Below are 104197 nucleotides of genomic sequence, written 5' to 3' on the forward strand. Positions count from 1 at the left end.
CCAACCATAGTTCTTCAGGCACTCTATCAGATCTAGTCCCTTAAATCTATTTTTCACTTCCACTGTATAATCATAAGGGATTTGATTTAGGTCATACCTGAATGGTCTAGTGGTTTTCCCTAGTTTCTTCAATTTAAGTCTGAATGTTCCCTTGGTATCTCTAATTTTCTTAAAGAGATCTCTACTCTTTCTCATTCTATTGTTTTCTTCTATTTCTTTGCATTGACCACTGAGGAAGGCTTTCTTATCTCTCCTTGCTGTTCTTTAGAACTCTTCATTAAAATGGGTATATCTTTTATTTTCTCCATTGCCTTTAGCTTCTCTTCCTTTCTGAACTATTTGTAAGAACTCCTCAGACCATTTTGCCTTTTTGCATTTCTTTTTCTTGGAAATAGTCTTGGTCAGTGCCTCCTGTACAATGTCACGAACTTCCATCCATAGTTCTTCAGGCACTCTAAGAAATCTAACCCCTTGAATCTGTTTGTCACTTCCACTGTATAATCGTAAGGGATTTGACTCAGGTCAAACCTGAATGATCTAGTGGTTTTCCCTACTTTCATTAAGTCTGAATTTTGCAATAAGGATTTCATGATCTGAGCCACATTCAGCTCCTGGTCTTGTTTTTCCTGACGGTATAGATCTTCTCCATCTTTGGCTGTAAATAATATAATCAATCTGATTTTGATATTGATCATCTTTTGATTTTGATGTGTAGAGTCTTGGCTTGTGTTGTTGGAAGAGAGTGTTTGCTATGACCAGTGTGTTCTCTTGGCAAAACTGTTAGCCTTTGCCCTGCTTCATTTTGTACTCCAAGGCCAAATTTGCTTGTCACTCCAGGTATCTCTTGACTTCCTACTTTTGTATTCCAGTCCCCTATAATGAAAAGGACATCTTTTTTAGGTGTTAGTTCTAGAAGGTCTTGTAGGTCTTCATAGAACTGTTCAACTTCAGCTTCTAATCATTGGTTATGCCAAGTATAGCTCACAATATTTATAAATAAATAAGATTCTAAAGGAAATGTAGTGAATTTATGTATTAATTATATTTAATATTATGTATTCCCATTTAGGAAAAAAAAATCTTTTTAATCATTCAGGGTTGCATTATGCCCTTAATTTAATAAGGGTTCGTATTTACACAGGGCCCATTCCTTTATTAAATTTATTCCAAGTGTTTTTATAAACTGTCATTATTGTAGGGAAATTATTTTATTTGGTGTATCAACAAGTTGGCTATTACCAACTTGAAGGAAAGCTTTTGATTTCTGTATTACAAATCATGTAAGCAGCCAAATATTAATTGTAAGATTTTTTAAGGAAGTTTTGGAATATACAGCCACATTATTAATAATTTGCCTATTCTTTTAATGTATAACATTACTTAATTTTTTGTCTTATTCAATTAGCTAAAGGCTTTAAAAACAGAGTAAATAGCTATGGTGATGGAGGGTGAATCCTTCTTTTCCAATTTAATGCAATTCTGTTCATATTGCATGTAACATGATTATTTGCCATCACTTGTTACCAAGTATTATGTTTAGGTGATGTCTATTAATTGAGGATTTTTTTCTCTTTAAAAAACTTTACTGTGAAATATGACTTTAATGTGAAATACAAATTTTAAATGAATATTATGGAAATAATACCCACGCATACACTATCCTGCATTGTCACCAATACCTTAGATTCTTCCTCTGTGCTCCTCTCCTGCCACATCTCTCACCCTAAGCAAACACTTTCAAGAGGTAACTGTTACCCATAATTTTGTGCTAGTTATGCCCAGTGCTTTTCCTTAAAATGTTACCAGATGCTGCTGCTAAGTCGCTCTAGTCATGTCTGACTCTGTGTGACCCCATAGATGGCAGCCCACCAGGCTCCATCCCTGGGATTCTCCAGGCAAGAACACTCGAGTGGGTTGCCATTTCCTTCTCCATCTACTTGTCCCTAAATAACTGTCCTTTTTGTTTTTAAACTTTATACAGATAGATTATTGCTGTATCTATTTTTTGGACTTGCTTTTTCACTGTTTCTGAAATTAATACTACTGGATGTAGATAAAACACATTCATTTTACCACTGTATGTCATAAAATTGTATGAAGTGAAGAGAAGTCGCTCAGTCATGTCCGACTCTTTGCGACCCTGTGGACTATAGACTACCAAGGTCCTCTGTCCATGGGATTCTCCAGGCAAGAGTACTGGAGCGGGTTGCCATTTCCTTCTCCAGAGGATCTTCCCGACCCAGGGATCGAACCCCGGTCTCCTGCGTGGCAGGCAGACGCTTTACCCTCTGAGTCACCAGGGAAGCCCCCCCAAAATTGTATGGATAGTCTATAATTACCCATTCTACTGCTGGTAAACATTTGGGTTGTTTCTAATTTGTGAATACTGTAAGCAATGCTGCTGTGGACATTCTTAAACCTGGACACCAACGGATACATGTGTGCAAGAGCTTCCCTAAGGAAGAATGAATATACTATCTGCTTTAGTCATGTACAACTTTACCACATGATGACAAACTGATTTCTGTGCAATACACCAATTCATCAGTACATCAATTTACCTATCTTTGCATCAAATATCATAGTTTATAAGTCCTGCTATCTTATAAATCAAATGCTATCACCTTGTCCCTCCTCACAAGTATCTTAACTTTATTAGCTTCTTGTTCTACCAAGTCTATTTTAGAATTAGCCAGTTTAATAAATTAAAAATTCTCATTGAGGATGGGCAATCAACTTAGGGAATTTATATCAAAGAATACACTCTGTATTGTTAAATTAATGACTTCCAATAAAGTTTCAATTTTCTCCATAAAAAACTTTTGCAAATCTTCTGTTGGAATGAATTCCATTTTATTTTTGTTGACACTGTAATTGTTATTTTTTAAAATTATAGCTTTTGATTTTTGTCTGTGTATAGAAATAAAATTGATTTTTATTTGTTTCCAGAACTTCATTACTCTTACTAACTCTAACAACGTATCTGCACGTTCTTTGTGGAGGAGGGGAGAGACGATAGGGCTATGCAGACAATAACACCCCTGTGAATAATTATTTTCCTCATGAATTTGTATACTTTCTTTTTTTATAAAATTGTCACTGCACTGGCTAGTACCTCCAATATAATGACTCCTTGTATTCTGATCTTGAAGGAAACGCTTTTAAAGTTTCATCATTAAGTAAGATATCTGCTGTTGTTTTTCTTGGTGAAAGTCCTTTATTACCTTAAGGAAATACTTTTTTATGCATTATTTTTCAAATGCATTTTATTTATTGGTTTTCCCGTTCATCTGTTGATGTGGTTATTTACACTGATTTTGTATTGTTAAAGCAACCCTGCATTCCAGAGATAAACTCAGTAATGATGCATAATCTTTTTTATTCAATGCTGAACTGACTTTGCTAACAGAATATTAGCAATTTAGAATTTTTCCATTGACAGTAATTCTTTTCTGTTTTGATATCAAGGTTATGCTAAACTCATTAAAAATGGAAAATATTCTCTCTTCATTCTGTTTCTCAAATTTGGGGTATACTTACCCTAAAACTATTGAGACCAAGTACTTTCTTTGTAAGAAAGAATTTTAACTTTGGAGTCTATTCTTTAATAACTAACAGAACCAACCAGATTTTTTTCCCCCTTATTCAGTCAGTTTTATTTGTATTTTCCTCAAAATTGATCAATTTCAACTGTTTTCAATTTGACTGGGAGAAAGTTGTTCATAATATCATATGCATGTGTCAATATATCACATTGAATGTTTTATATTTGCTCTTTCAACCTTGACAGATGTTTGTCAATGTCATTGGTCTCAAAAAACTAAATAAAGCAATAAGTTACTATGAAGTGAACAACCGTATAACATACAGGTTAAGAAATATCAAGAGAATGCTGCCAGCAGTACATATAAGGTCTCATGTGCCCCTTTCTCATTTTACCCCAGGGAGGTTAGACTATTTTGGCTTTTAGAGTAGTGATTTTCTTGCTTGCCTAAACTTTTATCAGATAACTCTGCAACCTTACACAATAAAGTAATATTTTGTCAATTTTTAAACTTTATATAAACAGAATAAAAAGTTATTTTTATATCTATTTTCTTTCACTTAATATTTTCAAACTTTATCCAGGCCATTTCATGTTCAGTTCATTCAATGCATGACTATAACACAGTATATTCATTCATTACAATACTGATAAAAATTTCTACCTTTTCATTTTCAACCTATTATGTATAATGCAGCTAAGAACATTCTTTTGTACATGGATTCTGGTATTTGTGTACCTATTTTTTTTTTTAATAAATATCTGGGATTGCAGTTGTTTGGTATCAAGGTATGCATATTTTAAACCTTATAGTTTAATGCCTAAGCATTTCGTAAAGTGATTATACAATTTACACTCCAAAGAGCAGTGAAGGGACTTCTCAGCTTCCTATTTGTGCTAAGCAAATATGCATGTACAATGGTGCCTCATTAGCATTTTCTGCATTATGGATGAGGAACATTTCTTAATAAGGTTATTGGCCATTTGGATTTCTTCACTTGTAAAATGCCATTTTTTTCTATAGAGATCTCTGATTTTTCAACTTTTAATTAAGTATATATTCTGGATATGAGTCATTTATCAGTTGTATAAATTGCAAACCTCTACTCCGTGAATTTCACTCTCTTAATGTCTTTTCATGACCAGAAGTTCTTAATTTTAATGTAGATTTATCAACCTCTCCCACTATAATTAGCTTAAACAAGGTAACATGTTTAAGCAATCTTTTCCAACCCTCAGATTAAAGATACTCTCCTATATTGTCTAATAAAATCTTTATAGTTTTACCTTTCATATTTAAGTCTATAATTCCCTTGAAATTCATTTTTGTATAGTATGTGAAGAAATTAATTTCCTTCTCTTCTGGTTGTAAAATAAAGATACCCATTTTTCTCTGCACTATTTATTGAACAGACTATCTTTTCTCCAAAGTTTTAAAGTGCCATTTTGTCTGTTTATAGATTTTCGATTACAATCCATTATTTTTATATGAATACACCAATACTTCCAACACCTCAATGTCCTGATGACTACAACTTTATAATAACCTTGTTTCTAATAAAGCCAGTCCTCTCACTTCCTCAACTGAGTGATTATTCATAACTCATGTATTTCCATATAAAATTGGAAAACAATCCATCATGGTACACACAATCAAACACATACTTTGTCCTTTGACTGGCTTTGTTTGAATCAATTCAATTTGAGGGAAACATTGTTCAAAAGCAAAGGAACTAATCCATGACTATGATATAATATCTCCATTAAGGTTTTTAATTAAAGTAAATACATTCCCATACCTGCCTCCTGACAAATCTGTACACAGGTCAAGAAGCAACAGTTAGAACTGGACATGGAACAACAGACTGGTTCCTAATAGAGAAAGGAGTATATCAAGGCTGTATATTGTCACCCTGCTTATTTAACTTATATGCAGAGGACATCATGAGAAATGCTGGGCTGGATGAAGCACAAGCTGGAATCAAGATTGCTGGGAGAAATATCAAAAACCTCAGATACGCAGATAACACCACCGTTATGACAGAAAGCAAAGAACTGAAGAGCCTCTTGATGAAAGTGAAAGAGCAGAGTGAAAATGTTGGTTTAAAACTCAACATTCAGAAAACTAAGATCATGGCATCTGGTCCCATCACTTCATGGCAAATAGATGGGGAAACAATGGAAACAGTGACAGACTTATTGATGCTTTTGAAGTGTGGTGTTAGAGAAGACTCTTGAGAGTCCCTTGGACTGCAAGGAGATCCAACCAATCAATTATAAAGGAAATCAGTCCTGAATGTTCATTGGAAGGACTGATGCTGAAGCTAAAACTCCAATACTCTGGCCACTTGATGTGAAAAACTGACTCATTTGAAAAGACCCTGATGCTGGGAAAGACTGCAGGCAGGAGGAGGAGACGACACAGGATGAGATGATGGCATCACCAACTCAATGGACAGAATTTGAGCAAGTTTGGGAGTTTGTGGACAGGGAAGCCTGGCGTGCTGCATGCAGTCCATGGGGTCACAAAGAGTCGGACATGGCTGAGCGACTGAACTGACTGAAGATCTTTTACATCTTTTATTAGATTTATAATTAAGTATTTCAGTAGGCACTCTTCTTTCTGATCACAAAGAAGATGTTGCCAAGGCTTCATCATTAAGTAGGACATTCATTATAGTATTTTAGTAGATAATCTTTATCAGTTTAAGGATGTTCCATTCTACTCCTAATCTGCAAGAAGTTTGATCACAGCAGACAAATTTATCAGATGTTTTTCTGCAACTACAGAGGTAATATAATTTTTCTCCCTTAGCCTGTTAGGAAAATATACTGATAAATTATCTAAAATTAAAATAACCTTGTGTGCCTTGCATAAACCCAACTTAGTTATATTATTCTTTTAATATATTACAATATCTCATTTGTTAAAATTTTGCAATATTACAAGTATTTTCACAAATAAGACTCTTTACCACTCCATGGACTGTAGCCACCAGGTTCCTCTATATATGGGATTTCCCAGGCAAGAATACTGGAGTCGGCTACCATTTCCTTCTCCTAGGGATCTTCCTGACCCAGGGATCAAACCTGGGTCTCCCGCATTGCAACCAGATTCTTCACTGTTTACAGATTTCTACCAGGAAAGCCCCAGATAAGATCAATGTTTCTTAAAATGTCCAAGGTTATCCAGAACTCATAAAATAAGTTGGGAAGTTTCCTTCCTCGATTCTCTTTAAGAATTGGTGATTGGTATTAGTTCTTCATTAAATATTAAATAGCATTATCCAGTTAAGCCATCTGGGCCTGGTGATTCCTTTCCAGGAATAATTTTAAACATGAATCCATTTCTTTAGTGTTTATAGGAACAATTATATGTGTTCTATTTCTTCCTATATCAGTATTAATAAGTTATATTTTTCTAGAAATATGTGTATGAGAATTATGGTATTCTGCTGTGGTAATGAGTTCCAGTTTGCTCACATCTCCCTGCATCCACACTCCTGGGTAATAGTACTTTTTCACACTGACTCTAAAGCTCCCTTTAAAGTTAAAACTAACTACCTGCTATATTTTGCCAATGAACATCCAACTTCATGCCTTATCTCACGCCATTTCCTCTCCCTGGAAAACCCACATATTTGGAGGTAATCAAGTTGTTGTTTAGTCACTAAGTTGTGTCCAACTCTATGTGACCCCATGGACTGTGGCCCGCCAGGCTCTTCTGTCCATGGAATTCTCCAGGCAAAAATACTGGAGTGGGTTGCCATTTCCTTCTCCAGGGGATCTTCCTGACCCAGGGACTGAACCCGTGTCTCCTGCATTGGCAGGCATATTCCTTACACTGAGTCACCCCAGGAAAGCCCAGAAAAAAATGCATAGATACTTATAAACACATTATTTTATATAAACTATCATAGCATTCACTACTTACATTCTGCAAAGTAGATTCCAGATTAAAGACACCTAAAACTTACATACTGCCCAATATTAATAGAGGGAGGAATAAGCAAATAAATATGGAAACAAATACACAACAGAGCAAAGGTTGATAAAAGCATTCATACTGGCCTATGAAAATTTGTATAAAAGAACTGTTTAAAATATGAAACATAAAATATACTTGAGTTTTAGACATTTATTTATGAAGTTCTTCCTAATACAACTGCTTTTAAAATATAGCAATAAAAGATCATTCACTATTTAAAAGTGGTACATATGTGGCATAGAAAAAAATCTATACAGTCAAAGTATTATAACAGATAATTGAAAATTGTTAAATGACAAACATTTGCAGTACTCCCTAAACAAGTAGGAAATAACAATGCATTTATTCAAAGGAACTTGATTATTTTGTACTATTAAAAAAACACCCTATTATGAAAGACAAAGTCAGAGTTTGAAAAATATTTTACAACAGCAAGTAAGTGTATTTCAATTTTACATTTAATTATGAGGCCACAATAAAAATTTAACCATACACATATCTATGCATTTTACAGCAGATTAGCCAACTTAGGAATTATTTCATAAAGAGTATAAACCACTTTACCACAATGTCCCCATGGTCTTATCTTTCCAAATAAAATTCCACACACTATCAAACTAAATCAAGTGAACTGTGGCTAAAATCACCATAAGTACACTGGCCCTTAAACAAGTATACATCAGTATCATGTTTGTGCAAAATATACATGATTTTTTAATCCTTTTGTCCTTATCTCAATTTGCAAGTATATTCTGAAACCACCTCCTTTAATTGTTATTCTTGTCAATAGTGGCAAATCTTTCAAAATCCACATGCGATATCTTTATTTATAAAATAAACTCCAAAAGGAGCAGTTAAATAACTAAACAAAGTATGTGAACCAAGAACCCACTATTCAGAGATCTAAGCACGTTTTCATTTGTGATATCACTTAATTTCTGAACAAATTAAGATACACATTTATTTCTAAAAATTCATTCATGGACACTATACAAAGAGATTTACAGCAGTATTTGGCATCAAACAATAAAATTTATTTACTGTACCATGTGGCAAAGTTATTAATATCATGAATAACTTCAATGACTGGTCTTCAACTGGTTCAACAAAGAGAAAAATTACACCAAAATCAATATAACTTTTTACATGAATTAACTCAAAAAATGTCAGAGGTTAACCTCACTCTTTAAAGAGAGAAATAAAATGGCATAGTTTAGTGTTATCTTCTTTCCAGCTTTCACTAAGTGCTAACAGTAAGTACCATTTAAGTCAGTTTCTTATTTGAGAATGAGGTGTTTATAACTTCATACAAATTAAGATTTTTTTTAAAGCTTCATATCAAATGAGTTGTAGATCTACTTAAAGTATGACTTCTCCTTTCAAAGAAGGCAGGAAGACTGACAAGGGATGGAGACGGGATGCCCTGTAAAGACAAATATTTTATACTTAAGTATTTTTTCTTTTAAGTAAGATATAGCTTAGTATCATACATACTACTTTTGCATTTTACAAATTATCATAACAAGTAAGACACCTGAAAATCTAAACTCTTAAAAGAAACAAAAACTTAAAATTAGGAGGGAAGGGTTGGGAGAACACATAGAACTATTTTAGCATTCTGAAAACAAGAAAAATGGATAGACTAGTTTACTACATATTAATTCAAATGAAAGAGATATATACTTACTGCTAGTAGTGGTACTTCTGTGAGATATACATGATTTAGTGTTTCAGGTGTCTTTAAAATTATAAATTAGAAGACAAATTTTCAAGGTTAAAAAGACAAACCACAGCGGTTTCCTCTTAATCATAAGCAGAATTAAGGAGAGTAAAATTACTTCATGCAAAATAATTTTCTAAATTAAAAGCCATATACTCTGAAAAAGTTTTTATATTATGTATTCAACCCATGTTTAATATGTGTGTATCTATGATTTTGCTTCAAATAAAACTAAGCAAAACAGCAGTGCTTCTGATAGTAGAGATTATAATAGAGAATATACTAACCTGTCTAAACTTTATTATTTCAGAGTGTCAAAGTTAAATATTATCAGAATTTTTAATAACAAAGAAACAATACCAAAAAGTTAAGAGGGGATATAAATCAAAACAAATTATGAAAAGTACTATTTTAACAGACACGCTGCTGCTGCTAAGTCGCTTTAGTCATGTCCAACTCTGCGACCCCATAGACGGCAGCCCACCAGGCTCCCCCGTCCCTGGGATTCTCCAGGCAAGAACACCGGAGTCGGTTGCCATTTCCTTCTCCAATGCATAAAAGTGAAAGTGAAGCCGTTCAGTCATGTCTGACTCTTAGCAACCCCATGGACTGCAGCCTACCAGGCTCCTCCGTCCATGGTATTTCCCAGGCAAGAGTACTGGAGTGGTGTGCCACTGCCTTCTCCATTAACAGACATGAATGGTTAACTATTCCTTGGAGAAGGGAATGGCAACCCACTCTAGTATTCTTGCCTGGAGAACTCCACGGACAGAGAGGAGTCTGGTCGGCTACAGTCCATGGCATCACAAAGAGCAGGACACGACTAAGCGACTAACACACACACACTTAGAGCCACAAGGCAGCTAGCGAGCTGTAAGTTCTCATCAACAAGGTGTGAAGTTGAAAGAGCTGAGTTAGTAAAGTATTAACATTCAAGTGACAGCAAAGCAATGATTTAAGTAGATTGTATAAAAGTTTACATTTTCCTCAGGTAAAACCTTTATCACTTGCCATATTAAAAGCACAAATTTTACACAAATGTCATAATTCTAAGATTAAGAATCATATTTGGAATATAAATCCTCTTCATAGGACAATTACTACTATTTTTAAGTAATTACTTCCATAAATAAGAAAATCTCTAATGGGACTGATTTTTTCAAGCTTTATGAGTAAATTATCTTGCAAAATAGTTTTATGTGCCAATAAACAAAGAAACTCCATTAAGCCTAAGTTGTTGTGATTTCAAAGCAGTTTTAAAGTTGTGAATTCAAAAGTCCTCACACCTAGTAAGTGATTCAGTGGAGAAAAATATTCTCTTTTTTTCATAATAAATACAAATTTCAAATAGCTAATAAGCTCACATTAGACTTCACAAGGCTTGTTTCCATTACTGGTTGACATATCTCCTAATTCTTCACAAATATCAAAGATTACTTGGATAGAACTTTTCTGAAATTTGAAAACTCAGCATTTCCTTCCAGCATCTCTGAAAAACTAGCTCATGAGGCAGAATGAAGTACATATCAAAACCAGGAGTTTCGACAGTGCCCACCAGTAGACTTTGAGAGCTGAACATAACCATGCTTAGTAAATCCAATTACATTGCTTGTGGAAACAGAATGGGTAATCTGTTAGAACAGAATAGGCAATTGAGAAGAGGACAGGAATGTCTTAAAGATACTTTAGGTACTTATTTATATTATTTACATAAAACTGGTAAGTTCAGTTCAGTTCAGTTGCTCAGTGGTGTCCAACTCTTTGCGACCCCATGAATCACAGCACGCCAGGCCTCCCTGTCCATCACCATCTCCCGGAGTTCACTCAGACTCACATCCATCGAGTCAGTGATGCCATCCAGACATCTCATCCTCTGTCGGCCCCTTCTCCTCCTGCCCCCAATACCTCCCAGCATCAGAGTCTTTTCCAATGAGTCAACTCTTCGCATGAGGTGGCCAAAGTACTGGAGTTTCAGCTTTAGCATCATTCCTTCCGAAGAAATCCCAGGGTTGATCTCCTTCAGAATAAACTGGTTGGATCTCCTTGCAGTCCAAGGGACTCTCAAGAGTCTTCTCCAACACCACACTTCAAAAGCATCAATTCTTCAGTGCTCTGCCTTCTTCACAGTCCAACTCTCACATCCATACATGACCACAGGAAAAACCATAGCCTGACCAGACAGACCTTAGTTGGCAAAGTAATGTCTCTGCTTTTGAATATGCTATCTAGGTTGCTCATAACTTTTCTTCCAAGGAGTAAGCATCTTTTAATTTCATGGCTACAGTCACTATCTGCAGTGACTTTGGAGCCCCCAAAAATAAAGTCTGACACTGTTTCCACTGTTTCCCCATCTATTTCCCATGAAGTGATGGGACCGGATGCCATGATCTTCATTTTCTGAATGTTGAGCTCTAAGCCAACTTTTTCACTCTCCACTTTCACTTTCATCAAGAGGCTTTTTAGTTCCTCTTCACTTTCTGCCATAAGGGTGGTGTCATCTGCGTATCTGAGGTTATTGATATTTCTCCCAGCAATCTTGATTCCAGCTTGTGTTTCTTCCAGTCCAGCCATAAGTAACATATCTTAATTTCCCAAAAATGTTCTATAAAATCCAATTATCTTCATTTGAAAAGCAGTAATATTTATAATAGCTACAACAGATGCAGGAAATAAAAAAGGGATAGTGCACTGGGCTTCAGAAAGCTTACAATATAATTTTAGTAAATGAATGCTTACTGTATTTTGTCAATTTCAATACTTTTTTTCATTAACTAACATCTTTGCAAAGAATTTATATTATCAACCAAGTATGATTTCTCTTCCATTGGAAGGTTAATCTTGATTACAAATCTATATAAACATACTCATAATAAGCTATAACCTTTGATGTATATTAACTAAAGACTTAACTAGCTTTATAACAAATAAGCTATTGAGCATTATATATCTTTTTTGTATACATTTTATATAATTAAAGTTAACCATTTATAAAACACCAAGGTGTTACCCTTGTGTACTTTCTGTATACTACCTTACTTAATCCTTACAACTACTACTTTATATTCATTTTATAAACAGTGAAATTGAAACAGAAAGATCTTTAATAAGTTGACAAAAGTCATACAGCTAGTGAACAGCAGAACTGGGATCTGAACTTAGGAGTTTCAGAGTTCCTGATCTTAACTACTACTCAAACTGCCTCTGAGAAAATAATCACATCATATATGTGAGATAGAGTCTGTGTAATTACCCTTTACAATAACAACACAGGGTAAGTACTCCTTTCTTTCATCTGCAAATTGGGGATAAGAGACAATAGGAAACTTGCTGAAGAACATATAGCTAAAAAATGACAGTCACTTGCGTTTTTTAACCATAGTAAGTTATATTAAAAATAATTTTTACAAAGGATAGATACATCACTATTTAGTAACAGTAATATATGTTAGAAATGCCCTTCAGTTCAGTTCAGTTGCTCAGTCGTGTCCGACTCTTCGAGACCCCATGAATTGCAGCACACCAGGCCTCCCTGTCCATCACCAACTCCCGGAGTTCACTCAGACTCAAATCCATCAAGTCAGTGATGCCATCCAGCCATCTCATCCTCTGTTGGCCCCTTCTCCTCCTGCCCCCAATCCCTCCCAGCATCAGAGTCTTTTCCAATGAGTCAACTCTTTGCATGAGGTGGCCAGAGTACTGGAGTTTCAGCTTTAGCATCATTCCTTCCAAGGAAATCCCAGGGCTGATCTCCTTCAGAATGAACTGGTTGGATCTCCTTGCAGTCCAAGGGACTCTCAAGAGTCTTTTCCAACACCACAGTTCAAAAGCATCAATTCTTTGGCACTCAGCCTTGTTCACAGTCCAACTCTCACATCCATACATGACTACTGGAAAAACCATAGCCTTGACTAGACGGACCTTAGTAGGCAAAGTAATGTCTCTGCTTTTGAATATACTATCGTTGGTCATAACTTTTCTTCCAAGGAGTAAGCGTCTTTTAATTTCATGGCTACAGTCACCATCTGCAGTGATTTTGGAGCCCCCCAAAATAAACTCTGATACTGTCTTCACTGTTTCCCCATCTATTTCCCATGAAGTGATGGGACCAGATGCCATGATCTTAGTTTTCTGAATGCTGAGTTTAAGCCAACTTTTTCACTCTCCTCTTTCACTTTCATCAAGGGGTTTGTTAGTTCCTCTTCACTTTCTGCCATAAGGGTGGTGTTATCTGCATTATCTGAGGTTATTGATATTTCTCCCGGCAATCTTGATTCCAGCTTGTGCTTCTTCCAGCCCAGCGTTTGTCATGATGTACTCTGCATAGAAGTTAAATAAGCAGGGTGACAATATACAGCCTTGACGTACTCCTTTTCCTATTTGGAACCAGTCTGTTGTTCCATGTCCAGTTCTAACTGTTGCTTCCTGACCTGCATACAGATTTCTCAAGAGGCAGGTCAGGCGGTCTGGTATTCCCATCTTTCAGAATTTTCCACAGTTTATTGTGATCCACACAGTCAAAGGCTGTGGCATAGTCAATAAAGCAGAAATAGATGTTTTTCTGGAACTCTCTTGCTTTTTCCATGATTCAGCGGTTGTTGGCAATTTGATCTCTGGTTCCTCTGCCTTTTCTAAAACCATCTTGAACATCAGGAAGTTCACGGTTCACGTATTGCTGAAGTCTGGCTTGGAGAATTTTGAGCATGACTTTACTAGCATGTGAGATGAGTGCAATAGTGCGGTAGTTTGAGCATTCTTTGGCATTGCCTTTCTTTGGAATTGGAATGAAAACTGACCTTTTCCAGAAATGCCCTTAATATTAATTAAATGTCTAATAATTCTGACACCATTGGGAATTTGGATTGTTCAGGAAGCATTTAAAAATAAACACATGAATTTAGAACCCATAACACCTTTTGATACTCACTTCAGTGATGATCTATTCACAGAAATAATAAAGGAAATAAAACTCAGTCTCTGCTATATTATTGGAGCCAATCTATAAATAGAACTATCATTCTGTACCTCAGTAAAGTGATAGGCTAGACTGAAACACGTTTCTTTCTCAGAGATTAACATCTCAATCCCAATAAAATTTCATATCAAATAAAGTACACTTTAAGTAAGTCTCTAATTCACTAAGTGAGGTTTTCTAAATTATCTTAACCCAACAATGAGGTTAGATATATCAAAAAAATTGATGGAAATTTAAGAATTCCACCTTTAAAAAGTCAACAAATTTTATACCAACTTGATAAATTTGAAGTTATTTAGCCTGTTAAATCAAAATCACTTACTGCTAATGATGATGTGCTAGCCAGACGACTCATTACATGCTTCTCATTGCTAGAAGGACTTCTTCTCTCTGCTGAACTTTGGGATGTCATAAGAGCCCTTCGGAGAGCTCTTTTTGGAGTTTTGGAGAAAGAGAATGCTCTTGTAACCTAGAATTAAAACAAGATACAATTAATTTAAAAACCTAGATAAATCTAATATATAATTGATTAGAACAATCATATGTAAAACAAAGCCAAATTCACATTAAAAGTTTTTCTATAAAAAATATGGAGGAATTCTGCCATATACTTTTTTCTATAAAAAGTATATGACAGAATGAGAATCTCTGGACAAAGCAGTGATAATGTAGTATATTGTGGATTATTCCATCTTGCATTCATAGAACACTAGTCCAGCAGGAGAAAGTAGGAGGGAAAATTTGGCATGAGAAGAAACCTTGGTATTGTCTAATTCTGCTATAATTCAGTTGTGAGATCGTTGATCCAAAGCCACTTAAACCTCAATTTAACTGAAAAAGGGTAGGACTTTATTTGAATCATCATTGTTAATGTTTATCTACTATATATCATTCATGTTAAATGCAGAGATACAATGATGATTAAAGTAGGCAAAGAAAACAACAATCAAAAACTTATAAACTGAACAATAGACTCTGGCTATTAATTTACCTATAAAATTAAAACTCTAATTCTACTTTTAAAAAACCTATTACCAACATTCTTGTATAGTCCTGAACAACCTCGATAAGGTAAGGTAAGGTAAGTAGGAAAGTTATCTTCATCATTAGAAGTCTGAAACTTACTATGGTAAGGAACAGGTCCCAGGTTTCCTGACTCTATGGTGTGCCCTTTGCAGAAAAATACCTAAGGCAATTTCTAACATGAATGCACATATACTTAAAACACCATCAGAAATATCACAGTTAACTAGAATGGGAAGGGTTACAAAAGCTGTTACAATTACTGTGCCAAGGAATTTGCTAAGTTTAACTATTATCTCTGCAGGCCATTTCCTAAAACCAAAAAACAACTTTGTTTTATGTATTACCTTCACACTGACATCTATGGCTATATTATTTTAATATACTCTGAAAAATACATTTTGGAGACACGGTGAATAATAATGTCACTGAGATTTACCTTTTTTGAAGTCTTTTTTATTGCTCTAGATGCTCTACTCAATGTACTGTCCATATCTTTTGTATTTACTTCAAAGGATTCTGGATCAGCAGTGTAAATAAGATTCTCCTGTTGAAAATTAATATTAATTTTTAAAATAATAAAATAAAAATACACAGCTGTTCCTAAAATCAAACCTGTAAGAACTTATATGCACACACAGGTGCTTATATAAATCAAACTACTCAAGATTTTTGCTGTTTTTTACAGTGCATATGTGAGTATACAAATATTTTCTCTTCAACACAGCAAAAGTTCTCAAAAGAAAAGACACCAAATCAGGGCATTTTAAAATATACTATTTGAAATGTAAGAGAGAGTTCAACTGAAGTCCCCGAATATCTGAATTTATAAACATTTTTTAGTAACAAAATTTTATAACTGGGAAGAATTTTGTGGCTTAAAATAGTATAAATTAGGATATAGGTTTAATGTTTGCTGCCACCTTGTGGTTAATCTTACTTTATGAAATACTTTCATTGATTGTTTATATTCCCATTCTAGAATTACTAGCCATCCTGTGGCTAGTAATTCAATAGATTTTATTTTCAGCATTTTTCCATTACTGTTTACACTTCAGAATCAGTTATAAATTTATAAAAGACTGCAAAAGCCATCTAGTTGGACATTGTGATAAATTTAGGAATAATCTCTATAGTAGGAAATCACTATACTGCAGAGATCCATTTTATATATGGCTACCTAGCACTATGAGAAAAAATTCTTCCCTATAATGAACAGTTTTTTGGCTTTACAAAAAGCTGTCTCCATTATTTTCCTAGCCAGCATTCTGTTGTATGCACTAGTACTGTATTTCTTTCAATGAACCTTCGTGTGGAGCAATCCTTTATTTATAACAATATATTGTTGGCCCACAGAAAAAAAAAAAAAAAATCAAGGACCAGAGCAAGATGGTGCAATAGAAAGACATGGAACTCACCTCCTTCCACAGACATATGTGCATGTAGAATAAAGCTCACAGAATACCTGCTAAATGTTGGCAGAAGAGCTCATAAAACCAAAATGCAAGAAAGATCACCAAACAACAGGGTAGGAGAAAAGAAAGAAAAGGGGAATTGGGATAGGATCTGTACCCCTGGGAGGGAGCTATGAAAGAGGAAATGTTCCTTGACACAGGAAAACGCTTCACCAGCAGGGTAGGTCAGTGTGGAGAGAAAGAGAGCTTCAGAGGCTTGAGAGAGAATACAGCGACTGGTCTGCGACAAGTAGAACAGAGGGAGACCTGCAAAGAAGGCCCAGGCCATCTCACTGCAATCCTCAGCCTGAGAGGTATGTCTGCTGGTGGACACAGGTGCTCAGCTGTGTCCAACTCTTCGCAACCCTTTGGACTATAGCTTGCCAGGCTCCTTTGTCCATGGGATTTTCCAGGCAAGAATACTGGAGTGGGTTGTCATTTCCTTCTTGAGCAGATTTTCCTGAACCAGGGATTTAACCCAGGTCTCTTGTGTCTCCTGCATTGTAGGTGGATCCTTTACCTTCTGAGCCATCTGAGAAGGTTGGCTGCTAAAATCTGGGCTTCAAAGGTCAGACCTGGGGTGAAGACTGGAGTTGCCTGCACGAAGACTGTCTGAAGGGGCTTGGAGTGTGATCCAAGCTACAATCTGGTGCATGTGCAAAAAGGAGACTGGATCCGCCACTGAACCCCCACTGTTAACTTGCAAGCTCAAAGAAAGGGTAGGGCACAGAATAGCAGCCTCATTCTCAGTGTGCTCACAACAGGCCCAGCTGCTCATTCACAGAGGCAAGGCTGCAATCCTAGCCAATTGCCAGTGGCCTTACAACTTAGAAAGCAGGGCTGAAACCTTAATGTTCCCATGGCTCATGAATTTATGTGCCTGAGATGGCTTGGTAAACTCAGTGCCTGTAGGACACTGGTGTAGATTACTGTGCTCCTGTGGCTGGAGCAGGTCTAGAGATAATAGCCTCTGCTAGCACTCACACAGAGAGGGTAGGCCGAGGGTCTGAGCTGACTCAGTAGCTCCTACAGCTATGGCGGGTCCAGGTGCTCAACCCAGCCATGTTGGTCCCAGTGCCTGACCTCAGTAGTTCTGTGTCAACAGATCTGTGCTATTAGCTTTGTGAGTAGAAGACCTGAGGGTTACCAGAGCTAACTATCTAAATCTCCACAGCTGAGGTGGGACCAAGGGGTGTGCTAAAGACTGTACTCTGTGAACCAGCACAATAGTGACAGGCAAAATCACAGAGTGCACTTTCCCATGGACAAGTCCTTCCCCAATATTCATTGGGTAGCATCTCTCCCAGTGGGAGCATTCCAGTCCTATTTACCTCACATTGGAGTTCAGAAACAGACCTGGGACATCTATCCAAAAGGTGGGCAGACCCTGCCCCAGACAGAGCTGTAACAACCACAGAGCAAAGAGGAGGCCACACTCAACATCCAGTGCAGGCTCTGGGCATCATGATAACAATCTAATGGGTAACACACAGAGAGGAAAACTATGGCAGGCACCCATACTAAAAACAGTCTTTGCTCAAAAATATTACACTCACAAAGGCTACACAGGGACACTCCCTCACAAAAACTGCCCTTCCAGACCACGGTAGATAACTGTTTCTCCTTAATTCAGAGTCAGAGAAATAAAAGTAAAATGAAGAAGACGAGGAACCACACAATTAAAAGACCAAGAGAATTCCCCTGAAAGAACAAACAATGAAACAGATATCTCCAGTCTACCACATCCTGAGTCCAAAAAGGAGATAATGAAAATACTGAAGGAGTTAAGAAATTATATGGATAGAAATAGAGATTACTATAAAATAAAAAAGAATATATATATATAAAGAGGAGTCAATCAAAAGTAGAAAACTCATTTGCTGAGACAAAAGCTGAACTAACGGCAATCAACAGCAAGCTGGACAATGAAGAACTAATAAGTGATCTGGAAGATAGAATAGTGGAAATTACCAGACTAGAAGAGCAGACAGAAATACAAAAAAAAAAAAAATATATATATATATATGACCTATGGAATAATATAAAGTATCCAGATCTGTGCATAATAGGAATCCCAGAAGGAAAACAAAAGAGAACAGGAATTTTAAAATATATTTGAAGAAATTATGGCTGAAAATGTCCCAAATTTAAGGAAGGAAACGGAAACCCATGTATAGGAAGGACAGAGGGTCCCAAACAAGATGAAGCCAAACAGACCTACACCAAGATATACTATAACTAAAACAATAAAATTTAAAGATATAAAGAGGATTCTAAAGGCAGAAGAGAAAAACAAAGAGTTAATTACAAAGGATACCTCCCTCCACAAGGCTGTCAACTGATATCTCTACCTACAGAAACTGAAGGCCAGAAGGGAGTGGCAGGATATATTTATTCAAAGTCTTACAAAGGAAAAGCCTGCAACCCAGGACACTCTATACAGCAAGATTATCACTTAGAATAGGGAGAGACAAAGAACTTCTCAGATAAGCAAATACTAAAAAAGAATACAGCAACATTAAACTTATCCTAAAAGAAATATTAAAAGGTTTCTCTAAGTAGAATAAAGGAAAAACATATCTGCATGAAAGAGAAAATCACAATTGAAAAGAAAATCAAGAGAAAAATCACAATTGGAAAGAAAATCACTTACATAAACTAGTACACCAATTTAAAAAATAAAATAATTTTTTCTGAAAGTAATGATAACTACCACTAACACCAAAACAGTAAATACAAAGATGTAAAAGAGGACATCAAAATCATAAAATGTGGGGAAAGAGAGTATAAAAATGTAGTTTTTTATTTTAAAGAATGTGTTTGAGCCTATATGACTATCAGTCTAGAGCAAGTCAATATAGTTGTGGGTTAACACACTTGACAGCCAGGGTAACCACAAATCAAAACCATGTAACAGGTTCACAAAAAGTAAAAGAAAAGAAAAAAGCATAATACAAAAGAAAACCATCAAACCAAAACAGGGAAAACAGAAAGGAACAAAGAAGAAGTATAAACTCAACTGGAAAATAAGGCTTAAAATGGAATAAATACATATCTATCAATAATTACCTTAAATGTCAATGGACTAAACACTCTAATAAAAAGACAATGGCAGACTGGATTAAAAAAAAAAAGAAAGAGCCTACAACCTGCTGCCTTTTTATAAGAAACACACCTTAGGGCCAATGACACACGGATTGAAAGTGATGAGACTGAAAAAGATATTTCATGCAAATGGAAATGACAACAAAGCAGATCTAGCAACCCTCATTCCAGACAAAACAGACTGTAAAACAAAAGTCATAAAGATAAAAAAGGACACTCTATAATGATACAAGGGTCAATACAAGACGAAGACATTACATGCATTTAATACTTGTTAACATATGCAATATCAGTTCAGTTCAGTCGCTCAGTCGTGTCCGACTCTTTGCGACCCCATGAATCGCAGCACACCAGGCCTCCCTGTCCATCACCATCTCCTAAATACAAAAAGCAAGTATCAACAGACATAAAGGAAGAAACTGACAGGAATACAACAGCAAAAGACTTTAACCTCTCATTCACATCAACAGATATATCTTCCAGACAAAATGAAAAAGGCAACAGAGATCTTAAATGATACAATAAAAAGGTAGGCTTAATTGATATTTTCAGGACATTACATCCGAAAAATCAGAATACATTCTTTGTAAGTGCACAGAGATCAATCTCTAGGATTGACCACATACTAGGACACAAAACAAGACTGAACAAATTTAAGAGGACAGAAATTATTTCAAGCGTCTTTTCTGAACATAATAGCATGAAACTAGAAGTCAACCTTAGAGAAGAAAAAAAAAAATTTATATGGAAACTAAAAAGCATGCTACTAAAAACATATATGTATATATATATATCAAAGAGTCAATGATGGAATCAAAGAGGAAATCAGAAGATACCTTGAAACTACTATATACTCTTGACAAAGGAGGCATGAGTACAGAATGGAGGGGGGAAAAAAAAAGGTCTCTTCAATGTGGTGTTGGAAAAGCTGGACAGATGCATATAAATCAAGGAAGTCAGAACAGTCTCTCACACCATACATAAACTCAATAAACACCATTCTCTTCTCCAGGAGATCATTCAGATCCAGCGATTGAACCTGGGTCTCCTGCACTGCAGACAGATTCTTTACCATCTGAACCACCAGGGAAGCCCCAAATATATGACATGACACAATGAAACTCCTAGAAGAGAACACAGGCAAAACATTCTCTGACATAAAAGTCCAATTGTTTTCTTAGATCAGTCTCCCAAGGCTACAGAGTAAAAACAAGCAATGGGACCTAATAAACTTAAAAGCTTTTCCACAGTAAAGGAAACCATAAAAAGAAAAGACAATCTACAGAATGGGAGAAACATTTGCAAACAATGTGCCCAACAAGGGATTAATTTCCAAAATATAGAAGCAGCTCATACAACTTAATAACAAGAGAATAACTCAATCAATAACTAGACAAAGACCTAAATAAACACTTCTCCAAAGACATACAGATGGACAGCAGAACATGAAAAATGTTCAACATCACTAATTATTAGAAAAATGAAAATCAAAACTACAAAAATGTACTGCCTCACACCAGAACGAAAGGCCATCATTAAAAAGTCTACAAATAACAAAGGCAGAGAGGGTAACAGTACTGAGGTTCCTTAAAACCCTGAAAATAAAAAAACAATAAAAACAAACAAAACCAAAAAAACCTTAAAATAGGGTTGCCATATGACCCAACAATCCCACTCCCAGGCATATATCCAAAGAAAACTATAATTCAAAAACATACAGGTACCCCAATGTTTATAGCAGCACAATTTACAAATTACAATAAATTTTACAGCAGCACAACTTACAATTTCCAAATCATGGAAGCAACATGATAGATGAATGGATAAACAAGATGTGGAATAGATACACAATGGAATACTACTCGGCCATAAAAAATAGTTTAAGAATGCCATGCAGTAACATGGATGGGACCTGAGATTATCGTGGGCTTCCTAGGTGGAACTAATGGTAAAGAATCCACCTACCAATGCCGGAGATGCAAGTTTGATCCCTGGGTTGGGAAGAGCCCCTGGGGTATGAAATGGCACCCCACTCCAGTATTCTGGCTTGGGAAACCCCCTGATGGGCTACAGTCCATGAGGCCACTAAGAGTTGGACATGACTGAGCACACACGTGCACACACACACAAAGATTATATCATTTTAAGTGAAGTAAATCACAAAGACAAATACTATATAATATCACTTATATGTGGAATCTAAAATATGACACAAATTAAATTATTTATAAAATAGAAACAGACTCAAAGATATAGAAAACATAAGAACTTATCATTACCGAAGCGGAAAAGGCGTGGGGGAGGAATACATTAGGATTAGCAGATACAAACTACTATATATAAAATGGATAAACAACAAGGTCCTACTGTACAGCACAGGGAACTATATTCAGTATCCTATAATAAACCATAATGGAAAAGAATATAAATATTTATGTATAACTGAATCACTTTGCTATATACCAGAAACTAACACAACAGTGTAAATAAACTAGACTTCAATTAAAAAAATTTTTTTTAAGTCTCTTAATTTTTCTAAACAGTTATATAACTATCCTTAATCAAGTATTTATAAATAATAATAATCATACTTCAATGTCTTTGAAGATCAGATTTAACTATAATAAACATTTTATTCCTACAGGAAATGTCCAAGGTAATCTACTATACTGAAAAGGGTCATCTATTTATACATTCTCCTCCACCTAATATATCATTTGTGCAAATATGAAGGGATCAATATCTATCACATATCTTTCCCATATATGATGAAGAAATCAAATTATCTTTTAATGGACCTAGACTTCATCCAAGATCTATCACAAGCTACCTGATTTTGATTTTTTCATATATCTTCACTTTAATCTGTACAGGATAAAAGGGATTATACATTTATAATGGCTTTTGATTTTAAGAGACTGCACTGATAAAACTGGATTGGCAACTTGCCTGACAGGAAAAGCAACTCACCATGTTGCTCTCAATAAGATAAAAGAACAACAGAACAAAATATTCTCCCACAAATAGTAAAGTCAAAGAGCATAAATGAAAATGCAAGTTCCAAAAGCTTCACTAAAGCAGAGCCACAGAAGTTCTAAGGCTATGAGGGCCTATCTGTAAGCTAGGGATTCAAAAAAACGTTGCATGTGTCTATACTTTTAAACATCTTTTCCAAAACAACTTTTTCCTCAATAAACACAAAACTAAAACTCTCCTGTATTCATAATTAACAAGTCATTAGAAACATACAGGTTTACATTACCATGGAGTTTTAACTTTCATTACAATTGTAGTTTAAGAACTTACAGCATCTGCTTTACAAATGGTGTTGGCTACATGTCGACATAGCATCTTTAGCCAGTTTTCTTTCGGAAGTTCCTCTGATGTCATCTGGAAACTGAGCAGCACATTTGCTTGCTCTGTTGGTGGCCTCACAAGCAATGCAAAAGCATTATGGCAATCTAGGGTTCCAGAATAATCACAAACACTACAAGTTACTCCTTGGAAAATGACAGATTTAACACAAGTTTAGTTCCCTCAGAGCCAGAAAACTCCACTGAACTCTCTCTTCTCTACCCAGTAAATTATCTCTATCTCTATCTTTCCTGTTCCCTTAGTTTTTAATTGGACAAAGAGCAGCATCATATTATGTTGAAACATTGGAAATAATAGGACATACCATGTGAGGAATCAACAATAATAACTTAATGTTGTTAGGTAAGCAGGACTTTCCATAACATTTAATATTTTCTTTAATGAAGCTTTAAAAAATTAGATCATGTCTTAGAATTCTAGAATTTATATTTTTAAAGTGACACTGTAAGAATAATTCAATAATTCAACCTACTTAAACTGAAAGAAATACTCAAATATTAAAACTGTTACAAAAGGTTTTATGATCAAGATGCTAAAACAGAACCTATTTTAAACAATGAAGTCTTCCAAAATTATAATCTAAAAAATATAGATGATTTAAGTAAATGCTCTATGTAGCCCTTAATAAATCCAGAATTTGACAACTGAGTAAAGAGAGCAATATAAGTTGCTATTCAAGTTTTCTTTGTTTCTCATAAATTGAAAGCTTTCCTTCATTAGAGGATAGGATCAGTGATAAAACCAGCTTACATGGTAAAAATATATGCCTAAACAAGCAAAATATTGCCAAGCATACATATCATTAGTTACTATTTTAAAAAATGATATTGCTTATGGTAGGTATAAACTTTTGCCAATTTCAAGCCTTCAAAGAACCCTTTCTTAACATTCCCAAAGTTTAGAGTAAAAGCTTTCCTTAATACACATATGAGCCCACGTTGAGTCTACCATAGTTACTCATGCATATCTATTTCTGGTAATATCCTAAATGTATCCCTCACAATGCAGGCTCTGGCAACAGGGAATGTTGTAAGATGTGGAAGCACAGGTAATAGACTACAACTGCTTTTGGATTCTGAAGGAATAAGTTTTGGTGTGGTAATGGGGAGGATGGGCACTATTTTAACCCATGTAACCATTTAAAAGCTCTTTGTATCTTAAGAGATGAAGATATTCTACAGAATGAAATAGTACTTTCATTTGAAAAAAATTAAAAATCAAATCAGTTCCTAGAAATGTAGTGGGATAAAAGTAAAGAACAACTCCTTTGCCAGAACTAATCAACAATATGGAAAAATAATTTACCAGTTTAAAAATATACATATAAGGGAATTAAACCTTCAATGAATATAAACTATTTTTATTTAGCCAACAGTTTATCCAATGACCATACCTTCTGTCTCTCGTATGTCTAGCACCTTCTTAATCTGAGAAAGAGGCATTAGATGAATATGCTTAAGAGAAGCTGGGGGTCGGGTATGGCCTGGAGGACTCCTAAAAGTACCAATAACCTTGTGTCGTTTTCTTGCTATCTGATTATTGGGGGGAAAAAAAAGGGTGATGTCAGTAACAAAAACAAAGACCAAATGCTTAAAAATAAAATGGCACTAGTCACATAAATCAATATGCAGCTCATTAAGTATCAGTCATTCCAAAATTATCTGTAAGTAGCATAGTTACTCAGAGAAGGCAATGGCACCCCACTCCAGTACTCTTGCCTGGAAAATCCCATGGACGGAGGAGCCTGGTGGGCTGCAGTCCATGGGGTTGCTAAGAGTTGGACACAACTGGGCGACTTCACTTTCACTTTTCACTTTCGTGCACTGGAGAAGGACATGGCAACCCACTCCAGTATTCTTAACTGGAGAATCCCAGGGACTGGGGAGCCTGGTGGGCTGCCATCTATGGGGTCGCACAGAGTTGAACAGGACTCAAGTGACTTAGGAGCAGCAGCAGCAGCATAGTTACTATGTGACAAATTCATACATGTAACTATGTAACAGAAATGTTCACATTAATATGAAAAGAGCTCAAAAGTAAGGAAAATAGGATCTATGGAAAAGATTCCAGAGGTGTGAAAGAACTTAGAAGAATCGTTGTGAGAAATACTGGGATCAAAGGATGAAGGAATCTTCAATAAATGGCCTTGAATTCGGAAAGGGGAATAGTTGCTCTGGGATCACTTCCTTGGGTTCAAAAAAATTACTGACTTCAGTTTAAAAACAGAATTCACAGTTATCTTAGATCCCATGCAAGGAACTGAGGATAAAGGAGCAAATAATATAGAAATGGTTCTGGGTCTTATGACACTTACATACTATTGAGAAATATGAAAATCAAAGTAACAGTACATTACAAATTGATGCAAAGTATAAAGTCAATGTGCTGATATAACTTTAATTAAACTGGGAACTCACCAAAAGGAGAGACAGATAAAGTATTGCTGGAGAAGACAGGAGCAAAATCAGAAAGGATCCTGTGACTCATGATGTATATAAATTCTGAGAATTTTATAAGGTCTTAAAATTTTTCATTTCTATGAAATCATAGTATATTATTTTGTCTTTTTAAAAGAACATCTCTTTCGGGCTTATGAAAGTGAAAGTCACTCAGTCATGTCTGACTCTGTGAACCCTTGGACTATAAAAAGTCCATGGAATTCTCCAGGCCAGAATACTGGAGTGGGTAGCCTTTCCCTTCTCCAGGGAATCTTCCCAACCCAGGGATCAAACCTAGGTCTCTTGCATTGCATGTGGATTCTTGACCATTTGAGCTTATTTACTAAAAGACACTAACACAAAATAATTTAGATTAAGTTGCTTAATGAATTGAGATTGATTGGTCATATTCATCATGATGAATATGACAAAGTAAGGCTGAAATCTGTGTTGGTTAATGAGAAAAGATCAAAAGGCAGTCAGTATCACATTCACATTGATGCAGAAATATGACACAGATCTATGATACATACCAAATATTAAAAACCCATTTATATTAATATGGTGAAAAAAAGTAATTCTTTAACTTCCACTGTAATATTTGAATGTACTTTTAATTTAGCTAAGTAAAATAAATAATTTTAAGGCTCATTTTTTAAAAGGAAAAACAATGACAAGTATTAATGCTGATGAAACAAATGCTAGTCCATCAAGGTAAGAACTCAAAATACAGATACATCACCTGTCATATCTAAGTGATGTCAGTTCAGATGTTATTCATTTTAAATGTTTCTAACATTTACCATTCTCTTCATTCCAAATTTGCTCTAAGTTTTGGTGTTAAAAAAAAAAAAAAAAAACAAGCTAAAGAATAAGAGCTTATAAATCTAAAGGTCCAAAATTTGGGCTCCAAATTGAATGTTAGAAATAGAACTGTTACAGTTAATGTGATTTTGACATGGAGACTAAGAGAGAGTAGAAAAAAAGTCAGTGAATTCAGGAAAGATGAAGGAAGTAAGAGGCCAAGCTATGAGCTAACAGACTTGGAGGCTACAAGGAATGACCAATGGCACGAATTAGAGTGCAAGGTAAGTCAATGAGCCAGTTGTAGAAGACATTACAAAAACTGAAGGGGAAGTAAAATAAAAAAATTTAAAGCAAGTCACAACTCTCCAAAGATTCAAGAGGATAAAGACCTGGGTTCGATCCCTGGGTTGGGAAGATTCCCTGGAGAACAGAATGGCTACCCACTCCAGTATTCTTGCCTGGAGAATTCTATAGACGGGGAGCCCGGTGGGCTATAGTTTCATCAGCAGGGGATTGTAATTCATTATATTAAATAATCAAGTTATGTCCATCTTCAACAAAATACAGATTTCTCTGCTGGGAAAATGTACTTAATTTTAAAAAGAAGTCATAATTATTTTGTAAATCTTGAAGGAATATACATACATATAAGAAGTTCCTAAAATTCTTGATCTAGGCATTTATTTGCATGGAAATAAACTAAATTTTCATTTTGACATGGATTTGAAGTTATGAAAAAGTATCATATTTCTTAATGTTAGGTCCTCTCCTAAAAGCATTCAATTAATAGCATTAAATCAACAATTGGTCTCATCAAAAAAGTGATTAAACTTTACTTTAAACTTCTTTAATCAATTAATTTAATTAAAACTTATTGTTTCAATCAAAGCTTAGTTTTAAAGATTCAATGAAGTCATACAAAACAGCAGTGTTATTACACTGTATTAAGGACAACTTTACCTCCAGGCAGTCATTGAAGAGGAAGAGAGTTACTTGTTCTCCTCTGTCACAGGGGAGCTCACCTAGAGAAATTGTTTCAACTCGCTGAACTAAGCTTCGGTGAGAAGATAAAAGATTAGCCTGAATAGATTGAAAATATTAATAGAAGAGATTACTTCATGGTAAATACTTTTTTAAAGTTATAATTAAAAAGAAAGTTGTGCCAAGATTCTGTTTATATTATAACTGGCAGAATCTAAATACAGCTGACCCTGAACAACACAGGTTTGAGCTGCACTAGTCTACTTACACAGGTTTTCTTTTTTAGTAAATAAGTACTACAGTATTACATGACCCATGATTGGTTGAATCCATGAATACACAAGCACAGAAACAGAGTGCCAACTATCAAGTTATATGCAGATTTTCTTTTACTCTGGGCAGGGGGTTGGTGCCCTTAACTCCCAGTAGTTCAAGGGTCAACTATAACAAAAACAAAAAGAATAAGTCGACAATCATCAAAAATGAATACTTACTGGACATCCATCTACCTCATAAACAACATCGAAAATTTGCTTTTGAGCTTCTGTTTTTCTCTTATCCTCATTAATATGGCTGAAAATTAATAAAGTTATTTTTAAAACAACAGACCATAAAAACTGTATATATACACATCTTGTGTCACACACACACACAAAAATCCCTCCATGTGAATATGTCTTAATTTTGATAACTGTATCAGTATTAATATATTAATATATTCCCAAAAGTATCCCACTACATTAAAAAATTCTTCATAGAATCCTTCAGAAAAGTAAGTTTTGCTTTATACTCCTTACTATATTCTCTCTCTCTCACTTTAAACTATATTCATCATACACTTCCTAAAATACATTACACTGGTATAAACTGCAAGTTCAGAAGTTTTAAGTTCAGGTAAGGTTTCATGCAAATCATTCCCAAATTATATGCTAATCATTTCACTGAAATAAAAATTAAGACTATTGCTTCCAGACAAGATGGAATAAGAGGAAAAATACATACTTTGCCTGAAATAACTAAAAAAAAACCCCAGCAAAGTATAAAGAAAGAGGTTTTTCAAGTCAATGTCTCAAACAATGCAAGCCTAATTATATCTCATCTACAAAAGATACATTTTACACCAAAGACATGAATAGTCTAAAAGTAAAATAATGAAAATATCCAGTAAGAGCACAATATATTCCTCTCAAGTGTACATGGTACCTTCACCAGGTTAAGCCATAAAATAAGCCTCAGGAAGTTTAAAAGGATTGAAATAATACAAAGCATATTTTCTATAAATGGTGAAGTAAAATTAGAAAATTAGTATCAAAAGGGAACTTCAAAAATTCACAAATATGTGGTAATTAAACAGCAAACTCCTGAACCAATACGTCAAGACATAATCACAAGGGAAATCAGAAAACAGTCTGCTAAAAACAAAAACCAAGAACATGACTAAAGCAGTGTTTAAAGGGAAATTTATAGCTAGTAAACAATTAAAAAAATAAGCTCAAATCAATATCCTAATCGTCTACTTTAAGACACATGGAGGGGGGAGGCAGGAAGAGCAAGCTAAATCTAAAGCATGCAGAAAAAAGGAAATCAAAAGATATGAGCTAGTGACTATAAAAATAATAGAAAAAAATCAACAAAATTAAAAGCGTCTTTTGTGAAAATATGTTAACACTGACTGCATAATTCACAGTTTGTAGAAAGGATCAAGGTAAAGAATGTGTATGTTAAACTACAAAGTATTGAAAAACACTACCATCCTGATCCCAAAATAACAAACCAAAAGCATGACAGTTGGCTGATCAACATATAAAATACAAGTATAAGCAAAAACCAAAATATGCATAATGCTTTCAGTAGCAACAGAAGCTCATATCCATTAATTTGAGCATTATTCTACTGCTAGATCCTTTCACTACAGCTGGTAGTTTCTATACAGGAGCTCCTTACAAGTATTTTAAGAAACTCTATTTCAGGACTTCCATGGAAGCAGTGGTTGAGGATCTGCCTGTCAATGCAGGGACCATAGGTTTGATCCCTGTTCTGGGAAGATTCCACATGCCGAGGAGCAACTAAGCCTGAGTGCCACAACTGTTGAGCCCACACACTGAAACTACTGAAGCCTGCATGCCTAAAGCCAACAAGAGAAGCCACCGCAATAAGGAGCCTGCACACTGCAACAAAGAGTAGCCCCTGCTCTCTGCAACTAGATACAGCTTGCATGCAGCAACTAAGACCTAGTGCAGCCAAATAAAGAATCCAGGTGCTAGGTTTTATAAGATTAAAAAAAAAAAAAAAGAAACTCTATATCATACAGAAGCACCTCATAGAATCTCAGAAGCTGTTTAATTAAATCAACTGAATATGCTTATATGTAAGTTCAAAAAGGTGCTATATCCTCATCCTTCAGGAAGCAAAACAATTAACAGCAATAGAGCTTTTAATTCTCATCATATTAGTAAAAAAAAAAAAAATACCACTTCTGATCAATGCTGTCTCCAAGTTAGCCCTGCAGTAAGCAGCTTAAGTTTAATAATCAATTCCCCTAGTAAATTTCACTGAGTTCGTACTTTAATACATCTCCAACAAACCCTATCAATTTAAGTCCACAGAATTCAAAGTAAGAAAAAAAAGTCAAAGCTAATGTGAAAAACATATTAACCTTTTCATTTCATCATGGTCAAATTCCCAAATTCCATTTGGGTAGTTAATAAGAATATGAAGACAAAAACAAGCTAAGACTGGAATATATGAAGAAAATGTCTATTGATGCATTTATAACATTTTCAAATTTCTAAACCACTGTTACCCTCTCTACATGCATACGTTCACAAGTATGTTTTTGATTAATCATATTTTAACAATATTTCTAACATTTTAATATGTGACTACACTACTAAAAATAATTTAGATACTATTTTACAGAATTTTGTTATTGATCTTTTTCTATTTACGATTCTAATTGTTCCACCAATTCCACTGTAAACCTAAGGAATAACAAAAAAATTGAAATAATGTACTTACGTCATTACTTCCTTTAGTGATCCAATAGCTTTTTCTAGAGTGCTTTTGTCAGGATTTTCTTCAGATGTGTGCTTCTTAAGATCTGTAATATTTTATCAAATATTTTTTCTATGATTAAAAGAAATTCAATGGTTTTCCCACTATGACTTAAAAATGCTGTCCACTGTGACAGACACAGGTTAATTTAAAAAAATAGTACCTAACTTTTCCTTTAAAAAAAAAGGTTTTATACAATGTTCCCTTAAGAACGAGTTTCCAAGGTGGTGCTAGTGGTAAACAACCCACTTGCCAATATAAGAGACATTAAGAGATATGGGTTCAACCCCTGGGTCGGGAAGATTCCCTGGAGGAGGAAATGGCACCCCACTCCAGTATTATTACTGGGAGAATCCCATGGACAAAGAAGCCTGGTGGGCTACAGGCCACAGGGCTGCAAAGAGTCAGACACGACCGAGTATCTGAGCACCCTTAAGAGCTCTCTTCTTTAAAGTATTAAACAAGTTTCCACATTTTTTCACTGAATAAATTTTCAGAATATGTACCAGATTTTCTTTCACTATTTCAATTCCCTTCTAGTAAAGTTTGATGACTCCTAAATTTTTCAAACTCTCTCTGAATTCATGATCTCAATTAACTAAGAAGTCATTATACATGCTATATTTCATAGTGGGCCCCATGGCTCCATCACAGAGAGCAGATGGTGTGAAGAGAAGATTTTGTTTAGTTTATAGTTTTAATGAGGTGCTTAGACTTTGACTCTTCTTACCCAAGTTGCTTATAATGTTCTACCCAATGGTTCCCTATATCTCCCCCCTCGACCTAATCTTTTAAGTGGAATAATAGAAGAAAGGCTTTAGATATCAAGTTCATTTTAGTCATGACAACATTTGATGGATTCCTATAAGTACTTAATAAAACAATAATGAAAATAAATAAGAAATAGCCTATTTTGTAAAGTTAAAAAGGTTGCATATTCATATATTTTCCTTATAATCTGTAAAATAGAATAGTTTTTAAAGACTGTGGAAATCATTTTATATGCTAATAACTCTAAACTATATTAGATAACCTAAAAGAGAATAAAAATTACCAATTTTTGTACTTACTACCACAATTCATAGTTTAACCAATATATTTCAAAGATAATAATAGATAAAAAGAGTCACAAACTTAGCCTCCTTAACTGCTACACACACTATTGTAGTTAAGGTCTGGAGGTCAAATTGCTTTGTTACACTTATTCCTGTTTTATGCAATTTAGTTCTCATACTTAAATTTAAAAGTATAAAATATAAATTTAAAAATATAAAAACTGACACTGTTCTAGACCTATTCACTACTTTAGTCAGGTAAATATAAAAGCATATAAATACACCTTTCTTTTCATGCAGGTATAATTTATTCACAAAAATCAACTCTGCTATAGATGTCCTTTTCATTGAAATCTATAATTTAAGTTTTAGAATATATGGATGGATGTCTCAAGAGTGTTCTGCAACTATAAGTAAAAAAACATTAAGATCAAGCATAAAGAATTTTACTAAGAGTCAGAAAAAGACTAAATAACTTCAGACATAGTAATCATCTCTCATCTTGTGATTTTGTGGGTAAATTTTACGTGGATGTAAACTGTTTGGGAATTAGTGACATATCATGAAATATAAGAAGACTTTTAGGAGAGAGGCAGAAAGTTCAATACTAGTCAGTAAAACTGATTTCACAACAAATAAAGCATTTCTAGGTCAGAGTGAATTTTTGTAGCACCAGTGATTATTCAGATTATCCATAAAGATATTTTTCTACATAAAAGAGACAAACTTTAAAACTGAAACCTAAAAGCACTTTGAAAATGAGAAATTTTGCCAATTTTTTAGAATAAAACAATTACATAAAAACATCCAAAATTGTCTGGAAAGATATCAGACAAGTACCATTTAAAAGTAATGCAACGCTGGGTAACCTCTGTACTGGTCGGATGAGAAGTTCAACAAGGCTTTGCCGTCCACATTCTGGCTTAGCTTGGTTTATCTGGAAAGAATTAATTTATTCAAAATTTATTTTGAATGTTTCCTGCAAAGATTATTATATATTACATTTATTAGATTACACCTTATCATTTGTGCCCTGATAAGAATGGGAGAAGTAGGGTGGTAGTTGTTCTCTGGCAGATTATTGTGGTTTAGCAACCCCCCAAGGCCTGAAATAGCCTCCTGGCAAGCCAAGGATTAACACCTTAAACAGAGAGTGAGTTCCTCTAAGCACTCTTACACATTTCATTTCAGTTTTTCTTAAATCTATATCATTAAAAAGGAAAAAAAAAATAAAAATATTAATTATGCTGCTACTATTTGGATAAACAAAGTAAGCCACCAATAAGAAAATCATTAAAAGCAAAGCAAAATCTCATTGGCAAATTTTTAGAAGTGTTTGAGAATATGCCTAACTTAAAAAACATATACACACAACATTCATATTCACTCAGCTGCCTCTTGGATCCTGCTTGTGGCATATCAAACCTTGTGATGCTAAACATCACTGCACTTTCAAGTAAAACTAAACACATAACATTAAGGTATTCTGACGTGGATGTATCTTTACTAAAACATGCATCTCTACTATTAAAATTTAATTTTAATAAATTCCTTCAGAAAATAATTCTATGATTTTTATTTGAAAGAAATATACATTACCTTCAGAAAAGCATGAAATCTTGGTTTCTGTTTTTCACATTTAATAATAGTTTCCTTGCTCATTTCAAAGAAGTTCACAAAGGGAGGATAGATTTTTACCAAATCTTTGGACTAGTTAACAAACAAACAAAAAAAGCCAAAACCCATTAATTCGTGATGGCTGTTACCCTTAGTCAATGAAACTTAAAGTTTAATAACCAGTAGTCAAAATCTGACATATCAGATGCAAAAGAAAAGTTCAAAATACATTTCTTCTCAAGGTAAATACAGGAAGTTTATTTCATAAACTTCGCACTAACTAGTGAGTTAATTGCTAAAGAAAATGCATCAATTGTTAAACAGAGCCTAAAACCTGAAAAGCAAATAAATACTCAGAAACAAACAAAAGTTGACATACTTTTAACTTCAATATAAGCTTATTATATTGATAAACATGACAAAGTTTTAAAACTTCTATTAATTTAGAATATAGTAGCAATTATAACTGATCTATGAAGAACCCAAGAACACGCTGTTATCTTTTGAAGGATCCAAACAACCATTAAAAGATCAACTGTACTGGGCAATTTTGAAGTACAAGGAAAATGTCTTGACAAATTGAGACCAACAGATACCAAAAAGATCTGGGACAATAATTTGCATATCTGAAAGTCTCAGTCAACCAGAAAGAACATCTAATGGCTATACAGTAAGGATTAAAGTTAGGAGGCCTTAGAAATCAAAACTAAATAAGAATCCAAGGGACTGAAACTTATCTGGTTGGAATGAATCATATCCAAAGAGACTGAAGGAAATTTATAAATTCTGTTTGTGGCACCTCATTCAAAATTAATATAGTTTATTTAATAAACTTAACCTATGTTTCTTAGAGAAGAAACAGTTCATTGGAAGGTTTTACGCAGACACAAAGACAGTACAAAGTGCTATCAACTAAAGAAAGAAAAAAATAAAACTCAACTGTAGAAAACTAAAAAATCATTAAACTATGGCTGTTTATGATAGGCAAATAACATGATATATGGTAAAATGACTGTAACACAACAGTTAATAATAAAGATGAGCTATCAGGAAAGTGTTGGATTGTCTATGGAAGGCATGTTTCAGAAGACAAGAACACTTTCAAAATATTTTACAAACACAACAATGCCTAAGTTTTTTAAAAAGTTCTCACATTTAAACAGGTAACTTTCATTCCCTGCCATTTCTTGATGAGATGATACTTTAATCTGAATACTTAAAAAAATAAATAAAACACTTACATATTTAAGAAAGATATCACCAATGCTTTTGCTCTCATCCCAATTAACAATAAGGTCTTCAAGATCATCCTGAAAAAACACAAAATGAGACAATAAGTGATTCTGGCAATCACTTTAGCATCTCTTAAAATCTGAATATTCATTTAAAAGACATAATTTACAGAGTACCTTAATTTGGCATATATAACAATAACATTCTTTCTCAATAGGAAATTAACTTTTTGACTACAAGAAAAATATCCTTTGAAAAATAATTAAGAAAACATAAAGAATGTCAAATCAGTAAGACTAAGTCTAATTTCCCAGTATGATGTGGAAGTATAATTAATTTAACTATACAGCTGATTGGTTCACTAAAGAATTAATTAATTATAGAAGAGCACCCTTGATCTTGGCTGCTGAAGCATCAGCCATTAGAAACTGTAATCTATAAAGAGGTCAGCAAACGTTACTTAAAGGGCCAAATGGTAAATATTTTAAGGCTTACAGGCCATATGGTTTCTGTCACAAGTCCTCAATTCTGTCTTTGTAGAATGGAACCATAAACAATATATAAATAATTGTGAGTGGCTGTGTACCAATAAAACTCTCTTTATGAAAGTAAGCAAAACTTTACCAAAATGCTAAACTGGCTGGATTTGGTCCATTGATCTTTCCTACGCAGTAAAATTTCTCAATCAGCATCCTAAAATATTACTTATTTGTAAAAATTTAGAAGATATTTAAAAGCTTTCTGAGATAATAAAACCAGATGATAAAATGAGATGGCAAGAAATGACTAACTGAAATTCTAAAAGTAACTTTAAAGTAGAAATTAATCAATAAACTTATACAAGAGATTCTCAAACTGTTACATGCAGACACTCTCCCAACAGATATTTTTAGTGGGATCCATAAGATTAAACTATTTTCATTACAATATCAAAGCAATATTTGACTCCTTGATTCTCTCATAAGGATACAACATGGAGGCGACATGATGTATGATACCGCAACAGAATGAATTAAGTAGACAGGAGAAACAAGTTTTCTATTAAGCCAGACAAAAAAAAAAGCAAAACAAATCAACATCACTCTTCACTGTTTCTGTTTTGGAAATTACTTATTTTCAAAAAGAAAAAGTTATTTATGCTACCACATAAGGAGTCATTATTATTAACATATATTTTTAAAATTGCATGAGTTCAGTTCAGTTCAGTTGAGTCGCTCAGTCATGTCCAACTCTTTGCAACCCCATGGACTGTAGCACATCAGGCCTCCCTGTCCACCACCAGTTCCTGGAGCTTGCTCAAACTCATGTCGATCGAGTTGGTGATGCCATCCAAATCATCTCATCCTCTGTCATCCCCTACCTCTCCCACCTTAATCTTTCCCAGCATCAGGGTCTTTTCAAATGAGTCCGTTCTTTACCTCAGGTGGCCAAAGTATTCGAGTTTCAGCTTCAGCATCAGTCCTTCCAATGAACACCCAGGACTGATCTCCTTTAGGATGGACTGGTTGGATCTCCTTGCAGTCCAAGGGACTCTCAAGAGTCTTCTCCAACACCATAGTTCAAAAGCATCAATTCTTTGGCACTCAGCTTTCTTTATATTCCAACTCTCAGATCCATACATGACTACTGGAAAAAACATAGCTTTGACTATATGTACCTTTGTTGGCTAACTAATGTCTCTGCTTTTTAACATGTTGTCTAGATTGGTCATAGCTTTTCTTCTAAAGAGCAACCATCTTTTAATTTCACGGCTGCAATCACCATCTGCAGTGATTTTGGAGCCCCCCAAAGTAAAGTCTGTCACTGCTTCCGTTGTTTCCCATCTAGTTGCCATAAGTGGTGGGACAGGATACCATGATTTTAGTTTTCTGAATGCTGAGTTTTAAGCCAGCTTTTTCATTCTCCTCTTTCACTTTCATCAAGAAGCTCTTTCATTCCTCTTCGCTTTCTGCCATTAGGATAGTGTCATCTGCATACCTAAGGTTATTGATATTTCTCTCCTGGCAATCTTGATTCCAGCTTGTGCTTCATCTAGCCCAGAATTTCTCATGATGTACTCTGCCTATAAGTTAAATAAGCAGGGTGACAATATAGCCTTGACATACTTCTTCCCAATTTGGAACCAGTCCACTGTTCCATGTCTGGTTCTAACTGTTGCTTCTTGACCTGTATACAGATATCTCCAGAGGCAGGTCAGGTGGTCTGGTATTCCCATCTCTTTCAGAATTTTCCACAGGTTATTGTGATCCTCATAGTCAAAGGCTTTAGTGTAGTCAATGAAGCAGAAGTAGATGTTTTTCTGGAACTCTCTTGCTTTTTTGATGATCCAGCGGATGTTGGCAATTTGGTCTCTGGTTCCTCTACCTTTTCTAAAACCATCTTGAACATCAGGAAGTTCACGGTTCACGTATTGCTGAAGCCTGGCTTGGAGAATTTTGAGCATTACTTTGCTAGCGTGTGAGATGAGTGCAGTTGTGTGTAGTTTCAATAGTCTTTGGCATTGCCTTTCTTTGGGATTGGAATGAAAACGGACCTTTTCCAGTCCTGTGGCCACTGCTGAGTTTTCCAAATTTGCTGGCATATTGAGTGCAGCACTTTCACAGCATCATCTTTCAGGATTTGAAACAGCTCTACTGGAATTCCATCACCTCCACTAGCTTTGTTCTTAGTGATGCTTCCTAAGGTCTACCTGACTTTGCATTCCAGGCTGTCTGGCTCTAGGTGAGTGATCACAGCATCATGGTCATCTGGGTCATGAAGATCTCTTTTGTATTCTTGCCACCTCTTCTCAATATTGTATATCTACATACAAAAAGATGATCTTTAAACCTTCACCTTAGCCAAAAATGAACTCAAGATAAGTAATAGATCTAACTGTAAGAGCTAAAACAATACAACTTCTAGAAGAAAACATAGGAGAAAATCTTCAAAATCTTGGGTTAGGCAAAAATTTCTTAGATATAACAGCAAAAGCACATTACATTTAAAAAAATGGATAAACAGGACTTCATCAAAATTAAAAATTTTGGTACTTCAAAAGACACCATTAAAAAAATGAAATATGCAACAATAGGCTGGGAGGAAGTATCTGCAAAACACATAGCTGATAAAGGACTTGTACCAAGAATTTACAGAGAACCTTTACAACTTGGTAAGCCAACACACAACCCAACCAAAAAATGGGCACCAGATCTAAGCACCCATTTCACAAGGATAATATACAAATGAAAAAGAAGCAGATGAAAGATGCTCAACATCATTAATCATTAGGGAAATGCAAATAAAATCATTTTATATCCTAGAATGGTTATAAAGGAAAACGTGTAAGAACCGGCAAGAATGGATAGAAATTTGAATGCTGATACATTACTATTAAGAATATAAAATGATGGAAAAACCTGATAGTTTCTCAAAATTTTTAAATGAAGACTGCCAATATAAGCCAGCAATTCTACTCGTAAGTATCTATGGAAGAGAATGAAAACACACCCAAACAAAGATCTGCAAACAATGTTCATATCAGCATGATTCATAACTGCCAAAAACTGGAAACAACGTAAGTTTCTATCAACTGGTGAATGGATAAAGAAATGCAGCATATCCTTATAATGGACTACTACCTGGCCACACAAAGGAACAAACTACTAACGTGCTAAATCACAGATGAAATTCAAAAATACACTAAGTTAAAGAAGCCAGACATAAGACACTATTTATTATATATTTATGTTTATATGGGATGTCTAGAAAAGGCAAATTTCTAAGACAGAAAGTAGATTAGTGGTTTCCTGGACCAGTGCTAGGAATGGGCATGAAGGATCTTAGTGGGTAAGATGAAGATGTCCTAATATGTACATGGTGACGGCTACATGATTTGGTGACTTTTTAAAATCACTGAATCATATATTTTTAAAAAGTATTTTTAAACTTTCTGTTTCAATTTCAAAAACAATTAATACGAAAAAATAAAACCCACACAACAGCAATCCACTCCAGTACTCTTGCCTTGAAAATCTCATGGATGCAGGAGCATAGGGTCGCAGGAGTCAGACACGACTGAGCGACTTCACTTTCACTTTTCACTTTCATGCGTTAGAGAAGGAAATGGCAACCCACTCCAGTGTTCTTGCCTTAAGAATCCCAGGGAAAGGGGAGCCTGGTGGGCTACCGTCTACGGGGTCGCACAGAGTCAGACACGACTGAAGCGACTTAGCAACAGCAGCAAATACAAGTTCCTCAATCATTTTTTAAGAATGAAAAGGGATCCTGAAACCAAATAATTTAAGAACCATTATCCTATACTCTGGGCTTCCCTTGTGGCTCAGCTGGTAAAGAATTCGCCTGCAGTGCGGGAAACCTGGGTTAGATACCTGGGTTGGGAAGATCCCCTGGAGAAGGGAAAGGCTACCCACTCCAGTATTCTGGCCTGGAGAATTCCATGGACTGTAGAGCCCATGGGGTCGCAAAGAGTCGGACACGACTGAGCAACTTTCACTTCACTTCACTTCACATCCTATACTCTGCAAATTCAGAAAAGTCAAAAGGGAAAAAATTTACTTTCAGTAGCATTAAGGTGAACTCAAGCAAAAATAATTAAACAGCCTACAGAGTCAAGAATTAAGATTTAACTATTTAAAATTGCACTTGAAAGAAACAAGAGAATAAAAGCATTATACATAAGAATAATCTTGGAACAATATAATGCAGTGAATTCTAGCACTGACTAGTCTGTTTTAAATACTGGCTCTAGAGCCTGTTAAGTGTTGTGCTCTTGGGCAAATTACTTAACCTATAAGTGCCTCAATTTTTTATTCTGAGAAATAAGTATATAAATGACTCCTATCTTATAAAGGATTAAATTAGCTAAATATTTGTATAGCACTTAGAAGAAACCCTAACAGAGAGTAGTGCTCAGTAAGTTACTATTAACTATCTTTTCCTATGTATTTAATATAAATATGGGAGATATTTAGAAAAATGTGATGTAAAAGAGAAAAACCTATAGCTCTGCAAATATAATCTAGTGGTACATTTTTAAAGTGTAAACAATTACAGGATGGCGGTATATAGTTATATGAGACCACTGCAATCAGAAAGCAAAATAATCTCTAGGCCACCTGAAAAAGTCTACTGTTTCTGGTTAACCTTTAAATCCTTAAGCCTGTTGATTAAATAAAGATCTCTGCCCTAATCACTTGGTCAGCTCAGAGACTAAGAAATAAAGAAACTAAGGCTTAGAGAAATTAGCTTGCCCCAAATCACACAGTTGTGAACCAGTATTCACACTCATGCTTGTCTGACTCCAGATTCCATGTCATTCTACTAGACCTATAGCACAGCTATCACCATTAGAAATGGGGAGTCAGGTGGGCAGGTGAGCCTCCAAGAGTATTAGTCATACTGCCGTCATTTCTTACGATGTTTCTGTGGGAATATGCTTGACTCAGTTTAGTACAGACCCTGGGACATGTCTCCTCCTTGTCCATATACAATTCTCCATAGGATGCTCCCAACATTACCTCCTGGCAGTAAGAAAGGAAAACTCTATAGTTCTAAGACATTGAGCATAGAGCTCCCAAAGCCTATTTAAAAAGTAGAGGAAGTTGTAAACAGATTGGCCTAAAAAAGTTAAGCTCTTTCTTTTCTTCCTTGCTAAGATTTCTTCTATACCATTACCATTACCATCTACTTTTACACAAAATGGGTTTCTCTTTTACTTAGCTCACTGCACAAGACACCAAATCAGCAGATTACCCAATACAAACCTGTTCCTGAAACAAGTTCAAAGTACCCTGAGACTTAACACTAAATTAACAAATAACAAAGCATAAACATAGAAAGAAAAGGTCCTCCCTCAACTCCTCTTTCTCTTTTGTTTCTTCATGCTGCTGCTGCTAAGTCACTTCAGTAGTTCCATTTAAAAGCAGGCATTTGCACATCAAGAACCAATGCTGATTAGCGCTGTAAAGGAAAAATTCACACACAGAAAAAGATGCTGATAACAATCTCAGACATCCTCATCTTAAGCTAACTATTAGCATGCTCTAAGTTGCAGACAAGAATGAGGCTAAAGGTGTACACATGATATCTAAGATGACAAAATAAATTTAACTTCCAGTCCTGATTTGGACATTTAAAAAGTAGCATGACCAATATTCAGTCAATATCTACTGACACAAATCTAACTGCCACAGAGTGGTTGTAAACACAGTGGGTAAAAAATGATTTTAATCCTTCACAAAACAACCACTCATGATTCAGACACTACTATCCCCATTTTACAGAGAAGAAAACTGAAGCAATTAAATAAAGTTAACTTACTTTGAACCCAAATCTACTTTATTCCACAGTCCAAATTTGTAACAACTATGCAATGTTATAAAATACAAATACCAGTGCTTCTTAGGAATACCATACCAATGTGATATGAAAAGCTGTACAAGTTTAAGCCATATTTACATGATTTACTCATTTACACACTAAAAGAATGTATCTTCAGCATGATAATCAAGAAGCAATATAGCATTAGTAAATTAGGACATGGAAAGAACTGAAATGTCCATGAATTAATGAATGGATAAAGAAACTGTGGTATATACAATGAAATATTAATTAGCCATGAAAAAGCCATTATGCCTTCTGTAATAACATGTACAGTCCTTGAGGGCATTATGATACATGAGATAAGTCAGAGAAAAATAAGTACTATATAATCTCACTTACATGTGGAATCTAAAAAAATCCCACAAAAAACAAACACAAAATCTCATAGGTACAGACTGGCAGTTGCCAGAGACGGGGGAAGGAGGGTGGGTAAAATGGGTAAAGGTGGTCAAAAGGCAAATTTCCAGTTATTTTACTTACTCCAGCCTGAAGATGTAATGTAGAGTATGGTGACTATAGCTAACAATGCTAATTTGTGTATCTGAAAGTTGCCAAGAAAGTAGAACTAAAAAGTTCTCATCATAAAGAAAAAAAACACAAACTATGTGTGGTGGTAGATCTTAACTAAACTTATTGTGGTGTTCATTTTGCAATACATACCCATATGAATCCATTATTGTTGTATACCTAAAACTAACACAATGTTACATGTTAATTTTATCTCGAAAAGAAAAGGGGGTTGGGAGCAAGAAAACATAAGGGTTTAGGAGAACAGACTTTGAAGTCACACAAAAAAGGGTTCAAAGTCAATGCCCAGCATTCATTAGATGACTGACTTTAGAAAAATTATTCAATCTCTGTACATAGCAGTTTCACATCTGTAAAATGTAGACAATTATGGTATCAGCTTCTTGGTAATGCTGAGTGGATGTGGCAGTACCTGACAAAGGGCAGGCTACATTTAAAAGGAGGAAAAGAAAAAAAAATGCTATGCAAAGAAAGACAAAGAAAATACAGCATAATTTTGAGACTATTTGGGTTATGAAATTATAGGTATTTTCTACTTGTTCCTTTTCTCCTTTATTTTACAAATAAATGTTTGACAGCACATATTGGTTTCGTGGTAGGAAAAAAACCACAGGCTTTAATATTTTAAATGCATGACAAACCTGAAATTAGCTAAAGAACAACTACTACTTGAAATATTGGTACTCCAAGTTTGTAGAAGAAGCTTAAAAATTTGGGTTACACATTAGAAAACTAAAGGGTAACAATCGTTTTCAAAGCTCCAGTGACTCACTAGTGAAGGAAACATAAAAGCAGACACAGATATAGAGTACAACTAATGGCTGCCCTTGGGGAGACAGAAGTGAGAAGGGCATACAGCAACAGTGAGGGCACACAGGGTTATTATCAGATTATATGAAATCATCTATGCAAACTTTTCAAAATTGTAAAGCAACATAGAATTTAAATGATCGTTTATTCAGTAAAAAAAAAAAAAATTATTATCAACAAAAAAAGGTCCAGTGAATCAGAGAACAAAATTTGCCAAACTGAGATTATGATTCTGTACACATAGAAAGTTTATAACATTTTACATTAGATGGGCATTTGCATGCCCAGAATGGCTACATGACTGACACCAAGTGATCTACAAATTAGCAAGTAAAACACCAAGATGAAAATCTGCTTGCCATTCTACTCTATCTTTATACCTCTCAATGTTTCTCATGAGGGAAAAAAAAAAGACCATTCCAAGAAGACTTTACTCTTCAAATATTCAGAATCCTAACTGGAAATAGGGATAAACTAGCTTGAGATTCCATAGCTTTTTAATCTTTTAAGAAAAGACTCCTTCAAACTTACTTGTAAATCTAGAAACAGGTGAAATATGATCAAGGATTTTGAAAAAATACAAATTATAAGCATTAGATAAACTGCATTTTTATTAACTTACAGATCTTTCATATTTTTGTCTACAACATGCACTAAAATAAAAAGTAAGTTAATGTATTTGTTTGAAAACATTCTATAACTCAGACTGATCATTTTATTGTAACACGGAGTAAACATCAGAGAAAAGATAAGTTAGCAATAATACTGTGCCTCAAATAAACCTCACTGGCTATGATACTGCCGCAAAGCTGTTATAAACATCAAAAACAGATTGTTCTGAGAAGAAAAATGATCAGTTGTGCTCAGGCATCATATATGAAGAGGAAATAAAGCTAAATTACTTTTAAGAGTTCATCTAAATCTTTCCCCAAATTACTTTACTATGAGAGATTGATACCTGGAATCCAGGGATCCTTCAACAAAGGAAAATTATTATAAAATAAATAGACAGCATTGTCTTTTACAGTTTTGGCATTTATCTGACTATATACATAGAGAGAGAGAGAGGAATGAATGAAATGATCTCTAACCCGTTCCAACTTCCATTTTTTAAACAAACCAAACAAAAACATACAACCCAAGATGAATAGCGTAGAAAAACAAGAAAAATAGTACTAGCAAACACATTATCTTAATAGAAAAGACTTTATAAGGTCTAAAGTCTTTGTTTTCAAATTAATCAAAGTAAAAACACAGGTAGCAGGAAAGAACCATTAATAAGGTGCTAGAGCAAAGAGGCAAATGATTCAAAGGAATAAATGAGGGTTAAAAAGTTTTAAATACAAAATTTATTTAGCTAACTAGAAGTACATGAAAAATCACAGGAAATATACATAATCTAAAAAGAATTACTACCACACTAACATATACAAATTTACCTTTATCTTAGTATGCACATCAAAGATATCTGGAATACTACCAAAAATAGTCTTAATTTCTTCTGGTGCAAGGATAGGCCCACCTCGTTGTCCTTCCTCTTCCAGTGGCACTTGAAATAACTACAGGGAAAAACAAGACTAGATTAGGTAAACTGGAAGAAGAAAAGAATTTTTAAAAATCTAATATACATACAGTGATAAAAGATAAGATATTAATGGAAAAGAAAAATATTTCTTCCTAACCTAAATTTGAGACCTTTTCTAATAACATTTTCTAGTCTATTTTATCCTAATGATTTACACATCTGTGTGTGTATATATATACATAATCTGGTAACAAAATATTAATTAGAATCTAGTAAAAGTTTATCACAGTCCTACAAATCATTAAAATTGTTAGTGTGATACAGAGTAATTTCTACTTTTTTAATTCAAGTTACTAAGGAAGAAAGCAATAAGGAATCATACTCTTAATATAGGTACTAAATATTTTGAACTGATAGCAAAAAAAACTTGGTTTAGGGGAAAAAGACTGGTTTTGAAGCTAGAAGACCTGTCTGTATCCATGCTGCTGCTTCTATCAATCTTAAAAAAATGCTCCTACAACTAGTTAAGTGAATTTAGCAAGGTCTTAGGATACAAGGTCAGCACGCACATGCATGCATGCACACACACATGCATGCAGGCACGCTGAAAAAAAATATTTCTATAAACCAGTATTGTACAAACTGAAACCGAAAGTTAAAAAGCAGTATCATTTACAATAAAAAACTAAAATGCTTAAGTATAAATAGAATAAATCACGTACATGATGCCGAAAACTATAGAATGTTGATGAAAGAAATCAAAGAAGACCTAAATAAATGAAGACATATGGTCATGGATTGAAAGATTCAACACAGTAAAAATGTCAACTGTCTCCCACCCCCGAATTGACATAAGGATTTACCCTAATGCCTATCAAAAATGCCAGGACTTTTCATAAAGAAAATCTGATTCTAAAGATTCATATGGAAGGGCAAACAGCTTCTTACTATCAAGCTCCAGTATTCAAGATTGCACAACACTGGTGAAGAGAGAAACATTCAAGATCAACAGAACAGAATATAGACTCTAGAAACAAATCCATGCAAATTTTTTGACAAAGGTGAAAAAGCAATTTAGTGCAGGAAGGCTAGTTGTCCAACACATGGTACTAAAACACCATTTGCCATAGGCAAAACAAATGAACCTCAGCCTAAATATAATCTTTATACAAAAATTAACTCAAAATTAATCATAGACCTAAAGAAAAAACCCACAACTATGAAATATTTAGAAGAAAACTTAGGAGAAAACCTTGTGACTTAGGCTTATGTAAAGAGTATTTAAATATGAAATCTAAAGCATGATGTATAAAAGAAAAAAACTGATAAACTAGACTTTATCAAAACTAAAAACAACTCAGCAAAAAACTTACAACAAGAAAACATGTTATAGAACAGGAAAAAAATGTCTGCAAATCACATTATCTAACAAAGAACTATATTCAAAATATATAAAGAATTCTCAAAACTCTGGAAAGAAAACAGTCCAATTAAAAACAAGTAAAATCTTCAGTTATTTCAATTAAAACAAAATATACAGATATCAAATAAGGACAAAGATGTTCAGTATCACTAGTCTTTTTGAAATGTAAATTAAAACCAGGATGAGATAATACTACACACGTTTGAATGGCTAAAATAAAAAACACTGGTAACATAAAGCAATGGTGAGGATGTGAGCAACTGGAACTTTTACATGTTGCTGATTGAAGAGCAAAATTGTACAGCCCCTCTGCAAAAACGCTTGATGGTAAATGGCAATCCACTCCAGTATTCTTGCCTGGAAAATCCCATGGACGGCGGAGCCTGGTAGGCTACCGTCCCGGGAGTCGCAAAGAGTCAGACACGACTGAGCGACTTCACTTTCATTTTGAAATCAAGCATTACTTACCATATGATCCAGCAGTATCACTCCTAGGTGTTTACCCAAGAGAAATGAAAATTTATGTCCATATAAAACTTGTACACAAATGTCTGTAACCGCTCTGTTGATAACCACTCAAAACTGGAAACAACCCAAATGTCCTCCTTTTAATAAGCCAATAGATAAACTGTGGTACATCCATACAGTGGTATACTAGCCACCAAAAGGATCAAACTATTTATACACACAAGGTATATAAAACCCAAAGGAACAGGTTGTATACTATGACTCTATTTTATGACATTAAAAAAAAAATTATAGTAACAAAGAAGAGATTAGTGATTACCAGAAGTTGGAATGAGAAAAAGGTATGACATAAAGGAACAGAAACAGAAGTTTGGGGGAGAGATAGAAATGTTAAATGTATCAAAGAGTCAATTTTACTTCATAATTAAAATTTTAGTAAAAATAATAATGTATTATTGAGTTAACATAGGTAGAAGTAAAATGAAAATGGCACAAAGGCCAGGATGGGATTAATGAAAGGAAGGAGGGAGGGAGAGAGAGAGGAAGAAAATAAAGAACACTGTAAATAGTAAGAAACTTGTTCTTACAACAAAAAACACATACGTATATTCAGGCCTTCCATTTTTGCAAGTATGGTGAGCACCTACTTGCTGAAAACAAAATAATGAAGTAAGAAAAACTTCTGCCTAAATACATCAACAAGCTGACAAGAAAGTGATGTATCTTCAGAGGCCAAAATCTAAGTGAAAGTAGAAAGCTGAGTACTAAACCAACCTTTTTCCCAAAGACATCTGCCTAAATCAATGAAAGTTAAGCATCACCTATAAAAGCCTCAGTGAGAACAGAAGACCCATACAAAACCTAAATTCCAACATATTAACAACTTCCAGTAAAGTTAGAAGTATGTTTAACCAATGACCCAGAAATTCCAGATTTCTGCCCACAATATATTCTCAAGCAGCCATGAGTAAGAACACTCACAGAAGCACTACTAGTAACAGTAAAAACAAACAGCAATGAAAACACCAAAACAAATTCCAATGTCTACTAAAAATAAAAGTTAATTAGGTGGATATAATCATACAGGAAAATGAATTACTGCCACATGCAATGACACAGATGTATCTTAAGAACATTTCTATCAAGTGAAAAAAGCAATTCACTAAAAAATATATACTGTTACATTTAGACAGTTTGATTTTATACATATATATGATAGATCTATCAGGAAAATGGTAAGCACAAAACTCCAGGTAATGGTTATCTATGAGAGAGGGAAAGGAAACTAGATTGGGGAAAAATGTAATAGAAGATGCAAAGATATCTATAACCATTTATAAGCATTCCTTTATATAGTCAACATTTCATTAAATAGCCTAAACAAAAATATTCAGACCATCAAAACACATCAAGATTAAAACTTCTCAGTACTCTTAAGACACAATATCTTAAAATATTTTTACTGTGTTTTAACCCCACATATAAAATTAGTTAGCTAAAAACTCTGATTCTACCTTTCCAATATATCTCAAATCTATCCTCTTTTCATTCTCACTGATACTATTCTAAGAAGTTTAGTTTATTAAAATCTCTAACCAAGAGTGCTGAAATAATCTTCAAATCGATCTCACCTCCACGATTTCTTTCTCCTTCAATACCTCCTTCAAAGTGAACCAAATGACTTTCTAAAATACAAGTCAAATGTTACCATCTTTCCCTTCCTATCAAAAATTCTTTAACAACAAATGACCTACCACACTGACCCCAGTCTGGGGCAAGATATCTTATCTCAACTCTTACTATATTCACACCCTAAACTCTACCCTTAGTTCAGTTCAGTTCAGTAGGTCACCTGTCTCCAGCTCTTTGCAACCCCATGGACTGCAGCATGCCAGGCTTCCCCGTCCATGACCAACACCCAGAGCTTGCTCATATTCACGTCCATTGAGTCGGTGATGCCATCCAACCATCTCATCCTGTGTCGCCCCTCTCGTCCTGCCTTCACTCTTTCCCAGCATCAGGGTCTTTCCTAATGAGTCAGCTCTTCACGTGGGGTGGCCAAAGTATTGGTGTTTCAGCTCCTTCCTACCCTTAACCCACCCTCAACTCAAAATCCCCTGGACTATTCTGTAATACCAGGAAGGATTAGTCTTTCGTACTGTTGGAATAATCTCAAATACACTTCCCACCCATATTCTTTGCATGCACTAATCATAATCATGCTTTAAAACTCATTTCAATTTGCATCTTCGGTATACTTTTTCAGTGTTCAACCATTGAAAATTCCAGCCCAACACCTTCCCTAAACTGGAAGAGGAGCAAAATTCTCACCCCACATATCGCCAAATACCGTAACTAAACCTCTCTCATGAGGTTCGAAACTTTCCATTTGGTTATAATTAGGTGTGTATGTTTTAACTCCTATTCCAGTCTAAGTTCCTTTAAAACAGGAATCCTCTTTAACACCTTATATTAATAGTCACCTAAGTATTACATGGAAAAAATCAAGAAGCTACACTTAATTTTGGAGGTTAAGTAAAAATTAAGCTATTCCAAATTCAAATTTAAAAAAAAATTTGTAGGACACATTAGTAGGACACATTGTAGGACACATTAGTCCTACAACAAGCTTAAAGAGAACACTATAATGAATGTGGCCCATGGAGGTTTAAGTAAACTTAGGTGAATTTATACTAAGCACAGAAGTGTGGAAGTTTGTCTACAATGTAATAATTACAAGTGCTTTTTAAAAAGAAGTTTTAGTGCATGTAATTGATATGCAGGTTAAAATTTGAAACTCCAGGGCATTTACATGGCCTGAAAGGATTTACATTTCTAGGTTATAAATGCTACCAAAGTACATGAACAGTATATGCCAAAGGGATTTTCTGCTCCTCAACCACATTTTGGCTGACTATAAACACTTCAACAGGAAACTCATCTAGGATGGCTTCCCTTGAGGAAGAACAGAACTGACTTAAAACAGGTTTAGTTTAGTACAGCAGAGGGCCTCATAAAACCCTGACTACTGCTAAACAAATCAACTATGAAGAATAACCTTTCCATGAATACCAAGAAAAAAGTTTTTCATTTCTTATTCATGCATCTTATCAATGGTACAAGCAACTAAAGGCCATTATATTGGACCTTAATGAACAATATTAATAATTAAAATAGAATTAAAAATTAAACCCAAATAAGAAACTCCCTATCATTTTCTATTCAAAATTAAGCTATGTGGTATCAACTTTATTTTCCTGACAAATTATCTTCTTCATTACCACAAACAAATTTATTCCTTCTTTCTACAGATTCCAAAATAATGTCCTATCATTATGCTTTGCAGAACCCTGAATTTTTATTTATTCCTTAATATCTTCCTTGCTCTCATCCTACAAGGATTTCTTAGAATTGTTTTTCTTCAGAAATAACTTCATAGTACATTTTAATAGTAGTAAGCAATGAGTCAACATTTGACTACTGCAAAATTTTAGAAAAGGACACATTAAAGGATAACTTTTAAAAAATTACTATGGCAGAAACCAACACAATATAGCAAAGCAATTAACCTCCAATTAAAAATAAACTTAAAAAATAAAAATTTACTGACAAATATGTTGTTATGCTTCATCGCTGTTTTTCCATATATCAGTTCAGTTCAATTCAGTTGCTCAGTTGTGTCCGACTCTTTGCGACCCCATGAATCGCAGCACACCAGGCCTCCCTGTCCATCACCAACTCCCAGAGTTCACTCAAACTCATATCCATTGAGTCGGTGATGCCTTCCAGCCATCTCATCCTCTGTCGTCCCCTTCTCCTCCTGCCCCCAATCCCTCCCAGCATCAGGGTCTTTTCCAATGAGTCATAGATAAACAGTAGTAAATAAAGCAATGACTCTTGAATACACACTATCATAAAAAGCTACCACTTCCAAATGTAAATGCAGTATCCTGACATGGAAGCTGCAAAATTGTGAATTAAATTCAGTCTCCTCTAAGACTGTCTATTGAGGATCCTTCTCTTTTTAAAGTCACTATTAAAAAAAAAAAAAAAAAAAGCTATTTCTGCATGAAAAAAAAAGCTACTTTTAAATGGCATTTCCCTAACAGCAGTTTCTGTCATAGATTTTCAATATCTATGTTTAAATTCTATGCTTATACAATTCTCTTACAAAAAATAACACATTTCTTTGTTTTTACTTATGAACGGTGAAACAGAGATCATTTTTCCAAATTCTTACCTGAATAATTGTGGCCAATATGTTTACATAATTACTTTCAGTCTGATAGAGCTCTTTTGCAACTTGCCACCTGGCTGACTGCTTTGAAGGAACTGGAGTAGAATTCTTAGTAGACTTAGTACAAGACTTTGGTGTTTCTAAAGGAAAAAGGAGGAAAGATTTAAAATGGAAGCCAGATATAAGCACCAAACACTGTACAGATTTAACCAAAAAAAAAAAGAGAGAGCGCGCGAAGGGTATCTATTCTTATAAATATACCACCATATATATTTTCATTAAAGTAGAGTTTCATCCTAGAATAAGGCCAGAAAAGAATAATTGTCATGTACTCTTCAAAAACGTCAAGATCATTAAAAAACAAAGAAATACCGAAAAGAAGAACTGTTCCAGATAAGAAGAGACTAAAGAAAGATAACACAATTTATAATCCTGGATTGAATTTTAACTCAGAAAAACCTTTTTGCTTTTGCCAAATAGCATGGTAGGATATTAGTGGAACAACTAGTAAAATCTGAAGGTCTATAGAGTAGATCAATGTTAAATGTTAATTTCCTAATTACAATTAACCTAATTAGACTCACTCCTCCATATTCAAAGCAAACTGACCATTTCCAAAAAACTCATTCTGTATGCTGTTACAAGTATTCTTGCTCCTCTTGTAATAAATCTCAAATCCAGCTCAGCTTTCTACACCTATCTGAAACTGACTTTTAATTCCTTCCATGAAAATTTAGTGACTACCTGTTCTATACTAAGGGCTTGCCTGGTGGCTCAGTGATAAAGAACCCAGCTGCCAGAGCAGGAGATTCGGGTTCAATCCCTGGGTTGAGAAGATCCCCTGGAGAGGGAAATGGCAACCCACTCCAGTATTCTTGCCTAGGAGGTCCCATGGACAGAGGAGCCTGGTGGGCTATAGTACATGGGGTCCCAAAAGAGTCACACATGACTTTGGGACTAAACAACAACTCTATTCCAGGCACTGGGAATAAAGCAGAGAAGACAGACAAGGTACTTATTCTCTTCAAGTTTACATGCTGGGGCAGAGAATAAAACAATAAAGGAGTAAACAAACAATTTCTAACAGTGGTAACTACTACTGAAGATGACAACCCACAGTCAGGTTGGTAGGAAGGAGTAGTGGGACAGGGCCTTACCTTTACAGAGAACCCGGTAAGACTTCTTTAAAATAGGGAGAGCAAGTATAAAGTTCCCGAGGTATGGTTTTAACAGTAGAAAAATCTGAAGAATAACAGACACTGTGACTAATACCCAGAGAGCATTAGTGGAGGACAGTAGCACATGACAGGAGAAGCAACTGAGGAAGGGTTACCCAGGAACCTGAAGCTGTGGCAATACAGAGCTTACTGTCTGTGCAGAGAACAGCATGTGCTAATTTACATGTTTTTAGAGACCTCTCTAAGTGCTGAATGTAGAAAGGCAAAGATGAATATAGGGAGACCATCTAAAGGACCATTGCAATTATCTAAGAGAGACCATTTATAAAGAAAAGGTTGATAAAGGAAGGGTAGCAAAGGAATAGAGATTGAATCAAGATTTCTAATGTGATTATGTGAAGAACAGCTTGTGTATTAGACATGAACAAGGAGGTGTGAAGAATACAGTTGAACAGGAAAAACCTCAAATTTGGGCATCATCAGCTATAGAAAGAAAAGCCATAGAATTAAATGAGATCACTTAGGAAGAATTCAATGGAAAAGAAATGACTAAGGAATAACATTCCACATTTAGAGTTGGAAAGGTAAGTTAGGCCAAGGAGAAAGACAAATGAGTGATATACAAAAGCCAAAATTTAAAAATGTGTCCAGGAAGGAGTAGCTGCTCATGTGCTGAATGCTGTTGACTATACAAAAACTGTCAGGCTCCCCAGCAAGAGCACTGAAATTCAACTGGAATGAACTGAAGACAGTAAAAAGAAAGGAAATGAGACAATGGATCAAGATAAATCCTTCAAGAGTAGTTATATGAAAGGGAAGAGAGAACTAGGATAGTCAGTGGAGAGTATTATGAAGTCAAGGGAAGGTTTTGATTATTTCATAAATTAGAAAACAACATATTTGTGTGCAGACTGAAAAAAAAAAAAAAAAGAGGGGAAAAAACTGAAGATCAAGGTACAAGAACTAATTATATGCAGCTTCCTGTATCAGCTGATAAACAAAGTAAGTTCACCTTTTTCTGACTTCATTGTACCTATTTTCTCCATTATTCATGTAACATCTCCTGTGATTCTTTGTGTTAACAATCTGCTCTCTGAACAGCTCTATCACTTTCTAGCTGTGTGACTCTAGACAAGTTTTACTTCTCTAATCTCAGTACAGTCATCTGTAAAACAGGAGCAATAAAACTTATCTTATAAACACACAAAACATACAAACACTTAGCACATAGCATGCAATTGTTAAATCTAAGCATTTCCATGTGCCTCTTCTCCTCAGCTAGAACAAAGGCCAGTCACTGTCGTACGGATTTATCTACATTCTAATAATTATTCTATTCCACTAAATTTAAAGATTTAAAAATGTGAATTACCTCCATAGTTAATGCTAGATTCTGGTGTGTTGGAGATATCTAGGAGTGACCCTATAGAAAGGGAATGTTCAGCTGATGGGCGCTTACGGGGAGGGAAAGGTGACAAGTCTGCCTCTCTTGAAAGCTGAGCAAGTGTCTCTTTTAAACGACGTCTTTTGCGATTGCTGTTTGGGGTATTTAGAGAAAGCAGTGACACTGATTTCTTGAGCTCAGGTGTATTAGCCTGCAATCAAAAGCACAAAAGCTCAATTTTACTTCTGTGGTTCTTTACTGAGACAAGAACAAAAGAAAAACACACTTAAGAATCTGATAAAATCTGGGTTTTGCACAATAATTTTACAACTACACATTTTTCCACATAATTTGGCTGCTTCATAAAACATAATAATCAAAGGACTATTGTAATTGTCTAACCACTAACACCTAATTCTTTTTCTCCACAGTAATATTACCATTACATATTTGCCTATAAGCTTGTTTATAATCTACTCTCCATTAGACCATAAATTCCGGGGAGGCAGGGACCATTCGTTCATATTTTGTTCAGTGTATCTCTGGCAGTTAGCACAGTGCCTGGATACAGTGCTCTTCAATATTTCTCAAATACCACTTGATTTTTTTTTTAAACTGTACTGTCTTTAAAAATGCATTGACAAAAAGAAAAAAGAAAAAAAATGCATTGACGATGTTGCACAAGGGCTTTCACGAATTGAGGTGAGCAGGGGCTTCTCGCTGCAGTGGCTTCTCTTGTGGCATAGCACAGGCTCTAGGCTTGTGAGATTCAGTAGTTGTAGCACATGAGCTTAGCTCCCCCACAGCATGTGGAATCCTTCCGGACCAGAGATCAAATACATGTTCCCTGAATTGGCAGGCGGGTTCTTAAGCACTGGAATGCCAGGGAAGTCCTACCACTAGATTTTTTTCAGAGTTCTCTCTTGCAATCTGAGGCATATTTTTTAAACTTTAGGCTCAGAAACTTATATTGAGAATAAGGGCCCAAAGAGAACACAACAGAGTATATATTTAGATTTTATACTTCCCCTTCAACATTCCATTCAAAATTATTAAATCCCAAACTGAAGTAAATTTTCCCTTGAAGCCTGCTTCTATATTTTTCTGTCACATTCTGGTGAACAACACCATTTTCACCAAGATCCAGCAATAAATTTTCCTTGCCTATAATTCCTTCTACTACAGTCATTTTTTTAAATGACATCTCTCCCTATTCTTCAGTTGCTCCAATACTTACAGGACAAATCAAAATGCTTTAACATACTAAAAACTTGATTCTGCCTATTTAGTCAGCTTTATCTGTTGGCCTTCTTTCCCACACTCTTTTCTGAAGCCATACTTTTAATGTACTTTTAAGCTTTCATACCCTCTCCCACCTGCTGTCTAACATGAATTTCCTTACTAAGTTAGCCAAGGAAGATGGCTCAGCATTTATTTGCTCTTTTCAATCGTTCCTGAGTCTCTGAGTTAGTGGTTAGAATACATACATTGCTCAATTATGGCACATTTCATTGTGTACTGTAATTTGTATGCACATCTCTCGTTCCTTTAAGGTTCTAAGTTTTTGAAGATAGGGATGTTATGGTTTATAATGGTATCACCAAGAATTAGCACAGAATGACATAGATTAAAATAAGATTCAATACATTAAATCTCCATAGACTATCCCTCAATATCCAACTGTTTAATTATTCTGACATTCCTAAACATGACAAAAAAACATGATCTATGTGCTAATTATCCTAGGTTCTTTTGGATAAAAAAGTGTCATCTTCATACAATCAAGCTCACAGAACAAATGAAAAAAGGGACAAACAGCATACCTTTTCATATAAATACATAGTTTCTCCAGCTCGGGCATCCATTTGAATGCTTCCCCAGAACCACTAGTGGAAAGAAGACTTTAATTAAGAATTTATCTCATCAGAAAAGCTATTACTAATGTTTTTTAAAAGCCACTCTTATTTTACAATTACTTGCCTCTTGTTTCACAACATAAAGTTTCTTTGAAGGTTCAAATGGAAGTTCTTTTACTATATTCTCTTCAACTATAAGGTGAGTGCATCTTTCATCTCCAACTGGTAAATAGTTTCCTCCTAAAGAGGAAAGCATACAAGCATACATAAGACCAGCTGTTTATCCCCAGGCCCAAATTTTTTAAAGAGACATATTCTCGAGGAAGTGATTAGGAGTAGGGAATAAAATATGTTAGCTTTTAAATTATGCTGAATTCTACCTTGCATTTTAGTCATTTCTTCCATATTGGTTTTCTCTTCATCCGAAAAACCCAGGAAACTTAAAATGCAATCTTGAAATGGAGGAACTTTAAATTCATTTCTAAAGTCATCAACTGATGCACAGAAGTCCCTAAAAACAAAGTACACTCTTCTAAAACCAGCTTAACTGAAATTCAATATAGGTGAAGCAGATCAATTTATAAATCTACAGTAACTTTCAAGGTTTTAGCATAATCCATTTATTGAAAATATTTTACATTAGGTCCTGAAATGTTCATTAAAATTATAGCTAAAAAAAAAACTGATGTGTCCTCAGTCATCCCAGAAGTAACTTCCCACACAGTTTAATCACAGGTAATTGTTAAAGATGCAAATATCTGCTCTGTACATGAAATTTTATATGTATTACAGGGGTTCTACAGTTTCATAAAATCTTAAGTAATAATCAAGTACATGAGCAAGGAATTGTGAGACTGGAAAGCTTAACAAGGTTATGAAATGCAATTACCACTTAAAATGTAACCAGACAAACGTAAGAAAAAATATAGCACAACCCAAACATCCAGATGCAGTAAGCTATTACCTGATAATTTTAGAATGCTTTTATTGGTTATTAAATTATTTTATAAAATAAAGTTCAAAGATATCATAGATGTCTTTCCATTTTCAATAACTATAATAATAATAAAAAAAATTTTGTTCCTCCTATACTTTATTCCCTAAGCTTCACCAAGACGGAATTAACTTTTCATATATTAATTTATGAATTTTGGGCACATGGGTTTCCTTATGACATGTGACTGATTCACATAATTAACAACTGAATTTCTAAATACTTACTGTTCATCCCGCCTTTCCCAAGCTTTATAAATCCATTCTGGTTTCATAATTGGAGTACCCAGGCTCACAGCTACCTAAAAACATAAACATTAATTATGATGCATTTTTACCTTAAATAACTGCATTCTTATAAGATATGAACAATTATAATTACATTCTTAGATCACTGCCCATCTGCTTTGTAACAAAATATAAAGAAAAATTAAAGAAAAAACTATCTTTCCATCATACAATCCAGGTTAAAATAACTTCCAAAACAAGTTCCACAAGGTCCAAGCTGTTTCATTTTATTTTAAATAAATACATCTCCCAAGTTGATTCAGTTCATCTTTATTACATTTCTATTTCTGTGTCTACTTAGAAGTATTAACACCCATGATAGCACTAAGAGTTTAAGAGAATATATCTGATTAGGTCACCAAATCTTAGATATGAATTCTAAGTATACCTCCCAGGAATTCAAGATTACCCTAAACTTACCATTTGCTACATATATACACTGATGGAGGGTGAGAACAAAGTAATAAACTCTTCAAGTGCAATCTTGAACTAAGACTTTAATCCCAATAAAAGTATTTTCTCCTGTTCTATAATTTTCACAAGTTAAATCTTGGAACTATTTTATAAGAACAAAGTTCTGCTCTAGATAAGAGAAAAATACCTACCCTCATCACCTTCTGACCCCCTTACTCACCAACGCTCATAGTAATTCTTTCCTAATATTACTCATCTAAAATGTTATTCACTTACCAACCTCCACTATCCTAATCATCTTTCAAGACCTAACTCAAGCTCCACTGCCTCCTTCAAACCTCAGGGGCCACACTCCTATGATTTAAAATTTTTTACTAAACACACATATAGCAAAAACTGAATTTCTGATCCTCAATAAATTGTGAGAGAAATAGACAAAATGAGAACACTTTCATTAAATCCATTACCAAACAATGCTATACTGAAATACACAAAAATACTAAAATTTACATACCCTGAATTTTTCTCCTTGTGTACAATTTGCCACCAAATGTGTAACTTTTGAATTAAAGTCTTTTCTAATAACTCCACCCATGTGATGAACCAATGTCACCAATCTGACCTCAAAAGAAAAAGTAAACATTGGTTTTTTTTGATTAATATAAACAAAATTTTAAACGATGTTTATAGTTCATTTAGCATATACTGATTTCTATTTATCAGGTACATGAAAGAATTTTTATAAAGTTTATGTTAAAAAAATTAAAGATTCATTTGCCTTACTGGCATAGGCAAAATCATACAGAGAGATAAGCTAGTTAAGATTAACATACAAAACTAAGTTAATTAAAGACTGGCTTTCACACAAGTGAAAAAGTAAATATATTACTTCTCAGAGGTGGGTGGTGAAGTAAAAAAGCTTGTTGCTTTGCCAGGCAAAGGGGGACACAACAGGCTTGTGTCCCAAAAAAATGTATGTCCTCAAATTACTACTTTTTAAAAGCCAGGTTGTCATCACATCAAGATTCTTCCCAGTGAATTATATTAATACCCCATTCAGTCAGTTCAGTTCAGTCACTCAGTTGTGTCTGACTCTTTGCGACCCCATAAATTGCAGCATGCCAGGCATTAGCTCCAACATAAATAATTTTACAGATCAAAGAAAGAAATTTCTATGAATTCTCCAGAGCAATGAGAATACTTTAAGACTAGATATATATAATAAAAAATGGCAATGCATAAACAAAAACTTCAAATAATATGCTAATAAAATACTTAAAAAGACAAGTTAAACAGACAGCTACGAAGTTTTTCTAATTCACAGACCAGCCACCCTAGACAAAACATTTGTTTGTTCACAAGCCTCTTCAGAGTGCTTCTTCACAAAGTTTAAGACCCCTTTCATACTCATAGTGGGCTTCCTGGTGGCTCAGACGGTAATACGTCTGTCTGTAATGCGGGAGACCCAGGTTTGATCCCTGAGTCAAGAAGATCCCCTGGAGAAGGAAATGGCAACCCACTCCAGTACTGTTGTCTGGAAAATTCCATGGATGGAGGAACCGGGTGGGCTACAGTCCATGGGGTTGCAGAGTCGGACACGACTGAGTGACTTCACTTCACTTCACGTTCACAGTAATTTCTCCTTCAATATTTTAAAAATAAAATCATGATACAACTACCAAAAAAAGGCAAATTTAAATTTATTTTTCTAGAGAAAATATTCTTTGACTAGAATGTTTTAAAATACTTACTAGTTCTTCTTTCTTCCTGAATCCAGTAAAACATAGTACTAGATTCATCATGCTGGTACAATAGAGTGGGCGACATGCAAATGGCAGAGGCTGAAGGATACAATTTTAAATCTGTGAGACTCTCTACAGAAAAAATAGAACACATCTTTCTAAACTAAACATATTTCCCTCTCTTGCCATTTAACACTCCAAACCCCAAAATATACTTGCATCTTTCAACATGCAAGAAATCGCAAGGATCAATTTCACAATAAAAGTTTCCATGATTTCCCATATCATATTTGATACACATAATCTAAACACACTTTACTACTGCCAAATAAAACATAAATATCCATACCCAAACCTTTGTTTCCAAAATGTACTTTGATACATGAGGTATTGTCTATAATAAAAGATTTCCATATACTACTGTAAATGCTTCAAATTAAAGTTAAAAGAGGTCAAAAATATTTTTCTAATAAATACTGATCATACATATACTTGAACCAAATATGATTCTAACTTTTCAGCTAAAAAATGGAGATAGTAAATAATTTAACAAATGATTTTATCTATCTATATATGAAAGAGAATGCTTAAAAACAGATATAAATTTAATTCCCACTATTGGGCAGAAATATACTTTTCCATAATCTTGGCCTTTAAAATGTTTATGTGTTTTTTAAAAACAAGACTTCTGAATCAAAACAGATAACTAAAAGATTATCATATGCTCATCATTAGTATCTATAATAAAAGAAGCACAAAGCTCCAAGCAGTTTAAAGTTACTCAGGCAAGCTTAAGAATGCCAAAACACAGCAATAAAATATGTATCACCTCTGCTACAACTTGAATGAAATGCTATTCAAAAACAAAAAGCTAAAGTAATTTCCCTAATTTATCAATAGAAACTGATAAAAATGCAATTGTGGTAGCTGTTCTATGTGGAAGAAAATTAAAGTTTATGTACTTATATATACACATCTTTGGTACTCAGGTTTAAAGCAAATTGCAGGTATTAAGATTTTGTATATACATATGATATTCTTCGGGCTTCCCAGGTGGCGCTAGTGGTGAAAAACCTGCCTGCCAATGCAGGAGATTTAAGAGACGGGAGTTTGATCCCTGGGTCAGGTTCGTTCCCTGGGTTGGGAAGATCCCCTGAAGGAGGGAGGGCAGAGAATCCCATGGTCTGGCGGGCCAAAGTCCATAGGGTTGCAAACAGTCGGACACAACTGAAGCGACTTAACACGCACGCACACACATATTATTTATGATTAAAGGACTTCTGAGTTCTACAGAAGGTAGTACTATAGAGTAGCCACTACTATTCCTATTTTAAATATTTCATATTCTCAACAATTAATGAGATTTTTCTGCAAAAAATTCATTAATAAAATTTCATTAACCTTGAAAAGTTATATTAAGCATATATTCCTTCTTACCTCTCCTTTTTCTGCACAGTTTAATACAACTGGTGGTCCAATAACTCTACAATCAGCCTTGTATAACTCATTAAAGACAGAATCCTGGAAGTCCATGACTATGAATACATTTTCAAATTCTGGAGAATCCAAACTTTTAACTTCTTCAACTGATTCCATCTTTACAAATGGCAGTTTAATTTCCTTGATTTTTTTCCATGGCATTATTAAGAAATAAAATTTATATATTATAAAATCAATTATAAATCTCTCTAAATAAGACCCCCAAATCAACTCAGTATCAACATTTTTATTTGTATATTTGTAGAAATGTAGAAACTTAAGTTTTAAATCATACAATGAGCATTATACTTAATAGTGAAGTCATATTTCTTTACTTATTTATATAAACATATCTCTACATTAAGATTTTAAATTTTGAAAATTATCATAAAGGCGTAAGTTTCTGACATGACTTGGTAGCCATTATAAAGCATCTAGTATGGATATAAAAATAGGGATGATGAATTTTTTAAGTACACATATTTTGATAGTAGGATGCCTTAGAAAGATATCCAGAGTTGCTTTTTATTCTGACTGAGAAAATGATGCCATACACATAGTTCTTCCTGCACAGATTATAGTCAGAAAAAAAGAAAAAAATACTTTGACATGTAACATCTACAGAAAGTTCAGTATATATGAGGGAAATAAGAGAAAGATAAGAAAATATGGAGGCAACTACAACTTTGTATACACAGGATTTAAAAAGACAACTTTGTAACGTACATCCATGAAAAAGAATGAAGATAGTTAAGGATCTACATGACTTGTATAAAAAGAACAGAACCATTTAAAAGAAAATTCAAATGGGGGAGTCAATATTTGGGCTTTACTTCCCAGGCTGATGTGAAGGGATGACTTGTGTATCCCAAAACTCATGTTGAAGTTCTAATCCCCTGTACCTCAGAATGTAACTATTTCAAGATATGGCCTTTCAAGATGTAATAAAGGTTAAATGAAGTCACATGGGTGGATTCTAGTCCGACTGTATTAGAGGTGGATAGGTGTCCTTGTAAGAGAGGACATCTGGACATACAAGAGAGATATGCATGCACAGAAGATGAGCCACGTGAGGATAAAGCAAGAAGGTGGCAGTCATCGACAAGCCAAGGAAAAAGGCCTCAACAGAAACTAAACCTGCTGACACCTTGATCATGGACTTTAGCCTCCCGGAAAGTGAGAAAACATATTTCTATTGTTTGAGCCGCCCAGCATATGTTATTATGGAAACCTTCACAATCTAGTATTAGCTGGTATAGGGAATTAGAGATATTTCATACAGTGAGGTAAATTACCTGATGACTGTCAAATATTGACTTGCAATTATGGAAGTAATGCAAGAATTTGGAATAAAATAAAATTATTGAGGAAAAAGTAGAGTTTAAAGTATTAGATCTTCACAAATACATAAGTGAAATGTCATTTAAATTTAACAATGCCAAATTACTCTATAAGGATTTCATTATTTATAAAACATTATAGTTTGAGGTTTCAGAAACATCCAAATTTTAAAATAAATGTCATAGTTTTCATTAATCTAGTTTCAGAGTGTTCAAAGTATACCTCACGTCTACTTTAGGCCCAATCACCATTAAGTGGACTATAGAATACAATCAAAGGAAGTGCAGCATGCCACATGCAACGAAAAGCTTGACCTACCATATTAACAATACTTTTTATTAATTTTTCATCCGATTTTCCAGGACAACTTTCTTTTATCTTTATAACAGGGACTTCCATTATGTTAATAGTCTGTGGAAAAGAGACTTAATTATGAGATTAAGAAAACTATAATTTATGCACCGATGGAAGGAAAATAGTCTCTTTAAAAAAATAAAATAAAAAGCTAAATCTCCATACCTTTAAGGCTTTTATAAGTTCTTCTTGTTTTCCAGATTCTTGAACCAGTATGACTCTTGTTTCAATCTGAGGCATTTCTTCTATTAAAATTAAAAACGTTTAAGTAAAACACTTTTATTATTCACTAACATCGAAATCAGTAGTCTCCAACCCCTTTTTGGCTAGATCTGTAATGTTTTCCATCTTTGAGATAATAACATTCCCTGAAATTAAAATGACTTAATTCCTGGCTTTTAAAAAAAATCTCATCAGGTATCATTTCAGAAGAGAAACATACTGTATTATAAACAAAGTATTCAAACATTAGCACTCTTCATAACCAAAGAAAGCATTCACCAACTTGCAGTCATCCTCTTAAATAGTGCATACAACTCTATGAAAGATACGTTAACACAATGGAAAGGGAAGAAGTGGCTCTTCACCTACCAGTCCTAAATGAATATATTCTAGCTAACAATATTGCAGCTAGATTGCCCTCACATACAGCAAAAGCAATATCCAACAAGACACCCTCTCCTTCGAAGCTGGAAAATGCCAAACAATAATAAAAAAAATCTAGTGCAATGGGTTTTTGATAACAAGTTTTTACTGAATGCCTGTACCCTAACTTAACAATATTACAGTCAAATCATAAGAAAATCGCTAGTCAGTAAGTTTAGGATTAAAAGAGTGATTTGGCATTTTAAAGCAGATAACATGTTTACCTTCAACACATGAGGCAGATCTAATACATAAGTTTTCCTTAGAAGTTTCGGCAACTTTCGAATCAAAAATGGAAGAGTCTGCCAAGCCTGTACTGCCAGTAGTGGATGCTAATGCACTATTATCAGCCATTGTTTGTTCTCTTCTATGATGGCTGAAAAAAAAATGTAAATAAAATTACAAAAAACGAACATAATTGTTAGGCAAAAACAAGCATTAACACCTACAACTTACAAGAAATATCATTACCCGTTTTTTAAAAATACTGAACTGAAGGAAGTCAATCAACTTCTGAGGCTCATTTTGCTCTTTATCTATAAAATAAAGATACTCTTACCTGACTCATAGAGATACAGTAAAATAACAATGTAACAAAAATACATTATATGTATAAAAGTACAAAAGTACAGGATATTACCAGACAGTCAAAAAGTACTCAAAATGTACTCATAAATACTATGCTACCTCCCCCTCCATACCTTTGCCCTCATCCAAACTATTTCTCTTCCTATTTTCATTTATCATGTCACCATCATCCCCTAAATAATCCCAGTCAAAAACCTGATCCATCCTTACTCTTTCATCTACCTCATTTGCCCTCCCCCAAACTGCTATCAATCCCTCAAGCATCTCTGTATCTCTGGGATCCAGCCAGTCGTTTTGTGGCCAATGCCACAATGCCCACTTGGTGAAAAACAACAGTTCCAGACAACTGTCTCTATCACCGGTTTCTTCAGAGGTCACGATCCACATGGTTTTCAGGGTATGGTTTTAAAAATAAATGTGACCATGTTACTTCCCTCCTTCAAACTTGCATGAGAAGGGCTTCTTAGACAATCAAGTTCAAATTCACCGTCCAGTTTACGCTTTCATCCTAGCCCACCTATTTAACCTCACCTCCTCTATTTCCCCAAGTCCATATGGACTGTACTGCTCCGGCCACAAAGAATTCCCCAGATTTTTGCAAACAACTTACTCCACACCTACTTGCATTTAATAGGGCTCAATTCTCCACCTAGCACGTCTTTCAACGCATCACACCACTTGACTTGTCTTCTGTGGATTTCTCCAAACTTCTCATATATAACTGGACTGCTCCCTTATCTGTATTTTCATATCACCTTACAAAAGTTTCTCCTCTAAAAGATTTCATGAGACAGTTAACAAGTGTCATTATGATCCTGGACTATGAAAGAAAATCTTTCTTTTTTAAATGTCTAGGACTTAGGAGTTGAAACGTTAAGCAAACAGGGAATAAAGAAAAAGCTGAATAGACCTTTATCAATTCAAACCGGAGTTTTTAATGTAAGTTTATTATCTTGAGGTAAATTTCCAGAATACTGGGCAAATACAAAGAAGACGCCATATCTTATTTAAAGGTGCATACCTGATCTAATTTACCTTTTCCTACATTTTCAGAATAACAAAATACACAACTAACTTTCACTAGATTTTTAACAAAGTAATGTTTAAAGTATTATTAGCCTCATTTCTGCAAAGTGGTATCAAACAGTGTGACAAGGTACACACTAATAATAGTAGACTTAAGCCTGATTATTAAGTGCACTAACTTATACTAGTTGCTTCAAAGTCAAGCAACTCAGCTTCCAGTCTCAACTCTGCACTTAGTAGGTTATATCTCAGTTTCCACACCAGGACTCAAATCCAATTGTGATAAACTTATTAGATGATGTCTTTACATGAGTGACAATTATTCATTCTCATGATGCAGGGAAACATTGAAGGCAGGAGAAGGGGACAACAGAGGATGAGACGGTTGGATGGCATCACTGACTCAATGGACATGAGTTTGAGCAAGCTCTGGGAGTTGGTGATGTACAGGGAAGCCTGGTGTGCTGCAGTCTGTGAAGTTGCAAAGAGTTGGACATGACTGCGTGACTGAACTGAACTGATAATATTCACAATGTGAACATTTCTCATTGTTTTACCATACATCCACATCAATCATTATTTAAAGGCTCCCCAAAGGAGAGCTCCAATAGTTGTAAGAGTCTTAGAATAAATAATAAACTCTATCCAGCCCTTATTTTTCTGTTACCTCTCTCACACTTAAATGTTTCCAGTGAAAAAGAAAGGCTCTAAACAGGCTTTCATTTCAAGTCCCCTTAAAAGGATGTTAAAAAGAAAAATCCACCACAACTACTAACCTATATGCTGCAACTACTGAAGCCAGGGCCCAACTACTGAATTTTTGTGCTTGGCAACAGAAGCCACCACAATGAGAAGCCCATGCACCACAAGAAATGAAGAGCGTAGCCCCAGATCGCTCACCGCAACTCGAGAAAGACCATGTGCAGCAACAAAGACCCAGCGCAACCAAAAATAAAATTTTCAAAAAAGAAAGAAAAATCAAGACATGATTGCTGCTTTAAGGAACGTAAGAGCGAGTCTTTAATAAATCAAAAATACCATGAGTTCACATTTTTTCACTTATGCCTCTGTTTTAAGACCATCAAAATAGGGAAGTAACTAAAAAGTAAAATTGTCACTGATGATACTATATATGATCAGTTTATTGCCAAAATAGCTTTCAGTCAGTTCAGTCGCTCAGTCGTGTCTGACTCTTTGTGACCCCATGAACCGCAGCATGCCAGGCCTCCCTGTCCATCACCGGAGTCTACCCAAACCCATGTCCATTGAGTCGGTCATGCCATCCAACCATCTCATCCTCTGTCGTCCCCTTCTTCTCCTGCCCTCAATCTTTCCCAGCATCAGGGGCTTTTCAAATGAGTCAGCTCTTTGCATCAGGTGGCCAAAGTATTGGAGTTTCAGCTTCAGCATCAGTCCTTCCAATGAACACCCAGGATGATCTGCTTTAGGATGGACTGGTTGGATCTCCTTGCAGTTCAAGGGACTCTCAAGAGTCTTCTCCAACACCGCAGTTCAAAAACATCAATTCTTCAGCGCTTAGCTTCCTTCACAGTCCAACTCTCACATCCATACATGACCACTGGAAAAACCATAGCCTTGACTAGATAGACCTTTGTTGACAAAGCGATGTCTCTGCTTCTTAATACGCTATCTAGGTTGGTCATAACTTTCCTTGAAAAGAGTAAACGTCTTTTAATCATGGCTGCAGTCACCATCTGCAGTGATTTTTGAGCCCAGAAAAATAAAGTCAGCCACTGTTTCCACTGTTTCCCCATCTATTTGCCATGAAGTGACTATGCCAAAGTCTTTGACTGTGTGGATCACAATAAACTGTGGAAAATTCTGAAAGAGATGGGAATACAGACCACCTGACCTGCCTCTTGAGAAACCTGTATGCAGATCAGGAAGCAACAGTTAGAACTGGACATGGAACAACAGACTGGTTCCAAATTGGGAAAGGAGTATGTCAAGGCTGTATATTGTCACCCTGCTTACTTAACTTATACGCAGAGTACATCATGAGAAATGCTGGGCTGGATGAAGCACAAGCTGGAATCAAGATTGCTGGGAGAAATATCAATAACCTCAGATATGCAGATAACACCACCCTTATGGCAGAAAGTGAAGAAGAACTAAAAGGCCTCTTGATGAAAGTGAAAGAGAATGAAAAAGTTGGCTTAAAGCTCAACATTCAGAAAACTAAGATCATGGCATTCGGTCCCATTACTTCATGGCAAATAGATGGGGAAACAGTGGAAAACAGCTTTAACATTTAGAAAAAAGATGCATGCTAAAGTTACCGTGTATCAACAGTCTGATTACAAACTGAAAAGCACTAATAATTTCTTCACATTCATGTATTCTGTAAGCTTTTAAGATAAACACACACAAAAAAATCAGTGTTCATAAACCCATACAGATTACTTTTCATCTGAGAACATACTCAAGGAGTTTTTAACTAAATACAACATATGCCTCTTTCCATAACAAAGATAAAAATCTGTCATTTAAACAAGTTTCCTTTTATTTTTTTAGGCAATCATCTTTCAGGGTGGAGGAGCTAAACGCCATACTGGACATGTTGGTGGTGTGATTGACAATAACATTGTTCATGTTACCTAATACTGTCATTAACAAAGAACTTTTATTTAACCAATTTGTGGCACTGTTCTAAACCTTTTACTTGCATTCATTTAATCTTTGCAACAATCCTAAAGGGCAGGTACTGTTATTATACTCATTTTACAGATAAGAAACCTAGAGCAGAGAGATAAACTTCCCCCAGGTCATACTGTTGGTGGCAAAACATTCCATTCCGAGCCGCTTTCAGAGGCTGCGCTTTTAACCCTTAAACCCATACCCATCTGTACGCGGGGTGGAGAGCCGCAAAGGGCTGGCATTTTACATTAAATACTAAAAACTAAAGATTCCAGGAAGAATCCAAGACTGAAACCACTAAGTAATCTGAGATAAGCCCCCAAAGGCCACAGCTGCCGGCCCCCAGATCCGCAGAGCCCATTGTGGCTTGCCAAGACCCCCTTTCCGACAACTCCCCCCTTTGCCCAGAAACTCTTTCGGAAAAAATATCCAACCCGGCAAGAGATGACGAAGCATAGCAGCCAGGATGACCTCCAGCCCCCGGCCGCAACCCGGCCCCGCTGTTGGGAAGACGGCGGGGTGGTTTCCAGAGCCGGGAAGCCAGGGCTGGGTGCTCCGGAATTCGCGGTCACCGGGGCGGGGCCGTGGGGCACAAGCACAGCGGCCCACTGCCCTGGGGACGCCGGCCCACTCCCACCTCCGCCACGCGCACCCACAGAGCCCTCACCACTCTCAAAGGACGCCCTGGAAGTTCCACCTTTTCAAGCACAGGTCCTTCTCACTGTTACCGCCATTCCTCGCCGGCCGCAGCCACAGCCAATTCAAAAAGTGAGTCGCTCTCTCTAAAAGGCATGCCGATTGGCGCGTGATGTCAACCTCTTTCCCATTTGCTGGAGTCTCCAGAGGGGCGGTGATTGGCCGCTGCGCACCTCCCCGCAGACGCTGACGGATTGGTCGAGCGTGTGTTTCAAATAAACCCAACGGCTCCGACGTCAGAACGTCACGAATTTGTAGAGAAGCGCCGGGATGCGAGCGGTAGGTGGCGATGGAGGCTCCTGGGTTTCTGTGGGAGTGATTAGCAGGTGTGTCTGAGGCTACCGCTTGTTTACTCAGTAAACATCCCATTTCTAGGAAGAGGTTGAGTGGATTTTCGGTCCCCTCAGCTTTTCTTTTCTTTTTTTTTTTTATGGATTAGACTCTGCCAGATCCCTTAAATGTAATCTGTGCCTTGACAGATGAATTTTTCCTCAGTGGTTCCTGTGAGCTGTAAGATTTTTCTGCCTGTATGCTTCCGGCTTCAGGAATTTAAACGTGTGTTAAGGAGCTTAGAGTTTGGTAGTTGTCTTGGTGTCCAACACATGGGAACTTGGGGTCTCGACAGCTGGACTTTCAGAAGCCGCCTATTTATATCCTGACGTATGTAAAGCACTGTGCTCTAGTCTAGGGAATTTCACGCATGATTAGAATAAATTCTTAGTGTTTCTAGCACTTTTTAAAATATATAAACTTGCATTTGAACAAATGTAAAACTATGGCATGAGATTCTAGAATTTTCTGAAGCCAAAGTAAATTGTTTCCCGCTGCACCCTCTCTTCCTCGAGGTCTTTTGCTGCTTTCCTCTGACGTCTAGCCAAGTTTATCATCTTTCCTATAATTCCTATTGCTATAATGAAAATCTTTTCTTTGTTTCCTATTAATAAATATAATGCTCTGTGCCACCGTCTCTTAAAAAAACACACCTCCCAAAGGTGAGTTCTGCGTAGTTTCAAACTATTTGCTGGTTAGATAAAGGCAGAAAGGAGAATCCGTTGCTAGAACATTAAATTTGGACAAGAGAAGGAAAACATACTTTGTAATGGAACACTTCCTAACATCTCAAACAGATCCTCAGTATTTAGAATTTTTCCTAATTTTGTCAGGCTACTTTAGAATGCCTGAAAAGCATGATGCATTCCACAGAATGAGTGAAGCAGTGTGGTAATTACTGGTTTCCGTCTTCATAACTGAAGAATATTTACCTTCAGCCCTCCACTTAATACCATAATAACTGTTACAGCAAGGACTTCCCTGGCAGCTCAGTGGTAAAGCCTCTGCCTGCAGTGTAGGAGACACAGGAGACGCAAGTCCAATCCCTGGTCCGGAAGATTCCCTGGAGAAGGAAATGGCAACCCCTGGAGAATCCCATAAACAGAGGAACTTGGGGGGCTATAGTCCTTGGGGTTGCAGAGCTGGGCTCCATTTGAGCATGCACGTGAAGGTTACAGCAAAAGCAAAGAAAAACAGTCACTGAAATTTCACACACACACACAGTTATTTCACTGTGGAATGTGCTTTTGTATTTAAACGGGTGTGGAAAAACAGTTACTGAAATTTCAGGCACACAGCTATTTCACTGTGGAATGTACTTTTGTATTTAAACTAGGGTGTGCCCAGCATTCCAGAAAGCCTCCAGACTGAAAAGATATTAACCTAGTGAGGAAAGAGTCAAACACAACTGAGCATACACACAGTGAAGAAAGCAACTTACTTCCTCTGTGTATTGCTTCCTGTTAAGCTTTGTACACAAATTTATTGATTTCCTACAATGAATCACCACACAAATTGTATGATAGCCTACGAAAAGTTATAGTTTATTTTCTTGGCCCCACAACATGTGGGATCTTTGTTCCCCAGCCAGGGACTGAACCCATGCCTCTTGTATTGGAAGTACAGAGTCTTAACCACTAGACTGCCAGAGAAATCCCTATATTTGATTCCTTTTAAGGGATATGTGGCAGTTTGACTAGCAAATAAACGCACTATGATGACTCGATGGACGTGAATCTCAGTGAACTCCAGGAGTTGGTAATGGACAGGGAGGCCTGGCGTGCCGCGATTCATGGGGTCCCAAAGAGTCAGACACAACTGAGCGACTGAACTGAACTGAACTGATGATGTTCTAATATTTCCTAATCTTGTGACATCCTTTTCATCTCCTAGGCACATAACTGCAGGCAAATAACAACTTTCTATGCCTCAGTTTGAGTTTTTATAAAAGGGCACTTACCTCATTACTGTTGTTGTGAGGATTAAAATTTGATATGCATAATTAAAACTTAGCAACTAAACAACAACAACAAAGCATATAATATACATTCAATAGATGTTAACTGTTACTGTTATGTTTACCATTACTCTGGCTGCTGCTGTTGCTGCTGCTATTACCAACTCAGCTGCAGCCCTATAATTACCTGATGGGACTGATGTTTTCTACACTACCTTCTCAACTCTGACCATAGGAGCAAGGCTCCTATGTTTCTGTTCCCTTTGCCCCATCATTTCCCCAGCCACAAATCCTGCCAGACCAAGCTTGTTGTAGCAGAGACCTTCATCATGTTATTCTCCTACCAGAGGGAGGACAGTCCTTCTTCCACACCAAACCTGATCTCTCTTCTCTTTTAAGGGAAAGCTTGCAATGCTCATGATGTCTCCTCTTGTCTGGAAGATAAGGCCATCTTGTTGGTGGCCTTGGCCAGGTTTCTGTCCCCTTCCAAGGCAGGTCCCAGCCAAGATTTTTTATGTGAAATGTGAATCTCTTCCTTCAGGTACCTTCACTGGAAATGTAGTTATTGAATGCATATATCAAGGGGACAAAACTGTTCACAGTACAGGATAGATAGATCAAAAATGAGAACTTCCTTGAAAGAATAGACCATTTAAAAAATTCTTATGTCATTCACAACTCCTAAGATGCTGAATGAACAGGTTTCAAACAAAAAATACTGCAGAAATTGAATTAAATTTAAGTACTTAGTATATTAAAGTGAGTGACATTTTCATCAAGCAATAACATAACTTCTGAGGTGGGGAAATGAAATGTAGAAGATAGAACTACTGAAATTCTTCCTTTGAGGATCAACTTCCCTACCTTCATCTCTGAATTGAGTGACACACTGGACCATCTTTCCTGACTCTAAACTTATAGGTTTCTACTTCAGTTTATCCCCTCCTGTTTGTGTATAGTTTCTTTTTTTCCTTACTCCCTCCCCTGTCCATCTCCATCTTCTTTTTTAATCAGTACTCCTTCAGGGCAGCAGAGAATGAGGAGTTAGAAAAGTTAGTTTAGAATTATGGAATATCTTTCTCCACCCTATTCCCCCCCCACACACATTCACAAATATGCACATTGCCCATGCCATCACTCTTCAAATCAGAATGAACAAGATTTCTCATAGCTTTGCGGTTTGTTCTGATCTGCTAATAAGAACTAGTATATCTAAAAGAATTATTAAATTTGTTGCAATAAATGGGCAATATTCATTGTGATGAACTTTGTTTCTATTACCTAAAGGTGTGATGAAATATGTTACAATTTCTAGGTTTTATTTTTAAGTATGAAATGTCATCAACCAATAATACTATTTTATAGTAAATTTTAATATTTCATTATAGGATTAAATGTTTTACCATAACTAGATATTGTAATGGCACACAGAATTCATGTAATTGTTTTTCTCCTATATTGTCATACTTTTCCCCTCAAAGCATTTATGACATACATAGCTATATATAAAGCCACACCAGGTACAGATACAAAGATTCAGTTTATCCAAGAATTTATCATTTAAGAGTTTTGTTCCAAAATCTTTAATGAGTAGCCATGGAATTCTACTTTCTTGAAGTATAGTCATTAACATTTTCCAATTAAAATGTCATATTTCCAAGTCGGTTTTAATATAACATCTTCTAACCTGTCATCTCTGCCTGTGAAACAAGCTTTAGAGATTATAATCACTGTGATACAGAAGAAGTTATTTTATATACCTCAATAGTCAGTAATTAGGATATGAATCATTGCTTTATTTTTATGAATCATTAGGCTATAAATCACTTGAATAGATTTGCAAGACTATACAAATTTACCACTTAAAGTTTCACTTGAACAAATAGAATTAGCTTTCCTTGATGAAGCAAGAGGTTTCTAAATATGATGAGGCCATTTTTTCAATTATGTAATTTAATTAGTAAAATTTTAGTGGAAAAAGAAATCTCAGTTCACTAGTCTCATTCTTTCTTTTACAAATGAATATTACAAAGGCCTACAACATAAAGCTTATATTCCTTTACCAAGGTCAGGTAACTAGTTAATGCCAAAACCAATATCAAAAATTATTTCTATTAAGCTATTTTGTCCTTTATTAAAGATAATAATAATACTAATTTATACTTCACATTAAACTTAAAAGTTGTTCTTGTTTAGTCGCTAAGTTGTGTCTAACTATTTCGTGACCCTGTGGATTATAGCTCACCACGCTCCTCTGTCCATGGGATTTCCCAAGCAGGAGTACTGGAGTGGGTTGCCATTTCCTACTCCAGGGGATCTTCTCGACCCAGGGATCAAACCTGCGTCTCCCGCACTGGCAGGTGGATTCTTTACCACTGAGCCACCTAGGTAGCCCAAACTTAAAAGTACCAATATCTTTATTCATACTGCTTATATTTTATTTTTGTATACATTAAGATACTCTCAGTCCCATAAGAGCCTTGTTAGTCCTGTTCACCAATGTATTGATCTGTAGCATCTAGCAACGATTCCTGGCACATAGGATGTTCTCAAAAGTTATTGCATGAATAGCATTGTAATTGATCTCCAAGAATCCATATTGCCTTCCTCTAATTAATTATCCAGTCTGCATTCAGAATGACATTATGCAAATCCAAACTCATCAGATCCCTATCTCCTTAAAACCCTTCAATCCTACTAGGCCTACATGACCTGACCTCTACTCATTTCCATGCTCACTTTCTTCCTCTTGAGTTCTATTCTCTCCTTTCTTCTAACGGATTTTTGCATATACTCTTCTCTCTACCAATTCCTTTAATCCTCTTTCTTTTAACTTAGAGTTCAGTTCAGTTCAGTTCAGTCACTCAGTCATGTCCGACTCTTTGCGACCCCATGAACTGCAGCACGCCAGGCCTCCCTGTCCATCACCAACTCCTGGAGTTCACTCAAACTCATGTCCATTGAGTTGGTGATGCCATCCAGCCATCTCAACCTCTGACATCCCTTTCTCCTCCTGCCCCCAATCCCTCCCAGCATCAGAGTCTTTTCCAATGAGTCAACTCTTTGCATGAGGTGGCCAAAGTATTGGAGTTTGAGCTTTAGCATCAGTCCTTCCAATGAATACCCAGGACTGATCTCCTTTAGAATGGACTGGTTGAATCTCCTTGCAGTCCAAGGGACTCTCAAGAGTCTTCTCCAACACCACAATTCAAAACCATCAATTCTTCAGTGCTCAGCTTTCTTCACAGTCCAACTCTCACATCCACACATGACCACTGGAAAAATTATAGCCTTGACTAGATAGACCTTTGTTGGCAAAGTAATGTCTCTGCTTTTGAATATGCTATCTAAGTTGGTCATAACTTTCATTCCAAGGAGTAAGCGTCTTTTAATATCATGGCTGCAATCACCATCTGCAGTGATTTTGGAGCCCCCAAAAATAGTCTGACACTGTTTCCACTGTTTCCCCATCTATTTCCCATGAAGTGATGGGACCAGATGCCATAATCTTTGTTTTCTGAATGTTGAGCTTTAAGTCAACTTTTTCACTCTCCACTTTCACAGTCAAGGGTTTGGCATAATCAATAAAGCAGAAGTAGATGTTTTTCTGGAACTCTCTTGCTTTTTCAGTGATCCAGCAGATATTGGCAATTTGATCTCTGGTTACTCTGCCTTTTCTAAATCCAGTTTGAACATCTGGAAGTTCATGGTTCATGTACTGTTGAAGCCTGGCTTGGAGAATTTTGAACATTACTTTACTAGCACGTGAGATGAGTACAGTTGCAGTAGTTTGAGCATTCTTTGGCATTGCCTTACTTTGGGATTGGAATGAAAACTGACCTTTTCCAGTCCTGTGGCCACTGCTGAGTTTTCCAAATTTGCTGGCATATTGAGTGCAGCACTTTCACAACATCATCTTGAAATAACTCAACTGGAATTCCATCCCCTCCACTAGCTTTGTTCCTAAGGCCCACTTGACTTCACATTCCAGGATGTCTGGCTCTAGGTGAGTGATCATAGGTGAGTGACCACTCCCCTAAAAAAGGTTTCTATTATTTTTACTTTAATTCATATTTATGACAATTTTTCAGGGAATATTAAGCAGTATATTTCCATAATTAATAATTTTTACAAAAGGATAAAATAATTTACATCTTTAATTGACAGTTGAGTAAATTACCAAAGAACAGAATGGTTTTTATACCATTTTAGTCCAGCTATGAATGGATAAGAGTTAATATTAATGGTACAAAACTGATGAGATAAAATGTGCCATTGTTTATGAACATAGGCAATTATCCATTTCAAAAATTCAATTTTCCTGCAACCTACACTTTCATTCATTATACACTAATACTTATAAACTGCCTCTTCCATGCTATCAACTGACTTGTAAACATCCAAGTTATCCTAAAGTGATTCTATCTTCATTTTAGTTTGACAGTAACTCCATCTCTGTAGGGTAGTATTTACTATGACAACAATTTGAATACTTTGATTATACTTAGATCTTTTGTTGCTGCTATTTAAATGAATGGAAAAAATGTAATTGCGATTCAGTTGAAATAAAAATGGAACCTAGGCCATCAAACAATTGGATATTTGGCCTCAATTGGCATAAACATTTAGCATAAGCAGATTTACTGTGGGCTTAATAATAGAGGAAAAATTACATGTAAGAAATAATAGAAATGCATTGGAAAATATTTTAAAGGTGAGATAGTTTTGTGATATTCAAGTGCATAGTTCAACTATATATAAATCCCATGCCTAGAAAAAAAATTAACATAAATGAAATATACAAAATGTTGTTAGTGTTTGTATCTTGACTGCTGTATTTAGAGAGATTATTTCTTTCTCTCCTTTCCTTTTTTTTTGTGTGTGTACTTTTCAAATTTTCTATCATGAGTGTTTTAGTAGACAGTTGTTTTCCTGGCTGTTAAACCGTTCCTTCTAAAAACAGTGATTTCCCTTTTGAGGAATTCCTCATTGAATATGGTTTTAATGGGAGGTAACATTTGTCTATTACCATAGATTTGAGTGGAGCCATCCTCTTCCCATGATTAGAGCTCAGTCAATCTTATGCTTTCTCAGAGGACTTTGAATTTTTAGCATGTGCTAAAGATATGGAAGGGCTTCCCTTGTGGCTCAGATGGTAAAGAATCTGCCTGCAATGCAGAAGACCTGGGTTAGATCCCTGGATCGGGAAGATCTGCTGGAGAAGGGAATGGCTACCCAGGCCAGTATTCTTGCCTGGAGAATTCCATGAACAGAGAAACCTGGTGAGCTACAGTCTATGGGGTCGCAGAGTTGGACACGACTGAGAGACTAACACACACGTACAAACATGTGGAAAGAGTTAAGGATCATATACATTCTAATAGCTTCAACAGCATGCAGAGCAGATTCTTTGGGTACAGTAATCTTGGCTTATGTTTCCACTGCCTATATCTCTGGAGCTCTCTAGCTTCTGCCCATTTCTAAAAGTTGACTATTAAACTGATTCTGTGAATTTGCAAAGTAAATTAAATCCTTTTTTCACTTCAGGATAGATTTGGTACCAAGTTCCAGTGAGGATGTGTAGTAACATGACCTCTTATACATTGCTAGTGTGGATGTTTCTTACAAAATTGAACACAATTTCCAAAAGACCCAGCAATACCATTCTTATGTACGAGTCTTTTTCTTTTTCCCCACTCTCAAGATCATAGTTCATTTATTAGTTCAGATAAAAAAATAGTATGCATATTAGTGAATCTTAAAATTCAACTCTGGAGTTATACACCATCTAGTTATTTTTCATTGAATATTAACCCCCCCCCCAAAAAATCTCTAAACACTTGAAGGTCCCACTAGTAACATGAACTATGGCAATTAAAAAATTGACACTTAATTTATTCTATATTTAGTATTTACATAATGAAGCCAATGGTGATAAAGAAATAGTAAACAATAAACTTTAAAAAGCAAAGATTTATATTCTTACAATGTGCTAATTATCATAATTGTATGTAAAAATTAAGATTTAGTAGAACTTTCTGTTACAAAATTCTTAATCATATGAGTTGTAGTCATTACTTGCTAACAATTTACATGCAACGTCTATTAGTACTGATACTGGATTTTTTCCCCAAAAAAAGTGTGAGTAGATATTTAAGAGCAGACATTAATTTACTTGTGGACAGAAAAAAATAAAACTGTATTTAAGATTAGTATTGGGGACTTTTCTGTTGGTCCAGCATATAAGACTCTGCACTCACAATGCAGGGGACCCAGGTTCAATCCCTGGTCAGGGAACTAGATCCTGCATGCTGGCACAACTAAGAGCCCAAATGCTGAAATTAAAGGTCCCACATCCCACAGCTAAGACCCAGCCCAGTCAAATAATAATGGATTTTTAAAATAATCTTAAAAAAAGACTAGTACTCATCACTAGCCTCTTCTCTATAGAGTGATTAAAATTGTAAGACCAAAAAAAATCCCAAGATGGAGTTGCCTAGGCAGAGAGAATCATGCATGGCACAGCTCAAAAAATTCCTGGGATTAATCAGACACACATCTTTTCTCTCTCCTTCAATGATGAGGAGTGGGTTTGCCATCAAATTATAACAACTGTAGCAAGTAAGTGGCAACAGATGTACAACTAATTAAATCTTGCAAAATACTGAGATGGGAAGGGGTGGTCAAGAGGAGGAACAATTTATATATTATTCAAAGTATATATACCATAGGGCTTCCTGGTGGCTCAGACGGTGAAATACTCACCTGCAATGTGGGAGACCTGGGTTCAATCCCTGGGTTGGGAAGATCCCTTGGAGAAGGGAACAGCTACCAACTCTAGCATTCTTGCCTGGAGAATTCCATGGGAAAAGGAGCCTGGCAGACTACAGTCCATGGGGTCACAAAGAATCAGACACAACTGAGTGACTTTCACTTTCATATACAGCATAACTGGAATGAATGAAGCTCATCCCAGACTGGCTGTGAAACAATTAGACCTTTATGATTTAATAGTTAAAATTATAACAAGTATAATAATACAATAGATTTATATAGGAGGCAACATCCAAGCAACCTTATATTATTTACTGTGTTGTTTCAACTTAAATATAATTTTGCTAAATATATATCTCAGCTGAGCACTATATATAAAATATCCTAACAAATACAGATATTTACCTTTGGTGAGTTAAAGACCTTTTGGTGACTTCTGTCTGAATTGCAGGCAGAATGCTACTTGTACACACACATGTGGAAAAACTCAACCTGAGGTAATCCAAAAGATGTGCATGGGAGGAGACTTTGAGGAAATTTTATTCAAAATTGCTAAAAACTAGGAAAAACCCAAGTGTATATCCTTAGTGAATGCATAAAAAGGAAATACAAAACCTGGGAAAATAATCAGCAGTTTACATGCAACAAAATGGATGACTCTTATTAAGTGAAAAAAGCATCATATTAAGTGAAAAAAAAAAACAGAAAAAAACTACATGTTGTATGACTCCATTGATGTAGCATTCTGGAAAAGACAATGATAAAGGGACAAAAAATATAACAATGGTTGACAGGGCAAAGGGGTAGGAGTCAGTCTATGCAAAATGGCACTAGAGAACTCTTTGGGATGATAAATGGAAGTACTCATGTCTTGATTTGGTAGTAGTTACACAAATGTACATCTTTGCCAAAAGTCATGAATTTTACTGTACTGAGTAATATTTTAATAAACATAACTTTTAAAAAGAACCAAGTGGAAATTTTTGATGTGGAAAATATAATACCTAAACTAAAAAATTAACTGGGTGGGCTAAATAGATTATGATTAATAATAATAATAATGGGCTAAATAGTAGATTACCCCTACTGCACTAAGGAGAAGGATGAGCTTAATAATATAATGGAGTCAGTCAATTTGAAAATAAATCAATAAAAAGTATCCAATTATAAGAACAAAGAGAAAATTTTGGGGTAAACAATGAGAGCTTTTGGAACCTGTGGGAAAGTATAATATATAATTGGAATCCCAGAAGGAGAGAGAGAAAGGGGGAAAATAATTTTAAGAAACAATGACCAAAATGTTCTCAAATTTGGCAAAAGACATAGCTTTGCCAGAAGAAAAAGTTTCTATCTCAAGACGAATTTAAGATAAATACAAAGAATGGCTTGGATATCATGGTCAAATTGTTGAAATCCAAAGAAAAGGCAACATCTTAAAAGCAGCCATGGGGAAAAAAAGACACATTACAAATAAGAGGACAACAATTTGCAAATAATACTGACTTCTCTTTAGAAACTGTGGAGACCAGGAGACCAGTGGTACAACATTAAACAAATACTGAAAGAAAAAACTTAGTAGTGATGAGTCAGACACAACTGAGCGACTTCACTTTCACTTTTCACTTTCATGCATTGGAGAAGGAAATGGCAACCCACTCCAGTGTTCTTGCCTGGGGACTCCTAGGGACGGGGGAGCCTGGTGGGCTGCCGTCTATGGGGTCGCACAGAGTCGGACATGACTGAAGCGACGCAGCAGCAGCAGCAGTTTTTAGTTTTAGTTTTTTCAGTTAGTACCCAAATTTTATATCCAGTGATGATATCCTCCCAGAATGAAGGCAAAATAAAGAGATTTTCAAATAAAGGAAAACTAAGAATTAATTGCTAGCACACTGACATTACAAGAAATGCTAAAGAAAGTTTTTCAGGCTGATGATTCTACCTGGAAACTTTAATCCTCAGGAGGAAATGAAGAACTTTAAGAAATGGTAGATAACTGCATAAATGTAATTGAACTCTATTGATTTCTTTAAAACACATATAACTGCTTAAAACAAAAATTATAGCCTTTTATATGGGGTGAAACAGAAATGAAATATACATATAACAACTACAGCATAAGGTAAGGCAGGAGATAGTGGACTTTCTTGGTGGTAGGGTGGATAATGATCTTCCTGCCAAAGCAGAGGACTCAGATTTGATTCCTGGTCTGGGAAAATTCCACATGGCACAGAGCAACTAAGCCTGCAGACCACAACTACTGAAGCTGGTGCACCTAGAGCTTATACTCCTCAACAAGAGAAGACAAAACAATGAGGAGCCTGCACACCACAATAAAGGGTATTTCTCTGTCCACAACTAGAGAAAGCGCACTTACGGCATATTAAAAAGCAGAGACAATTACTCTGCCGACAAGGTCTGTTTAGTCAAAGCTATGGTTTTACCAGTAATCATGTATGTATGTATGTGAGAGTTGGATCATAAAGAAGGCTGAATGCCAAAGAATTGATGCTTTTGAACTATGGTGTTGGAGAAGACTCTTGAGAGTTCCTTGGACTGCAAGGAAATCCAACCAGTCCATCCTAAAGGAAATCAGTCCTGAATATTCATTGGAAGGACTGATGCTGAAGCTGAAACTCCAATACTTTGGCTAACTGATGCTAAGAGCTGACTCATTTGAAAAGACCGTGATACCGGGAAAGATAGAAGTCAGGAGGAGAAGGGGATTACAAAGGGTGAGATGGTTGGATGGTATCACCAACTCAATGGACATGAGTTTGAGCAAGCTCTGGGAGATGGTGACGGGCAGGGAGGCCTTGTGTGCTGCAGTCCATGAGGTCACAAAGTGTTGGACGACTGAGAGACCAAACAACAAAAATATGCACAGCAATGAAGACCCAGCACAACCAAAAATAAATTTTTTTTTTTTAAAGAAAGACAGGAGATGGTAAATGAACTCATATGGTTGCAAAGTTTGCACATGTTGTTTTAATCTGTTTAGGCTGTTAGAACAAAAGTAACAGAGACTGGGTGGTATATAAATGGCAGTAATTTATTGCTCACAGCTCTGTAGGCTGAAAGTCCAAAATCTGGGTTACAGCATGGTGAGGTTCTGGTGAAGACCTTCTTCCAGGTTGCAGACCTCTGATTTCTGACTGTATCCTCACATGGTAGAAGGGGTAAGAGATCTTTGTGCATTCTCTTTTATAAGAAAAACAATCCCATTCATGAGGGCTTCACCCTCGTGACATAAGCACCTTCCAGAGGCCCTACATTCTAACACTATTACACTGGGCACTGAGATTTTTACATATGAATTTTGCAAGGATGCAAACATTGAGACTATAGCAAATGTTATGTGAAGTGGAGTATGAAAGTTGACTATATACTGTAATCCCTAGAGAAAACACTAAATTAAGAATTCAAATAAAAATGCAAAGAGGCAAAGAAAAATTGGGAAATCCCATGGACAGAGCGGCCTCGTGGGCTACAGTCCATGGGGTCGCACAGTGAGTCGAACATGACTGAGCAACTAAAACAACAAAATTCAAAAACATTTAAACCAGAAGAAGGCAGGAAAAGGGAAAAGAAAGAACAAAAAACTGACAATCAAAAAAAAAGTAATAAATGATATATCTAAATCTGGAAGATTTAAACAGACACTTCACAAAATTATACAAACTAATGGTAATGACCAAGATGCACATAAAAAAAAAAGTGCTCCATGTCATTAGTCATCACAGATATGCAAATAAACAGCAAAATGAAATAACACTATACACTCATTAGAATGTAAAAAGACTGATAAATAAAAAAGACCCAGATTCCCCCACAGTCTGTCTCTCCCATCAGGAAGCTTCCAAAAGCCTCTTATCCTTATCCATCAGAGGGCAGACAGAATGAAAACCATAGTCACAGAAAACTAACCATATGGATCACATGGATCACATCCTTGGCTAACTCAATGAAATTATGAGTCATACTGTGTAGAGCCACCCAAGACAGACAGGTCATGGTGGAGAGTTCTGACAAAACGTGGTCCACTGGAGAAGGGAATGGCAAACCACTTAGTATTCTTGCCTTGAGAACCCCATGGAAAGTATTAAAATAGGCAAAAAGATATGACACTGAATGATGAACTCTCCAGGTCAGTAGGTGCCCAATACGCTACTGGAAAAGAGTGGAGAAATAACTCCAGAAAGAATGAAGAGATGGAGCCAAAGCAAAAACAACACCCAGTTGTAGATGTGACTGGTTATGGAAGTAAAGTCCAATGCTGTAAAGAACAATATTTGCATAGGAACCTGGAATGTTATGTCCATGAATCAAGGTAAATTAGAAGTGGTCAAACAGGAGATGGCAAAAGTGAACATCAACATTTTAGGAATCAGTGAACTAAAATGGACCAGAATGGGTGAATTTAATTCAGATGACCATTATTATATCTACTACTATTATTATATCTATCTATTATTATTACTACTGTTGGCAAGAATCCCTTAGAAGAAATGGAGTAGGCTTCATAGTCAACAAAAGAGTCCAGAATACAGTACTTGGGTACAATCTCAAAAACAACAGAATGATCTCTGTTCATTTCCAAAACAGACCATTCAATATAACAGTAACCCAAGACTATGCCCCAACCACTAATGCCAAAGAAGCTGAAGTTGAATGGTTCTGTGATGACCTACAAGACCTTCTAGAACTAACACCAAAAAAAGATTTCTTTTTCATCATAGGGGACTAGGATGCAAAAGTAGGAAGTCAAGAGATACCTGGAGTAACAGGCAAGTTTGGCCTTGGAGTACAAAATGAAGCAGGGCAAAGGCTAACAGAATTTTGCCAAGGGAACACATTAGTCATAGCAAACACCCTCTTCCAACAACACAAGCTTATATACATGGACATCACCAGATGGTCAGTACTGAAATCAGGTTGATTATATTCTTTGCAGCCAAAGATGGAGAAGCTCTATACAGTCAGCAAAAACAAGACCAGGAGCTGACTGTGGCTCAGATGATGAACTCCTTATTGCTAAATTCAGACTTAAATTGAAGAAAGTAGGGAAAACCACTAGACCATTCAGGTTTAACCTAAATCAAATCCCTTACGATTATACAGTGGAAGAAAGAAATAGATTCAAGGGATTAGATCTGATAGATAGATTGTTGGATGGCATCACCAACTCAATGGACATGAGTTTGAGCAAGCTCCAGGAGTTGGTGGTGGACAGGGAAGCCTGGTGTGCTGCAGTCCATGTGACTGCAAAGAGTTGGACATGACTGAGTGACTGAACTGAACTGAAATTAAAAAAGACTGATAATACCAAATTTTGGTGATGATGTGAGAAAATCACACCAACCATTATTGGTGGATGTAAAAAGCTCCAAGCTCTTTGGAAAAAGATCTGACAGTTTTCTACCAAATTAAGTATGTGCCTACCCTATGACATTAATACTTAGGAAAAATCAGTACATCTGACCACAATAAAAGATTTGTATAAGATTTTTCATAGCTTTATTCATAATATCCCCAAACTGGAAACAGCCCAGGTGTCCATTAGAGACTGTATAAACAAACTGTGGTATATTCATACAAGGTAATATTATTCAGTAGGTAAAAAGGAGTGAATTGCTGAATCCCATAAAAATATGGATGTCTGACACTCAAAAACATTATGATGAGTGTAAAGAAGCCTCACACAAAAGAGGAAGGCTGTTTATATAAGGTTTAAGAACAGTCAAATCTAATCTATTCTGGGGGAAAAAATCAGAACAGTGGTTATCTCTTAGGGAATGGCTGCTGCTGCTGCTGCTGCTGCTGCTGCTGCTGCTGCTGCTGCTGCTGCTGCTGCTGCTGCTGCTAAGTCACTTCAGTTGTGTCTGACTCTGTGTGACCCCATAGATGGCAGCCCACCAGGCTCCCCCATCCCTGGGATTATCCAGGCAAGAACACTGGAGTGGGTTGCCATTTCCTTCTCCAATGCATGAAAGTGAAAAGTGAAAGTGAAGTCGCTCAGTCATGTCCAACTCTTCACGACCCCATGGACTGCAGCCCACCAGGCTCCTCCATCCATGGGATTTTCCAGTCAAGAGTACTGGAGTGGGGTCCCATTGCCTTCTCCATTAGGGAATGGAAATAGGGAATAATTGGGGAGGGGCATGATGGCAGTGACAATATTCTATATCTTGATAGCAGTTTGAGTTTCAGATATGTTTGTTAAACTCAATATATACTTGAGATTTGTTCATTTGTACTGATGTCTGTAATTCACTTTTTTTTTAAATTGACTTATTTATAGTGAAAAAGTTGGCTTAGGGCTCAACATTCAGAAAACTAAGATCATGGCATCTGGTCCCATCACTTCATGGGAAATAGATGGGGAAACAGTGGAAACAGTGTCAGACTTTATTTTGGGGGGCTCCAAAATCACTGTAGATGGTGACTGCAGCCATGAAATTAAAAGACGCTTACTCCTTGGAAGAAAAGTTATGACCAACCTAGACAGCATATTCAAAAGCAGAGACATCACTTTGCCAGCAAAGGTCCGTCTAGTCAAGGCTATGGTTTTTCCAGTAGTCATGTGTGGATGTGAGAGTTGGACTGTGAAGAAGGCTGAGCACCGAAGAACTGATGCTTTTGAACTGTGGTGTTGGAGAAGACTCTTGAGAGTCCCTTGGACTGCCAGGAGGTCCAACTAGTCCATCCTAAAGGAGATCAGTCCTGGGTGTTCATTGGAAGGACTGATGTTGAAGCTGAAACTCTAATACTTTGGCCACCTGATGCGAAGAGCTAACTCATTGGAAAAGACCCTGATGCTGGGAAAGATTGAGGGCAGGAGGAGAAAGGGACGACAGAGGGTGAGATGGCTGGATGGCATCACTGACTCAATGGACATGGGTTTGGGTGAACTCTGGGAGTTGGTGATGGACAGGGAGGCCTGGCATGCTGCGGTTCATGGGATCACAAAGAGTTGGACACAACTGAGCGACTGAACTGAACTGAACTTATTTATTTGACTGCAGCATGTTTTACTTGTGGCACATGGGATCTTTATTGTAGCTTGGGCTCTCAAGTGACTGTGAGGGCCCAGTTGCCCAGAGGCATGTTGGATCCTAGTTCCCTGAGCAGGGATCAAACTCATGTCCCCTGCATTGGAAGGTAGATTCTTAACCTCTGCACCACCAGAGTAGTCCTGTAATTTACGTTAAAATGTGTAAACAAAAAAAAACAGATGAACTAATGTATATACACAGATATATATAGATATATGATAAAACCAGAAATAGTAAAACTTGAATGGTATCATCTAGATGGTCTGAAAATAGATGTTCACTGTAAAATTATTTTGACTTTGCGGTATAAAAATTTTCACAGTAAAATTTTGAGGAAAAGATTTAATAAAAATGTATTAAAAATAAGGGGATAGCAATGAAATATGAATGCGGATTAAATATTTAATAATATTAGGGAATTATTTTCCTGTGTGTGATAATGGTATTATGGTGATAGTCTTTTAAAATATCTTATCTTTTTAAAGACACATTCCAAAATAAGAAAATCAGATTTTTGAGATCCTTGCAAGTTTTTCTTTGTTTGTTCCCCAAATTTATATTTTTTTATCCATGTAAATTGCCCTTGTGAATTTACCATGGGGTCGCGAAGAGTCGGACACAACTGAGCGACTTCCCTCCCTTTCCCTTTTTCCCTATGGTTGTGATATATAAGTTCCGGAGCAGAAACAGAACAAAAGAATGACCCAGTGCAGGAATTCACAATTTATGGGATATGAGCTCAAAGGCGCTGGGACTCAAGAAGTTTTAAACAGACAATGACTGAGCTCCTGAAATTCTAGCAAGCATTAGGGATTAAGTAGTGTGTAAGATGCTAAAGACCAGAGAGCCACTCACAGGTAAAGAAATTCCATATTTTGGACAACAAAGGTGAATCACAGGAAACCTAAAATTCAGGTATTTGGGTAATTCTGAAAGTGCTTAACTTTTGCCCTATAGTGAATAAACTAATTCATGAAGTAGTCTGTGAGTTTTTTTTCAAGATTTGTATAAAATGATGTCAGTGCTTAAAGTAATAACACATAGAAAGCAATCAATGTTAGATATTACCATTACTAAGTATTTGACAATTTTTTTAGATACTTATTATACACTGGACACTGTGCTAGGCACTGAGGATAAAACTGTCAACTTGATGGTGTGGCCTTTGCTACCACTGACCTCAGAGTTTAGTGAGCTCTGTTTTGACAACCTCCATTTCATCACAGTGCTTTCCTTTTCTTACAGCTGGAGTTCACAAGGCAAAACTGCATGCTCACCATCCATAATAGGTAATTTTACATTAATATATATAAAATAAAAAATGTTTTCCTAATGCATACTAGTATGAAAGTTGTGATGCTTGATATAGTCACAGACGTGAAAAAAAATCAAACACTAATGCTTTGTCTCTCATTATTTTTACCTACTCTTTCACACACAGTTGAGCTTATTTTATAGAGCCTATTAAAATATTAGGCTATTTTCTCCTTCATTAAGCATAATTCCTTTAATTTTTCATTAACATTTTGCATGCTTTTCTTTTTGAAGATTAAATGGAGCTATTATGTATAATATCATAGACTTGAAATGTTTATCAATATTTTCAAATTACATTGTTTCATTTCCTAATTAGAATCCTTTCTTTGTTTTCTTTTTTTGCATGAATATGACTGACCACAGAGTTGGTATATATTAAATCACTACTCTTGGGAACACCAATATGAAATTAAAAGCCAATATCTTATCATATAGTAAACATTTTTAGACAGCACTCCTGTACTGTTTGATTTTTTAAAATTGTAAACCTGGATTACTTTTATAATTTAAAACTTGGGAAAACAAAACAGCCCTAATTGTGCCATTTTCCTTACCAAACCTTTGACTTCCTGCTACCAATAGTATACATCCTGGCACTTTCCCATGAACATCCAAGGTCTTTTACCAACTCTCTCCCAAGTAACAAGTACAAATATTTTCTCATGCTTTAAAAATAAGGAACATAAGTTAAAAGACCCATTTCCTGGAGACTCTTGAAATACCTTAAGGTAGAAACCACAATTTATATATTTATGAATTTAAGTTTTAATAATATTTAGTTAGATATTAACTCATTTATCCATAAACTTTACAAGTAATAGTATAAATCAAAACAAAAATAGACAAGTTTTCAGTCTATTAGTCTACTACATTATCTTGTTAGAACTGTAATGAATATATTTACTATCTTACTTAGTTTTCTAGAGAAAAACCAAATATATGTTTGATTATCAAAGATTATTATAGGGAAAAGAATTTCTAGTAAAGCAGACTTTGTTACTGTCTTAAGCAAGGTCTGACTTGATTTCCAGAATGTACTTTAGGCCTCAAAACAGAAAAAAGTTTTCTTACTGTGGCACAGTTCCTTTTCTTGAACCCGAGAAGTTGATGTAAGGATAGGCTTTGTTTCCTAGACCATAGGAATAAAGGACTAGGTTCTAGTTTATCATCTTTGGCTTACATCACATTATTGGGCTTTACCTCTACCTGTTTCACTTGGTGGTCCTTTTCTGTGTCTCCTCTCAAAATGTGGACATACTCTGTCAGGAACCAGTAATCCCATAGTGGCCTTCCTTTTCAGTAGGTCCTAAATATTAACAGTTCAGACTGAGTCAGAGTACACTGGGCTCCACTATATTTGTAAAGGATGTGAATCTGCTTCACAATCCTGGGTTCAAAAAAAAACTCATTTTCTTTATTGTTCTTAATTAGGGATGCCTGCCTAAGCTTTCTACTCAAAAGAATTGGTGGGAAGTTTAGCTGATTATATAGGAGAATTCATGTAAGGCAGACAGGCTCCACCTCTCTCTAGGATCATAAACAATCTGGGTCATCATATACAACATCAGAAAATTTGGAGGAAAGGATTTGGGTCTTCAGTCCAAACCCTCTGATCACCTCTGAGATGTTAATTATTGACGCCTGCACAAATTATTTACAGGCAGTCACCTCTACTCTTTTCATATTGTTGTTTAATTGCGAAAACATGTCCGACTCTTTGCAATGCAATGGATTTTAGCCTGCCAGGCTCCCCTGTCCATAGGATTTTCCAGGCAAGAATACTGGAGTGGGTTGCCATTTCCTTGATGTAGGGGATCTTCCCCACTCAGGGATATATCCAGCATCTCTCGAGTCTCCTGCATTGGCAGGCGGATTCTTTACCACTGAGCCACCAGGGAAGTACACCTACTCTTTTAATACCATGCTTGAAAAAGAGTATCATCTATTCTACAAATCAAGAGACTTTGTTTCAATCCCCAGTCCTCTCCAAGCTCCTGTTCAGCAGCTGCCCCATTTCTTTGGTCTCCTGGGGAGCTGCATGGGTCTGAGATCTTCCTCACTCTCAGGACTGACTCCATCATATTTCAGGAAAAATGCCGCCAAAGCCAGACTTGAATCCATCTTCACCTCAGGGAACTGATCTCTATCTTCTCCTTCTTCCTTCCAATCTTCTGAAACACAAAATGGCCTACTTCCTTAAGGGCAACAGTGGGAGTGCTGATGGGATCTTCAACATCATGGAGCTTTTTACAGAAAGGAACTCTCACTCGAATAGGTACTTAGTTCAGTGCTAACTTACTGCACTAATTATTTAAGCATGAATTATTATGAGATACTAAATCCAAATAAATTATATTTAAACATTGATTATTACTTAAACATTCGGTTCAGTTCAGTTTAGTCACTCAGTCGTGTCCGACTCTGTGACCCCATGAATCACAGCACGCCAGGCCTGCCTGTCCATCACCAACTCCCGGAGTTCACTCAGACTCGTGTCCATCAAGTCAGTGATGCCATCCAGCCATCTCATCCTCTGTCATCCCCTTTTTCTCCTGCCCCCAATCCCTTCCAGCATCAAAGTCTTTTCCAATGAGTCAATTCTTCCCATGAAGTGGCCAAAGTACTGGAGCTTCAGCTTTAGCATCATTCCTTCCAAAAAAATCCCAGGGTTAATCTCCTGGTTCAGAATGGACTGGTTGGATCTCCTTGCAGTCCAAGGGACTCTCAAGAGTCTTCTCCAACACCACAGTTCAAAAGCATCAATTCTTCAGCGCTCAGCTTTCTTCACAGTCCAATTCTCACATCCATACATGACCACAGGAAAAACCATAGCCTTGACTAGATGGACCTTTGTTGACAAAGGAATGTCTCTGCTTTTGAATATGCTGTCTAGGTTGGTCATAACTTTCCTTGAGAGGAGTAAACGTCTTTTAATTTCATGGCTCCAGTCACCATCTGCAGTGGTTTTGGAGCCCCCCCAAAATAAATTCAGCCACTGTTTCCACTGTTTCCCTGTCTATTTTCCATGAAGTAATGGGACCAGATGCCATGATCTTAGTTTTCTGAATGGTGAGCTTTAAGCCAACTTCTTCACTCTTCTCTTTCACTTTCATCAAGAGGCTCTTTAGTTCTTCTTCACTTTCTGCCATAAGGGTGGTGTCATCTGCATATCTGAGGTTATTGATATTTCTCCCGGCAATCTTGATTCCAGCTTGTGCTTCTTCCAACCCAGTGTTTCTCATGATGTACTCTGCATATAAGTTAAATAAGCAGGGTGACAATATACAGCCTTGATGTACTCCTTTTCCTATTTGGAACCAGTCTGTTGGTCCATGTCCAGTTCTAACTGTTGCTTCCTGACCTGCATATAGGTTTCTCAAGAGGCAGGTCAGGTGGTCTGGTATTTCCATCTCTTTCAGAATTTTCCACAGTTTATTGTGATCCACACAGTCAAAGGCTTTGGCATAGTCAATAAAGCAGAAATAGATGTTTTTCTGGAACTCTCTTGCTTTTTCCATGATCCAGTGGATGTTGGCAATTTGATCTCTGGTTCCTCTGCCTTTTCTAAAACCAGCTTGAACATTTGGAAGTTCATGGTTCACATATTGCTGAAGCCTGGCTTGGAGACTTTTGAGCATTACTTTACTAGCATGTGAGATGAGTGCAATTGTGCAGTAGTTTGAGCATTCTTTGGCATTGCCTTTCTTTGAGACTGGAATGAAAACTGATCTTTTCCAGTCCTGTGACCACTGCTGAATTTTCCAAATTTGCTGACATATTGAGTGCAGCACTCTCACAGCATTATCTTTCAGGATTTGAAATAGCTGAAGTGGAATTCCATCACCTCCATTAGCTTTGTTCGTAGTGATGCCTCCTAAGGCCCACTTGACCTCACATTCTAGATATCAGATCTTCTTAAATATTATATACACATTTATCAAACTAAAAAACAGATTATATTGATTATAAAACTTATTACTACTTTTATATTTCAAGCAATTAAAAAGTACTAATACTGTGGATTTAAATTTGTTTTTCATTATTTTTATATGATTCCTATTATTTCTCATGACCCTTAGAGGTTACCTTCCTAGAACTACAGAAATATTAATTACCTTGAGTACTGTAGTGCCAAATTAAAGAGCAGAAAACATCAATGCAGAGTAGCCAAGGTACAGTTTCTCAATTGTCAGTATATTCAGCCTGGTTTCAAATCTCAGTTGCTGATCTCCAGGTTGTACTTCCTTTCAAAATTACGTTTGGAGCAAAGACTCTAATGGAAAATTTAGGATATGCTATTTTGGGCAGAAACAAAGCCAGTGTTGATAAGAACTGCAGGGGATAAATGATGGCCTATTAAAGCTAGAGAACACCTTAAAATCGGTCTCTGCTCACTTCATTTTTCAAATGAAGAAAAAGAGAAAAGATGCTGGTGGCAAAGAGACAATTAAGACAGCCTTTAAAATAGTCCAGGAATTGTGATTCTATGGTCTCCAATAGGAAGATGGCAGTAAAAAAGAAGGCAAATGTCAGAGGTAGGGTAAACAAAACTGAAGACTTAATTGCTAACTGATTAAGTTGAAATGTAAGTTTTTGTATTGGTATCATGCTATGGGGAGTCGATTTTATCACAAAGGCGTAGCATATTCACAACAAAGGCCTTGTTTCTCAAAGCAATAAAATTATTAGAGCCACTCAATGGAGTGATTGCTCTGGAACAGTGCTTTCTTAAATCCCCAACAGGACTGGTTATCAAATTGGGTTTCCTTCATATTATGCAATAATTTTAGGGGCTTCAAAACAGTGCTACCTAAAGTGTGATCTGTATATTAGAACCAGTCAATACACTGTTATCAATTCACAGTGAGATAAATACAGAAATTGTGAGTAAGCATTTATAAACTTTAATACCAGTTTAACATTGCTGTGACGTTCAAGAGCATGAGCAGAGTCACTTAACAACATATTGGTCTGAAAGGATTGGGAAAGACCCTGGTCCTTCGCAGACAATTTGAAAAACTCTGTTTTCAAAGACAGGGGAAGGTATTCAAGTATATGAAATTACAAAAGCAGGTGACAAAAATTTAATATTGTATGAGACTATTTTTATAAATATATTCATTTATCCATAGTAAAATTAGAACTATATCAACCAAAAAAGATTAAATAAAATAGTGTACATAAAATAGTTAGAACATGGCCTGGTACATAAAAATACTCCACAGTTGTTTCTGATGCTGCTGGTGATGCTGCTGGGACCTCTCTGCAGTCGCCAGTCCTGTTCCTGCTGTTCTATAACCATAGGGATTTTAATTCTATTCCATAGCTCTGCTACCGCCACCTCGTGCTTAATGTTCCCTCACTGCTGGCGCAGACCCTACCCCAGGGGCTCTGCCTTATCGCTACGCTGTTCTAAACATGTTCACTGTTAATCACAGATTCTTCCCTTAGCAGCTAAGTCTCTTGACTCGTTTTCTTAGTCAGTTTCAACAGGCGTTAACAGGATGTTAAGCCTAACAAGAACCAGAAATACCTTAGGCTGTTTAAAAATCAAAATGCATAGTGTTGCTTGTGAAAGTCAACTTACATCTTCCTTGCAGTTCTTGATTTAAAAAAGAACAGGTATTTATTTAGAGGGGTATAGCTGAAAGAAAGTAAGAGATCACCTAATGAAGGTTAAGGAGTAAAACTTTGGTAACTATGTATCAAAGTCCATAATACATGGAACTCTGAGCAATTTTCTTAACCTTTCTTATCTTCTCTCTTACCCTGAGGTAGTAATTTTGCTTATCACCCCTTCAGCAGTGACTAGCAAAAGTATGTGGTCAAGAAATAATAGCTATTGTTATTAACACAACCCTACATTTACAGAGGGGGGAAACTAGATCAAAGAAGCCCAAGATCACATGATTGGTTAATAATTAACTAGAACTAGATGTCAATGCTCTTCCTTATACCCTTCACTGATTTTATAACTCAATTCTGAAATTCTATAAATTCTTAGAGATGCCTCAGCATTGCGTTTATTTGTGTCTTGGAAAAAATAGGCAACTATATATGTATATCAGGTTCAGCATGTGTTTTTATCCTGTGCATTCATTAATTTAATTCTGGAAATGTGGTGGTATAGACCTGTAAATGGGCTTCCCTGGTGGCTCAGCAGTAAAGAATCTGCCTGCAATGCAGGAGTCACAGGAGACACAGATTCAATCCCTGGGTGGTGAAGATCCTCTAGAGGAGGACATGGCAACCCACTCCAGTATTTTTGCCTGGAAAAAACCATGGACAGAGGAGCCTGGTGGGCTACAGTCCATAGGGCTGCAAAGAGTCGAACAGGACTGAAGCGACTTAGCATGCACATAGCACAGACCTGTAGAAGGATAGAAAAAAGGAAAAAGAATAAAGCAACTAAGTTGTATTTCCTCTATTTCCTATGTATGTGCCACCACTGGCTAGTGTCTGCCTTCAGGAATTCTCATGTATTAATGAGCTGTGTTTAGAAAATAATAAAAATCATCATCATTGTGAATTTATTCTATAAATGGTTATATCTGGGCTTTCTTTCTCTTCTAAACAACAGAACCAACTCAGTCTAGCTAGTTTTAACAGAGAAGGGCCAATCATTCTCAGAGGTTTAAGCCTCTTGGTGCATACATGCTAAGTCCCTTCAGTTGTGTCTACTCTTTGCGACCCCAGGGACTGTAGCCCCCCAGGCTCCTCTAGCCATGGGATTTCCCAAGCAAGAATACTGGAGTGGGTTGCCATATTCCTCCTCCAGGGGATCTTTCCAACCCAGGGATGGAACCCACAGCTCCTGCACTTCCTGCATTGCAGGTGGATTCTTTACTACTGAACCACCAGGGAAGCCCAAAGCTTCTTGGAGCTGTAACCAAAGCCATGAGACTGTCCACAGTGCCTCTGGGAACAATGAGCACAGATAGTATCACCAGCCTTCACCTCTGACGCCACTGAGAGCTCTGTGCCTCAGCCAGACTCTTCATAATGCTCTTATGAGTCAAAGGCATTCCATGAGTGCCACTGACGGCAGAACCTAGAACATACGCTGGGTGTCTGAGATGAGAGAGAGATTGGAGAGGTAACAAGCATAGTTTCTAGCTTGCAGACCTGGGATTCACAGTGTGGGAAATTGTGAACATTTAGAATGCTCAAAAGATTCCGAGAGGCCACAGACTTACAAGGTGCCCACTATGGTTCTCATGCAAGTTTTCTTTGGAATAATGTCCCATTCACATACTCCCAAACATATTCAATATAAGGTATATGAAGGATCAGATGATTCGCTCTTTAACATGGAATAAAATGAGTATTTTCAAGGAGATAAGTAAAACTTTTTGTTCTCTTTTTTCCTCCAACACTTCCTCTTTATCCCTTACTTTCCATCCTACTCTTCCTCCTTTTCCCTCATCCTTTTTTTTTTTTTTTTTTTTTGTATCTATGATTTCTCTACAGGGGTTTCCTAGGTGACTCAGTGGTAAAGAATCTGCCTGCCAGTGTAGGAGATGCAGGAGACATGGGTTCAATCTCTGGGTCAGGAAGATCCCCTGGAGTAAGAAGTGGCAACCTGCTCCAGTATTCTTGCCTGGAGAATTCCATGGACAGAAGAGCCTGGTGGGCTACAGTCTATGGGGTCGCAAAGAATCAGACATGACTGAGCAACTGAGCATGTGTGCACACGTACATGATTTCTCTAAATGTTTTTCAATAATCTGTATAAGTGACAACTGCATTAAATTTTAAGAAAGTATTGAGTGAATTACCAAGCTTTTTCATACTGTTAATGTTCTAGGTATTCATATCTACATTTCACTAAAATCTCTCTCCTGAGGTCCACAACTATATGTTGAACTGCCTACCAAAATCTCACTTTGGAAGTCTCACAATTACTCAATCTTTAGTAATCCCCAAACTGAACTCAATATTATACAAACCTCCTTCTGCTATATGTTCTAAGTGAATGTGCCACCTACCCAATTGCCCATGACTGTAAAAACTCTGGAGTCATCTTTAACTCCTCCGTTTTGTGAAGTTGGGAAAGTCCAGCAGTCCTGTGTATTATGCCCCTCTAAAGTCCATCCAGTTATTCCCACCCCTCCTGCTACTATCTTATTCAGGTTTCAGCTCTTTTCACACAGACCTTGGAAGTAATACTTCCAGGCTAACATCCTTACTTTCATCTTACCCTACCCACTACAGGCATATATTATCAGAATGATTTTTTTTTAATGTTGATCTGATAATGTCAATTACCTTCCATTCAGTTCAGTTCAGTCGCTCAGTCGTGTCCGACTCTTTGTGACCCCATGGACTGCAGAACGCCAGGTTTCCCTGTCCACCATCACCAACTCCCAGAGTTTACTCAAACTTCATGTCCATCGAGTTGGTGATGCCACCCAACCATCTCATCCTCTGTCATCCCCTTCTCCTTCTGCCTTCAATCTTTCCCAGCACAGGGTCTTTTCCAAGGGGTCAGTTCTTTGTATCAGGTGGCCAAAGTATTGGAGTTTCAGCTTCAGCATTAGTCCTTCCAATGAATATTCAGGACTGATTTCCTTTAGGATGGACTGGTTGGATCTCATTGCAGTCCAAGGGACTCTCAAGAGTCTTCTCCAACACCACAGTTCGAAAGCATCAATTCTTCGGCGCTCAGCTTTTTTTATAGTTCAACTCTCACATCCATACATGACTACTGGAAAAACCATAGCTTTGACTAGACAGACCTTTGTTGACAAAGGAATGTCTCTACTTTTGAATATGCTGTCTAGGTTGGTCATAACTTTTCTTCCAAGGAGCAAGCGTCTTCTAATTTCATGGCTGCAGTCAACATCTGCAGTGATTTTGGAGCCCCCCAAAATAAAGTCTACCACTGTTTCCATTGTTTCCCCATCTATTAGCCTGAAGTAATGGGACTAGATGCCATGATCTTAGTTTTCTGAATGTTGAGCTTTAAGCCAACTTCTTCACTCTCCTTTTTCAGTTTCATCAAGAGGCTCTTTAGTTCCTCTTCACTTTCTGCCATAAGGGTGGTGTCATCCGCATATCTGCGGTTACTGATATTTCTCCTGGCAATCTTGATTCCAGCTTGTGCTTCATCCAGGCCTGCATTTCTCATGATGTACTCTGCATATAAGTTTAATAAGCAGGGTGACAATATACAACCTTGACATACTTCTTTCCTGATTTGGAACCAATCTGTTGTTCCATGTCCAATTCTAACTGTTGTTTCCTGACCTGCATACAGATTTCTCAGGAGGCAGGTCAGGTGGTCTGGTATTCCCATCTCTTTCAGAATTTTCCATAGTTTGTTGTGATCCACACAGTCAATGGCTTTGGCATAGTCAATAAAGCAAAAGTAGATGTTTTTCTGGAACTTTCTTGCTTTTTTCGATGATCCAACGGATGTTGGCAATTTGATCTCTGGTTCCTCTGCCTTTTCTAAATCCAGCTTGAACATCTGGAAGTTCACAGTTCATGTACTTCTGAAGCCTGGCATGGAGAATTTTGAGCATTTCTTTGCTAGTGTGTGAGATGAGTGCAATTGTGCAATAGTTTGAGCATTCTTTGGCATTACCTTTTCAGTCAAGGTCACAAGTCAGCAGGGAGCTTCCTGTCTTCTGACTCTAGGCTAGTGCGCAGTACCTCCGTTCCTTTCAGAATAAAATGACGCCAGAGTATCTGACTGTCTTTGAACAGCTTGACAGAGCTTGTATGCCTCCTCTGGTCTCTGGCTGAAGAAACAAGAGTCATTGATATCTTCCTGGACTCCCACAGGGCACAGGCCCCACTTACTTCAGAAGGGGAAGGCGCCCATTTGTACAGATTCTCCTTCCATTTCCCACAGTCCACCGCTGCAGTGTCAGTGAAAGGGGTGGTAATAGAGGTAGGTGCTTGCAGTGCCCACCTTCCTCCCCTCCCCGAGGCCCAGCCTAGACAAGTTCAGGGGCCCAGCAAATCTGCAGGAAGGAGAGGCACATTTGGTCTCTAACCCCAAAGAGGCGGAGTTTGGACTCCTTCCTATCCCTGCTACTGCTACTGCTAAGTCGCTTCAGTCGTGTCCGACTCTGTGCGACCCCATAGATGGCAGCTCACCAGGATCCCCTGTCCTTGGGATTCTCCAGGCAAGAACACTGGAGTGAGTTGCCATTTCCTTCTCCATTCCTATCCTTACTAATGATAAATGTGTCTAGTTAAAAATCTGCTACCCTGACTTGTCAGCCGTGGAAAAGGCCTGGGCTGGGTGAACTTAGAAAGTCTACATGGACTTGGAAAGACTGGAAAGAATAACATTTCAAAACAACAAAAGTAAAAGAGTTAGCATAAAAGATAATTTAAAAACTAGAGAGATGCAGTTATTCAGTAGGTGATCAAAGAATTTCTAAAATTAATGAGACCTTCATTTACTAGAAATAAGCCAATTATACACTAAAAAGCTCATTATATGTATGTTTTTCAGAATAGCTAGGGAAGTAAGTCTCTTCTTACTTCTTTACTAGGAGTAGAAAGAACACAACTTCCTTTGTCGGATGCTGAGATCTCTACTACTGATTATAGACTTGATCTTGCAATTCTATATTCATTAAAGCTCTATAAAGTAACATGTAATAAATTAGTTATAAGTATTGTAAAAGCTGAATGATTCATTTTTACCTAAGGAAAGGAAAAATAACTTTAAGCCAATAAGTCTAGAAGAGCTTTATTATGGTTCATGTTTTCTTCCAATGATAGAATTTCTTGCCAAATAAACATTTCTGTAATTTATGATCACCTATTGAACTGACACTGTATTTTAATGATTCCTTATTTTTTCCCTCATAGATTACTTTTTCTGTGTGATAATTATTGTATTTTTCTTTAAAAAGTACATTTTAGAACCGTAAAGTACCTTTTGGCATATAATTCACCTGTATTTGCATCTCATATGACTTGTAGCTCTAGGAGCTAGAAGAAATCTTAGAGATACTAGATCCAGACTATTATTTTATGGATGAAGAAGCTAAGACTCAAGAATGATAAGTCATTTTCCCTAGTTCATATAGATAGCCTGTGATAGAGCCAAGTTACTAACTCCCAGCGAGCGTTCTTTCTATTAGGATAGGCTATTTGAGGAAATAAATTATGAAGGATTGTTTTATGATTTTAAAATTGGATAAACAGATGTAAATAGATGCAACTTTGAATGAAAGTCCAGGTTTATGTGGTATAAGATGGCACTTTTTAAAGAATTTTTAGTGACTTTTTGTTTCTAAGTTATTTTTTAACACATTATAGAGTAATGAATGAAGAAAATAAAAAATTTCAAAGTTAAAAGGAAAGTAAAATTATTCAAACTTCTGTTATATAAACACAAATGTATTTGAGGTATGAGTATATTTCTCTCCAATTACTGTATTTGTGTTGTTTCAAACATAATTGTTGCCATAATATTAATATATATTCATTCACTTACAACTAAGGACTAAGGAGTTCTTTTTTTTCTTTTTGTGGTGGTACCCTGTTTTTATTTTTATTTATTTATTTATTTTGGTGGTATTGGGTCTTTGTTGCTGCTTGCAAGCTTTCTCTAGTTGTCAAGAGTAGGGGATACTATCTGGTTATCGTATGTAGGCTTCTCTGCGGTAACTTCTCTTGTTATGGCTTGTGGGCTCTAGAGCACCCACTTGGTAGTTGTGGCCCACAGGTTTAGTTACTCCATGGCAGGTGGGATCTTCTTGGACCTGGGATCAAACCCACGTCCCCTGCATTTGCAGGCAGATTCTTAACCACTGGTCTACCTGGGAAATCCCGGTACCCTGTTTTTAAAATTATTTTAAGAACAAGGTATTCTATTTACATTTAAATATAATGTTTACTTATTTTAATATGTATAATAAACTTATTTATATACAAATATTTTTCTATAACAAACCATTTACATTGTTTCCAAGGTGTTTAAAAAAAATTAAATAACTAATCTTTACCAAAGAATGTTTCCTAAAGATTCATATTGTAGCATCATTTATAAAATAAAATTGGATACTGTTTATTTACCTACCTTTCTTAACATTTGTATGATCTATTCTAACTTTATAATTTTTTGGAGGAAAAATAGAACCCTGATAATTATTTTACATTCTCTGACTCTTGGAAGGTTAAACATTTTTTTATATCTCTTATGTTTCTTTACTAGCTGTGTTTTTCTATTACATGAATATAAACATTGTTCAAATGTATTTATCTTCATCAGTGGAGTTTTATATTGATAACAATTTTAAAATAACAAATTTTAAGTGTTTAAACAAATGCATCAGAAGCCTACCATATTTTTCCCATGTGTAACAAATTATTACTGAGTTACAAACTCTAGAAGAAAAAAATCCTAAAACACTATTGACATGATATAATGCTGCAACAGTTGAATCACTTTTCAGGAGTCTTGAAATTATAACTTGCTGAATTAATTGTAAAACTCCCCTTTTAATGACACACATGCACAAACAAAAATTAAAATCTGACACTTTTAAACAACCTTTCCCCTTACCTTTTAATTCTTGGTTTCAAGAGTTGTTTGTTTGTTTAAGGGCGGAGGCAGTGATGTTAATATGATAGTGCCATAGATATCCCTCATTTTTGTCTTCCTTCCCACCTCAACAACAAAAAAGTCAGCATACATCCATGGACAGAAGTGCCTTTGAGGGAGCTGTGGATTCTAGCATCATATGTCAAGGGACCCAGGAGGAGTCTTATCCCGTGTCAGGTGACAGGCAGACAAACCTTGATTCTAACTGTGGCCCTTGCAGTGATCCATAAACTATTTTCAGCCTTTCTCGATCAAGATCTGGTAGTCCTTAGAGAACACTGACTTAGACAGTCACTCACAAAACAAAGAGCTTTTGTGGAAGTCCATGTTTGTGGAGGAGAAATGCCCATACTCCTTTGGAGCAAAAAAAAAAAAAAAAAAGATGCATTGAAGAGAGCATTTAATAAAGACTAGAGGAAATGATTGGGAGAAGGCAATGGCACCCCACTCCAGTACTCTTGCCTGGAAAATCCCATGGGCGGAGGAGCCTGGTAGGCTGCAGTCCATGGGGTTGCTAAGAGTCGGACATGACTGAGCGAATTCACTTTCACTTCTCACTTTCATGCATTGGAGAAGGAAATGGCAACCCACTTCAGTGTTCTTGCCTAGAGAATCCCAGGGATGGGGGAGCCTGGTGGGCTACCGTCTATGGGGTCGCACAGAGTCGGACACGACTGAAGCGACTTAGCAGCAGCAGCAGCAGCAGAGGAAATGATTGCTACTTCAGATGTGAAGACAGCAACACAAAAACTCAAAAGAACATGATGAATCTAGGACACATAACACCACCAATGATGATCTGGTACTGAACACAAAGACATAGCGATCTCTGGCTTAACGGATAAAGAATGCCAAATAACTGTTTTAAGAAAACTCAGTGAGCTACAAGAAAACACAAAGACAACTCAGCAAAATCCAGAAACATGAACAAAATGAACTTAACAAAAAGACAGAAATTGTAAGAAAGAACCAAGAGAAATTCTAGAGCTGAAGAATAAAATGGATGAAATTAAACGTGCAATAGAGAACATAAGAGCAGACTTGACCAAACAGAAAAATCAATGATATTGAAGACAAGAACTCTGAAATTATCCAGTCAGGACAGATAAAAGAAAGAAGAAAGAAAGCCTATGTGAGTTATAGGACACTATCAAAAGGATCGATTTGTGATCAGGAGAAGAGAAGGAGAAAGGGGTAGAAAACTTATTTAGAGAAGTAATGCCTGAGAACTTCCCAAATTTGAGGAGAGAATCGGACATCCAACCACTTCCCTGGTAGCTCAGTGGTGAGCCTGGTAGGCTACAGTCCATGGGATCGCCAGAAGTAGGGCACAACTGAGTATGCACACATGGAAACATGACTAAGGATGCACGCATGGAAACAATGTTATGGGGCTTCCTTGGTGTCTCAGATGGTAAAAAAAAAAACTGCCTGCAATGCAGGAGATCTGGTTTTGATCTCTGGGTCGGGAGAATCCCCTGGAGAAGGGAATGGCTACCCACTCCAGTATTCTTGCCTGAAGAATTCCTTAGGCAGAGGAGCCTGGCAGGCTACAGTCCATCAGGTCACAAAGAGTCAGACATGACTGAGAGACTAACATTTTCACTTTTTTCTTGAATATCCAAGTTCATGAAGCTCATAGGTCACTACACAAAGTCAAAGAAACCCTCTCCAAATATCGTATGATATCCCTTATATGTAGGATCTAAATTAAAGGGTAATGAAACAAATGAACTTACTTAAAAAACAGAAAGAGACTCACAGACTTAAAAAAGGAACTTATGGTTGCCAGGAGGAAGGCTAGGGGAAGGGATAGTTAGGGACTTTTGAGTTGGACATGTACACACTGCTATATTTAAAATGGGTAACTAACAAGGACCTCTTGTATAGCATGTGGAACTCTGCTCAATGTTACGTGGCAGCCTGGATGGGAGGGCAGCCTGGATACATGTATATGTATGGCTGAATTCCTTCACTGTTCACCTGAAAATATCACAACATTGTTAACTGGCTATACCTCAATACAAAATAAAAAGTTGGAAAAAAAAAAAAGAAACCCTCTCCAAGACACATCAGAATAAAAATGTCAAAAATCAAAGACAAAGAAAATCTTAAAAGCAGAGAGGAAAAAGGGGAACTCTCAGAAGGCTATTAGAAGACTTTTCAGCAGAAAACTTACTAGCCAGAAGAGAGTGAAATGCTATATTCAAAGTGCAGAAAGAAAAAAAAAAAAACTGCAGCCAAGAGTACTTTACCTGGCAAAGCTGTCCTTAAGAAAGTAAGAAGAGATGAATACTTTCCTAGACAAACAAAAGCTGAGGGAATGTATCACTACTAGACCTTCCTACAAGAAATGCTGAAAGGAGGTCTTCATGCTGAAAGGATGATAATTAGTAACATGAAAACATATGACCGTATATTTTCAACACATTGCTAAAGTAAATATGTAGTCAAATTCAGAATACTCTAATATTGTAACATGGTAAAGTGTTAAATACTTAACCCTATATAAAGTGTAAAAGACAATTCTTAAATAAATACACAATATTAAAAAAGATAAACTGTAACATCAAAAACATAAAAGGGGAGTAAAGGATAGAGTTTTGTATGCAATCAAAGTTAAGCTGTTACCAGCACAAGATAGACTGTAACATTTATATTTTATGTAAGCTTCATGGTAACCATGCAGCAGAAACCTAAAGTGGATTCACAAAAGATAAGAAGAAGACAATCAAAGCATTCCAATACAGAAAACCATTCATTTACAAAGGAAGGCAGCAAGAGCAGAAGAAAGGAACATAGCAACTACAAAACAACCAGGAAACAATTGATAAGATGGCATATATAAGTTCTTGCATATTAATGATCTCTTTTTCACACTGTCAGCCTTTCAGATCTAAATATTACTACTATTTTATTGTTATTATTATACTTACTTTGGGCTGTGCTGTGCTGTATGTGGGATCTTATCAAACCCCTGCTGGACTGCCAGGGAAGTCCCTCAGATATAAATATTAGACTTTACCAGCTATAAACATCTATTGAACTTCAGCTATGTGCTTAGAACTGAGAAGAGACCTGGACATAGGGCTTAGAGCAAGCACTGGAGTAGCTAATAACTTTAATTTGTGGTTCAAATTTTTAAAGCGAATACTTTCTCAGAATATAGTGACCTAACAAAAGTTAATGCCAATAAAACTAACCAATGGTTTATTTTTCTAAGATAAGTATTTAAAAACTAAGAGGCAGTAGAGAAACCTAACTGAATATATAACTCACTTGATCTATTTTTAACATATTTAGTTGCTAAAATTAAAATGTCATCTTGACTATTTTACCCAAGAACTTAGCCCAGTAGACATTTTTGCAAGTGAAGAAAAGAGTGGAAGTGTTAGTCACTCAGTTGTGTCCAACTCTTTCAGACCCCATAGACTGTAGCCTGCCAGACTCCTCTGTCCATGGGACTTTCTGGTCAAGAATACTGGAGTGGGTTGCCATTTCCATCTCCATATTCTTTATTTATTTAAATTTATTTATGGCTGAACTGAGACTTCCTTGTGTCACATGGGTTTTCTCTAGTTGCAGTGAGCGGGTTTCTCCTTGCTGTGGCTTCTCTTGTTGTGGAGCACGGGCTCTAGGCCAGCAGGCTCAGTATTTGTGGCACATGGGCTTAGCTGCCCTACAGCATGAAAGATCTTAGTTCCTGAACCAGAGATTGAACGCATGTCCTCTGCATTGGCAGGCTTATTCTTAACCATTGGACCACTAGGAAGTCCCTGAATCACTTATTCTTGAGAAGTATACACTGATTATCCTGCCATTGATTTACATCAATGCAACTAAATCAGTGAAATGAATTCTGATTGTAAATCACTGACTCTGGTTCTACCAGTAGTTCAGTTAAGAACAGATTTGTTTACACCATTCACAAATCAACAGAAATTGGTCCTGGAAAGTGTCATGCTCTTCCACCAAACCTTTGACACAATATGCTTGCATATGCCTCTCTGCCCTTGTCTGTGTACTTCTATGCAGACATTCTTTCTGCACCTCTACTATAAAACTTATCAAGTTTTCTTCCATTCATTTTCCTGTTTATTACTTTTTATTATTTATTTATTATTATATTATTTTTATTTATTATTTTAACTTTACTTATTTAAATTTTGGCTGTGATGGGTCTTCACTGCTGCTCACAGGCTTTCTGTAGTTACAGTGCTCAGGCTTCTCATTGTGGTGGGTCCTCCTGTTGTAGACCATGGGCTCCAGGGCACGCGAGCTCAGTAGTTGCATCACCTCCACTAGCTTTGTTCGTAGTGATGCTTCCTAAGGCCCGCTTGACTTCACATTCCAAGATGTCTGGCTCTAGGTGAGTGATCACACCATCGTGATTGTCTGGGTCATGAAGAGCGTTTTTGTACAGTTCTCGTGTGTATTCTTGCCACCTCTTCTTAATATCTTCTGCTTCTGTTAAGTCCATACTATTTCTGTCCTTTATTGAGTCCATCTTTGCATGAAATGCAAAGGTACCTAACCGTTAAATGAGTAATAACTTTGGGCTTCCCAGGTGGTGCTAGTGGTAAAGAATCTGCCTGCCAATGCAGGAGACAAAAAAGATGCGGGATATATCTCTGGGTGGGGAAGATACCCTGGAGGAGGTAATGGAAACTCATTCCAGTATTCTTGCCTGGAAAATTCCATAGACAGAGGAGCCTGGTGGGCTACAGTCCTTGGTGTCTCAGAGTCAGACACGACGGAGCATGCACACACACCTTTGGTCAAAGATATCAGCTTGTGTCTTACTGCAGAATATCTTTCTCCTTTGGTAGTACCTGAGCTAATGCTGACCACATGCTGGTTTAAAAAAAATGGTCTCCCATGTTTTCTACTGACCTGATTTACCTTCAGATTTTAAAATTTCTGTATTATTTTAGAAGGTAGGTGTGTGTGTGCGTGCGTGCACGCACGTGTGTGGATGCACAGGCGTGTGCACACAATAGATTCTTTGAGCAGTGCCATGGTCATTTTTCTGCAAAGTAAACAGCCACTGATACTGGCCATGATCCCTCCCACATATACTCTTCTCCAATCAGCCTGAAATGTGAACAGTACAGTTTTGAGTTAGGAGATTTTTAAATCACCCTTCACAATCTATGAGTATATCATATCTCTCCCATCTCTAACATGTGTTCTCAATCTGCCCCTTTCTTCTGTCCCACCACAGTGGCCCCTGCAAGTCACCATCCTCTCTGATCTGGATAACTATTCTCTACACCACAGCTGGAGTGGTTCTTCTCAAATACAGATCCGATTCTGTTGCTCCCCTGCTGCAAGGTCTCCAGTGGCTCTCCACGGCACCTCAATATCATGTCCTACACAGTCCTAGATAACCCACCCTTCTGCACCCGTGCTACCTCTTGACTGGGCCTGCTCCACCACACCCTTTGCAGAGAAAGCTGTCTCGCCATCTGTCTGTTCCTTGACCTGGTGACATTTCAAGGCCACTGCTCTTGTTCCCTACCCTCTAGATTCCTGCATGGCTAACTCTTTATAGGCACTCAGGTCTCAGTTCAAATGACATCTCCTTAGAGAGGGCTTCCCTGATGGCTCAGCAGTAAAGAATCCTCCTGCAATGCAGGAGACCCAGGAGATGTGGGGCTGGAAGATCCCCTGGAGGAGGGCATGGCAACTCACTCCAGTATTCTTGCCGGGAGAATCCCATGGGCAGAGGAGCCTGGTGGGCTACAAAGAGTTAGAGTCAGACACGACTGAAGCGACGTAAAGTACTGAAGCAACTTAAGAACTGAAGTGACTTAAAGAAGCACGCACAATCCTTAAGTCCCCTTCATCAGCCAGTTTAAAGCAGCAACCAGCCACAAGGTGTCACACCACACTGTTGTTTTCTTCCCAGTCCTAACCTCTTTGGCAGCAGAGTTGAGCGGTAAAGCGCATGAGCACAAGGGCCAGACTCAATGGGCTCAACTCCCCAGTACACCTCTACTACTTGGGTAACTTGGGGACAAGCACTTCATCTTTCAGTGCCTCTGTTTTCGGAATAATAAAAGTACATTCTTCATGAGAACTGTTGTAAAGACTAAATGAGTTTATACATTCAGAATGTTAACCACAGAACCTGGTTTGTAGTTATATTGTTTATCTGTTGTTTGCCTTTCCTTTCTGTACCTTCCTTACTCTCATTTCACAACCACCATCACCACCAAACACGTAAAAATCAGAAAGAGCCGAGATCTTACTGCCTTGCCCCCAGCTCCTTTATTTCCTAGTGTGGACCACTATTTGTTCATTCATATTTGTTGAATGAATGAAGTATTAGAAACAAATGATAAAGGTGTTTAAACTTATCTCAGATTGGTTCCATTTTTTTTTAGAATCTCAGATCTACAGAAGAAGCACAGAAGATTATTAAGACAGTGGTTTCTTTTTTTTTTTTTCTTCTTAGTTTCTATCTCTTAGTGCACTGCTGAAGAGAAGTTACACAGCATTGGGAGGCAGGAGAAATAAATATTTTTTAAAAAATGTTTCTGTTTTTATATTCTCAGTTCCAACCAACAGTATTTTTAAAATTTCTTACCTCATTTATTTTTGGCTGCATTGGGTCTTCATTGCATGCATGGGCTTTCTCTAGTTGCAGTGCTCAGGCTTCTCATTGTGGTGACTTCCGGCTTCCCTGGCAGCTCAGACAGTAAAGAACCTGCCTTCAGTGCTCTTGTTGCAGACCACAGATTCTAGGGCTCTAGTTGCCCTTCAGTATGTGGACTCTTCCTGAGTCAGGGTCAAACCCATGTCCCCTGCACAAGAATCCTGGCAGGAGGATTCTTAACCACTGAACCACTAGGGAAGTCCAGAAAAAATAAATATTGGTCCTATCACTTACAAACTAGAAGACGCTTCTTGAGGCTGCTCTGGGTCTCAGAAGGCTCATCTGTATATCAAGCTTATTACTACTGGCTAAAGATAGAACAATGGGTCAGGTGTGGGTGGTTTGTTGTTATTTGTTTAGTCATCAGCTTTAAGATCTATGATTTTATGAATACAATCAAAATTCAGGAGAAAAATATTAAAGCCTATAAGGTAAAACTCTGAATTATTTTACAGATTATCTGAAAGCAAATTAATGTCATCCTTAATGTTAACATTAATTAAAATGTTAATCAATGCAGTTGTCAACTCTATTGATAGCTCTGGGATTATCTGTAATCACCCACAGAGACTAGCTTCTAACTTTATGTACATACACACACCCACAAATTAATATATCTCTTTCTGTTCAGAGTTATATGTTTAACGAGTAACTACAAAAAGATATAAAATGATTATCTCAAACTTGAATGCTTGAAACATCGTTGAAGTGTACCTTTCACATAAGTATTTTCTTCCAAACTTTGAATAGGAGGCCAACTTTCTCCCAATAATCTCATTTTCAGCCCCCAATTTATGATTATTTTATTACTTTGGATTAGGTTAAGTTTAAATTACTATATTAAGTTGCAAAATTATATGTGCCAGGTGTTTTAAGGCCTTGATCAATAGCTTTGGAGTTATTCTCTAACCACCTCCTTAAAACAGTTCTTCCCAATTTTTCCTTCTGAATCTCTGGTTGTAATTCTGCTGAAGTTCTCTCTCTGTCTCTCTCTCATTCTATATCCACTCCCCTCCCCCTATCTTTAATAGGAAATCTGGATTCAAATATTTTTTCTGTTACCACTGACTCACTGAAAGAAATTTTTTCACATAGTTTTTCCCATTTATTTATATTAGTATAGACTCCTAGATATTTTATTTAATGGTT

At 36.3% G+C, this 104197-nt stretch overlaps 1 protein-coding gene across 1 annotated transcript; it reads right to left on the minus strand.

The window, feature by feature from the left end:
• Window positions 1–10778: 10778 nt before the first annotated feature.
• Window positions 10779–61769, minus strand: ECT2 (epithelial cell transforming 2). The gene is made up of 24 exons (XM_052641564.1): window positions 61640–61769; window positions 60936–61015; window positions 60735–60827; window positions 59034–59216; window positions 57606–57695; window positions 56369–56476; window positions 55381–55454; window positions 54540–54670; window positions 54284–54399; window positions 54127–54189; window positions 52292–52514; window positions 49745–49881; window positions 43528–43647; window positions 34375–34443; window positions 33116–33226; window positions 32357–32453; window positions 30426–30507; window positions 27902–27980; window positions 27387–27506; window positions 24575–24713; window positions 23113–23267; window positions 15687–15794; window positions 14547–14693; window positions 10779–10883 (listed from the first exon to the last, which is right to left on the minus strand). The coding sequence occupies exons 1-24, from the start codon at window positions 61767–61769 to the stop codon at window positions 10779–10781; spliced, it is 2760 nt and encodes a 919-aa protein (XP_052497524.1).
• Between the last annotated feature and the right edge of the window lie 42428 nt (window positions 61770–104197).

The sequence above is a fragment of the Budorcas taxicolor genome, chromosome 1 (assembly GCF_023091745.1).
Source record: "Budorcas taxicolor isolate Tak-1 chromosome 1, Takin1.1, whole genome shotgun sequence".
NCBI classification, from domain to species: Eukaryota; Metazoa; Chordata; class Mammalia; order Artiodactyla; family Bovidae; genus Budorcas; species Budorcas taxicolor.

Bases quoted from the DNA above. Each gene is read 5' to 3' on its own strand.
- ECT2 (XM_052641564.1), bottom strand. From the start codon at position 61,769: ATGGCTGATAATAGTGCATTAGCATCCACTACTGGCAGTACAGGCTTG. The intron at 30,508-32,356 runs GTACTTGTCTGA...AAAATATTACAG, and splicing joins CGTTGCATTACTTTTAAATG to ATCTTAAGAAGCACACATCT. The intron at 10,884-14,546 runs GTAAGTGATTTT...CTGTTCTAACAG, and splicing joins CTAGCACATCATCATTAGCA to ATTACCCATTCTGTTTCCAC.